At 54.3% G+C, this 136759-nt stretch overlaps 29 protein-coding genes across 29 annotated transcripts in view; 14 read left to right on the top strand and 15 right to left on the bottom strand.

Moving 5' to 3' along the window:
- EsH8_IX_000780 (Hsp90 protein-domain-containing protein) overlaps positions 1-1980 on the bottom strand; it is a gene marked incomplete at both ends in the record, with an annotated part of 2168 nt that extends 188 nt beyond the window's left edge. The window contains 2 exons of the mRNA XM_083267116.1: positions 1-1660; positions 1717-1980. The exon at positions 1-1660 is cut by the window's left edge and continues 188 nt beyond it. Coding sequence (XP_083130681.1) covers positions 1-1660; positions 1717-1980 — 1924 coding nt within the window. The remainder of the gene's footprint in view (positions 1661-1716) is intronic.
- Positions 1981-3878: 1898 nt separating this feature from the next.
- On the bottom strand, positions 3879-4721 carry EsH8_IX_000779 (alpha/beta hydrolase; the record flags this gene model as incomplete). The annotated part of the gene is made up of 1 exon (XM_083267115.1): positions 3879-4721. One exon carries the CDS (start codon positions 4719-4721, stop codon positions 3879-3881), a length of 843 nt encoding a protein of 280 aa, XP_083130680.1.
- A 1011-nt stretch (positions 4722-5732) lies between these two features.
- EsH8_IX_000778 (flavin reductase like domain-containing protein) lies at positions 5733-6599 on the bottom strand (the record flags this gene model as incomplete). The annotated part of the gene is made up of 2 exons (XM_083267114.1): positions 5733-6439; positions 6506-6599. The coding sequence occupies 2 exons, from the start codon at positions 6597-6599 to the stop codon at positions 5733-5735; spliced, it is 801 nt and encodes a 266-aa protein (XP_083130679.1).
- A 622-nt stretch (positions 6600-7221) lies between these two features.
- On the top strand, positions 7222-7881 carry EsH8_IX_000777 (mitochondrial 54S ribosomal protein bL31m; the record flags this gene model as incomplete). Its single annotated transcript, XM_083267113.1, has 1 exon — positions 7222-7881. The coding sequence occupies one exon, from the start codon at positions 7222-7224 to the stop codon at positions 7879-7881; it is 660 nt and encodes a 219-aa protein (XP_083130678.1).
- A 300-nt stretch (positions 7882-8181) lies between these two features.
- On the bottom strand, positions 8182-10058 carry EsH8_IX_000776 (sorting nexin 1; the record flags this gene model as incomplete). Its single annotated transcript, XM_083267112.1, has 4 exons — positions 8182-8337; positions 8392-8994; positions 9044-9424; positions 9480-10058. The coding sequence occupies 4 exons, from the start codon at positions 10056-10058 to the stop codon at positions 8182-8184; spliced, it is 1719 nt and encodes a 572-aa protein (XP_083130677.1).
- A 713-nt stretch (positions 10059-10771) lies between these two features.
- On the bottom strand, positions 10772-13657 carry EsH8_IX_000775 (WD40-repeat-containing domain protein; the record flags this gene model as incomplete). Its single annotated transcript, XM_083267111.1, has 4 exons — positions 10772-11897; positions 11945-12750; positions 12801-12986; positions 13445-13657. The coding sequence occupies 4 exons, from the start codon at positions 13655-13657 to the stop codon at positions 10772-10774; spliced, it is 2331 nt and encodes a 776-aa protein (XP_083130676.1).
- Positions 13658-14346: 689 nt separating this feature from the next.
- EsH8_IX_000774 (mediator complex, subunit Med11) lies at positions 14347-14883 on the top strand (the record flags this gene model as incomplete). The annotated part of the gene is made up of 1 exon (XM_083267110.1): positions 14347-14883. One exon carries the CDS (start codon positions 14347-14349, stop codon positions 14881-14883), a length of 537 nt encoding a protein of 178 aa, XP_083130675.1.
- A 653-nt stretch (positions 14884-15536) lies between these two features.
- EsH8_IX_000773 (M28 family metallopeptidase) lies at positions 15537-18818 on the bottom strand (the record flags this gene model as incomplete). Its single annotated transcript, XM_083267109.1, has 4 exons — positions 15537-17112; positions 17176-18084; positions 18136-18420; positions 18490-18818. 4 exons carry the CDS (start codon positions 18816-18818, stop codon positions 15537-15539), a joined length of 3099 nt encoding a protein of 1032 aa, XP_083130674.1.
- Positions 18819-22843: 4025 nt separating this feature from the next.
- Positions 22844-23876, bottom strand: EsH8_IX_000772 (glutathione S-transferase; the record flags this gene model as incomplete). The annotated part of the gene is made up of 5 exons (XM_083267108.1): positions 22844-23226; positions 23282-23301; positions 23353-23390; positions 23444-23632; positions 23697-23876. The coding sequence occupies 5 exons, from the start codon at positions 23874-23876 to the stop codon at positions 22844-22846; spliced, it is 810 nt and encodes a 269-aa protein (XP_083130673.1).
- Positions 23877-28230: 4354 nt separating this feature from the next.
- On the bottom strand, positions 28231-30026 carry EsH8_IX_000771 (Metallo-dependent phosphatase-like protein; the record flags this gene model as incomplete). The annotated part of the gene is made up of 4 exons (XM_083267107.1): positions 28231-28486; positions 28537-29063; positions 29111-29953; positions 30012-30026. The coding sequence occupies 4 exons, from the start codon at positions 30024-30026 to the stop codon at positions 28231-28233; spliced, it is 1641 nt and encodes a 546-aa protein (XP_083130672.1).
- Positions 30027-31990: 1964 nt separating this feature from the next.
- Positions 31991-32860, top strand: EsH8_IX_000770 (SAP domain-containing protein; the record flags this gene model as incomplete). Its single annotated transcript, XM_083267106.1, has 2 exons — positions 31991-32123; positions 32187-32860. The coding sequence occupies 2 exons, from the start codon at positions 31991-31993 to the stop codon at positions 32858-32860; spliced, it is 807 nt and encodes a 268-aa protein (XP_083130671.1).
- A 4452-nt stretch (positions 32861-37312) lies between these two features.
- On the top strand, positions 37313-37794 carry EsH8_IX_000769 (uncharacterized protein; the record flags this gene model as incomplete). The annotated part of the gene is made up of 3 exons (XM_083267105.1): positions 37313-37487; positions 37541-37613; positions 37671-37794. The coding sequence occupies 3 exons, from the start codon at positions 37313-37315 to the stop codon at positions 37792-37794; spliced, it is 372 nt and encodes a 123-aa protein (XP_083130670.1).
- Positions 37795-39848: 2054 nt separating this feature from the next.
- Positions 39849-42096, top strand: EsH8_IX_000768 (GMC family oxidoreductase; the record flags this gene model as incomplete). Its single annotated transcript, XM_083267104.1, has 5 exons — positions 39849-40373; positions 40431-41016; positions 41088-41186; positions 41270-41949; positions 42067-42096. 5 exons carry the CDS (start codon positions 39849-39851, stop codon positions 42094-42096), a joined length of 1920 nt encoding a protein of 639 aa, XP_083130669.1.
- A 9879-nt stretch (positions 42097-51975) lies between these two features.
- On the top strand, positions 51976-56481 carry EsH8_IX_000767 (class I SAM-dependent methyltransferase; the record flags this gene model as incomplete). The annotated part of the gene is made up of 1 exon (XM_083267103.1): positions 51976-56481. One exon carries the CDS (start codon positions 51976-51978, stop codon positions 56479-56481), a length of 4506 nt encoding a protein of 1501 aa, XP_083130668.1.
- A 1818-nt stretch (positions 56482-58299) lies between these two features.
- On the bottom strand, positions 58300-64471 carry EsH8_IX_000766 (uncharacterized protein; the record flags this gene model as incomplete). The annotated part of the gene is made up of 3 exons (XM_083267102.1): positions 58300-60735; positions 60781-63882; positions 64382-64471. 3 exons carry the CDS (start codon positions 64469-64471, stop codon positions 58300-58302), a joined length of 5628 nt encoding a protein of 1875 aa, XP_083130667.1.
- A 1684-nt stretch (positions 64472-66155) lies between these two features.
- EsH8_IX_000765 (uncharacterized protein) lies at positions 66156-66899 on the bottom strand (the record flags this gene model as incomplete). Its single annotated transcript, XM_083267101.1, has 1 exon — positions 66156-66899. The coding sequence occupies one exon, from the start codon at positions 66897-66899 to the stop codon at positions 66156-66158; it is 744 nt and encodes a 247-aa protein (XP_083130666.1).
- A 7810-nt stretch (positions 66900-74709) lies between these two features.
- On the top strand, positions 74710-76503 carry EsH8_IX_000764 (uncharacterized protein; the record flags this gene model as incomplete). Its single annotated transcript, XM_083267100.1, has 1 exon — positions 74710-76503. One exon carries the CDS (start codon positions 74710-74712, stop codon positions 76501-76503), a length of 1794 nt encoding a protein of 597 aa, XP_083130665.1.
- A 2089-nt stretch (positions 76504-78592) lies between these two features.
- EsH8_IX_000763 (uncharacterized protein) lies at positions 78593-79822 on the top strand (the record flags this gene model as incomplete). The annotated part of the gene is made up of 1 exon (XM_083267099.1): positions 78593-79822. The coding sequence occupies one exon, from the start codon at positions 78593-78595 to the stop codon at positions 79820-79822; it is 1230 nt and encodes a 409-aa protein (XP_083130664.1).
- A 1084-nt stretch (positions 79823-80906) lies between these two features.
- Positions 80907-82404, top strand: EsH8_IX_000762 (N2227-like protein-domain-containing protein; the record flags this gene model as incomplete). Its single annotated transcript, XM_083267098.1, has 2 exons — positions 80907-80998; positions 81270-82404. 2 exons carry the CDS (start codon positions 80907-80909, stop codon positions 82402-82404), a joined length of 1227 nt encoding a protein of 408 aa, XP_083130663.1.
- Positions 82405-82528: 124 nt separating this feature from the next.
- EsH8_IX_000761 (uncharacterized protein) lies at positions 82529-83437 on the bottom strand (the record flags this gene model as incomplete). The annotated part of the gene is made up of 2 exons (XM_083267097.1): positions 82529-83276; positions 83331-83437. The coding sequence occupies 2 exons, from the start codon at positions 83435-83437 to the stop codon at positions 82529-82531; spliced, it is 855 nt and encodes a 284-aa protein (XP_083130662.1).
- Positions 83438-84247: 810 nt separating this feature from the next.
- Positions 84248-86004, bottom strand: EsH8_IX_000760 (uncharacterized protein; the record flags this gene model as incomplete). The annotated part of the gene is made up of 9 exons (XM_083267096.1): positions 84248-84578; positions 84626-84786; positions 84833-84873; positions 84918-85025; positions 85079-85207; positions 85253-85345; positions 85395-85613; positions 85664-85834; positions 85881-86004. The coding sequence occupies 9 exons, from the start codon at positions 86002-86004 to the stop codon at positions 84248-84250; spliced, it is 1377 nt and encodes a 458-aa protein (XP_083130661.1).
- Positions 86005-87663: 1659 nt separating this feature from the next.
- Positions 87664-89499, top strand: EsH8_IX_000759 (uncharacterized protein; the record flags this gene model as incomplete). Its single annotated transcript, XM_083267095.1, has 1 exon — positions 87664-89499. One exon carries the CDS (start codon positions 87664-87666, stop codon positions 89497-89499), a length of 1836 nt encoding a protein of 611 aa, XP_083130660.1.
- A 2765-nt stretch (positions 89500-92264) lies between these two features.
- On the bottom strand, positions 92265-94003 carry EsH8_IX_000758 (cytochrome P450; the record flags this gene model as incomplete). Its single annotated transcript, XM_083267094.1, has 5 exons — positions 92265-92689; positions 92737-93342; positions 93390-93549; positions 93597-93722; positions 93776-94003. 5 exons carry the CDS (start codon positions 94001-94003, stop codon positions 92265-92267), a joined length of 1545 nt encoding a protein of 514 aa, XP_083130659.1.
- An 11679-nt stretch (positions 94004-105682) lies between these two features.
- EsH8_IX_000757 (uncharacterized protein) lies at positions 105683-107533 on the top strand (the record flags this gene model as incomplete). Its single annotated transcript, XM_083267093.1, has 1 exon — positions 105683-107533. The coding sequence occupies one exon, from the start codon at positions 105683-105685 to the stop codon at positions 107531-107533; it is 1851 nt and encodes a 616-aa protein (XP_083130658.1).
- A 3274-nt stretch (positions 107534-110807) lies between these two features.
- On the top strand, positions 110808-111422 carry EsH8_IX_000756 (Nitroreductase-like protein; the record flags this gene model as incomplete). Its single annotated transcript, XM_083267092.1, has 1 exon — positions 110808-111422. One exon carries the CDS (start codon positions 110808-110810, stop codon positions 111420-111422), a length of 615 nt encoding a protein of 204 aa, XP_083130657.1.
- Positions 111423-111848: 426 nt separating this feature from the next.
- EsH8_IX_000755 (phosphatidylserine decarboxylase 1) lies at positions 111849-113444 on the bottom strand (the record flags this gene model as incomplete). Its single annotated transcript, XM_083267091.1, has 2 exons — positions 111849-112944; positions 112999-113444. The coding sequence occupies 2 exons, from the start codon at positions 113442-113444 to the stop codon at positions 111849-111851; spliced, it is 1542 nt and encodes a 513-aa protein (XP_083130656.1).
- A 1398-nt stretch (positions 113445-114842) lies between these two features.
- On the top strand, positions 114843-117080 carry EsH8_IX_000754 (uncharacterized protein; the record flags this gene model as incomplete). The annotated part of the gene is made up of 2 exons (XM_083267090.1): positions 114843-115127; positions 115182-117080. The coding sequence occupies 2 exons, from the start codon at positions 114843-114845 to the stop codon at positions 117078-117080; spliced, it is 2184 nt and encodes a 727-aa protein (XP_083130655.1).
- A 937-nt stretch (positions 117081-118017) lies between these two features.
- On the bottom strand, positions 118018-118530 carry EsH8_IX_000753 (uncharacterized protein; the record flags this gene model as incomplete). Its single annotated transcript, XM_083267089.1, has 1 exon — positions 118018-118530. The coding sequence occupies one exon, from the start codon at positions 118528-118530 to the stop codon at positions 118018-118020; it is 513 nt and encodes a 170-aa protein (XP_083130654.1).
- Positions 118531-122105: 3575 nt separating this feature from the next.
- Positions 122106-123675, top strand: EsH8_IX_000752 (concanavalin A-like lectin/glucanase domain-containing protein; the record flags this gene model as incomplete). Its single annotated transcript, XM_083267088.1, has 3 exons — positions 122106-122361; positions 122416-122721; positions 122768-123675. 3 exons carry the CDS (start codon positions 122106-122108, stop codon positions 123673-123675), a joined length of 1470 nt encoding a protein of 489 aa, XP_083130653.1.
- Between the last annotated feature and the right edge of the window lie 13084 nt (positions 123676-136759).

Genomic DNA, 136759 nt, shown 5'->3' with positions numbered 1-136759 from the left:
GAAGCTGGACGATGGACTTGACGGTGCGGTCGTTCTCGCCGTCAGCCTCGACCTTGCTCTTGAGCTCCTTGATGATGGTGCTCTTGGGGGAGATCTCAAAGGTCTTCTTGGAAGACATGTAAGAGGACATGGAGGTGTCACGGAGGGCCTGGGCCTTCATGATACGCTCCATGTTGGCGGACCAACCGAACTGGCCAGTGCGGATGGCGCAGGGGGCGCCGACGAGCTTGTGGGAGACGACGACCTTCTCGACCTTGTCGCCGAGGACGTTCTTGAGAGCCTTGGCAAGGTCCTCGTACTCCTTCTCCTCCTCCTCGCGCTTGGCCTTCTCCTCGTCGGTCTCCTCGAGCTCGAAGTCCTTGGTGATGTCGACGAGCTTCTTGCCCTCGAACTCCTTGAGCTGAGTCATGGCGTACTCATCAATGGGGTCAACAAGGAAGAGAACCTCGAAGTTCTTCTCCTTGAGAGAGTCAAGGAAGGGAGACTTGGTGACGGCCTTGATGGACTCGCCAGTGATGTAGTAGATGTTCTTCTGGACCTCGGGCATGCGAGTGACATAGTCGGAGAGGGAGGTGAGGTCATCGCCAGACTTGGTGGAGTTGAAGCGGAGGAGCTTGGCGAGGATGTTGCGGTTCTGGGAGTCCTCGTGGATACCGAGCTTGAGGTTCTTGGAGAAGGCGGAGTAGAACTTGTCGAACTGCTCCTTGTCCTCGGCGATCTCCTGGAAGAGCTCAAGAGCCTTCTTGACGATGTTCTTCTTGATGACCTTCATGATCTTGTTCTGCTGGAGGGTCTCACGGGACAGGTTGAGGGGAAGGTCCTCAGAGTCGACAACACCCTTGACGAAGCTGAGCCACTCGGGGATGAGGTCGGTGGCGTCGTCGGTGATGAAGACGCGGCGGACGTAGAGCTTGATGTTGTTCTTGGTCTTCTTGGTCTCGAACAGGTCGAAGGGGGCGCGCTTGGGGACGAAGAGGATGGCACGGAACTCGAGCTGACCCTCAACGGAGAAGTGCTTGACAGCGAGGTGGTCCTCCCAGTCGTTGGAGAGGGACTTGTAGAAGGAAGCGTACTCCTCCTGGTTGATGTCCTGGGGGTTGCGAGTCCAGATGGGCTTCTGCTTGTTGAGCTCCTCCTCCTCGATGGAGGTCTCCTTGACCTTCTTGGTCTTGGGCTTCTTCTCCTCCTCCTCGTCGTCGACCTCCTCGATCTTGGGCTTCTTGTCGTCACCCTCCTCGGTGGTCTCGGTGGCCTCGGCGTCCTCATCGGGGACCTCCTTCTCGGTCTCCTTGGTGACGTGGAGGTAGATGGGGTAGGAGATGAACTCGGAGTGCTTCTTGATGACCTCCTTGACCTTGGCCTCGTTGAGGTAGTCGGTCTGCTCCTCCTTCAGGTGGAGGATGATCTTGGTGCCGCGGCCAAGGGGCTCACCCTCGGTATCGGGGGTGATGGAGAAGGTGCCACCGGCGGAGGACTCCCAGACGTACTGCTCGTCATCGTTGTGCTTGGAGATGACGGTAACCTTGTCTGCGACGAGGTAGGCAGAGTAGAAACCAACACCGAACTGACCAATCATGGAAATGTCGGCACCGGCGGTGAGGGCCTCCATGAACTGCTTGGTGCCGGAGCGGGCAATGGTACCCAGGTTGTTGACGAGGTCCTGCGGAGGGTTAGCAACTGTTGAGGGGTCATGAATGGTAGCAGGATGCCACTTACAGCCTTGGTGAAACCAATACCGGTATCACGGATGGTGAGAGTCTTGTTCTCCTTGTCGGGGATGATGTCGATTCTCAGGTCCTTGCCCGAGTCGAGCTTGGAGGGGTCGGACAGGGACTCATAGCGGATCTTGTCCAAGGCATCGGAGGCGTTGGAGACAAGTTCACGCAGGAAGATCTCCTTGTTTGAGTAGACAGTGTTGATGATGAGAGACAGGAGCTGAGAGATCTCAGCCTGGAACTCGAAGGTCTCCGGGGAAGACATTGTGATGGCGGATGTGGGTATCTAAGGCGTAACGGTCGTAATTCTGCGAGAGAAGGACTTGTTAGTTGGGTGTCGTTGGAGCAAACGGTTGGCGGCGGGCAAAAGTTGGGATTCCAGTGAGGGGCAGCGTAAGGCGGGGGGAGGGGACCCTTGTGACTAATTCGAGAAACGCAAGCCGAGCGGAGTAGGGCAGTGAGGGTTGCTTCGGGTGATGGGAATTGTTGGAAACGGGTAAGATGAACGACGAGGCTGACGCTGAATAGCGACGGGCACGTGCAAAGTGGGAAAAAAGGGAGTGAGGGGTGGCGTTTGGAGATGCAGCAGCACCGACAGCGGCAACAGCAGCAGGACGAGGAGTATCGAGCTTACCTTGAGAGTTTGACTTCTCTACGATGTGGCAGTTCTTCCGCTGCTACGAATCGAGGAATAGAGGATTTGGTTCTTGGGTAGGAGAGAAGAGGAAAAAATTGAGAAAGGGAGAGAGTTGTGATGCGAGGAGAAAAATAGGTCAGAGAGTCAAGACGGCGGGAAGAGGAGGAGGCTAAAAAAGAAAACCGCCAGAGGCCCAAAGCAGAGACGCAACGACGCTCACCCCCCCAGCTCAGAAATTCTATGCGATTCCATCACCTCCAGGCCTTCCAGACCCTTCTCTGATTCGCTTGCCCTGCCACCACAGCAACCGTGCGGGGCCTCTGATTGGCCGCTCCGAGACCACCACGGTGGGACGGGGTCCTTCCAGATGGAAAAACAGAGAATGGGAAGGCAGAAGGCGGCGGCTTTTCACACGCAGCGCCTGCTGCCCACAGCTCCTGCCATCCTTGCCTTTCCTTGCCTCCCTGTGGAGAAGGAACATCGTCTCTTTGTTCGGCCTTGTTCCATTTTTGGTCCTGCCTTGTCCGCAATTACCCCTCCTTGCACTCCGTTTATTCTGCTCTAATTGCTTGCGAATGCCCTCACGCCTTCCCGAGAATTCCATCGTCTGCTGGACTGTTCTGTCTTTTCGGTTTCCCTTCCTGTCTGCCCCAGGACCCGCATTCCGCCTGCAGTGCAGTGTATAGGTGTAGCGCATGTAGCGTGTGTGTAATGCAGCCATGTATGGCAAAAAGGCGGGCGGCCGGGATAAGGCGGCACCGGGCTGTGTGGGCCGCACGCACGCCTTGCCTTTGCCTACTCGTTGTCCCCAAATCCAATCCCGCTCCTCTGTGCGCCTGGTGCCTGGCCTGGCCTGGCCCTTCCCCCCCTCCCCAAGGTCCCTGGAGTCCCTGAGGCCCCTTGCGTCCCACTCGCCAACGACGAGGCTGAATGTGAGGCGCATCTTTCCCCAATATCCGTGACCACCACATACAGTAGTGTGGTGCAGTGTGTGGTGTACCAGCACATGCCCGGGCTCGGTACGGGCGGGAGGGATCCCCCCGACCGACATTGGCTCTGCTCTCTCTGCCTTGTGCCAACCCATCATCGCATCGTTTCTGACAACCCCACGTCTGAATCGTCCGAGTGTTGGCTGGTGACAAACGACTGGGGTCTTGCACGGGCCACAGGCCCTGTTATTCTCTATTCATCAACAACACTCATTCTCGGCTCTATCAACGTTTACACGTCTAGATGTCCAGCTGAGCCCATGGTATTAGCGAAGTCTGCCCCGTTGCAACGCCCGCCTCGGCTGCAAGTGTCACCCAACTCCTCCTTCATTCAGCTCCAAAGAGCTTCCCGCGTCAGCAGACGCACATTCAGCCTGCCGTTGATGCGGGGCACCCACAGCCGGAGATCCTTCTAGAAACTGCTCTATTAAAAATATTAAAAGAAAAGTAATCCAAAGTCAACGGGGACCAATGGCTTCCCGAGCATACCCAACACCAATGGGAATGGGCTTCCCATAAGCAAATAGGTCCTTGTAGCTAAAGCCACGTACAATTCGGCCCTCCCGCTTCCCCGGCCGCTCTAAGCACGCAGTCAACCACTGCGCCAATCTCGGTTACCTCCGGACAGTGGTCGACCGGGTACCGGACCACGCTTACCGCCCGCCCCGCCTCCGCTTCCACGATCCCGATGAACATCTCTTGCATCGCCGCCGGCACCATCCGGTCCGCCTCCGTGAGCATGTAAGTCACCGGAATCCGCCTGTACCCGGCATGCGTCAACCGCCCCTGGAACGCCCGCGCCGACTGCGCCGTATTCGTCGTCGCAGCATGCCAGAGCCCTTGCTCGAAAGGCACGCTGGAGTACATGCACTGGGCCAGTTTCTCCTGGCTGTGGTGCATGAAGCCGTCTACGACCCCGTCCGGCGGCCCCGTTCCCAACAGCCCGCCCATGGCCCCGTCCACGCTCTGCCCTTCCCACGGCACAATCCCCGCGATGAAAAGCATCCTCAGGATCCCTCCCCGGCACACTCCCATCAGCTCCTCCCTCCCGAGGCCGCTCGCGCACTCTGACGCCACCACGGCGCCGTACGAGTGCGCGACGACCAGGATGTCTTTCCCTTGGTGGACCAGCCCTTCAATCGTTAGCCGTGCGTTCGCCGCATCGTCGCCGAGACCCGGCGCTGGCATCCCCGCTCCGCTTCCTCCGGCCGGACCGCTTGTTGACGGGTTCTGGACGACAACCACCTCGGAGCCCAGAGCGCGGCAGGATGCCGCTAGGGGCTCATAGTGCCACGAGGAGCAGTATGCGTCAGGGATGATAACAATGGCCGCGTTTGGTCTTGTAGCGCGGGGGCGCTGGGCTCTTCTATGGCCGGGCATGTAACTTATTTATGGTAGGTTCTCCTCGTGATGTGATGTTCCTCGCTTATGACTCGATCCCTTTTGCCGCTGGTCTGCTCTTGTCGTTTGGTCTACTCTTGTCGTTTGGTCTGCTCTTGTCGTTTGATCTGTTACTTGTCGTTGAGTCTTATCGAAACCTCTGGGAATCTTCCATTAGACTATATACTCTATTTATTTTGATTCTTCAAACTGGTGTCAACCTTCGCAACTCCAAGAGGCCTCTCCCTTCCCCCAACGCACCATCATCGCCATCAAATCCTACGGTTTCATCCTCTGACTGATCGGTCATTCCGCAAATTAGCAAGGGACCGACTCATCGCTTCTGTTCGCACAACTCCCAAGCTTGAATCATTGGCTGAGATAATGACTCGATTCCTGCCTCCTGTGACAACGAGGAGGCAACCGAGCACCTCCACTTTCCTTTGGTTTGTGGCTCACAGGCGAATGGGCCAAGCCACCTCACGGGCTCGGGCTCAGCCTTACGGCCCCCAAACCCTGCACTGCATAGGCACGACACGTCACACTATCCCGCATTGGTGCCCCTCGTAACCTGCCGTGATAACTGAATAACTGAACTACTGCTGCGGCTTACGCTCGAGGAGGAGGGAGCAGTCCCCAACGCCCAAAAAGACGTCATGAACTTTGGTGCGAATATGCTATGACAGTAGATGTACGGACTTGACCGAGGCAGGTTGATTGATTCATCGCCCTCCTTCCATTACTTGGCGGCTGAATCGCTGGTGATTTGACCCAAAACGAGTCCAGCCTGAACGTCATCGCAATCCGTTCGCTCAATTGACCGGCTTGGAGCGTTGGCTAGGCTCTTGCATTCTCGACTGCGAAATGGCCGCCCGACTGTCGCTGTCAAACCATTGGGCGGGGTTTCCCTCACGTAGTATACACTCTATCCGCTGCCTCTATACATGGTATTATACACAATTGTTCTTGTTTTGTTTCGCCTCTGAACTCGCGAACTGCCCGCACCCTGAATCATTCCTCGTCGCTCTTCACCATCACCTTCCCGAGAGTCCGGTACCGTCTATCAGCATAGACGAGCCCGAATCCCTCGCCTTCTCCCCTCAGAACTCCCTTCACCTCGCCCACGACAACAACGTGATCCCTCACCCTCACCAATCCCTCGCCGAGAACCTGGCACTGCAGCACGAACAACACACCCTTGCCCTCGAGCACAGGCGCCTCCCCGTCTTCCTCGACGACCCCGACGCCCTTAGGCAACCCCTTGAACAGGCCCTCCCCGGCAGTGTTCCCCCGCGTGAACCACTCCGCGACCCTCGCGCCCTCGACGCCTTCCGCCAGGACGTGAATGTTGAAAAGCCCACCCTCGTCCTCAATGGCCCGTAGCGTCCGGCTCGGCGTCCGCACGTTGAACGTCACGAGCGGCACGGGATCCATGCTGAGGGAGACGAAGCTCGACATGGTCATGCCCCTCGGCTGTCCGTCGCGGTCCGTCGCCGTGCAGACCACGACCGAGTGCGCCAGCCTGCGCATCACGCCGCGGAGCTGCTCCGGCAGCTCTTCCTTTGCCTTGTGTTCCGTGGACGGCGGTTGCGCTGGCTCGGTACGCCATGCCGAGAACCGTCTTGGATGGGATGTGTGTACCGTTCGGCGGGCGTCGGACGAAGGGTGGTTATGGCCGACGGCGAGGCATTGTGGACTCTGAGAACCTTGGATCCGGTCTGCAAATGCATTAGTCAACTACCATGCTCACCCTCCTACAATTGCAAAGGATGGTAGCAACTCACAGCTCCCGTCCAAGACCCTCGGCGCACCCTCCCATGCGGCCCTCGCCCGGCCGCTCCGGCGCACCGCAGTCGCAAGTACACGAGCTCCGCTCATCGCATGCGCCGTACCATCTCCCGCCTTTGTGTGCTTTGAGAACGTGTACGATCCCTTCAAATCAAGGGATCTGCGTGGAATTGGGCGAAGAGGGGCACCGAAACGGAGGCAAGTAGGTCGTTTTTTGTAGTGATTTTTGGTTTTTTGTATCTCAGTCTAAAGCAGTCCTTGTCTTTTTTTCCCTCCCGTTTGAATTGAATGACCGAACCCTCTTCCCACACCCCTGCGATAGCTCGAGCTCCAGTGATGGAGTAGACCCCCGATAAAAAGATAACGAAAAAAAAAAGTTCTTATCGATAAGACAGCCACAGTTGACCCCGGCCCCCACCCCCTTGGCGCGAGCGCGCGCCTTGAGCTGGCCTGACCTGTCCACCGAGCACGGAACTCCCCGGCCCCCCGAACCGAAATTTTGGTCTTCTCGCTCGCGCGCAGGAGAACGGGGGACGCATCGCCAAAAGCTTCAAAACCTCTCGCCGAACCCCGTCGAATCGCCTCACCCAGACCCGCGCCGCCCGTTATCCCGCTCTCCCAATTTCAACTCAATTGGGGTGGTCTGATTCCCATCTTCGAAGGGAGAGACCTATAAAAATAAAAATAAAATACAAAAACCCCCCATCGAAAGATGAAAATGGGCAAGCTCCCAACCCACCTCCCAAGGCCGACAAGCCTCCTCGCCCACCGACCCTCCCTCCTCCCCTCCCGAACAACAGCCACAACCTCGCCCTCGCCCTACAACTCCTCGACGCCCTCCTCGACGCCCTCCTTCGTCCAGTCCCGCGCCGCGACCTTCGTCCCTCGTCCCCGGCGCCCTTACACCTTCACCCAGCTCATCCAGCTTTCGGACGGGAGCACCTACACCGTCCGCTCGACCTCGCCCGCGCCCCTCGTTCGCTCCGCAAAGGACACCCGGAACCACGCCCTCTGGCAGCCCTCCGACAAGTCCCTCAAGAACGTCGAGGTGGACGAGGCCGGAAAGCTCGCCGCCTTCCGTGAGCGCTTCGGTCGCGGCTTCGACTTGGCCGCCGTTCCCACCGAGGAGGAGCAGGCCGCCGCCGCCGCCGCCACCACCACCGCGGGAGCTCAGGGTGGTGCTGCTGCCACCGCTGCTGCGGGTAAGGGAGAGGGCCAGAAGCAGGCCCCTGCTACACCGGCCGAGGAGGATGACGATGCCTTCGATATGGGTGATTTGATCAGCGGATACGCGGCGATGCAGCCTCAGCAGGCACCCAAGGAACCTCCCAAGAAACTGGCGGCAGCTGCCGGCAAGAAGGGGAAGAAATAAAATAGCTACGAATCACGGCAAGAGGGAGAGCTTGTACGATGGATGGATGGTAAAACTGTGAGATTTCAGAGCGCCAAGTCCGGGGCGGAAGCGTGGTCTGAAGAGGCGGATTACGGGAGCCCTATACCCCAGGGGTCTTCTACTGTCATATATGTACAACAAAAACAACCAAGAAAGGCTCAGCATGCGCTTGTTCCAACTCGTTCACTCGGCCCAGCTTGCCAATGTGTTGAAGAAGAAACCGTTGCCATGATGTGTAGGAATGATGTAGTGAGTCATTGGACACCATACCTCGGGCTTCTAGTCAGAGTCGTCGTTGATGGTGGCGCGAGCCCGGTCAATGGCCGTGTTACCGGGTGGCTTCCCCGGAGTAGCAACGACGGGTGGCCGGTAAAAGACCGCCTCGTCGTCCTCGGCGTCCAGCTGCATCAGGAACGTCTCCCACTTCTCGATCAACTGTCAATGTGTAAGTATTTCTCCTATTCTGCCGTGTGAGTGTGATTGCGTTACCTCTTTTTGTGCCTCGACCGCACTCTCCAAGAAGGTCTCGACTCCGCTCTTGAAATCCTCAACCTTTTCCCGCTCAAAGCGGTCCAGCTCCGCTCTCATCAGCCGACCCATGTCTTCGAAGAGGAGCCTAGCCTGGTGGACCTTTCTCTCAGCGTCGCCGACCTCCGCGCTGATCTGGTTGAGTCTGTCCTGTTGGCTCTTGCCCTGCCGCAGGAGCTTGTCCTGGTTGCTCTTCTTCTTCTGGAGCTCCGACTCTGCAGAGTGCCAAGAGTGGAATGCCTTTTGCCTTTGTCCAAACGCCTGCTTGACTGAACCGATCAGGCGGATGTACTCCTCCAGGATAATACCGAAGGTCAGGACATCCTGCTGGGCTTGGCGGTCGTACACATCGCGGATGGTGAGCTGCAGCTCCGACAGCGCGTCCAGGGGTCCTGAGAGGGAGGGCGAAAGCTCGACAGTGGACAGAGCGTGAAGAGACGCCGAGAAGTCTCCCGCAGCCTCGGCCATCATCTTGCGCTGGCCAACCATAGTCTCCATGGCCTTGAGTAAGGCCTTAAGCTGGTTCTCCAGCGCATCGAGGTAAACCTTGCGGTCATGGAACCACTGCAGCTTGTCAGACCACATGATGAGTAAAATGCACACGATAACTCACATCGTCCTGCTCGACGAACTTGCTACTGCTGCCGACACTAATACCGAGACTCCCAAAAACGCCCTTGCTCTCGCCCGGGATCGGGTCCCTCCGTTCCTTGTGCTTGACATCGACATTGAAAGACTCGCTCTCGAGGAAGAGCTTCAAGTCTGCGTCATGCTGCAGGGTAGGGTGGGCAGCGGTCTTGTTCAACATCTTCTCCAGAGCAGCCCGGCGCGCTTCGACAAAGTTACTCTCGAAGCGGCCGACGGCCTGCTTCTCCGGCGGAGGCGGCACAACGACACCGGGGTTGTTCCCGTGAAGCGTGTTATACAGCCAGAGGAAGTCGCGGTACCTGCGCTTCACCTCGAATTCGGACTGCTTGTAGGCCTTGGAGGATGTCTGTGTTGGTACATCATTAGCGCAAGTCCACAGCGCTCCAAAGGCCCTGGCTTACCTTGGTCCGCACAGAGTAGACGATGTGCGAGCTGGTCAAGTCGCCGACCTTGTGCGGATCGCCCACCGTGATCTGGAAGCTTGGCTTACTAGCCTGCTCGAGGCTCACGCTGGGCTGGGTTTGTGTCCGGACAGGGCTGGGATGCGCAGCCTGAACGGGAGGCGGCTGTCTCGGCCCAGAGGGACGGTCGTACTCGTCGTCGTCGATGCGGTGCGGGTCGGCCGGGCCGGAGCGATGGGCCTGCTGGGTCTGCATCGTGGTGCGGATCACCATCTGCTCCTTTTGCGGCGGGACGGGCGGAGCGTCTTGACCGGCCTCGGCGCCATTGTCGGCGGCGGCAGGAGCGCCGAGAGGACCCAAGGGACCGAGAGGGTCATCGGCGGCTTCGAGTCGAGTGGGTTGGGCCACCAGTCGGCGGACGGGACCCGATCGTGATGGACGGGGAGCGGATGTCGTGCTGGGCGCATCTGATTTGGCCGATGCCTGCGACGTCGATTGCTCATTCTGGGAGGAGGCCGGTTGCGAGGGCTCGGAGGTGGGTTGCGAATCGCCCCAGGGCGATTCTTCGAGGGGATCCATCTTTTGGTCCTCGATGCGCAATAACCGGGATACTGACGGGAATGGGTTGCTGTCGACGCGAGCTTGAAGACCACGCAAGCGTTTAAAGGGCAGGCGGGATGTGGTTTGGTGGTGGAGGGTATGGCGAGGCAAGGCAGCACGGCCGGTTCTGGTCTTAGCTGACAGACAGACAGACTGGAGGCTCAATGCGAAGGTACACAGCTGCTCCGCACCATGTGATTCGCTGCCGCTTTGTGGAAGCTTCAGCCACGGACCCCAATTGGGTCTTGGGAGCCCCCTCAAGGCCCGGCCCCTGCACAGACAGTGTTGCTGCTTCAGAGTGGTCGCAGTCCCGCCAATTACCCGACGTCACTGTTCTTCACCGACGACACCGAGTGGACGTCTTGAGGATCTCCCGATCAAATAGGGAGCATCGACAACCAGGATTGAATGTATTTCTGAGGGTATGCTGGCTTGCACCTACTTTGACCAGCCTTGGGGCATGATTGGTCCCGCATTTTTTCGCTTTACCAAGAACAGCTTGAGATATTTGCTACATTGTTTGATTTACATAAGCCGGCAGCTCAACGGTGTAGCTGTCTCAGCCTCGATTACCCTACTAAAGCCATGTTTCGTCGACTCGACCGCCGCGACCCCAACGCCAAACTCTGGATGAAAGCAATCTAATTCGAACCGCCGATATAATATCATTCTGCGGGTAAATTTATCCTCGTTTAGCGATCGGGATCGTAGCAACCACCGGCCACAATCAGGTTCATGCGCGTGAACTGCACCTTCATGACCGGCGTCTTCTTGGTTGGAAACGCGCTGATCTGGTCGGGTGTGATCATCACCTCCTTGCCCTTCTTCTTACCGCCGCTGGGAGCGTTGGAGCTACCGCTGGCAGGTCCTTGGCCGCTTGCGTTCGGCCGTTCAGTCTGTCCCGCAGCAGCAACGATCGTGTCGCCTCCTTCTTGCGCAGGCGCCGCTCCCTGCTGTTGCTGTACGACCTTGTGGCCTTCAGCAGGGAGGTCGACGTCCCAGACGCGCACTGTGCCGTCTTGACCACCCGATACCAGCACGTTGGACTCGACGCTGAAGCTCATGGACCAGATGCCGCCTTTACCGTGACCGCGCGACCGCTTGATGCGCGTACCCTTTTGGATATCCCAGAAGAAAATGTTTCCACTGTTATCGGCAGTCGCTAAGATCTTGCCATTTGGCGCGCACTCAATAGTGGAGATGTAGTCTGTATGGCCGGTGAAGACGCGGACACATTGGCCGGTGATAACGGACCACATGCGAACCGATTTATCCGTCTCGTCGGAAGCAGAGAAGACATAGGTGCCATTTGGGTGCCAGGCAACTGCTGATATGCTCGAGTCGTGCCCAACGAGAATGCGCTGAGCAGAAGCGTGATCCTGCATCCAAACACGGGCCGTCTTGTCCCAGCCACCGGTCAGGAAGTAGTGGCCATGGGGTCCCCATTCAGCTCTCAAAACGGGACCATCGTGACCCTTGTAGACGCAAACGCAGGCCCAGATGTCCAAAGACCAGATTCGGACGGTACCGTCGGCAGAGCAAGACAGCAACAGCTTCGAGCTGGTCTCGATGGGCGCCTCGCCTTTTCCTTCGTCGCCGAATGGCGCATGGTCGAGTTTGGCGATGGCATCGGAGAAGGAGACAGAGAAAACTTGGGCTGAGTGGCCGATGAGCTTGCGGTTGTTGAACTTGAAGTCCTTCTCGTCGGCTCGCTTCGACTTCAAGGGCTTGCCTTCAAGGTGCCAAACGCGGATGTAGGAGTCTGTAGTGCCAACAGCAACTAGTTCGTGGTCGTTGGAGAAGTCCATGCATGAAACACTACCTTTGTTAGCCAAGCACAGCCAAGGTTCAGCGCTTCAACTTACCTTCCAAGAGAGTTGTGGAAAGTAAACATGCACGCGCTGACGGGGACGCCAACGCCGCCGGTGCGACCCTCGATCTTGAAACGATCGCGATTTTCTCTAACCTTCTGCATCTCCATAACAACATCTCGGGCGCGAGATGGCGGGAGAGGCAGGTCGGCTCTTGTGGGGCCATCTGCGCTCTCTTCACGCTTGATCTTCCGGTCGAACTCGTCAACCAACGTAGGTCTGCCTTCTGCTGGTGGGTTGATTTGATCCTCGTCCTGGAGTTCGGCTCTGACATCTTCGCGAAGGTCCTCCTCCATGGGCAGAGGACCCAACTTGAGGGGCATGCTCTTGTCAAGCAGATCTCTGTTCGAGATACCGGTAAAGACCCCGGGGATACCCTCTTGCAGGTCGACCTCGTCAATGTCAAGGTTCTGACTTCGGCGGTAAATGGCCTCGAAGCTGAAGGGTTCAATAGGTCCGCGGGCAGTCGAGTCCAACTGGCAGAAAGTCTGCAGGATATAAGTGATAACGGAACCTCCATTGTCCCGCTCGCGCTCGAGGAAGTGGAACAGGTTGCCGCTGATGTGTTGGTTCAGGGGAACGCGGTACTTGTTCTCGCGGTACAGCTTGGTTGTAGGGTTCTCCTTGGCATGCAAGGCGAGGGTGATGGTGGAGAAGGTCTTGAGATCATCGGCGTGTACATTCTCAAAATAGGGCTTGAGGGCGGCGAGGAGGTTCTTGGCGTCCTCGGAATAGTTTTGCGTGACAAGTTCCAGCCACGAGTACACGAATACGGGCCACAAAAGCTTGTTCAGCTCGAACTGGAGGGTGTTAGCGAGACTTGAGCGGACTAGGGAGTTGAAACGCTTGCCTTGTAGATGTCTAGGTTGTTCTCGACCCATTCGCGTAGCAGGTTGAATGCTTTCAGATACTTCCTAGGACCCAAGTCGTCCACCTTGTTGTGAATGGGCCTGCCGTCAGGCCCAAGGTGTGATGACTCCTGACGGAAGATGGTCTCGGTTCGAGTGTACCCGCGTTTAAGCAGATAATCCGTAACCTAGACATGTAGTCAGCATCACTAATCAAAAACAATGAGAGCACATAAGTCAATCTGCACAGTCCGTATTTCCCATCTCCTTGAATGGGGCTCGGCATCGCCAGACATTGTAAGATGGTGGGGTGGTATGTAGAAACCATTGACTTGTTTCAACGATAAATGGGTAGACGTTGACGGAAGTCCGAAAGAACCAGGGCAAAAGGTAGGTGATCAGCAGCTCCATCTCAGATCGCGGCTCATCCAAATCTTCCAAAGCTGAACACATTCACTGGAAGCCCGAGTTACCCTCACCTCCGTCATTTGCCTCAGGACGCTTGTCCATCTCCACCTGCTATCACACCGCCCTAGCGTGTATTCAAAGTGAATACAACACTGACATCCAGCAGGAGACCTCAAAGCCGCCTCCACCACTTCCAATAGCGCGCATGAGACAGTGATGGTAATGAACAGGTACTCACGATTTGATTCAAGTTCTGATTCGACATGGGTGCAGTGGCAGGTGCCGGAGCGGGTGCCGGTGTCGCCGTCGGAGCTGGGGCGGGCGTCGAGGCCACGGGGGCAGGCGCACCGGGTGTCGTCGCAGGCTGTTGTGAGAAGGACCCTGACGCGCCAGGGGCGCCAGGAGCGCCTGGGGTGGTGCTAGCACCAGGTTGGCCTGGGTTTCCCGACATTTTCGATTATTTGCGCTGTATATATGCGAGAATATTTTTTTTATATGTTGTCTCCGATTCTTGTACCCTTATGACTGATGGTCCATAGTCGTGGGTCGTCGGGCGAGACGAGACGTGTGGTGAGAGGCGCCAAGCTGAACCGAGGGTTGGATGGAAGAGAAGCTGGAATGAAACGAAAGAGCGAAGGTAGCCTGCTTCAGCGGGTGAGACCAATAGCGCCTTGTTGATTTGGCCCCAAGTTGATGATGAGTTCGATGAAAGTCTTGCGTCGCGTCCTGCCCGATGAGTGAGGCTCGGTCAGTCCCCTGCAAGGCTGCAAGGTGGAAAGAGAAGGTTGGCAGCGGAAAATATCCAGAGAGTCTGCGCTAGCCGTGTTTAGAGTAGTGCGGTGTTCGAGGCCCCAATCATCAGAAGGGAGCTTCAACCTCTTCCACGGTCGGTCCCACTTTCCTCCCCCCAAGACGCGGTACCTCACAGCTTGTACCTTGTGCGCTCACCTCACACAGCGCAAGCTCATCACTTGTCCAGGCCTCTCACTCAACCTCTCATCATCGCTCAGATTTCACTCCTCGATCCTAGCCCTCCCCAAAGCCTCTGGCTCCCGTAACCATTTCCTTAAATCCGATTCCCGGAGTCATTCCCTGACTCATAGTTTGGAGACAACAATTACAAGAATTTTCACGACAACAATGGCCGACTCAACAATGGCCGGCTCCGCCAACGAGCCAGAGCCTTTCACCCTCGAAGAACGCGTCAAACAACTTTGTGAAATCGACACAAACATAGTTCAGCTAATGCACCACACCTCATCCGCCATGTCCGCCCTCGGCGCCAAGCAAGCTTCCGACGTCACCCCAGAGCAACAAAAGCAAACTTTCAAGTCATCCATGGACTCCTTGCTTTCTACACTACACACCGTGGACGTCCACATGAAGCGTCAGATTATGGGTCTCGAGGAGGCGGGTATCATCAAGCTCCGCAACGACGCAGAAAAGGGCCGCCAGGTCGTCATGAACGAGGATGCAAAGATCGTCGCCAGGCCGTCCCTGGAACCCAACGGTGTAGGCACCATTGGAAACCTCGACGTAGGATGGCTCAACAGTCGCAACAACAAGGTTGAGCGCGATATGGAGGCAGAGTTGTGGGCCAAGATGAGGCAGTTTCTAGAGAAATATCACGAGCAGGAGAAAGAGGGTAGCGGAGAGGGCGACAGGATGCAGCAGTGAGGCTTACAAACTTCAAATTAAAGCTATCAGAGAAATCCTACTACTAGTGGTAGGCAAGTGGGTGCTGTCTGTTGGCCGCATAATGATAAGACGAAGACTTGAGTAAGTGCGTGCCGTGAAGCGAGACGCCTTGATTCAATAAGCTGACTTGGCAACCAAGATACTAGATACCCCTTTCTCCCCCGAGCCTTGGTCATCAAAAGAATAAAATAAATTACATCATGGAAACAAGGCTTGACGACAAGATCCGTTTTCGCACGCATGGAGGCTACTATTTTATGGAAAACACATTCAATTGATGCTAGTTACCCATGCTCTCAACCAACCATCGTCAGTAACTCTCCATTAGTGATGATGCCGCGTCTCTTGATGATCGGATGCTAGGTTAAAACAATACAAAGTGAATGCAACCATACAAAAAAACGCCACTCAATGAACAACGGTGTCGCCCCTCCTGCTGCAACTGCAAGCACAGATATGAAAAGGCGAATCCACAAACCTGAGGTATTCTTCATCCAGTCTCTCTTTGCTGACCACGGTCTTTATGTCCCCGCCTGTAATGTGCTGTTACTCAATGGCTTGGGAAGCAATCTCGAATTTATCAGACTGTATCAGGACTCATATGCCAGCCAGCAATGGAAAATCACAAGTGCCTAGAAAACCTTGCTGCCGCGGACGAGGCCAACGGCAACCTTGGTAATGGCAACCCAGTCAGGAGCGAATTGCACGGCCTCGTCAAAAGCGGGAATCGTGCCCAAGACGTTGGCGTCGCTCCAATCGCACCAGATCTGTCCCCGGGGCTGTGCTAGCTCACGGACCCGCAGTTCTTCATTTGTTGCTTCGGAAGATGGTTTGTCAGACGCGACTGGCCCTTTGGGTGATAAGATCGTCGGATCGCTCCATTCAACATCCACTACCCAAGGCTTCGACCAGTCCCTGCGCCAAAGTTGAATGTAGTCCACACCGTTTTCGAGAGCTTGGCTAAAAATTGGGTCGACACCAGCGCTTCCTCGAATACTGACGGCTGAAGGTGGTCTACTCAAGGCCACCACACACGCCTTCGACTCCTCAGCATCTATGTGCAACGTAGCTTTATTGCTCGAGTTTGATACACTGACGTTGACCGTTACGAGACTGGCGTACTTGTCCTTCGAAAAGTCGGCGAGAAGGCTACTTGTAAGCTTTGGTAGCACGGATGAGCCATCATAGCTGCATTCAGAGAGCAAACCCCTACGGCTAGGAACGCAAACGACGTCTTTTCCGGCTGCTGAAGGTAACTCTGCGATAATCTTCCGCGCATACTCTTCTATACCAGTGATTTTCACATGAGAGGTGGCGTTATCCAGGTTGAGATCATGCTGGAAGTAAACCTTGTAGCGATTACTGGCAGAGAATGGGAAGGCGACCAGGTTGTAAATGAGACTGACAATGAGCACGAGGAGCAAGAAAAGGGGCAAGTAGAAGGTTGCCCGGTGAATGAAGGGAGTGATCGGCAGGAGGACGGCGATGCTGAAAACCGCTATCCCAAGGTAGACTAGCAGAGAATCCCCGCCGTCAGCGCTGGCTGACTGAATTGCAGAAAGGGCGAAAAGAGCAATTTGAAGGAAGATGATGATGGTGATCGGGGCAAGTAAGAGGAGTTGGAGGAACCAAGTCCATGAGGGAAGCTTCGTGGACCATTGCTGCTCGTTTTCAAACGGCTGTGAAGCTTCCTTTGTTTCTTCTTCGTTATCATGGTTGCTCATGATGGCCGAGATAGAACGTCTGTAGGTCGTTGCAAATGTCGTTCGAATGGTGCCGTTATTTCCACTTCCATTCTCGCCACTTCTAAGTGGCGTTGTTTCAGTGGGCTCTTCCGCAGCATCGACTTCTTCGTCCGGATGAGGTGAGATCAGTGCATCAGAGTTTGGAACTTCAGAAATGTTATCCCTGACTTGTTGGTCGTCGTGGGCGTGTTGAACGAAGTCCTTCTTGGGTGGGAGCGCAAACAGGTCGCACAGGCTTATGAGTGTTGACACGAAGACGGCGGAATGGAAGAAAGCAAAGGGGTAGCCTGAAGCAATCTTGAGCCTATCAGCAGCGGTCGTGACGAAAACCAGGATAGCCCAGCTGATGAGGAATAGCCAAATATGGGCATAACCACGTTGAAGTGCGCTAGGCCTAACAGCGCTCGCACCTCTGGAAATTGTCCAGAAGATAACGAAGAACAATGACAGAGTCATTGCCCATCTATCGTAGTCAGCTGACCGGTGTCTTTTTGCAATCCATATCGGAAGTGGACTTGAGACTTACGTTGCATAGATGCTGCTGTAAACAATGTGAGGATTGATCTTGCGGACGAGCAAGCCCGAGGCAATCGTGCCCGCGCCTGCAAAAATCAAGGCGAATGGGAAGCGGCAAAGACCCTTCCAGCCCCCGAGAGAAACTGGCTCATCATCCTCGTGGAGCCTGACCTTACCCGAGAAGAAATAGTACTTGTCTTGTCTGGCAAGGATGTAGGTGACCAAAACAAGAATCAGTGGTGATACAATAAGTAGAGTCAAGGTCCAGGCGAAGAGACCTCTGAGCTCTAGTACAGCGAATCCTTGCCCGAACATATCGAACCAAACACCGTTAGTCCCAGAGCCGCTAGACACTTTCTGCTTGTCTCCATCATTACGCTTGCCGGTAAATGTGCTTGTGTCTTTCTGAAGGGACTCGACCGCTGCCAGGGAATTGGACAACATGTGCCACAGGCTTTCTTGCGACGTATGGCGGGTGTCATCCTGATTAGTGTGGTACCGCGCCCGGGGGCGGTAGAAGGCAATATCCAGGCCACGCATGCCGAAGTTTTCAACCCACACTTTGTAGTCAGTCTCACTTTTAATAGCGCCGAGTTTGAATCCGTCTGCCGCAACGACGGAGCCAAAGGGGTGAGGGGCGTGTGTGTAAGCCTTGGACACTTCCAAATCGGTTGTTCGGAACAGGATGGCTCTTCCGCCAGCGCCCGCGCCCTCGAGATTCACGAATGAGGTGGTGAAGTAATAGAGAGGGCTATAGTGGTAAGCGTGAGCCCCATATAGACCGTCTTCTTCACCATTGTTGAGCAGAAGAACAACCCCGCGCTTGGGCTGCTGCCCAGGAGTGGTGTAGTAGTTCAGCATTTGAAGAATGCTTACACAGCCCATACCATCGTCGGTTGCGCCGTAGCCAGTGGAAACTCTGCCGATATGTCAATACACATTGTAAAACTTGCGACATAAAAACACTCACGAGTCGTAGTGGGCGTTGACAAGAACGCCGCCCTTGCCAATGATTCGAGTATCGCGCTTGCCATTCCACCACTCACCATCCTCGTCCTCCGTGCCGCGAATATACACAAGCTTGTTCGTACCCTCGAAATAAGTAGCAGTGGACTGAGAGACGCCCAGGTTGGTGCCAATGGGCTTTTGTATGCCAATGTAGGTCACATTTGACACCGTGTCGTCGAATACTGTAACCGCAGGGCCGGTTGAAGCACGTCGAAGGGTGTCTTGTCTCGCGGGGGCCGGTGTATCACTACAACATCCCATCTGTCAGCGATTCTTCTCTTGGTGCATTGGGACATACGCCACAGCAAGCACTCACTGAACATCCTTGGGCCAAACAACACCACCAGCATCCTTCTCTTTCGTCCAATCAACCCCATTGCGATCCAGAATCTCCTCGATCCTTGTCAAGAGATAGTTGCCAACCTCATCATTGGCACGGCTGTTGTAGGGGTGGTAGTGCTTGGTGATAGTTGTCAAGTCATGCCACGCCTCGGTCAAGTTGACACCGTGGTATGGAGTGTTGCTGGGAATAGAGGGGACGGATTCATGGATGTACACAAGTGGGATGAGGAAGGCGGCGTAGACGACAATCAGCCAGAAGGTGACCGGGCCCGTCGTGAACCCGAAGGGGTTCTTGGCAGCCATCGCTGCCGATAGCTGTGGGAGTCGTCCGGAAGGTCGGTTGGCGTGTGTCGTTGGTTCAGTGCAAGTAGGACGAGGTCGAGGCAGATTGAACACCAGAGGAAGACTGCGGGAAAAGCTTCTAGTCTCACTCGGTCATTGATGGGGCCCGCGGAGAACGCCGGGATTCGGTCGGCGGAGGGGTGGAGGGATATTCTGAAGCTCAGATAAGGTGGGACGATAACAGATAGTGATACAACTTAGATGGGGGACGGTCCAACACTCCCACAAAAAAGGGTGACGGTGGGCTGGGAAAACGAACGAAACGTGGGAGAAGTTGGGGGGAGTTGGAGGTGGGTAAGACGACGTTGCTGTCGGCCGACAGAGAGAGGTGGTATGAAGGAGGCTGGAGGTGGAAACGTCCTCGGGAAGGCGTCATGTCAGAACAATGCGGCCTACCACGCACGGGATGATACACAGCTGCGCAGCATCTGCTGTGCCGAAGAGGTGGCCCAAGCTCCCAATTCCAGAGCGCCAACGGCGGCCTGTAATCCACTTGCCTGCGCAACTGAATGTCATTCATGCGGGGAACTTATGCAACGTCGCCATGCGGGCTTGCGACTGGCGCTGAAGTCAATCGACTAATTATGCCTTGGCTTATGTACAACCCAATTGTAACTCTCGAAATATCCTTGGACTATCATCGTACAACTTCCAGACTCATCGCGCAGCTCTCTCGCTACGAACACGGCATGCCACGCCGTGGACTCCGAAACAATGCATTGGGGCTCTCGGATATCAAACAAGTTCACGTCAAGGACTTAATTACGTGAGATAGGATGAACTTCTTCTTGCTACGTAGCCCGCATAAAGGAATCCTATGGATTAGTGCCCACTGTCCGACCCATCTATTGTACAAATTCTTTACGCTATCTGTTGTTTCTCGTCTCTGCTTTAGAGTTAAACGATGCCCGTACGGCTCCACGGGCAGTTTTGCAAAGGATACGTCGATTGGCAGGTGCGAACACTTGTGCAACCCTGGAAGTCATGAAATGAATCCTTGGTTGTTAGTTGATCATTAGTTGTCAACGCAATCAGCGCATGTGTGCCGTTCATTGTCCATGTTAGTCGTTTAGTCTTCTGCCCAAGTACTAGATGCAAGATCAGGCTCCAGGGGGAGGTGGGGGAGGCTGGTCGCTAGGGGGCGGGGGAGGCGCGTTGTCGGAGGGTGGCGGAGGGGGCGCACCGGCGTACTGCTGGATAAGTGCATTGAGACCACCAGCCAAGCCCGGAGGAGCTCCCAGACCAGGAGCACCAGGAGGAGGCGGCATGCTCGGTGGAGGTGCACTCATGCCAGGAGGAGCGGCATATCCGGGATAGCCGCCGTAGCCACCATATCCGTTCTGGGTTCCCGGAGGTTGGTGCCAGGGAGCCGCACCTGCAGCGGCGCCAGATGCTGGGGCTGCAGGAGGCTGGCCACCATAGCCCTGGCCACCGCCGTAGTAGCTGTCGCCGCCGCCGCCGCCGCCGTGATCGTCGCGACGGTTGCGGTCGCGGGCCCACGGAGCAGCAGAGCCGCCACCATCGCGGTCGCGGTCATCGCGCGGCTCGTTACGGCTGCGCCAAGGAGCAGGACCGCCGGTTGGGCCACGCTGCCAGGGTTTGGCATCACCGCTGGGGCCATTGTTGTAGGAGCCAGGACCAGCTTCGATGCGTGCAGGGGCAGCACCACTGGACGAGCCGCCGCCGAGTTCTTGCATGAGTTGCTATAGATGATGTTAGCACTTGCATAACTGCTGGGTGAATCAAATGAAGATACCTCGTACTCGCGGTCGACGGCGTCTCCGCTTCCGATGCGGCCAGCAGGGCCTCTGCCACTGCCGGGACCGTCGTTGCGCCAGCTAGCACCCTTCTGTCTGTCGGGACAATCTCTGGCCATGTGTCCAGCGTTGCCGCAGACACGACAAATGATGCTTGCAGTGTAGTTTTGTCGCTCAGGGCAGTCGTACTTGCGATGGCCAATTTGACCGCAGTTCTGACACGCCTGGTTCTCGTCGTCACGGAGCGTACCGTTAAGAGCAGCGAGCTCACGAAGCTGGTTACGCTTGAGCTCGTTCTGTCCTTCGGGAATGGAAGCGGCCTGTTGATAATAGAGTTAGCTTGTGTTGGTCCTGACGATGGTTAGGTGCTGCCTACCGTCTCAATGACGTTGTGGATGAGCTTCTTGGCCTTGTTGACCTTCTCCTCCGTGTCGGCCATAATGAGGCAGTGGAGGTCTTCTTCCTGATTGCTGGCGTGAGCTGCGTCCGATCGGCCCTTGCCCTCCTTGACGGAGCCTTTGCCACGAATGGCAATCTTGGCGCCGGATTCTCCCTCCATCTTCTTCAGAGTGTTGCCACGAGGTCCGATAAGTAAGCCAACTTTACGAGTAGAGCTAAGCGTTAGTATTCGTATCAAAAGTGTGAAGCAAATATGACGGTCCCAATCTCCAAACAAGGCCAGGTCTGACAAGACACCTGGAGGATGCATGACATGTTTGGCCAGAGTCCAGGCAGGGAACAAGGGAAACAAGAATTTTGGTTAGGAGGGTTAGAGGGTTAGCAATCATACTGAAGTTAATCTCTGGATAATCGTTAACAGGCACGTAGACCTTCTCCTGGGTCTTGGTGGGCCTGCGGTAGTCCTGTGGCGGGTGGTAGTTAGGAATGGTCTTCATCGCCTTTTCGATGAGCTTGTGGCGCTCATCTTCGAGGCGCTTGCGGTAGCGGTATTCTCGAGTGTTGATACGGCGACCGTGGTTGTCGTACTGTGGAGGGGGAGAAGGGGATCTGAGAGCAAAGCTAGTTAATAAAGGGTTTGCGCGAGATGCTGGAACGGAAGATCGACATACCTATCTCCATCCGCGGGGACGACGTCGTCGATACGAAGCTTCTGGCTAATTTCCGTGATGCGGAGATGGAGAGTGTAAGCCTCCAGCTGCTCGCCGGTCATGTTTGCCGTGATGGCAGTCGTCAAGCCCATCAGGCCAGCAGCCTTGTTCTCCGACGCGTCGCCCCAACGGTTTCTCTTCTTCCTACGGCGAGGGCCATCGGCATCGGTGCCTGAAATGTCAGCGTCGGCTTCAAATAGACATTTGCACCCGAATGATAGAACTTACGAGGCTCCGGACTGCGGCCGCGCTTCAGCTCGCTGTTGCCGTTGCTGTTGCCGTTGCCATTACTGTGAGTGTCGTGCTCCTCCTCCTCATCGTCGCCGCCAAAGCGACGCTTTCCCAACGGAATGTTGTTAGAGCCTGTGATGCCCTGGTTTCTCCACGACATTTTGTTATCCTGCGCAATGGCGATCGGTATGTCGGCAAGGAAAGGATGTGGTGTGATGGCGGGAGTGGGTTGCGACGAAGAAAGGGAAGGGAACTTTTATATGGGACCGAGTTCAGACCAACTGCGGAGGTCGTGGACACCTGTGCCTGGCTTCGAGAAACGGACCGAGCTGAGCTTCCTCCAAGCCGGCTGCCACCAGCTGGCACTCTTTGCGCCACACGTGATTCTTCATGCTCTCATTATTCTTCGGCACGGACCCGAGGCATCGGCGCGAGCTGTTGGAATGTCCAAAAAAAAAAATTTGGTTTGTAAATAAAATGACCGTCAGGCACACCCACCACAAAAACACTTCGCCTGTCAAACAGGCAAAAAATGTGATCAGTGGGAGGCTTGAACTCCCGGCCTTGGCATTACTCAACATATCAGATGATATATTAGTACCACGCTCTAACCAACTGAGCTAACCGACCCTCTTCGGCTCATAGGAGCTTGATGATGTGGGCGAATCCCTGTCTCAAGAAGCAATCCGTGGACTGATTGCGCGATTCAGACCACTCCTCTGTCTACCAATTTTGTTCCACAGTTACATCCCACATTTACAAGTAAGTCGTTGCGATCATTTACTCGCCTCACTACCGAACAGACTTGATACTTTAACTTTATTGAATTCTCAGGACTTATAATCTGCTCAGCAGCCTCATCATCCCGGCACCTATATGATATTTTTCCTTATTTCTTCGCCGCATCCTCCTTCATGCCCTTGAGAATCCATGCCGAGGCTTCCTTGGCCTGTGCGTCCAGCTCCTCGTCCGTCTTGGAGTGCATATCCAAGGCCTTGTGAGGGGAGGGGATGTGGCGGCCCTTCTCGAACCCAGATCTCTCAACCAGCTTCCACAACCACGCCTTGAGTGCAGGGAATTCGTCGAGGTCAATGCCCGCCCACTTGCTGGCCGCAACCCAGCCCCAGCTGGAAATGTCGGCGATGGTCACACGGTCGCCGACGAGGTAGCCGTGGGGGTTAGCCTTGATTTGGGTGTCCATGGTACGGTACAGGCGGCGTGTCTCGTTGACATAGCGGTCAATGCCGTACTGGATCTTCTCAGGTGCGTAGCCTGCAAATGTCAGTTTCTTGTTGTGCAACTCTAGCTCAAAGGAGAGCGTCCTCACGCTTGAAGTGGTTGGCTTGTCTGCGCACTGTTAGCATTTCTACGTTTCTGCTCCGTCGGTGGGAAACTCACCCCTGCATGGGACCCAGGCCACCCATCTGCCAGTGAAGCTATAGATTCCGTTAGCGACGGGAATCCCAAAATAAGTGCCGGTCAGCCATACCCAGTTGTTCACCTCCCAGTACTCTCGCGAGCCATACGGATACGAGACCTTGTGGTCTTTGTCATAGCGGTCGACGAGGTACTGCAGGATGCTTCCGGACTCAAACAGACGAATCTGCTTGCCGTCCTCAAACGTGTCGGTCAAGGCCGGGATGCGCCCATTGGGGTTGATCTCGAGGAACCAAGGCTCCTATAAATACATGCATCAGTACGTATGCCCATTGCTCATTTGTGGTTTATTCTTATCTGGCAACCTTCTGAGTGTTCTTGGAAATGTCGATGGCGGTAACCTGGTAGTCTAGGCCGAGCTCCTCCAACAGAATAGACACCTTGATACCATTAGGGGTGCCAGTGGTGTACAGGTGGATATCGGTCTTGGTCTTGGCAGCCATGTTGAAGATGTGTTTACTCAGTTGTCCCAGGCGTGAGGTCATAAATTGCGGTATTGTAGTGTTGGTGATTTGCCAATGTCGCGAGGTCAAGGCGGTAAGGGAAGAATGAATTGATAAAGCCACAGCTCCAGCTACTACTATATACTAATCCACCAGGCTCAGGGACTAGCTGTCTGTCCATGGACCCTGACCAGGCAGGCCGTACCTTAATAATAGGTAAGGGAGGGGAAGCTTTGGAAGCCCCGCAAGGCCCGTGGAAGCCACTGTTGCATAGCATTGGAAATACTTCCGTCAGTGTGACCCCTCTGTTGCACGAGCTGCGAATGGGGACAGGAAGTGCGCGGGGCTCCTGCTTAGAAATCGAACCTGGCAGCTCACCCTGCAGCGAAAATGTCGTCACCTCCCCCGCGGCTGGTTGGCATGCCGAACTGTGGAGTCCTGTGCTTTCATTTATCTCGGAATGACTAAGCAGGAACAATGCGCCTCGAACGTTTTGACCTGCAATGAAGGGAATCGAGACTACCTATGCAACTTCAAACCTTGGTCTGTCTCATCAATGATTCTTTGTTATGAGCACCGCGGTGCACTTATGTGTCTTTGTTTATCAGGCTTTCTAAGTCCCAACTAGAACTCTTTGAAGACATCAACCATCAACCTCCAAACCCCGTGATAATCCCGATTCCATCGATAATTCTACCTCTTTTGGCAGCTCTACGACCATTGTATGAACAGCTCGCTTGTATACTTACAAATCAGCTTCGCCAGAAAGGAATGTTTCATAGTTACTTGCCGCCGTACAGTCATGCTTCACGTGTTGCACGGCCGTTCAGGATCTGGGCGACCAAACGTATTCGTCTTTCGTCCCCGCGCCCTCCTTCTGGGCTCTTATAAAGCATATGGTTGGCCATTCAAGATCTTGAAAGTTATTTTTTATAACCAAATAAAAGCCACAATGCGATGTCAAAGTAATGAGTGACCTTCTAAATGCCTTCAACTTGAGAATATACGAGGCATTCAACAAATTTGAGACCTGGAAGCCAGGTTTCACGATCACCTCGCACCTATGAATCGCCTTATCTACAGGGACAAATATCCCCCAATTCTCCACAAGTTTCATTCTGCTGAAGTACCACACTAACTAGGTAACAAACATATTATCACCTTCAGAGCCTACTCTTGTCGGATCGTTGCAAGTGGCTTTGGCCCTCAACCCCGAACTATTCGCGCCGAACTCTACCTCGCCATCATTCTCCCACATAAGGCTATCTCAAGAAGGTTGAATAATAGTTCATGATGCATCCGCATTACCTCCCAAGTCCACCTGATGATGTTGTCCTCCGTCGTGAACGAGCAGCATTGGGTCCACATAAGACATCCCCGCCATGTCTCCATTTGCAGCAAGCGGCAAGGTAAGGTTTGGCATCTCCATATCAAGATACCCTGTAGAGAAACCGGTCTGGGGATAAACAAATGCATTCTGAGGGGCCCTGCTGCCTTGGAACCCCATCATAGTGAATGCAGGATCAGCCATAGTTCTGCTTGGAGTGAACGCGGCATGATGGGAATCATGAGCATGCCCTTGATAATATTGTTGCTGGGCGTGCGCAGTAATGTTGGTCTGGAGTGTTTGTTCCCAGAAAGAAGAAACCCGCTGCCTAGCTCGCCGGGGCCTTGTGTTGGCTCCGTGGGCTCTGGGAGGTCCTGGTAACTGGGGCTGCAACATCTCGTGCTGCTGGAAGAACATCTGGGTTGCGTGGCCTGCTTGTTGGTAATGCCAAAAGATAGGCTCATCGTCCACAGCCCCGAGTACATGGCCAGAAGAAGTATTATGCGCAACATGGTTCTCCACCTGGAGAGCTTGCGAGGCTCGAAGAAACCCTTCAAACTGCTCCTGAGACAACAGGAGGACAGGGATATTTGGCGGTTTGCCGTAGATGCGGCGAATCTCAGAGTCTTGCCCGCCCTGTCGTTCATCTTGGTCGTTCTGCCCGTCCTGGTCGTTCTTTCCGTTCTGGTCGTCCTGGCCCCCCTGCCCTTCCTGCACCACTTGTATATTTGACTGATGCTGTTGTTGCTCGTCCTGCTCAGCACTCTGATCGTCTTGTTCCGTACCGATTTCCTTGGTCGCAGCTTCAAGTTGAAGAAGGCTTTGTATAAGTCTCTCCTCACTCAAACCCTCTTCGGTATCCCTCTCGGCATGGTTGAGCCTTACCGTCTCCATTGCTTGTGCCCCGTGAATAAACGTTGGACGAGGGATAAGGGTGGGGGATGATGGACGAGGAAAGGCGAAGAAGAGTGAACAAAAATGAGTAGGCAGAAAAAAACGGTTGGCAATAGTGTTCAAAGTGAAGAGTACAGAGAAAAAATATTTGTACGGAGGCAAAAAGGTATTGTCTTTATCGAATCAGTCATATGTTTCGGAGAAAGCCTTTGGGGGGGTACTGGACCATCCTTGGAGGCTAGGATGGACCGACCAGCTGACACCGAGGAATGTATAACGCAGAAAACTAAGGACGATGCTTGAGATAGGGGGATAAGAATGGGTGACAGTAAGATTATGGTTTGGGAGAATAGATGTATGGTTGTCGTCGGTGCGAGGCTAGAGATGGATTTTATAAGGTCAGTATCTGTTAGAGAATGTCCGTAACAACAAACCTCGAAAAGGCCTCCTCAGTCTCAAATTTAAAAGCCTATAGCTGACGATGGCCACTAATTACTGCGATGGCCTCCCTCCAACAGGAAGGTTCATACCAGTTCTCTGCACATGTGGAGGCTTGGGTGCCCGTGAGGTGGGGACGGGAAGGTCCAGTAGCATAAGACGTGACTGCTAGCATTGCGAAAGTTGGCTCATCTTGGGAGGCTGTCAAGTTGTAGGGCGAGAGGCCCAATGGTACCATTAAACTTCCGCTGCCGTGTTTTCTCTCATGGTTGCCTACATTTTTGAACCAACGATTGCTAAATCATGGGCAGCCCACTATTGCGGAACTTAGCTACGAGCCAGAGGTGATGCTCCTCTCTTCAGTCTCATTTCCAGGTGTCTGAACCTTATCTGGGGTACTCCCCAAAGCAATGAAGACCCGAATTATTCACTGGTCTAATTGATGACATCGTGAAAGAAACCACATGCCAAGCTAAGAGATGAGACAAGCTAACCCCGAAGTCGATTGTTTCTGCAGGCGTCACTCTAAGCCTCAACTTCCTTTACCCTGGTTCCTGCAAACTCATCGTGCCGAGCCCTACTTCAGCAGCAGGTCCAACCTTAAGTGCATCATGGAAAGACACTGGGTACTAGCCCTCAGGGTAATATCATTCGCGGCATGACAAGGTACCTGAGTATCCAGAGGGGGAAATATGGCAGACCACAGTGCGCAAAGCTTTTTACGAACGGCAGGTACGAACGGCGAAAGTTTAGTGAATAAGTTGGAAGCAGTTCTCTGAATCTCTGAATCTCCCGCGTATCACTTGCACAATATCATTCTGCAAGCAATCAGACAACATGGAGACCCCGATGTCTACAGAGCAGAGATTAGGCCTCCAGGTCTGTTCATAGATCAACATCATGTCCTGGAAATTGAGGTTTTCATGTGCCACGAAGCATTTCCTGTGCACATAATCTTGCAGTTTAAGTCGATTGTCAGGGAAAAGCGAACTGGTTGGTGGTTGCGTCTACAAAGTGCTGCCTGGTGCCCCACGTGGTTGATCGCCTTACCCAGTGAAGCTGCATACCCAAACCTAACCTTCGTCTCCAAAGTCTAGACGGCAGTCGATCGAGTGATGATGCTCCACTACCGAACTGCCGAATATGTGGGTTTGATGATATCTCCCAGTCGCATCGAGTCAATATGAGTGGCCATCTTTACCCACGCCCAACGTGCGCTGCCTCGTAGATTCGAAGGCTCTCTGATGCGGATATAGTGGGTACGAATCTTAGCTGGATTCAGGTGGAAAAAGCATATTAGCCATATGCTGCCCGAAGCATCCAGGATGTCTTATGGCTGACCAGTCATGACGATCGCCGGCGGCCAATCTACGCAGCAGCCAGCATCCGTCACCGAACACATCTCTACAAAGCACCACGAATCTACGCTAGCAAGCTGCAAGACGGTAAATGAATGAGCATAGCGGCCGTTACATCTTCTACGAAGATCCATGTACACATTGTTGCACCGTCCACTACCCCGTCTCAGGTCCTCACCTGCCATGCTAACCCATTACAGATGCTTCACAAAGGAATACATGCTATGAATCCTGTTAAAAGTCTCCTCATGACTTGTTGGTGAACCAAAACCCAAACACCGATGAACCGCCCAAACTCCATTTTTCCGTGTTTCATTTTCGAAAAGTTCAAGTAAGAGAGAAGGATGGAGGCAATGGGAAGAGCTCCTCATGCCTTCTTTTATCTCAGGCTGGCCGGCCGGCCGGCTTCGACAATCATCTGTTCGTCGATCCTCTTTTCCGTGTCGCCCCATTCCACACGTTTCCACGTCGTGATGCGAGCCTCGTTGGTGTCTACTTCGAAAACACGGATCCTGCGGTGATAACCACCGTATCCTGCATAACCACCAAAGCCTACGCCGCCGGCGTAGCACATCCAAAGTGCAGGTTTCTGTTCAGTGTCTAAGGAGAGAGAGCAATAGTCGTTCACGTGATCACTGCACCTCATTAGCGTAACTCTTGGCACATGGAGGGAGAGACAACTTACTGTCCACAGCTGACCATGACGACGCCCTGCTCGACCAGTGCATCGCGAAATCCGGAGTTGAAATTAGGCGCCGTGACACCTTCCTTCCACTCGCCCTTGATGGCAAGATCTTGATCTCTGTATTCTGGTAGGGGAATGTGGATGAAGGCCAGGTCCATGTGGACCTTGCTGTATTCCTTGTGCGCCTTTTTCAGGCTGGTGGAGGTCTTTTTGAACCAGTCGATTTGGTTCTGCTTGATCCAATCATAACCGTGGTATTTGCGCTCATCGGGCGAGTAGGCGTGAGAGTCCAGCATGTAGAGTGTAAGCGCCGAGTGGTCAGACTTGCCTCTAGCAAGCACCTCAACGTAGTAGTTGCCTACGCCATCAATGTCTTCTGGCCCAGCCTTGGCCAGCGAATACGGCAAAGACTCCAGAATTTGCATCTGGGCGGCGCGAGGGAGTGACCCCTCATCATCATGATTGCCAAATATGGAGACATATGGAATCTTCATTTTGATAAGAATTTGGGCGATTTTGAAAATGGCCTGACACAGTTAGCCCGAGCCCAGACCAACAGAACAGCATTACTTACCGACTGCGCATCAGGCGCAGTTTCGCCATTGACTTGATCTCCACTGAGCACGACCAAGTTGGGCTTCTCCTCGGTGATGATTTTGCTGACAAAGTCGAGCGTTCTGGGGTCCGCTTCACATATGCCGCCGTTGTAGCCCTCGGGCATGGCATCGCGGCACTTCCCCACGCCTGTGCTGAGATGGAGATCGGCGAGTTGCACAATCTTGAACCTGCCATTTTCGGGTATCCGTGGCTGCGGCTTATGGGGCTCCTTCTGGCTTCCCCTCCGGAGGGTTATGTGTGTGACGGGTATAGCCTTGTCGACCGGGAGCAGCAGGGGAGTACCGGTAATCTCCCAGCCATCACGTGCCTCGACCGCATCGTCGCCAAAGAGCACGTCAATTCCTGTTACAGCCTTCTTGGAGTCGCTATTCTTCTGGTTCGAGGATCGTTTGACCCACAAGCCGTACGGTCGGCTCTCCCATCTCTCGTCCTCCTCGCCCTTCTTAGCCGTCGTGGGATCGAGTCTCCCGACGGATACATCCATAACCACCCTATCCTCTGACAGAAGCTCCTCCTCCTTCTTGCGTGCGACATGGACATATGCGCTCGTCGTCCACGACTTGCCAAGGTACAAGTCCTTCTCGATCCGGTGCCACTTGTCGGTGTCCATCTTGCAGGAAGAGAAGACGTTGAGAGTCGAGCATCTCGTTACTGTGATATCGGTGACTATCAACCCGTGGTGGTGCTGGGGCATGTAATGGTGCATCGATTTGGGGAGGACTCGGAAGTTGCGGTCGAGGAAGAAGATGACGAGGAAGGTGAGCAGCGTCACCGCAGTGAGCTGAACTATCGTCCGCACCTGTAGGGAGGCTTCGTTAGCATGCGGCCCATCTATCATCGATACGGGTATGACTTACTATGCGGCGCGTCATCGTGGGCGGTTCTGATGTTGTCGCAAGGCGGGCGTAGTGTCTTCGTGGCGACACGCAGGTGGCGGCGTGATGCGGTAAATGCGGGAGGGCTAGAGGGAAGACGAACACGAACAATCGGCTCCGACGAGCCTAATTCAAGCTAATATCTAGGCCATATCAGGGCCCGCAGGTCTGGAATACAAAGGGTAAGGCTTGCAAATGGCGCAGAGGAGCTTGCTCTCAGCTCGACGATAGCTCGACAAGTGACAAGGGGTAGAAAAGGAGCAGAAAAGGCACGAGGAATCAATTCAACTTGGTTGCCAAAGGCCCATTTAGTGGAGCAACTGCTAGAATCCGGGGTAGCAGCACTTTTGCTGTTTGCGCCCAGTGGGCCGCGGCGGTACGTACACCCTATTAGGTTATCAAGGTTTCATTGGGCTTCCTCCTCCTGTGTGCCTTCCCTTGAATGGATGAGCTGGACAGGGAGAGAAGGCCAGCAGAGGGGGCGGAAGCCATCTGTTTGGCACGTGCTTTCCTCCGCTGCCACTGCCACTGAATCAATCAACTAGTTGGTGAGCATGTACACGGTACATGTGCAGCCTGGTGTCGGGTCAGGCTTGGCCACGTCTGGTCTGCCCGCTGCCTGCTGCCTGCTGCATCACACGGGCCGTGGTGCGACGCAGCAGCACACTGCATCGTCCACTTTGATATAATAGCGACACCTTCCATGTCTTGTCAGTGGAGCCTCCCGTTAAAACTGCCACCGCCCCGGCATACGTAAGCTCGAGACGACGTGGTCTGAAGACAATGGACGGACAACCGACCGCAGCGCACGTCGGACAGAGCCTCCTGCCACGTTGACGCTTTCGACACATGAAGGGCGCGCGTCAATGTCGAACTGGGTTTGATTCACAGCCATGCTCTTAGTTGTTCGCGATGTTCAAGAGAAATAGCGCCTCCTATACTGTCTCTCCTCCAAATGACAGAGGAATAGGCAGCTCGATCAGGTTGATTAGCAGTGGGCTACACCGCGTTCTTGACACCCAGTCAACGTCATCCAACTAACACGAGTAGTAGCATGGCTCGACTCGGTTACGACGCGCAGCCTCTAAATGACCTAGAAAGGCCTGGAGATGAACGTCTTGTTAAACGGCTCTGCTCAGTCATTCAAACAGGACTTGCATCATGATTGCTGGCGCCGAATGGGGTTTGAACTTGATGACATCTTTGCACGATACCTTACGCTATAAGGGCTGCCAAACGAGCCACATCCAGCTCAACTCTGACAGGTCCTTATGGCGAGAGCCAGTTTGGCTATCTAGGAGGAGGCATATCTCGGGGACTTCAAGAGACAATTTATGCATGTGATGTGTACCCGAAAGAATGCACCCGCCGTTTCAGCGAGTGTCACTCACTGCCCGACGTGCTAACAAAGCCGTCAGAAGAGAGCATACCGTCCTGGTGTACACAACACCCAAAAGGGAAACACCGTTGGGATTTCTTTGTCGCCCGTTTCTGCGCCGAACTCTGCACACTGTCCAATGGTCTACCAAGTTGAAGTCAGCTCCCCTCCTCAGCCATTTTCATGGCACGTTCTGTCAACGGATTCGTTGCAGCTGGTCAAATTGGCTCAATGCAGGAACAGTGGTCCGTGCTCTTGCATTCTCGCTTAGCTGCACCAGCCAAGTACGTTCCTCGTTCGTTCCAACCAGAAGGCGCGCTGCAGAGGTAGGTTACGGTACCTACCTACCTCAGCTGTCGTCCTGCGAACCAACCAGCAACGACGCGCCTCAAAAATCGTCATAACCCCGACGATCCATCTACGGCAGCCCCTTCTTTCCGCCTTCCAAGTTCCCACTCCCTCCCGTCATCAATATCTTCCACTCGACGACTGCGCATTATCTCAACCTTTGGCGCATCGTACTTCACGTATAACATCCAATAATCACTCGCCCCCCCCGATAAGTCGATCCACAATCGCGAATATGGCCACCGACTACAGCTCGTTGAAGGTCCCCGAGCTCAAGAAGCTACTCCAGGAGAGAGGTCTTCCCGCCACGGGCAACAAGCTGGACCTTGTCAATCGCCTCAAGGAGAACGATAAAGAGGCTGCGCCAGGTATATCGATCAATCTTGAGATGCGCGCGCGCGCTTCTGTCAACCGCAAGCTAACCGTAGCAGCTACCGCAGAGGAGGACGAGATCGATTACAGTGACGACGAGCCCGCGCCTGCCAAGGCTCCCGACGCCCCCGCGCCCGTCGCAGAGCCCGTTGCAGCCGTCGAAGAGTCTGCGCCGGCCCCTGCCCCCGCCGCAACTGAACCTGCCGCTCCCACCACCGAGACCGCGCCCGAGGCCGCGCCCGAGGCCGCGCCCGAGGCTGAGACAGCTGCCGAAGAGAAGCCCGCTGAAGCTGCAGAGGCTGCGCCGAAGGAGAACTTCGCCCTCAACCTTGACGCAACTGACGCTTCAGAAGAGGCCCGTAAGCGCGCTGAGCGAGCCAAGCGCTTCGGCATCACTGAGGAGGACGATGAGGCCAAGAGGAAGGCCGAGCGCGCCAAGAAATTCGGTCTCGACGCCGCCAGCACTTCTGTCCTAGACTCTGCGCTCCCCGAGAGACGTCCCAAGCGTGGCCGTCCTGAGCGCACTGAGGACCAACCTGACCGGGATGCTAAGCGACAGAGCACCGACGGCCGTGGACGCCGCGGCAGGGGTAACAGAAATGGACGCCCTGGTGGTCGTCAAGGTGGTAGTGACCGCCAAGGTGGCGGCGGCGGCGACAACAGGCGCAGCGCCGCAATCGACCCTGCCGAGAAGGCGAGGTTGGAGGCCAGGGCGAAGCGCTTCGCCGCCTAGTGAGCGGAGACGCATTTGATGGTAAGATGCCCCCGATGATGGGTCTGTATACTATGCCCAGGTGAAGAGGATGGCGTTTCGGTCTGCTACAGATGAACAGGAGATGCAAATGCAGAACTCGAAATTACAACACGTCTTTGGTCTAGGGACGGACGAGGACAAGGCGCGTCTTCTCAACAAGATATTTTTGACAGTAATGGAATAGAGCTTAAAAGTCTTTTGGTATTCCTCCACATTTCCAGTACCTTGCAAAACTTCCATCGGCGATATTCATGTGGCGACGGTGGACCGAAGTAAGCCACAAATAATCCAGCTCGGCCAGAAGCTCGCAGCATTGAGTCTCGTCTCCAAATGACCACCGACGCATCCTGTTTACCCTCGCATAAAGACAAAAGGAAGCATCCAGTCCCCCGCCACTTCTATCTCTGCGGCTCTACCAGCAAGATTTGGTCCAGAGCGCTCGCCCTTCAATATCCTTGCCAAGGAGACTTATCCCAGCGGGGTATGCAGAAGCTTCGCCTCCACCATAAGGCCTTGGGAGCAATCGTCCAGAGCCGAGCGTTTTCACCAGACCAGGAATTCAATTTGCCGCTAAATATCGTCTATGTCATGTTGCATCATTCCCAAAGGTTTGGCGGCAAACTTCCCGAGTCTCTCCACGTTAGAATCCTCCCGGACCGGACCTTGCCGTCAGTCCATTTACGGAGCCACCCGTGCATTGGCAAGCACATCGTCATGTGTCCCCTCCAATTAAATATTTTCCTGGCACATCCGTGTTTCCACGTAGTCGGGGGCAATGGACCTCGTTAAAACGGGAAGTAATTTCAATGCCGAGGCCCCAGAACCCGCACCCGGTTCAGAAGATGGTTGGTTCAACAGACTGAAACTGCGCCACACGGAAGGTGCTCATGTTAGCTTAGCCCCTCGTCAAAGGCCCCCAACCAGCAAGCCCTACAAAGCAACCTATTTCAGTGTTGTATGGAGCCACAGGGGCGGTGACGGCGTTCGTCAAAGGTTCTTGTCCGTCCGACGTCCACGTATAACCTTGTGCCTCTGAACGGTTTTCTTATTGGCCAGGGCCTGTTTCTCACAGGCGTGACAGCCCTCGATCAGCCGTACTACTCAAAGCTCGGGTGCTACGATGTCGACAGACACCATGACCTCGAGCTCCGTTACCTACCTACAACACAGGAGCTGAATGTTACTATTTGCCAAACTAGCTGCATCCAAAGCTCATCGTAGTTACCTTTTACCGACTGCTGCTGCAAAATAGCCTGTCCTGCCAATATAGGCGCTCCTTGTGAAAGGGGGGGTGGCTAGGTGACTTTTCTTATGTAACATGCGGGAACTGAATTATTCTACCCTCGACTACAGCAACAACTATTACGTTCATCATCTTATTCATTGCCTTCATCGCCATCGTCCAACTTGTCTTGGCAATAAAAGTCAACCATTGTGTCTGTTGGATTACTCAGCCAGAATACAGGGAGCTGGCCAGCAGCAGCAGCCGGCCGCGGCAGCGGAACCCGGAGATCCAACCTCCGGGCTGCCAGCAGCGATATCTTCACCACTGCTGCTGCTGCCAACCTACCTACTTCTCTTCTACACAGACATACAACCACCAGAATACAGTACCAGTTTGACCCTTTGTTTACGTTCGACTACTTCCCGTACGGGTAACCTGTGATTCCAACAGTGTCTGTTGTTTGAACAACCACCTCCAGTTCATCGTTATCGTCAAATTCAACTGATTTATCTATCGCCACCCCTAACTCTCTTTGGAGAAAATATGATCTACCTACTCATCTACTATATCTGCCTCATCTATTTCAACCAGAGCCACATAATCGTCTAGTACGAATCCTAGCGGGGGGTCTAGACCCCCTGAATTGTTCCCCAGATAATTGCTCGGCTTCCCCTCTAGTTGATACTCTAGCAGGCTCCCTAATCAATTCACCCTCGAACTCTCTCCCTACTAACACAAAAACACTAACTACATCGTCCCCATCAAACACGTCTCGCGCCTCAACAACTGGCGCACAGAATTTGGTTTCAATCCCCCCGTATCTTTGTCCAAGCAAAATTAGCAGAGTGAGCAGGAGGTTGAGATTTTATGCCAATTTGTTAGTCGCCTGTAAGAGTCAGTTATTACTGCTGACTCCTCCTTAGACCTAAGAACCAGGTGGTACGTAAGTTGTAAAAATGGAATTTATTGCTACAGCTATCTGGACAGACTCTACGATGTAGACCGTCGACGATACAGACATTGATTGGGACGATCCTTTTACGGCAAGGCCAATAGGCGATCGCTTATTTCTAAGGGCCGAACACGTGTAAACGTGCTCTGGTTGAGTTGCTTTTCCTGCGTTGCTGATATACCTTCGTCCGATCCGGTCTTGCATTCCTTTGCTAAGTGCCTTAGTGTGCACCTCTTAAAGAGAACCAACCACTTTTGTCTCCAAAAACCTTTCCACTACATTGAACATCTCTTACTTGAATGGCCACGTCGATTATGTGTCCCTTTCCAGCACACTAGACTTTGCAGAAGGTTAGAAACCAATGCATAGTTGGATATTATGTAGCAAATCTGGCTCCCTTAGAGATTTTTGTTTAGGGTATCAGAGCCCAAGTTGATTCGCCATGGGGGAGCCCCAATACAAATTCTGCGGTACAGTGGGCTACGCCATCAGACCTGTACCAATACGCTAAGTAGAAATAGACAAAGGCGAAGGCTTGGATGCCGAGGACGGTACGGCAAGATGCAGAAGACTTGTCTGTTCCTAGTTAGGTACACACGAAGCTTAGGAAATAATAAGGGCTTACACGGTCTCACACCCTAAATATTACTAGGAGTTCCTGTCACATACAAGACATAATTGACAAGGGCTTCTGCGACAATATAAGGGAGCGCCGTATTTTCAAGCAGTACCAGCCAAATAGTTGACGATTGATGAACACATATTAAGAAATTTCAAATTCGCTACTGCATTTGTTGGATCTCGAAACCCTTAGGCAGCGTCCCTGGACACGCGTGTGCCTCTGTATACATGTGCACACACACGGCCGTGCAACTACCCCAGTACATCGCCTATTCTTAGAAGGTTCTGCACTCACTAATCCCTTCTCATATGACCCGTAAATGGTTCCATCCCATGCCAGGAACCCCATGGCGGCAAGCGGTGCCCCGGCACCTCCTCTAATCGCGCTTTGGCCAAGTGCCGCAACACCACACTTCATGACCTGAAAGATCACAGTCTGGAAGACTGAGTCCATTTATTTGTTACACTAGGTAGCGGACTGCTCCTTTCACCGCCAATTCCGCGTCTCCTGGAACTGGCGGTTGACTTGAGAGGAGGGGGAGGTAAAGTCATGTAGTTAGATCCTGAAAAGTTGGAAAAGAGTGTAATGAACAAGGAATGAAAGGAAAGAGTGGCGATGACTTCATATTAAGGCAACTTTCGGAAGCGACAGGTATCGTGAAAATCTACAACATCCAAACTTTTACCGATCTATGACAATTGCATTCGCATTGAAATCTCTATTCCAGTTTCTCTACAAACCGACCAAAGTGGAAATTTCGGGATCCTCCGAAAGCGAGTCTTGCGATGACGAAGAAGTTGCATCTACAATTTTCAGTCACCCTGAAGCCTGTCTCAGCTAAATGGACTTGGTATGCAAGGAGCTTCGTCTTTAGCGACGGAGAAAAGTAAGATAAACTTTGCCGTGCCTGGCGGCATGGCCCGTGTGGCGCTAATACCTAAACTGCAGATCCGGGGAAATCCGAACGAAGGGACCTGGGGAGATCTACCGGTAACACTGCCAGAGCACAGCCTGTTGGGTTCAACCTGTCACACCTAATGTTAATCTGGTTTAGTGTATGAAAACGAGTCATAAATGAGACGTTCTATCCTAACTTGCAATAAACTTATCTATTTTCCGAGTACAACGTTTAGTGGCGGGCTTTAGTTCACATTTCCCGTCCGAACTAGACTCTACAACAAAGCTTCGGCTTCGCCTTACTATCCGACTCTGATGCATAATGGCCAAGACAACGACACTATCGTCAAGTATGTCTAAAGGTTTTGTTGACATGACTCTTGATTACATTTTCCTGTTCTTTTTAGGCTTTTGGTTCTCTTTATGAGAAACATAGGACGCAGGTATTACCAATCTCTCTTTGCCCTGTCGACGGCCTAGACGCACTGCGCTTAGTCCGTCTTGTATCATCATTGCCACTATCTACGTCTGTAGGCGTGTCTTGGAGTTCTATTCAAATCTATAAAAAGGGATTCTCTTCCGCAGAAAATACCATCCTGCTCTCTCCATCACAATCACACTTCACTCTCTTCTACAACCACCACAGTCTTTTAGCCCACTCAGCTCTTCCACTCTTTCCAACAAGTTCTATTCCACTTAACCACTTTCACCGACTTCAGTCACAAACTTGTCAAAATGTTCTCCAAGACCATCATCACTGTTCTCTTCGCCGCCTCCGCTGTCTTCGCAGCTCCCGTCGAGAATTCAGCCAAGGATGTTGAGAGCAGACAGATTAACCAAAGCGTCACTGTCTGCAGTGACAAGGGCATGGCCGACTGCGATACAATCAACTTCAACTTTGGCTTCTGCGGTTAGTTTTGTCTCTCCATGTGCAGACTATTCCTCCTAACTAACACCTGCTAGTCTCTGGCATCGGAAGACTGAACGATAAGGTCAGCTCGCTCAATGCAAACGGTTACAACTGCATCTTCTACAAGTAAGTAATGATCTGATTTTCAGTTCCTCGAATATAACAGCTAATATCGCTATCAAGTGACACCGGATGCCGTAACGGTGGTGGTCAAATTGCTACGACTGGCGAGGTGGACGATATCCGAAGCAACCCTCAGTTCAGCACGATGAACGATGACGTTTCTTCATTCTTGTGCAACATCTAAGGCAGCACTGCACTACTTGGCTTGAGGTTTCAGCTCATGTGCAGCAACCTTCAGTCTCCAGTACTGATCAGTCGCCAAGCATCACAAAAAGCCTGTTCTGATTTAGCATAGCGGACTAGAGCGCAAAGCCATGAGCCACCGAGTGTTTTGTGTGGAATAGACTTGTATTTTAGCCTTGGGACTTTGCACACAGCTCTTCAGCAATTGATTTATTACTTTGTTAACAATGCTCCTGCTCCTGATCGAACCTGTGACCTTGTCCTATATTAGCTTTTAACCGAGACGTTTTCGGATCTCGCCAAAGAATCGCAGTAGAGTCTAGCGGGTGATTCTTACGTCTCCTCCCTACGAGTGTGTTCAGTATAGGCCAGATAATTACCTATACCCCTTATAGTTCAGCCCTTGACGGGATAACCATCAAAATATACAATGTACGCAAGATAGATAAACAGAGGTAAAGCTTAATTCAGAAACAATGAGTCTAGGTTGTTGAAACAAAAACGTAGATTGTTGCAGCCAAGTTTGTAGCAATATATATTTATTTCGTTGCTGTCAGTGTTGGTATCACAGGTTACCCGTACGGGTGGTAAAAGGAACGAAGAGCAAAACTGGCACTGTATTCTGTTGATTGTTGATGTAGAAGGAAGAAAGTAGAGGCAGGCAGCGGAAGCAGCAGTTGTGAAGACATCGCCGTTGGCAGCCCGGAGGTAGAATCTCCAGGCCCGACTGCTGCCGCTTCCCGCGGCCTGACCGCCTGCCCGTATTCTGGCTGGGCAATCCAACAGTCAGACATGGAAATTTTTTACTCTGTACTTACATAGCCTTAAAGAAAATAGGCCTCCCTAAATTCAACCCTCCCATACCCACAGACTGCTAACCCTACTCACCCATAGGTGACCCCCACGCCTATCCAAACCTACTCAAATAGGTCCCAATGAACTTTTACAACCCTGCTGGTACTTGACGGGGCGGGGTGAGGCTTGGCCTAAGTGTTGTGTATATTGGCATTGAGTACGACTCTGCGTGGGAGCCGGATTCGGGCCGGAAGTAAACACCATCCGGCACCGGCATCCCGGCAATCAACCCGGCAGGAATTACTTGGTATACACACCTGCAAGACGAGGCGCAGAGCGCCGCCCCACGCAATGTTTGCCAATTCCGAGCGGGCCGAGCAGAAATTGTCGATGATGGCCGAGCGGCGTTGCGGAGGCCGAGCAGCGTTCTTGAGGCCAAGCTCTTCGAGCATCAATGGCGACTAATGGACAAACTAAATGGATAACATTCCAGTTGCTGATAAATGCTGACAATGTGTGAAAAAGCGGAGACATTCATGCACAGCCACTACTATGGTACAAGGTCGACGGCGCCTTGTCTGGTCCGCGGGATCGTCGCTTCCCCTGATTAATCACGATCTCTTCTTGTCCTTCGGACTGAAACTCTCTTCCTATACGGTACCCCGTACCCTCCAGGGTTCGCTATGGGGCGCATGGTGTCACAAGGATTCTGATTGTGCCATGACACCATCTGCCTGCCCTATCCGTATCCCTACATGTGCAAACGAGGACGGGGAAAAGGTCAACCATGTCGCCAGTAGCAACGAGAGACCCAGTCGTACCCACGGTGCCTGGGGATCCGAATTAATGTTCCTTGCACCGGGAAGGATTGCTCTATATTGCATCCCGATGCTCCTTAAGATGTTACCTTATTTTGTTTTTGTCTTGGCAACTTATTTAACCGACTGGGCGCTTCTCCACAATGGTTTCCCAAGGCAGAAGGTTAAACCTTCAACCTAGCACGCGTATCCGTACTCCGGACATACAATATCAAGCTGTTGGGTCAGGGCAGGCGAGTAAGAAGTCGCCGAAGATACTCCAAAGGGAATGCCCGATCAACGCCAAGTATTCTGCAATTAATAGGAAACTGAACATACCCGTGTATAAGTAGTGCTGCCCAGTACTTGGGTTACCAGTAAGTCTCTCGAGGTGTCTGTGAGCAATCCATTCCTTTCAATCAGCTGTACTCTGCTCTTTACGCAACTACGATCGTTATTCACCATGCCGTTCTTTCTCCAGTCCAAGTCCCAGCCTCGGTGGGGAGGGCTCGCAATTGCAGCCCTCCTCACGGCGAACTGTGTCACCAACGCCTACGTCATCCCGCGCCAGATCAAGCCATCTCAGCTGCTACAAAGCTATGACTATGTTGTTGTGGGAGGTGGAACTGCAGGACTGACCGTGGCAGACCGCCTGACCGAGGACCCCGAAACGACCGTTCTGGTCCTCGAAGCTGGTGACTGGGGCAACATGGCGGACAATCTTTTGGTTCGCACTTCGGGCAGAAATGGATCTTTCACCGACTTGCTGTGGCCCGGTCTCCAGTCTGTGCCACAGCCCAACCTGAACGGAAGGCCTGGCAACGTCTTCATTGCCAAGCAAGTTGGAGGCGGCGCGTCCGTGAACGCCATGATTAACATGCGAGGCTCTGCAGAAGACTACGACCGCTGGGCTACACTGTTCGGATACGAAGCTCAGCAGGGCATTGCTGACTGGAGCTGGGATGGCATCTTGCCGTTCTTCAAGAAGGTAAGAAGAGTACCCTGAACCGGTTGCTAAGACACCGAGCTGACTGTCATATGAAAGGGCCTACACTTTACTGAGCCGCCTCCAGAGCTGACCGACAACTTCGATAGCGTCAAGTATGATGCCTCCTACTGGGGAGACTCCTCCGAGATCTATGCCGGTTGGCCTCGGTTCTACTACCCAGGCGTGGCTCCACTCTTGGAAGCGTTCAAGGAGATCGACGGCGTTGAGTTCCCTTCCGACAGTGGTGCTGGACAGGCAGGCGTTTTCTGGTTCCCCACGCTCATGGATCCCCGAACTGTCACGCGCTCCTACGCTGGTACTGGTCACTATCTCAACGTCAACGCTACCCGCCCTAACTATCACCTTTTGGTCAACACCCAGGCTCGTAGGCTGGTAGTGGACGATGAGCTCTCTGCCACGGGAGTTGAGTTTCCGCTGGGAAACAACACCCTGTTCACCGTCAATGCAAAGAAAGAGGTCATTCTCTCTGCTGGTACCATTCACACCCCCCACCTCTTGCAGCTGAGCGGTATCGGCCCCAAGAAGATTCTTGAGGCTGGGGGCATTGACGTGCTTGTCGACCTACCTGGTGTTGGCCAGAACTTCCACGACCACCCCAATCTGTCTGGGATGAACATCACCCGTAAGTGACAAGAGCACCACCCAGCTTGAGAAGGGACCCTGATGAATTTGGCATGCTGAATTATTGTGTAGTCTCTAAACTCACGTCGATCCACCCGAACCCGCGGGACCTGGTGGATGGGAACGACTTTAAAAACTGGGCCGACGAGGTGTGGGCAGCTAACAAGACTGGTCCGTACCGTCCATTCCTATCTATGCTTGTCCCACTACGTTTGTTCTGCTGAGGCTGACATTGAACAACTCGCACCAAATAGGTCCATACACCATCGCACTCACCAACGTGGCCGGCTGGCTCCCCTTCACCGTCGTGTCGGATAAGGCCGACGAGCTTGCCACGAAGCTGGAGCAACAAGACTTTGCCAGCCTGTTGTCGGCCGACGCCGACGCCACTGTGGTCGCCGGCTTCGAGGCGCAGATGAAGCTCCTGGCCGCCCAGATGCGCTCCAAGAACACAGCCTTCGCCCGTTTCCAGCTCATCGCCGACCATGGCGCCCAGGGCCCCGTGGCGATGCAATCCTTCAGCCGCGGCACCATCAACATCAATACGACCGACCCGCGGAACACGGAGCCTGTGATCGACTACCGCGCCCTGACCAACCCCCTGGAGGCCGACTTCTTTGTTGAGTCGATCAAGTTCCTCCGCCGCTACAACTTCGAGACCTCCCTGGCCTCTGAGCTTGGGCCGGTCGAGTACGTCCCCGGCCCTGACGTCATCTCGGACGAGGACCTCAAGGCCTACATCGCCAGTGCTATGTCGCCGACCGACTACCACCCCGTCGGCACAGCATCCATGCTGCCGCTGGAGTTGGGTGGCGTCGTAGATCAAACCTTGCGTGTGTACGGAGTCAAGAACTTGAGAGTAGTCGACGCCAGTGTCATGCCTATGGTTCCCGGTGCCAACACGTGCCAACCTACCTACGCCCTGGCCGAGAAGGTGAGTCGGTGTCCTAATATCCCTTCCATTCATACGTCTTTCCCTGGGTTCTTTGTTGTCTCCCAGCCAACCAACCCTTCCTGCGACCTCGCGCTAACGGCATCTTGCGAATTACAGGCTGCGGAAATCATCAAGCAAGGCATCTAAGCCTATCAAAGTATGGGTCTTGAACAAAACTACTAATTCTTGTTGCTACTCGTTACTTTTTTGTACGAATATAAGCACAATACAACTGATGTGGATAGATGAATCTTTGGAACAACTGGAGGTGATCTAGATGCTCTAAGTCCTTAGTGTTGTAGTATCTTTTTCAGGTAAAGGGTTCTTTTTTCTTCTATATATCTCTACAAACATAGTACCATGTAGATATCTTGGAATTGGAATTTGAATCTCATTTGATTATCTTATAAGACTGCCTGAGCCAGCTCTTGCTGTATTCATAAACCCAAATGCTTCCTTAAAAGGGTCACTACAGCGATTTGTAAAGATCTCTAGTCCACCATCCCATCCTCGTTAATAGCGAGCGAATGTCCAAAGTCCTGGATAGCAGAGTAAAGGAATACGTGGTGGTCTTTAGAAACATACGTTGTATCCCATAAGCTAAACTGGGCTAGTAATACGAGATTCCGTTCAAACGAATCCCTCCTCGTTGGCTTATCTATAGGAGAGCGGACGAGATCCCGAGTTCTGCAGTGGGTATGGTCGTATGTGCTAAATCGACAGTGGGAAGCCGACTTTGTAGGATACGCTGGGGATCCCAGCCACCTGCTTGCTGCCTCGCTGCTGCTCGCCAGTCTTGGCCGTCTACCATATGATACTAGGAGATAATTCAAGACAGAACGATTGCTTCCAATAAAGCTACTAAGTCTCGTTACGACCTCTGTCGCTTGGGTTCTACGTTCCGCACTTGCCGCTGCCTTTTTCAAAAGGAGGGCTTCGCGTGTAATCCCGGAATCACCAGCGCACATTATCACGAGAAGGATCTCGAGAACTGCTGTAACCATGGACCTTGAAAGCATACATGAAGGTTTTTACGATTGCTGATACTTCCTGTGCTGGTTTTGACAGGCAATAGAGAGGGGAATGACTATATCCGCATTGGTGATACCATAAAAAGCCCGCGAGAGACCACAGGCATTGTCGGACGCATGCGACAACAAGACCGAAATAGCATTTATTGGATATGCCAGTGAAATTTTGACAATAAGATGGTCGTTGTAAAAGCACGGGGCAGCCCTTTTTTCTCCTTTCTCACCAACTCTGTTCCAGATTGCCCAAGACGACATCCAAGGTACAACTACTGTTACGATATTCGCAGCACTTCCCACAGCGACATCCGCAGCTGGGGAAGGGAAATAACCATCCCGGCTGAAGCGGAGTGGCGACAGGCATCTCCAGCATCATTTTGGCCTTGCTTTCTCCTCAGTTCTATCTATCTTGTTCGGGGCATGGCCAAGACTAGGAGGTGGAGGACCATTGGCAGACTATGGAGAATAGGTTGCCTCTTCCAATTGACCCTAAAGCTGCTACAGGAGCCGCATGCACACTGCTCTCTGAAACTACAATCACGCGGAAGATACGAGCGCGCTGTATCAGCTTGGCTTTCAGGGAAATTTCCATCCGTCAACCACTGACACTTGATACACCTCACGCCAAAAAGCACACTCAGATCCAGTCTCCGGCCCCTTCGCCATGATTGAGACCTTTGAGTGGTTTCTTGGATCAAAGCTGGGCTAATCAGTCGCGAAAGGAAGATCAAGTAGGGAGGAGCAGTTAGGTGTGGGGAGGCGGCGTGGGTTCCAAGCGGAGCATGGAGCCCCCTTGCCAGCTATGAATAGACTTGGAAGGCTTCGTGGTGGAAGGTTGCCATGCTGCATGTAGGTTTTTCGTGTTCCGTTTACTGCTTGTGAGCAGTGACCAGGGGTCTGGTTTCCGTGCGCACACCAACCCACTACTTAGGATCCGTCAGAATCATTTTCTTTCTTTGGGACTTGATCAGGTTATTGGAAGGATCGAATAGAGAGGGACAGTGGCGAAGAAAAAAAGCGATGCCTACACATTTACAGTAGACGTTTCTCGTCCCTGCGAGCGCCGAATCCTTCTGGATGCAAGAAGGAGTAGGCTGGTCATCTTGTCCACATCCCCGTCACCGCGTTGATGATTATGTATTATTTGGTTGGCTAGAAAGGAAGGGGGAGAGAGAGAAAGAACATGCTGCCTTGTCCACACACTCCTGTCCAAATGGGAGTAATCAGAAGGGGACTAGACAACAGGAACAGAGAACCTGCATCATTCTGAACCGAGGGCTACCGGTTTGATATTCACACGCAGACACAACATCTTGTCATTTCCTTCGGCAAGATGTCCAGAATAAGCGAATGAACGATTGAAATGAAAGCAAAGACACGCGGCGACATGCCCTTCAGTGACAGCGTCTTCAGCAGGCATTCGGCTTGCCCTGGCAAGTCTAGATACCGAACATATCCTTTACGAATCTATCTGTTAGGTCGCTGCAAACTTTCTGAAAAGGAACATTGTAGCTGCATTGTACCGTGCCCATGGATTGAGTCTGAGTCGCCTTATCTATCGGGTATAGGTCGTCGACCAGTGCGCCTCTCCCCACAGCAGACCAGGCCGCGAACTCACTTGACAGTCTACTGGGCAAACATTCAGGACCGCAGAAGTACCTCAGCCCCTCCAAAGTCAGGTCGTGAATCGTCGTGATGTTGTGCTCGACTGGTGGCACGAGCTACCCGCTACTACGCGATGGTGTCTATGACCCACCATTGAACACAGCCGAGTCTAGACCAGCTGTCACTAACGTCAAATGGACTACCAGAGCGATGCTGTGCAGCCAGTAGACATTGACGGAAGGCCTGGCGCAGGTCGCTTCCAGGCAGCCAAAGCAGAAATCCGGAGAGAAACCAAGGAATGAAGTGTGATTCGGAAATCCAGGAGCCAGCCAGCATGTCTTTTCCCGTCAGCTTCCTCTACTCAAGCCACGCCGCAAAGCTGCATGTCAACGAATCCTCTCCCAGCGTAGGACACTCGTGTCGTCCAACTGCATCACCAGCAGCGATAAACAAAGAGCAAAGTCTGCGACTCTATTCGCTCCAGACAAAACCGGCCACCGCTCCACTTGAAGCCTGTCGTTGGCAGTTCAGCCGGGCCCTTCGAGGCAAGCCTTTGCATACAAGGCACGCCGATCGGTTGGTTTGACGACGTTAGTTCCCGGTTCAAGTTCAATTAGTCACAGCGTACTAGAGCGAAAGCGAGTAGGCCTATACGGCAAGGGTAAGGGAAGTTCTGAAGGATAGCCACTCGTCGTGCTAAGAGGTTCTCAAAACCTAGGGGATAGAGCCGATGAAGTAGTCAAGCTGCCAGCGCATCAGTCCAGGGAAGGCGATTGCTAGCCCGTGTCTCAGCACAGCTCAGCCCTAGCGAGACCCAACAAACGTCTTTTAGGACGAGGCCGTTCCCCTTTTAGGCGTGCTCTTGGCTGATGTGTGGTCCTGGCTCCTACCTAGCGCGCTAATCCCGCGTCTGCGAAAGTGCGCCGTGCGCCACTTGCAGCTAACAGACGGAAGGACTTTTTTCTGGGCTTCTCGTCTGTGCGGGACCGGGAGGACGACAACAAATGCGGAAGAGAAGAGGGAAAAACTCTGACCACCAACAGCCGCCGTGATGGGTGTGAAGGAGTGTGAAAGCTGTGGCAGCTCGCACCTTGACTTCATCACGTTACTCACTAGACCGAAAACACAGTTTGTACATCCCTGCTGCCTCAATGGCCTAAGCCAATGGAAGTGCCGAAACCCCTGCCTACCTGAACTGGCCCCCTGTTGCGGGATCTTTGGCGGCTACAATACAATGGTATGAAGTAGGAAGCGCAGGGGCTGCAGGTGGGTTCGACGTTGGCTCAATGCTGGAAGCTAAAGTAAGCTACAATGATTTCATTATTGCTCGGGCTCGCTTCTGTAGATCGTCCTTTGCGACCCGTTTCCAAGAACATACTCGATTTGCCGACGTTGTTTGTCGATTCGAGTCGTCTTCGGAGTCAGCGAGACGATCCTGGCTTCGCCGCGGCAAGTACCGAGTACATGGCGACGAATGGGGACTTGCGGTAGCACTTGGGCCGAGGAAACCCCAGAGATCTGCAGTTCTCAGCGCCGGGAAGTCACCAGAAGCAACGCAGCAGGGTGCCATGCTGTGCAATCGAACCTGGCTCCGTTGGCACTGAGCCACGCGAGGCCCGCTTTACCGGACCTCGATGCCACGTCACCAGCCTCACGACCCAGTGATTGCATGGGTTGCGGATGAGGCGTGTGGCGGAGTGCAGGTTTTGCGGCCCTGTGGCATCAGGCTGCCTCACTGTCGTCGCTATCAGCGCCACCAAGACACCGTTCCGAGTTGCCTCTGCACGTCTGGTAGGGCTCAGTCTTGTTTCGGTAGCAAACTCAACCTTGTCCTTGCGGCGTGCAGCACATTTGCAGTAGCAAGGCAGTTGCCAGCCCTGGTTGAGCCCGTTTTTAGACGCGGCCAGCGCATAACAGTCGCCACAGTCGAGCTGCAGGTTTCAGCTGTATTGTTTTGCTTGCTGCATCGCCATTTGCGATTGTCGTAGCGTTGACGTTGACAGACGTGTTGCCCAGAGATCATGGCCCTGTAAGCTGAGTCCCGATATTCCACCGCCGGAGAAGATCCTGTTATGGCCGGTTTGCCTGGCCGTTTTCGACTCCTAGATACTACGCCGCCCCAGGAATTTTTTTAATGGGTCGATCTAGGCCACAGGAGAAGCGACCTGTTACTATTCTCATCATACCTTGCATGCCGCAAATCATGCCAAACAGCGACGGCCAGTTGCTGGTTGGCAGACAGATGGGACATGGACTCGGGTGCTGATGGTCAGCCTGTCGAATATCACTTTTCGCGTTTCTTTTGTACTATCCGTCGTGCCTACCAACCTTATCAAAGGTATCCCATGTCCGGCCATGTGTGCGGCAGGAGCTGTCAGTTTCTTGCAAGCGTTGGCTCCGAGACACTGACTGCCGTTGCGGGGGAAACGACGGGACCGTTGGAAAACAGGACAAGAAACCGTCATGTCTGACTAAGAGGCACGACGCCAGTATCACCTCCTTTTCACTCCAACAGTCCAAATTGAGAAATATCGTCGTTAAGTCGGTGCGGTCGATTGGCGACGAGCTGTTTCCAAGAGATGCGGGTAAGGAGAGACATGCATGAGGGGAAATGGCCGTTCATCGATGGAGATGGATTGTGGGAAAATGTCTCGGATAAGCCAAATGATTGGACATAATTGCAAATGAGGAAGCCAATTGAAATGGAGAATGGGGTCGTGCCCCCTCCCTGCTCAGAAAATCCATTTCAGCAAGAGCCAATGGTAAAGCTGAGATTGCGTCGAATCCCGGACAAGCATACTACATAATGACCAGCTTTCTCCATTAGTGGTGGTTGGATGCTTTACGCGGCCCAGGGGCGATATTCGTAACTACTGTATGTACTTGGGCGGATCTGGATTGACGAGAGACAATCTCAAACTCTAGTTTTCTGTTCAGAACAAGGGTTTTCAAGAAAGGCCGTAGCGTCACACTGCGTACGAATAGACGTCTTCCATATGGCTTCTCCAGGCCGATTCGGTCAACCCCGGCCCCCAGCTCGTCCCATAAAGAAGCAGGCTGTGAAGCAGAATGCTTGCGCAACGGCTGCAATCAGTCGATTCTTTGGTGGTGGCTAGCTCATGGAAACAAAGGACCACTTGTGAGCACATCACTACCTGCCCAGCCGGAGAATTAAACCGTTGGTTGGTTTCTCGCAAGAATGGCTCCAAACCGTAGGCCAACTTGCCTGATTCTTTTGGGATTCGTCGTGGTGGGCTGGGGGTTCCAAGGGTGTGGCTACCCATCAGCTTAGCAGGATGATGACGTTTCGGTTGATTAAAGGTCACCACCACCCTCAGAATCCCAATCCTACATACGAAGGGGCGGAGAAGCGCGTTTGCTCGATGGTGGCACTTCTCGTTGTTGGTTCGACAACGCGTCATTGAGGCTTTGTGCTGCAGTCATCCACCTGTCCGAATCAGGCGTCCAGTAGGTGCTTTGAACTTTTTCGTCGCAGAAATCTCTGCCAATCCTCCTGCAAGTCTCTGCATTGAGCAATATCAAGACTCGCGCGCCGCAGCCCATATTGCCCTGTTAGTCTTTCGCCAGGGCAGGCCAGGGGCAGTCGGCAGCAAATCAGGTCGTTGCCTTGAGGGCATTGTACTACGGCTTGTTAGTTGCAGGCTGGGTTGTCGATAGATGATAACATCAGATACGGAGAAGATTTCGAATGGGATGTACCCGGCCTGGTCTGCGTATCCCCTCACCCCTGGACCCCGTCGGATCCGTGCACACCACCAACTTTGGGTTATGTGCTTGTAGATTGTAGTCATCAAGGATGAACCGCCGAGGCCAAGGAGATGTCGCCAAACAAGCGCCGGGCATTGGAGGAAGGGTGGGGCATGTGTGACAAGCCTATGGGTAGCGTGGGCGATCATCAGGGAGGGGGGGATGAGGGCGAGACATGCAGAAACATGGCCTCTCGGACAGCGTAGAGTGAGACATGCAGTGGATCATTGATAGATGGCATGTTGACGACAGTCGTCGTCGAAGCTGGTGCCGAATCGACCGTTCCTATTCTACCTTGCTCGGTAGCAGGCGGCTCGACGGTTGACAGCATCCAAAGCTGTGGAGAGAGAGAGGGGCGGAGAGATGCAGGGGAAAGGGCAAGAGAAGAGTCACAGGGAGAATTGGAAGTTGGCTGGTATCTGTGAGGGCTCCCACCCGGCACTTGTCATGCGGTCCATGTGGGCACGTATATCATAGAGTTTGACAGCGAAATGGACTCGAGAGGCTATCGAGACGTCCGGGGCCGCAGTCGAGTGGAGGCAGCAAAATGAGAGAGAGAGAGAGAGGGATTTTTAAAAATAAAATAAAATGTGGTGGGAAAGAGTCAAAAAAGACATACTCGGCCGGAGACCGTTGGCCCCCGCCATGAATAGAGCAGTTGCGCACGTTCCAGTTGAGCCGTCCTGACCCGCAGGTACGTACCGAAGGCGGCCGTGCTAGAGCCTTTTTGGGGCAACTACCATGCATATAGTGCGCCTCCACTTTCTGGGCCGCCCACGTCCGTTCGCTTCCTCGTCCTTCGCCCTCCATCGCTTGGTTGGTTGCTTCCTCTCCTTCGCCTCGCTTCCTTCCCTTTTTGGCGCCATTACCCTTTGAGGTCACTCTCCCGTCGCTGCTGCTCCATGCCATCCGTAGTACGCATGGTTGGCGTAGTAAGGGCACCGGAGGCAAGTCCACCTATGCCGTTCGGTGTTTCCCATTGACAAACAAGCCAAGCCGTCCAACTTATCCCCGGCCGCCGATGTCGATTCGACCGTTACCCTCTGTGCATCCGTCCGTGATCCAGCGTCACCCCTGCCCTCTCCATCAATAATACACCAGGCCTATTGCTTTTTGCCTTCTTACTCATCCAACAGCCGTTTGACTTTTTCCTTTTCCTCCCATCTTTCTTACTCGACCTGGCGGAGCGGGCCATCCCCTTGGTCGCTTCAGGCATATTCCAGCCGCCAGCTTGGACATTTGCCTCCCCCGCCATCCAGTGTCGCCGAGAGTCAATTCCAAAGTCCCGCTCCCCAGCCCAAAAGAAACTAAGTACCCGCTGTCGGTGAGGCATATCGCCAGTAGCGCAACCGGACTGGCTGTAGTTAGAGCCATGTTCTGCCCTGCCCGATCCCCCGTCACTTTCGTCTCCGGGCTTTGCAATCATGACATGTCGCAGACCTGTCTCCCGTCTGCCGTCTATTGTCTCTGTTGAAAAGCAGGAACATCGAATTCGACGTGCCGACACGGCCCCCCCTGGGCCCTGTCTTCTTCCCCCCCAGAATTCCAGAGTCCCAGGCGATGCAGACGGCCCCGAATCTGGACAAGGGTCAGGCAAGGGTTTGCGGCCCAATGATATCGTCGAGTCGCCTTCTCAAGGCTCTTTACCGTTCCCATAGGACGAGCCGTGTATGCAGAGTCCAGGGCGAAAAAGATACCTGCATGGCGGCGCAGTTGCATTGCACGCCTCACGGCCATTGACGCCTGGCGCTGCTGGGTCTTCGGTTCGCGTCCTCCTCCCCAACTCCCCCTCCGTCTACTCTCCGTACCCTGTACGTGCCGACCTCTCATCGACTTCGGAGCCTCGTTCAGCGTCTCTTCCTTCATCCTGGCTCCCATGTCTGTGGCCCTCTCCTCTCTCCCCTCCCCCTTCCCCTCTCTTCTGCGTCTCTGTCCTGCTTTCTCCCCTGTGCATCGTTGCTGCACACTGCCCCTCGCTCGTTTGGGCTCGTCTTCACCGCGACATCCAGTTCCGAAATGCGAACTGCTGAGGCTCCTTCTACTCGCATCCAGTATTGCCCTTTCCAGGCCCCTCGCTTCTCTTCTGGCATGAGTCAACATCTTGACTGGCCCATGCCGCTGTCTGATCTGCTCCCTCGTGCCCGCATTCCCTGCCTTTTCTGCCCAATCCCCAAGCGCCTCCCTCGGCGGTTCCAGCAACTCACCTGACTTGGGCCCATGATCCCCCATTCTTGACCGCTGCATGGCCCTAGGGACGTTAGTTTGGCCTATGTAGGTAGAGAGCCCAGATGCCGGGGTTCAGACGCCACGCGCAAAGAATAGCAATCGAAGTCCACCTCATCTAACAAAGGTACGGACGGGCATGAAGAGAGATACAGAGATACATCTCAGCTGTACCTGTCGCCGTACTCGCCACGGCCCTGTCACCCTGCTGTGTCGTCGCCCTCATTGATTGGGACCTCCTGCAGAAGTACCGTACCGTCCCTCGTCGTCTGCACTCTGCTAGTCATACCCCTGCCCGCTTGAGCCGTGCGGCCGACGACGTCGTCCATTCACATCCAGGCCTTTTCCAGGAGCCTGGCTGGCAGGCAAAATGTGCTAGATACCTAGATGTCCTGTCCGGCGTATATACAATCCCATGTTGCCTGCTTTGGCCCAACTTGGCTGTCACTACCTGCAGGAGCTTTCTCTTTTCTTTTGGCTCTGTCAATGCTCATGGTTCTTTGCCCTGCCCTCCTTGCCACTAGACCTCGTCATCTCCCATCTCCATCTCCATTTCTTCCCTCCACTAGTATCCAAACTACATCTCTCGTCTTGTGAGCTAAATCCAACAACCTCATCCTTCCCCAGACACCAAACCAGTCGCAAAGTTCTAGCATCTCAGTCAGCTTTCCGTCACGAGAAAGAGGCTGGCTCATCTTTCTTGACGGCGCCAACCCTGCTGTGTAAACGCTCCTTATTCCCCCCCCACCATCTTAGGGACCCTCTGAACCCCCCTCCACCACCACCACCAACACCACCACCATCACAACCCCCGGCCGAATCGGCTCTCCCACGACAGCCGCGCAACCTCCAACCACCCCACCATCTTGCACCTCACCATCGCAACCCGGCATCTGTCTCCCTCTTCCGCGCCAGCATTCCCTGTCAACAAATATTTTTTTTCTCTCCCTTCTCTTTTCTAATCATTTCACGAGAATCCCTATTTTCCACCCTCTGTGCCTCTCTTAATCTGCTTTTCCATAAAACACTGCTCACCTCTTCTTGGTTGTGCTCGGTATCACATCTTAGCTCCCAGGTGCCATCTTGGAATTGCTGGCCGCCCTCTAGCTCTTGACTGCTACATCAGTTCTGCTGATACCAAAGGATCTAATCCCCTATTTGTGTAACTTGTGTCTGATCTGCTGTACACGGCCTGTGTTTGGAGCAACACGCCATTTCATTATCGGACCTGAGCCTGGTCGAAGCATTACCAGGTTGTTCATATCACAACATTTTTTCTGTCTAGAGTCTCGCGACTAACTCGTGGTTAGGATTTTTACGCACAATACTGCAGAGTCATGGGATATTGAGATTGTCGGATTATGGTGGACAGGCCCAGTGTATTCCTCGAACCCGGGATATCATGTCAACCCTTCGTATGGGATCAGGCTTGCCAAGTCGCCCAGATGAACCGATACGAGCGAGAAGAGGCGCCGCCGCCGCCACGTACATGGATCCAAGGGAAGAACCGCAAAACACGGCTCGGAGGATTCGCAGAGAAGGAGAGAACATTCGAATCGCGATACAGCAACCAACACAGAACAAGCCAATAGGCCAGGCACCGCAGAACGCTTCCACACGACGCCCATCCATTCCCATGTCTTTCAACAGACCTCCGTTAACACACCAGACACAGTCGTGGAGTTCCAGTAGTACAGTACCGGGAAGACCCAGCTACGTTCCAACGACGTCAGGCTCCTCTTCGTCTGAGCGGTCTCCGGCAAGCGGTTCCAAATCGGCTCGTAATGTCCTGCGTAGAAAACAACCGCCCGCTGCCCAAAAAACCCCGAGCTTGCGTCACGACTCTCAAACTGATTCGGTTCAAACGGGCTCATCTTCGTCAATTCCTCGATCCCGTTCCTCGCTGGACCCAGCTTCTGGATTTCAACTCGATCGGGGCATCACCGAAAGCCCGACGGAAATTCGGATCGCACACGTCGTTGATCTGCCAAAGACACATGCCCAAACCGTCACCATCTATCCCGAACTCGATCGATATAGAGACTTCGGTGGACGACCGTCCATGTCTTCAGAAGGATCAAGTGTCGACTTTCTCCACCGGCTGGCCACGCACGATCTCCCACCACCGACGCCTGTGTTTTCCGGCACCAGCAGCCAGTTAAGTGCCTTCAGTGGCAGCCCCTCTACCAGGTTCTCCGAGTCGACTAGCCCGGGCCCGTACAGCCGCGACACAACTCCAACATCCATGTCGTCACAATCGCCAGGTCTAGTGGCCCCGATGCGACTGCCCGTTCCCAGAGTGAGGCAGGTGAGCCCGGCTATAACACGACCGCCGGTCGCCCGAAGAAGAGCCGGAAGTATACCGAATGAGATGGAGACATTTAGCGCCGACCCTCACGGGCTTGCCGCCGTTCGCGAATCTCTGACGTCGTCTTCGTCCAACTCAACGGTCCGGGAGGTTGACCGCAAGGAAACCAAGAAAAAGAAAGGGCTATCACCCTTGCCACCGAGTCCACCGCCGCGGAAGTCCTCGCAAAAGTTTGTAAAGAACCACTTAGATGACGAGTCTCCGTCAAAGGCCTCTCGGGAACCGGCTCTGCCGGTCATGGCCTCGCCGCCTCCAGTTCAATCCCCCCCACGCCCGACGCCAGCTGTTTCGCCAAGGGCAACTCCACCAACTCGACCCAGCAGAGACAACACGCCGGACTTGCAGTCGCAGCTATTTGGGCCTTTGCCCGTAATCCACAGCAACTTGTCTTCTACATCTTTGTTGGGTGATAGACGTGGGCCGGAATCTCAAGTCATTTCGAGGTCGGCGACTCCTCTGTCATACCCAGACAAGCCCCGGCAACTTGCTCACTTGCCAGTCGGCAGAGAAGCCACACCGGCTCCGCGGGTAGTAAATGCCCCAGACGCGAAGAAGAAAAATGAAGGACGCACAGCTCGTACTCCAAGCCCCAGCACTTCGGCGTTTTCTCGATTCCCCTTCTTTGGCCGCCGCTCCAAAACAGCGCCAGAGGTGCCTCAGGTTGACAAGAAGGACAAGCCAACTCGCAAAGGACCGGCCGCCGGCACTGGGCACGAGGGTTATGGTCGTCTTGGGGGCTTTCGCAGGCGAAGCGGCAGCTCTACGACCAACTTGGCCCGAACAAGTTTGGGGCCGGTGTCTTCACAGGATAATCTCGGCAACACCCAACCCCTTGATCCATTCCTCTTGAAGCGGATGAACCCAGTGGTGATTTCAGGCGGAGAAATCATCGAAAACAGGAACCACAGTATAGATCTGACCCGATCAGAGAGCAATCAAAGCTTTGGCTATGCCTCAGAGGTGTCAACAACTTCTAGTGCTGGCAGAGGTCTGGCCCCTTCGGCTATACCCAGAGGGCCCCATCCTTCTTTGAGCAGTCGCCGTCCTTCGGACAGCAGCGACTCCGAGGCCATCACCATGAAGTCTACCTTGGCTTTCAGACGATCTGTCCAGCGGTTGCGTTCGTCCCCCGACCAAAGCCCTCTCAAACTGCCTAAGCCTATCTCTACTACTGGAATCACTTCACCGTCGATCAACAGCTTGGACACAAGCATTCTTTCCGACGACTCTCAGTTCGAGATGCACCGAGAAGTCATTCGCGACCGCATTGCTGCAGCTAACCCTGCAACTTCGAAGAAACTTACCAAGCGGACTCGCTCCCCAAGGAAGTGGAATCTCTTCAGCCGGTCTCAGAGCCAACCCGACACCAAGAAGAAGGAAAAGGAAGCGGTGCCGGTGGCTGCTACCGTAAAGATTGTACAGAACAAGCCAGCAGCTTTCTACACATTGATGGACGGTCCCGAACAAGAAGATATTGGCACACCCGACGTCGAAGAGATCCTTCGAGAGGCAGAGGTTTTCGGCCTTCCCTCTCCACAACCTGTCTTCAAAGAGAGAAGAACCTCCTCGGCAAGCCAAGAACAAAGGAGAGAGTCCTTGAGCAGGCTTCTTCAGCCAACCAAGTCATCGCAAGCTAGGAGAAACTCGGCTACTGTGAAGTCCACCTCAATCCCGGCAATCAGGTCGATGAAACCGACGCACACGTCACAGTCCAGTGCTTCAAAGGCAACTGAAGGACGCCCAAGTCGTCTCCCACAAGTGGGACGAATTCCCAAAGTTGTCACCTCCCGACAGGAACAAACATCGTCGAGGAGCTTCTCTCGACCCTTCAACAGAAACAGTTTGCAGATACAGCCACAGACTGCGGGGTTCAACCCTGATTTTGTTGCTTCGGGCCCGATCCAACACGATCTATCAACGCCGGAGCTCTCTCGTGGAGAGTCCACTGCAACCAGCGACAAGACCAACTCAGACCCGCGCTCCTCTCTTGTGCCTATCAAGACACCCGAGATGATTCAGATTGGCACAGAGTTCTTGGCTTTCTCTCCTAGAAAGAACTCAGAGTGCACCACCAGCACCACTTCCAGCAGTTGCGGGATGTACACTCTTGCGGATGCTATGGCATTCGTTCCCGATCCTAGCGCTCCACTCGTTGAAGACGAGATCTGGGACGAGTATAACGACCTAATTGGGGAAGTGCCGCCATCAGCAACATCTTCCAAGGGAATACCTTTTCATCTTGAGACTTACGGGTCGAGGATGTCCAAGAGATTCCTTAAGCCACTCGAGTCTCCGACCATTGCAACTTCCTCAACCACTGCGAAGACTGTCGAGGTCAACACGGGTGCTACTACATCCAGTGTATACAGTGCCGACATGACCGAACGACTCAAGGCTGCATTTGCGCTGAAGCCCGAACGGGGCTCGACAATGCTGGTACCTGTGACAGAAATTCCTACTGGCGTCATCGATCGCGAGAGCACAGAGCTGGCACGCAAAGCTACCGCAGCATCTCAGAGAAGTAGCGGCTCGTCCCGCAAGTCGAGACAATCTGATTGCAGTTGCAAGTCATCGGAGGACGAGTCACCGCTCTCTCAAGTCAACCTCAGAGTCGGCTCGATGACAGTCAGCAAGTGGCTTTCGTTTGGGCACGTACTGTTCAGCCCAGCCAGGGACCAGCTTCTGGACATCGTTGGATCTCTGAAACGACATTCTATTCTCGTTGTTGACGGCCTCGGAAACGATGACTGGTCTTTCTACGCTGCTGAGACTTACCCTGCCGCAACCTTCTTCAATTTATCGCCCCGTGCACCGCTGCCGGAAGAGCACAAGAAGTCGTCATCAAGTTTTCCTCTCAGCCCCCCAAACCATCATCAGATTCAGTACCTTTCCCACACGGATAAGTTTCCGTTCGGTCCGGAGAGCTTCACTTCAGTCGTCTTCCGTTTCCCTGCTGCTGCTCCCGAGTCTCACTACCGCAACATCGTCTCCGAAGCCCGTCGCGTGCTGAAGCCGGGCGGATACCTGGAATTATCAATACTGGATGTTGACCTCAATAACATGGGGAACCGTGGGCGGCGCACCATGCGTCGCCTGAAGGAGCGCATCCACGAGAACAACCCAGATATAAGCATTGGTTCGACGTCCGATCTCATCCTGCGCCTCCTCGGGCGGAAGGGTTTCTCTGACGTCAAGAATTGTCGCGTCGGCGTCCCGGTAGCGAGCGTTGTCAGTCGGTCGGAAAGCGGTAGCAAGAAGGCTGCCGCGGCAGGGGCGCGAAAAGCGAAAGAAATCCGCAGCCTCGCTGAGATGATGAATGACGACGGCGACTCGGCGGACGAGAACATCACCAAGATGGTGGCCAAAGTCGGTCGGTGGTGGTACAGCCGCTGTTATGAGAGCGCGGCCGGCACATCCATGAGCAAGAGCATTTGGGCTGACCACGCCCTGCTCTCCGAATGCGAGGAATTACGGACCAGCTTCAAGCTCATGGTCTGCTATGCGCGTGTCCCGGAGAGGGCGCGAACAGCAAGCATTTGATCCTTGGGAGGTTTTTTCCTGCCCTATTCTCATCCGACTTCAGCGCTGTTTTTACAATATCCTCGTTTCCTACACATACCACACATAACATGACCATATTAACACACAACATATCTTTGTCACCAAAGACATCGTTATCGGAGTCCGAAACGAAGGAGGAAAGAACTTGCATCAAAGATTCAAAGATTCAAGAGGGCGCAAGCCCATTGCCCACTCCCACCTTCCATTATACATGTGTGGTCGAGTCTTTTTTATTTATTTATCTCCATTATACGCCAAATCAAATCAGCCGGCGAACACAATTTGGCGGTTGCGAGAGGTCTTCCAGACTCCTTGACCGGGTGGTGTCGGGCATGGCCCTTCATTATCCTCGACGCCATCCCATTTCCTTGGCATTTTACACAATTGCTATCACTGGCGACAGCTGTAATACATAGTATCGGGTTCACTAGACCCGTGGTTCTGCATCTGCCGGCTGGCTGAGTTGAGGCAGAACACTACTCCTTTCTATTTTATTTTACTACAACGGAAGCAAAATGCACGCGCTAATTAACAGGGTGTTTTTATTTTATTTTCTACTTCATCAGCGATATGATAGTACTCTTGGGAGGAAAGCTGGACTGGACTGGGTTGGACTAAAAGGGCGCTGGTGCGACTAATGTAATGGCTGGGCCCTTGCGCTTCCTTTGCTTTTCTCTCTTTTCGCTCAGTCGGAGCGCTGGAAATGGGTATTTGTTTACGGGGACAAGGAGAGAAGAAGAAGAAGAAGGAGAAAAAGCGCGGTGGCTTGAAGCCCTGGGATGGAAAACGAGAGTATGACACGATGATTCATGCGTTGGATGTCTGGACTGTCCTTTGAGCGCTTTGCATGGCATGAGATACCCCAATCTTTTGGTAGCGGAAATGATCAATCTTTATTTCGTTCTTGGCTCATTTCGAAGAAAGCCGGCGGTGCCTCGAGATTTTGCGTATGCATTGAAAAGAGGCTGTTAAGATGTTAAGAATCAACGTCCCACTACACACACAGTAGGCCCCAAACAAAGCACATCTCCTGCCCTAGGAAGGGCGTGTCACGAGCTCAAGACCGGGCTTCACCGCGGCCGGGCTCTACTACCCCCTGGAAGCTTTCTTCGTAGGAGATCGAATTCCTAGGTGAGTTGAGATATGATCGGCGGTTCCAAGGAGGGAGGGGGTGTCCCCAGGCGAATATGGGAAACCAAAGAGGTTGGCTACCAGCTCCCCAGGAGGTGCCGTTTCCTGTGCCGTTCCAGTTAGCCCTCTAAACACCATCAATCATCGTCTGTCATGAGAAACGAAGGCGGCGCAACAAGTAATGGGTGGGGAGGTATTAGAGAAACATATGTATTCCTCAAACGTTGACACAAGAGAGTATCAACGGACTTTCATATCGCCGGTCCTATACACGGTACCTTACATGCGTACACTATCCCGACACGCCCGCGCTCACACAAACGACTTCGGTATCATATAAAGTGCTCCCACCAAAACATGCAAAAACAAAGAGAAAGAACCTGCCTGCCCATTCCCAGCCCCTTGGCCATGGACCCAAATACACACACATACACTCACATACATGAGCTTCCCTAAACCCATTCCCTTCTCTATCATCCACCAAAGAAAACAAAAAAAGTGGTGCGGGAGGGTAAAAAAGTAAACACACAATGCCACCCTAAAGCCAGACGCCTAAGCCGGTCTAGCAATGCACGAAAGCGAGCCATCGCTCTTGGGGGAATCTTAACAAAAGAAAAAAGAAAAAAGGTATAGACACAGAAAAAAATCAACCCCAAAAAGAGGCCTTCACTCTCTCAACTCTACGCCGACTTCCTGGTGGACGAGCCTCAACACCCACGAGGCCTCGGTCACACTAGCACATTGGAAGCACCACTTCTTCACCGAGCCTGAGGCGCCGCCCGTCTTAGGCGCCACGCCGATTTCACCCCTCTCGTCGCGGATCTCCTCCCAGATACCGCATATGATGCCTCGGCTGCCCATGGGGGTGAAGCAGCCGCTACCAAGTACAGCATCGAGCACTATCCGTGCCTTGTCCGACTTCTTGGGCATGGTGGTGACGGTAATGCGCTTCTCAAGACCGTGGTTCGCGCGTAGGTCCTGGTGCCAGCCTGGCGGCGGGCGGCGGATTTGCAGGAGACAGTTGCCATAGTCCTCCCACTTAGTCGAGGTAACAAGCAGATGCAAACGGATCTTGATATTGTCGGACGATAGAGGACTGCGGATTGAGTTGGAGTACATGCTAATTGATGGAGAGCGAGGATAGCCGTCGGACGAAGAACCGGATGTATATAGACTGTTACTATTGTTGTTTGAAAAGTGGCCATGTTTGTCGATGGAAGACCGGGCGATATTGAAGGTTCCGGCGCCCGTGAGTCTCTTGAGGAAACTGACGGCGGACGGGCTTGATGAGGGGATGCTGCCGTCTTGTGACTGAGACGGCGCGCGGGTAGACGCGCGGTAGCTGTTCTTACGTCCAAACCAGCTGCGCCGGTGACTGCTATTTTCCTCAGCGTCTTCGGGGGGCCTTTCGCCGAATGACTTGTAGCGCGCCTCGTTCTCGAGCTGGATGAACTTTTGGTTGTTAAGGCGGGCGTGGTGGACGGCCATGTACAGGTTGAAGCATTCCGTGCTCGACGGGCAGCGGAAGCGGAAGTTGCCTCCACCAATGTCTTTGTTCTTGCAGTTGTCCTTAACGGCTGAGCGGATTTCAAGGTCGACGACTGTTGACTGCCGGAGGAGCACGAGGGGCGTGAGCTCGAGGGAGACGAGGGGAATGTCGGATTGTCCCCCATGGCTCATGGCCAACGGGAACGCCTCGATGACTCCGGCGGTAACCTGAATGGAGCAGGGTTCAATAGAAATATCCTTCCACTGGCCCTTCTTTTCGTTCCAGTACGAAATGGAAGCAATGTATTTGGTGTAGTTCTCCGAGGCGCTCATCTTACGGCCGTGTAGGCCGGCTTGAGACGCCGAGTTCGACGGCGTCAGGCTGCACACGGACTCGGGAATCGTCGACTCTTGCAAGAAGGATTGCGAGATCATGGATTCCTGCTTGAAAGAGTCCATGGAGGCCTCTGGTTCCTGCTCGCGTTCCGGCTCTGGCTCGGGTTCCCTAATGCTGAAGCCCACCTCCGTCTCTGGGATGTCATCCTCGAAATCATCCTCGGACGATGTGTAGTCGGACTCGGTCTCTGACTCGCTTTCCGAAATCTCGGTGACGGACAGAGAGGTTTCAGACGACTCCTCCGATGGTAGGTACTCGTGCTTCAGAGGGGACGATCCTCGCCGTTTTATGCGAGGGCTCTGAAGGTCAATGGGAGGCTCTAGCTGAGGTGACTTGGGCCCAAGCGAGCGGTGGATCGGGGGAGGCGGCGCGCCGTCCTCGCGGTAGGGTGTTGTGTTTGGCGCGGCCCTCTGCCTACTGTCGTCTTCCCTGTACGACTCCCGCGTCGGTGTCCTCTCGGGGGAGAGAGAGCCGCCAACGGGAGTGCTCGGCATACTTGAACCTCGGTTATGGTAGTGGGCGGAACTTGATTTCCTCGGTGTCACTGGCTCCGGAGATGCCATCTCCCTTGAAGGAGACCCGTGGAGTTTGCCACCAACAGGTACGTCCATCCTGTGATGCGGTGAATCAATGAGGCTCTCTTCAGTAATAATCGGGAGTTGCTCCTTAGGAGGTACGGGGTTTGTGCCAACAATATCGAGCCAATCCGTGATCTGTTCATCATTATCCGTGACGAGACTCAGCAGCTCATACCATTGCCGGCCGTTGTGGGTGCCCTGCACCATGAGGATGAGCTCGTGTCTTGCGTCTCCACGGCGGCCTGAGATCACGGTCATGGGCATTGGGGGGAATAGAAGCCATGTCCGCCGCCCACTACCGGTCTCGCGAATGAGCAGGTCACCTTTGTCGTTGTTCGCACCAGGGAGGTCGCGGTGGACAAGTTCAACCTGGCACTCGAGCCTCTGTCCGTTCGAGTGGGTCAAGCTGAGCGAGAAAAGGTCCTTGGCGCTGACCTGTCGCTTGGGGTCGATCTTGACGGACTCCATAGGCGCGAGTGTCCGCAGATCACGAATTCTAGTCGTGTCCGTATTTATAGCGTCCTCATCAGCCAGCCGGGCAGACTCTTCTCTGTGTCGACGGCGTACTTTCTCTTGCAGGGCGTCGTAGTCGCCGACCAATGCAAGAGTGTCATAAGAGCCCATAGCCGCGTGGAGGCCCTGTAACTGTCAGCTTCATCTTTGAACACTTGAAAGGGTTACTACCTTGGTGAACTTCGCAAGAGTCCTGACGCGAAGCAATGGCCGCTTCAGTAGATGCGCAACGTCCACTCTTTCGCCTTCTTCGTTAACGACGTCGCCGTCGGCATTGCGCGGGAGGGCATTGATGAGCGAGTCCTCGTCATCCAGTCGGTCGGCTGCTGGGGCCAAGTTGACGATGAGATCCTGGAAACCGAGGCGCCACGCATCCATATAACTGTCGTAAATAGGAGATGCAGTGTGCAGCCAGGAAACCAGCCGGTCAATATCAGTATGAGATGCCCTCTTATGAGCAGTCTTGAGCTTCTCGAGAGCAACTCCCATGTTCACAACGGATTTTGACATGCTGTTAGCTTTACGACCAGGAGACTCGGGGCCGAAAAGGTCAACGGCGCTCGCCGAGTCGCCCTGGAGGACAGTGGACAATAGAACGGGGACCACACCGTCAACCAGGGTCTTCAGCTCGCGCTGGTACAAGTTCTCGTCGTCCGAGAACTCCTTTAAAAGATCTTTGGTCGTTACCGTATCCGGGCGGTTAGTGGCTCTTCTCACGCTGGCGGCTTTCCTAACACTAGCCCGAGGCTTAATACTTTTAAGGCTGCTTGGTACTGAGCTGTCGTCTGGTAAGGACAAAACTGACACGAGGTCGGAGTGTTTGGTCAGTCTCCTCTTGAGACCCGATTTGCTGCTCCTTCGCCGTGAGACATCAGTGTCTCTTGAAAGGGCGGTAGTCTGCGTGACAGTGGTTTCGGATAATTGCGACGTCATGTCGGAGTCGTAGGTGCCCCAGGTGTCGGCGGACCCGACAATGGTGGATAGTTCGTGCACACCGTTCGTAGGCGGCTTCCTACGGGGCGTCGGTGTCCCATCCTCACGCAGAGAAGACTCGTCAGAGTACGTCCAATCATCAGTAAATGTGCGATCCGAGTAGGACCGGCTGGAACCAGAGGAGCGCCGGCGTTGGTTGCGCCTAGACTCTTCATCCTCATCGTAGCTGTCATAATCTTGCTCCAGCCGCCGCTCTTCTTCGCTAATATACTTTGAAGGGGGGGTCTGATGACCGCTGGACTCCCCCCTGAATGCCTCTTTCAGAATCTCCCGAAACGGCTTCTTGACCGACTTCATGGGCGACACAGCGCCCCTTGTCGCAGCTCTTCTACGAAGACCAGCCGAGGTCGGCGCCTTTGGCTTTTCTTTGGTCTTCTCGTTAGCATCTTTAGGAGCTAGGTTTTCATCATTATCAGTTGATGTAGTCAGGTCTGTTGAGGTCTCTGTCGATTCCGTCGTCTGTGTAGTCTGTGTCACGTCTGTTGTTTGGGTAGACTCGGTCAACCCTGTCGATTCTGAGAGCTCAGTCTGTGTCGGAGGAGAAGGCTTCCTCCGCCGTGCGTCAACCGACGACCGTCTGCGGTTTTCCTGCGGTTTCTCTTTATCGAGAGGTTTGCTCTCGGACGCTTTTCTCTTGGGGCCCGGCGGCTCCTCCTTCTTGGCCGGTCCATCGACAAACGGGTCGACCGTCCCGTTGAGCCACTTTTCGATGCTGGGAGGATTGTTGGCGGCGGGTTGCTTGGGAGGCTCGACAGCGTCATGCAGAATCTTTTTGCCCTCGCTAACCACCTTTTTGAGGACGTCAGCGGCCTTGAAGCTAGGGTTGCGTTGGGCCTTCTTTCTTGTCTTGCCCCGTTCAAGAGGGAGGTCCAGCTCGCTGAAGGCAGAAAATCCGACGGGAATATCGGCTAGTGGCTTCGCACCAGGTGCGCTTGTGAGTGAGCTGGGCGTGAGCTCTGAATTATCCAGCAGCACCGTCTTGACTGCCGACTCTGAGCTGCTAACCCAGGACTTTTCGTCCGACGCGGTCTCTACGCGGGACGGTACGTTCTTCTTCCGGCTGGCCTTGCGCGATTTTGACGGCTTTCGCGTTGGTGTTGCTGGGATACTCGATTCAGCGTCCTCAATGACCTCAATACAGTCAGATTCGTCCTCCTCAACAACCACAACTTGATCGGATGATTCGTGTCTAGAGCTGGTGCCCCTACTGCGCTCACGGGACCTAGCTTCTGTACTTCGCGCTCTCGGTGTCTGGACGCTTGAACCTTCAGACGCCGGTGTTCTGATAGGCTTGACGCGAATGCCGTCATCTTCAAGCTTCTTTGTCCGTATAGGGGTAACTCTGATGCCGTCATCGTCAGGTTTTGCCTTCTTCGGCGTAGCCTGTCTCTCATGAAGCTCTTTGAGTCTCGCCTGTATCCCCCTGCCGTCGAGCGAGTCGGTCGATTTTGACGCTCGATGTTTGCTCGGCGGAGGGTCTGGTATCTCGACCTTCATGGCCCAGTCATGAATCTTTCTAGCGACGGGGGCTTGGATGGGTGTCTTCTGCACAAAGCCCTTGGGTAATGGGCTTGGACTCGGACTTGCCGCGTCTTTGTTTCTCGGTGATTTTGATCGCGAGCTGTTCTTCTTGGCCATCCAATGATCGTCGCTAACAACCCGTTTCTTGGGCGGCTGCTTGGTTTGCCCGTCTGGAAGCACTTCCACGGTCTCTTCCTTCACGTCGACCGCAGCATCGTAGTGTACTTCGACCTTGGGTACCGACTTTTTCTTCTGCCGCAACTTGATCCGGATGCGGTCCTCTTCCGTAACGCTCTCGGTCTCGGCAGGGAAGGCAATCTCTGTGGGCTCGCTTGGAGTGGCCAAGGGGTCGCCCAGGGCCATGGCGCTCGCGTTGGCCTTTTGCCATTTGTTCACGCGGTCCCTGACGCCGCCGGGCTGTTGTACTTTTGCCACGGCCGCCTGCCGCATCTCTGCCCTCATCTCGGCCTTGACGGCGTCTAGACTCATTCTGCGTTTGCGTTCGGCGGCAACACGCTGTGGAGAGGGCCGCCCTCTCAAGAAGTCTGCGAGCAGTGTCGGCGGTTCGGGCTGTTTCCTCATTGTTGCTGCGCGGGGGCGGGCGGGCGCGCTCTTGGGCGTCGTCGCGGCGGCGGCGGGGCCGGCCTTTTTGGGCGTTGTCGGGTCATTGCTTTCTCTGGTGACGGGCGTGGAGGGTTTGGTTGTTGTCGCCGTAGAGTCGGACGAGTCTTTCTCGTCGGGGAGGTTGGGAGACATTGTCTATAGTATGATGTCAGCCATAGTTAGAGACTGCGAGCAAGCGGCCAAAAGTGAGGGCATTGCGGTGCAGGGTACGGGTGCGCCCCGTTCACTCTGAGGGATAGATAAGGTTGGAGTGACTGACCTATATGAGCTGCATGCTGCCGCGTAAGGCTGGACGAATCCGCTACGTTTCTAGCAGCGCATGGAAATCAGAGACGAGGGAAAGGCTGTCGTGTTGGGAGCTGAAGAGCAACCGAAATCGCAAACGACGGCGGGCGTGTAAGGACTGAAAACGAGGCTGTCGGTGAGATCGGGTTCAGATAAAAAGGCCGACTTTGCAGGCGACAGGTATTCGGAGCAGGTTCCCTAGACGGCAACTCGCAAAGTGGCGGACAAGATGCATGGGCACGAACACAAAAAGAACAAACTCAAAGACAATACCAGTGTAGAGGCGGTGCGAACGGTATTGTATCAGGCTTGGTGCGTATCCGGATTAGATTGACCTTGGTTTTCTGACGAGCCCAGGGCCGGTGCCGTCCAATCGAGGGCTTGGTTGAGCTGGCACTGCCGGAGTAACCAGTGGATGTTGACGCTGGAGCTCAGACATAAACAAACCGAATGGTGGGGTCGTCAGCACCTTGGGACGAGACGCTATCGGTAGAGTTGATGACATCCCGCCAGTTCGTGGCCAATCAGGGGGCTTTGTCGTGTCAAGGGTCGAGGCCTTGTCAGTAACGGGCAGGGAGGCTGCCCTCTTATTTAGCGCACCTTACCCAGTAATTAGCGTACACTCATAACTGCGTACGGGCGCAATGCAACGGCTCTGCGAAAACAAGACGTGGGAGAAGAAAAAAAGCTTTGGGACGTGGGTGGGATGGATGGGATCTATGCAAGGATCATTGCCCTGTCTAGCCTACACAGAGAAGAACGGGCTGTTGTTCTCTGTCCCAGATGCTGATCTTTTGGGATACCTTTGTAGTTCGCACAAACTTCCGTCTGGTGGACTGAGGTTCCGACCGACCATCATTTCCCATCCTAGCTCGGCTCGTCAATCTCTAGTTGTCGCGGGCTCTGTTCCCTCCCACGTCCTCGCCTAGTGCAGTTCTCGCTTCTGCCAGTAGATCGGATCTCGGATGTCTTGACCAGACCCCTCGATGAGTTTATTGAACCCGGCCGCCATTCTACCTTGCCCTTGATCGGCAAAAACGGGCACCGAGTATCGGCTGCGCAATGCAGACGTCGGGCATAAGAAGGCCAGATCATCCTGCTGCTGTTCCTGCTGCTGTACATGTCTCACTCAGGCTGAACCCCTCGTCTTTTGGTTGATATCGCTGGCGTCGCAACAGCGACCATCCTTGATCACGTTTGATGTCATCCCATGCTTTGGATGCCCGCCCCGCCCCGGCATCCCTGGTTCACCACCTTGTCACCTCACCCGCCTGCCATGGCAGGAGCCTTGATACCGTCTTTCCCGTTTGTTTACACTGCATTAACATGTTCGAATATAGCATCAAACAAGGCCAAATCCCCGCGGGCCTCATCCTCGCCTCATTTTACCGCCCAAATTTCTTTACCTCTCTCTCTCTCTCTCTCTCTCTCTCTCTCTCTCTCTCTCTCTCTCTCTCTCTCTCTCTCTCTCTCTCTCTCTCTCTCTCTCTCTCTCTCTCTCTCTCTCTCTCTCTCTCTCGTTCTCTCTCTCTCTGTGTGTGTGTGTGTGTGTTTGTGTGGTCATTTCTTAGTCGGCCGGGCACTGCCTACAACGCCAAACGGCCTCATCTTGTTTTTTCCATTTTCGGTACCAGCCAGACATTCTCGGACGTCGTAGTGGCATATCGTCCCATCACGAGGTCACTCACGAGGTCCTTGCACGTGGTGGGCCACACCCTCGCTCGCGCACACAATCTGACCGACAAGCCCGTTCTTTATTACACCGTCGATACTGTCAATCACCATCAATCATTGATTTCACAGCAAGCATACCACAGAAATAGCAGCTTGTGTAGCTCAGAGTTCAATACGCCTGTGGCGGTTGCTCATTTAATGCAACTAATAACTCTGCGTAGAAGGGGGAACAATAGAGGGGGAAAGGGGAATATGAAGAAATTCAATGCAACCCAAATTACCAATCCGAGATACCGAGAGTATTGTGGCAACTCCCATCCCATGCGCCCATGCCTATGCCCTGCTAATAATGCCCTACCCGAGGGAAACGTGTATGAATAAGAGATGTCGGTAGGAGAACCTTCCAATGCAAAAATGCCTCAAATAACGCCGTGTAATGCTGTTGTTGCTCACACCTTCGTGGGCAACAGAAACCGAACTTTCTTCTTTGGCTTTGCAGCCTCTACTTCTTTGTTCATAGTTGTATCCGCCACGTCCTCCGTGTCACTCACGGCGCCGATGCTGCTGCCCATATCACTCAATAGCTCCTCTTCCGTCTCCTCTTCGATAGACCAGACGTCTGGGCTGGGTTCGCGCCAAACGTGCTGCGCTCGGTGGCGGGAAGACACGCTCCGTTGGCGGCCGCGCCCTCCAGGACGCACTGGAGCTGATCCGCGAGTAACCGAAAACGATGAAGGCGACAGCAGCTCATCCGAAGACTTCGAGCGGGACTTGGACTTGACGCCGTCGATGGTAAAGTCGCGCAGGCTGAAAGGGAGCGAGAATCCGTACGGCGCGAACCTGATGTATTCTTCCTCGTCGTCGTCATCTGTGTCTGGAGTGACAAGGTCGGAGAGTTCAGGCACAGGGGGAGACTTTCGGCCCTTGGACTTGTTCAAGCCGTCAAGGCTCGACGGGCTCACGCTGCGTACGATTTCGCGCGGGCTGTTATCTTCAATCCCCGCGTCAAAGTCCATCATGTCGACATCCTCATCCGCATCCTCGGGATCAGGTGCGGGAGTCAGGAAATAAGTGAGAGGGTCCTCATCAATGTCGTCGAGAGATGGATAGTCCTTTGGAGTCGACGGGGCAAGGCGCACCAGAGTAGGTGGCCAAGAGTCCCGTCGTGTAGGGGTCTTTGTCGTCTGAGGCATCTTGTTGTATATTTGTGGACAAGGAGAATCTGTCAAAGAGTCGTTGGCGATCAGTTTGTCTTGCAATTATCGAATCGCGTCTGAACGGTAACTTTCGACACGAGACGTATTAGGTCCGCGCCGGCCTGGCCGGCTCAAGTGTTACACCAAACGAAAAGAATTAACGAGATTGGAAACTTCTCCGACTTGAGGGAAATTGCGATGCTGTGAAACGCGACAGACCAAGATGAACAACATATTGTGAAGTCAAGGCGATGGACTAATACTTATAGACACACCACAGCCTCAGCAGGCAGACGGTATCAATGCGGCCATTATCCGACACTGCCCTCATCCACACACGCGCGCGCGTGCGCACACACCGACAAGGATTCAGGCTGGCTGGTGATTCGATTTCAGTCATGTAGACCAGCCAAGGGTTGCCTTGTATGGCCGGGAGAAGGCGGTCACCAGTGACCATGGCCCAGTGCAAGAGGTCTCAAAATCGCGGGGCAGCCAGCCACCACCAGCCCCCACGTGGAAGAAGCCTATGAGAGCGTGACTCTTCAGCCGCCATCATCAACCGGAAGAGCTGTGCAAGTCTCCAAATGGCCGGGGTGCTGCCAGAAGAGGAGTTGGGCGTCCGGAAATGGTGGTAAGCTGAGAAGAGGGCTGGATTTCGTATTGGATCTATCATAATTCGTGTGTGACAGGAAAATCCGGAATTCTGGTTGCTTCGCGTTCCTCCGTAAGGGTGTCGCCCAGCGCGCGACTACCGCGGCTTATGAATAAGCTGAGACAGGCTGGCAACCACCACGCATATCGGCTGGAGGCCGAGTCAGGCAGATGACTACATCGCCCACCATAGCGCCAACCGAACATGCCGGTTCCCCAGAGTGAGGGCCACCGTCGCTTGACCGGCGTGCACTTTCGAGGCTAGAAAACTGAGAGCAAGGAATGTGCAAGACAGTTTTCACTAGACTGGTCGAGGAACAAGTTTTGATCGCCCTCCCACGCTTGTCGGAGCGACTGGTGTACCTTGCATGACGCCTCGAGGTGGCGCATTTGAGTCAACTCAATAGACCGGCCTCATGTCACGCCGCGGATTGGATAAAAGGCAACCGAATTACCAGGAATCCTCGGTGAGGGTGGGAGCCTTGAGTTCATTTTCCAGTCGTTTTGGCGACTCATCCATCCGAATCCTGCACTCTCGGCCTCAAAAGCAGGATCGCCAGGGTGCATGAACGGCTGCGAGATGTGTATGCAGCATCTTCATCGAATTCAGTCCCGAGGCCTCTGGTCCCCTGCTTTCTCCGGAAGATCTCCGAAACGGCGTATCAGACGGGCGGCATAGCGATACCCATAATAATAGTGGCATCTCCTTGATAGCTCTGGCTCGCTTGCGGGTTCGTGTCTCGATCTTAGCAGTCAGCTGTTTCCTGACTGTGGACATATTGCGTCATGACTTGGATTTGACAGGGCCGGACGAACGTCCGCTTGAGCTATAGCCGCTGCCATCCCATGAGGCACGAATCACATTCCGCAGCTGGAGCCGGGCAGCGGGCCGTGAATAGAATGTGACCGGTCTGTAGGGTTTCTTTGCCGTTATCAGCCAGCCGTGCAAACACTCTTCCTGAGCGTGGCCGGGTTTTGAAGTGCTGTAGAGATCGGGTGACACCCGGTTTCCTTGATTACAGTTCGTGTGGGTGAGTAATCGACCCTCGAGGCAGTAAGATTGTAGGCCTTGTGCTTGCTTACGTTCCATCCAACGTAAGAGCACCGCCCACAGTCTTGGGTCGTTGAAAAGAAAGGAGGCGTCGTAATTGACACGCAAATGCCGCGTATCTAATAAGTGGACGGAATTAAGACTGGAGGCCGCATGTATGGGCTTAGCCCAACCGGGAAATATCGTAGAGAGAGCAGGTAGACGGGCGGAAACTGTATAGTCAGTACTGACACTACCGCAGACGAGCGTTTGGGGGAAGAATAACGCCTAGTATCAAGACGTGAATGTTTCTCATTTGTTGCTGACAAACAAAAGGGAAACGGGCAGGGTGTTAAAGTGGTTGCCTCTGTTCAGCGTTCCAGGAAGAAGCGCATACACAGCGAAGTGGAAACCCCGGATTGTCATAGCACGCAGGAGCTTGGGCCACCCCGCAGCTGTTCAAAGATCCGCCACGTGACCCACCCAAGAATGCCTGCTTACTTTACATCTAAAGCTTCAGCTTTGTTCTACCCTCCGAAATATTCCCAACAACACCTCTCAGTCTGGAGACGCTTTTCAATTGGATACTTAATCACTTTGTCCAATTTTTTTTCTGAATCCCTGATGCTCATGCTCCAAGGCTGTCCTCGTTGACACATTAAGTCCCAGCAACCAGGTAGTGCTCACGGCTCCACCCTAAACCAAGCTCCCGTCGGCGACGTTTCGTTAAATAACCATCTTCCAGTCTGATTACGTATCTAATCGCCTAGTCAAAATGCTTATTGAGCTCGACACTCCACCAGTGGCTGCTGCTGCGTCGATGTTGCTCCGCATTGTCAGCCAAAATGTCCGGTACGCCACAAAGAGCCCTACACCCAAGGAGAAGCCATGGAGCTTTCGGGGCCCCAAACTTTGCAACCAACTAGACTTCATCACATCTGGACACGGTTCAGCCTTTATATGTCTCCAAGAAGTTCTCTTTTCTCAACTCAAAGACATTCAGTCCTACCTAGGTCCTGCGTGGGGCCATATCGGCGTCGGCCGTGACGATGGGAAGCGAAATGGCGAATTTTCTCCCGTGTTTTACCGAGTCGACCGCTGGAAGTGTGAACGAAATAAAACTCTCTGGTTGAGCAAAACGCCGGAAAAGCCGTCTAGAGGATGGGACGCGGCACTAAACCGCGTTGTCACTCTCGGGGAGTTTGTCGATGTGCAAACCGATACAAGAGTGGTGATAATGAGCACACATTTCGACCACCAAGGTGTCGTGGCTCGAGAGGAAAGTGCAAACCTGATATTGAAAATTGTCCACGAATGGAGCAAGGGCGACAACGGCAAACCGCCAACAGGAGTTTTGCTAGCTGGCGACTTTAACAGCACGCCAAAGGATAAAGCGTACATGACGATGGTGGCACCTGAATCAGGAATGGCTGATGTTTCAACTAAAGTCCCAAAAGACAAACGGTATGGAAACGAGATAACCTACACTTCGTTTGATGAGCCGAACGAAAAGCCGGGCAGAATCGACTTTCTGTTTGTCAAGGACCCGAGCCCAGTCACCATCAGGTCCTTTGGGGTGCTATCCAACAAGTTCGACGATGGCATATATCTGTCTGACCACAGGCCTGTTGTTGCTGACGTTGAGATCCCTGTCTTACACAAATCCGGAACATCTTGTCCAACTTGACCGTGGCTTGCAATGCGGGTTGTTGTGGAACGCCACGCAACCTGGGTAACGAAAATGGGGCAGATCTAGACCTATCCGATTCTCCGAGACACGCTTTCTGCACGACCAGCATGTTGAGGTCTCATTGCCGAATATTTTTGGCTAGTATGCGGTACATGGACGTCTACTCAGCAAAGAGTGATGGGTCTTAATGGCAATAAACCTTTGCCCAGCATCATCAATCTCTGTTGATAGCAACGTCCGGCAATAAAACCAGTTTGGGCCTTCAAAACGCAGCTGACGATCATCTGTGCACTGCAAGATTAGATAGGCTCGTCATTCCGAGCTTTCCCGGGCGTTGGACTGTCTCCTGTTCATCTTAAGCCGAGTACAAGACTCCCATTCGGCTGGCTACGTCGCCTTTGGTCAATGTGGCGTGCTGGGAATGCTGTTGACAGTGGCGTCGAGGGATCATGCTTCAAGCGAAAAGGCGGTGTGGCTCCGAGATGGTGTCGAACATCGCGCTCCACAGCCAACAACCGCCCGTCGATCCGTCCGCCTCGAACATGTAGACATCAGTCTCTCTTGCATATGGAGCACCGTCTTTTTTCGACCATGTGCATTTCGAGGATGTGGGACAGGGCTTTCGGTCAAATCGTGATTTTGCCTTCATCCTTGATTCTGTGCGAGATTGCTGGACAATGCAACCATGGCGTGCATCAAAGATCTGGGGATCTGGCTTACCACGTACAGCTACACATGTTCGTCACCTTCGGCTTAGAGATTTCTAATCAGACTACTTGCTGTGCCCTTCTTACCTTCATGGACCACCCGACTTACTGACTTACTGATAACCTGATTCGGATTGCCGAACTCGAAAATTGTTACGGAGCGACAGTTAACGTGACGACTTGAGAGGAAAAAGACTATCCATACTGTTATGCTGCCATTCGGAGGACCCCGGCAAGCGTGTTCATGCCTTCGATGTGACCATGCTCCACACCTCAACATTGAGGGGATCAATTGATACTAGCCTCCTTGATAAGACGGAGCCACGAGAGGCTCCGGGAGGGCCTCAGCCAACCCCCGTTTCGGCATGTCCTTGCGCTTGACGGAGTTCGATTGCGGTGGGGCTCCTCTCCGGTGCCTCTGCCTTCATGAGGAGTGCAGTGCATGACCTGCAGCCAGAGTGCGCAATGGCGTACAAAAGCGGATGGAGAAATGGCCTCAACACCAATCAGGCAGATACCAGTCGCACATGTTTCTTCATGTTTCTGCTTGTCCTGATACTGGATTGCCTTCACACTTTTCGGTCCTAACGGCACTTCAGAGAGGTAGTTTACCTGGGTGGGTTTAGGGAGTACCTGGTGCCCGATTGGGGCTCCAACCTGAATGTCGAGACTTACCAATAAGAACGGCACACCATCGGAGCAGATGAGTAACACGTTCGAGACCACGTTCGAGAGTCGAAAGACGGCTAGTGAGACGGAAACAACGCGGTCGCGGCGGCACGACTTTTTGTCGCCTCATATTCAGCCAACTCGTTGCACCAAGTTGGGACTGATGTCGAATCTATGCCTTCAACAATGGCCATTTCCCACGAACCGCGTCGTGATTTGGAACATGGTCAGCATCTGATACAGACGTACACGGGCACTGTACCCTCGAAGAGAAACGAAATTGTTATCAACCGGGGGGACCTTAGTTGTAAGGAGACGCGGGGAGACGGATCCGGACGTGGAACGCTGCAGCAGTTCAGCAACGTGATGCCATCTTACATGGTCTCGTTCATAAAGTTGTAGAGACCAGTCCCTGGCTGGGCAAGTGGGTGAGAGCAGCAGCCATTCAAACCCGAGAAGGAAGGGTGACTCTCCTTGCCTTCCCGGACCCGCCCTATGAGAAGAGCGAGCGGGCCCGGGTTGCATGAGACTGCATTCCAGGCCGAGTGGGTCGGGCCCATGATTGGGCTCTTTGAAGCAGCCAGGTGCGTTGGCGATGCTGAAGGGGCGATGGGGGATTCTGCATTATGTGCAGCTTCTGTCTGCCAGCAACTCGAAGGCGGCCGGTTGCCTCGAATAGCAGCGAACGGTCGGACATTGTCTCCTCATGCTTGATTCGAGATTGTTCTGGCAACTTGATGCTAGGCCGCGCACCAAGTTGCTACCCCATCCCATCCGAGGCCGATCACCAGTCGTGAGGGTTTTTTTCCCACCCCCTCTCACCAGCCTCCCAACCGAAGACGAAAACCCGTTTGTTTCCCAAATGAGAGAGAAGAATATAGAAAAGCGCGGCAAACGATTGGAACCCCAAGCCATCGTTCGTCAGCTCGACTGGACGTTGATACCCAAACGCCAAGCCTAGTGCAGGGTCGGGCACTAAACCACCTAGCAAAAAGGAACCGAGAAAAAAAAACCCCAGCCGAAAAGGGCACAACGCACCATACACAGCGACGCTCCGTCATCATCGAGTGGCACCCCCGTCCTGTTCGGCCCTGGAGGTGGATCTCCCGCACACGCGGAGGCTTTCCCAGCCAAATTCCAGCAGCCCAAGGGAGCCCATCTGTCTCATCCAGACAGCTGGCAGCGTGGTTACTCTGTGTCCACACCCCAGCCAAGTCCTTTTTTTTTCTTCTTCTTGGGGTGGAGGGAGGATCCGCTTGGTGTTTGCCGCATTTGAGATTTCGATCCCCGAGGCCACACTAAGCAGAAGAGACCAGCGGAGAACACAATGCAGCGGACTATTCAGCCGGAGTCAAGCAGAACAATAATAAACCTACATCACACGATGGCAATGGCGACGTACAAAGACGTCAGCGCCGCCACAGCTGGCGGCACAAGAATAGATTGGTTGTCACGGCCAGCAACACTTGCAAGGCCTGTGCCCCCCGGTCTGGGGAATCCGTTACAACGGTCGCGGACGGGAAGAAACGAAAGACAAGCTTCTCCACAGTTGGGCCTGAGTGCTTCTGGCGCTCTGACTCGAAGCGGCGGCGATTTGCACCGGCGCCAACACAAGCACGGCAACCAGGGGTCGCCCAGTTCCCAATTTTGCGGTCAATTGCTGTGTCGAAGGGATCCCCCGGTTCACTCGGGCACTGCGGAAGAACGGCAGCCAACAAAACTCTGCTGGAGCAGAACGAACAGCTACGACGCCGCTCCAGCTGAGCTTTCCTTGCTGCCACGCGGTGGGGTTTTGAGGCTATCGTGTTAGCTCCTGTTTGTTTCTGGGACCTGTTCCAGTTTGCCAGGACCCAGCGAAGAAGAATCCCACCCACCCTTTGTTGACTTTTCGATGCGGTCGACAGGCAGATTGACGACCAGAAGAATATCCTGTCTTTCCTGGGGGGTCCTTGTTTCTCCAGAGCCACGCTCTCGACATCGGCACTCGACTTTGGGCCTTGCAAGCCGGGCACCAGCACCAGCACCAACACCGGCACCCCCACCTTCCCTCATATTGCAAGCCTGTCCATCTCCCGCGAAGCATAGTCCGTTCCAGCGCTCCCGTCCGCCTCGGATGGCCCAAAACCAGAGCCGGAACCAAAACCCATCAGAGCTCTCTCAGTGTTACAACCACGGTCACCCCCCCCCCCCCCCCCCTCCTCCTGCACCTTGTCGCTATCGTCCAGCGCTGCCCGGCCATTGGAGTGACACTGGACAGCGGCAGAGCACCCCGGGCAACCAAACGACATCATCCGCTGTCAGGTCCTTTTCTACTCGGACCACGCCCCTCCATTGCCTGTAGGCCGACCCCACGATTGGCTTGCATTTTTTTTCTGCTTCCTGCTTGGGAGAGAAGTGCTCCGCTGCGCACACACCCCTCCCACCCTTCGTCTCTCTCTCGCTCTCTCTCTCTCCCCCCTCTCGCTCTCTCTCCGGGCTCTTGTCTCTCGCAAAGCAGCAGCCGTAGGACGGCTTTGCATAGCAAAAATAAAAATAAAAAACAGCACCCCCCAGAACTAATAAGATACGGCGCTCGTCCGCAACCCGCTACGTCTGTGTTGGACAATAACACGTTTTTGTTAAAACAACATCTCACTGCCCACGCTTCCCCTGACCATCTCTATCCCTCTCAACACATCCTCCGTACGACAATCGACGAACAACCTGGCTTCGCACCCAACGCCAACCGAACCATAGCGTCCCATTACCTCCCACACCCAATTTCACACCCCATCCTGGTCGACTCTTGTCTCCACAAATACGGGCCCTCCCTCCCTCACATAGTGGTCGCATCCCCTTCCGCATCCCCACTGTCCTTCTCGTCCGCCCTTTATACAAAAAAGTTCCCGACTCCCACCGCACCCACGTTCCTACCACCTCACCACACCATCGAGTACTTGCTGCAAACCCACGATTGCCCGCCTCCGTCGAGGCACATTTGCCTCTTTACATCAGTCGCTCGACCACCGAGCTATCAGCACACTGGAATAGCCCCTCTGCGACTCACGACACCGCTTCGCTATGGCACGCGAAAACATCGCCCACGTACAAGACGTTGACGAGGACACTGGCTCTGTGATCGAGGGCTCCGACAAGTACGCCCGGTCCATTGCACCTGGGAGCCCAATCAAACAAAAGGCCAACAGCGGCAAATCGCGTAAAGACAAGATGCCGAGGAGAACGTCGATCTCTCCGCCACAGGGCCTGACCGACTCGGACGATACCGTCCACCCTACTACGTCAGACAAGAGAGAAAGAGACAAGACAAGGCGTGTCAAGGAAAAGGAAGCTGCGGATAAGGAAGCACGCCGAGAGGAAAGGCAGCGCCAGCAGAAGGAGCGAGAAAGGGCGGAGCGTCGCGAACGTGAGCAGCGCGAGCGACCCGCCCCCAAAAAGTCCGCAGTACGCCCAACTGCAAAGCACGTAAACACGGCACCCGTGGTCCACACCAAGCGCCCAGACGAGTATAGGAGACCAAGGTTTGAAGACGACGCCTCGCAGTACGGTATTCAACCAGCACCAGGCCCGCGGCCCAGAGCCATGTCGAACCGCCCGAGCAGCTACTACGGCCAGGGCTCCCGACCACCAACGTCCAACCAGCAATGGCATGCCGCTCAGAATGCCTCCTCCCCTTTTGCTCAGGCCCCGACCGCTCCGCCTTTCGCTCCTCCCCCTCAGAATGTCTCGCCTTTCGCTCCGTCCCCGATGCCGCTTCAGATGCCAGCCCATTCTCCATTTGCTCCAGGCACATCGTACCCTCCACCAGCCTGGGCTCAAGCGGGTGGTGTCCCGTACCCTGTACAGGCGCCCCCTCCACCGTCGAACGAATACTTTCCGCCCCCACCTACAGCTGGCGGCCCCCAGCACGCGCACCTGGCCCAACGCTTCCAGCAGAGGCCGTCATCTGCCATGGGACACCGATCCATGTCGGCCTCGTTCGATTATGATGACTACGCCCCAGCCTACGAACAAGAGAACATTGTTAGGCGGCGGTCATTAAAAGTCCGGGACGACGAGGCTCGAAAGCTCATGCCGCCTCCCCCCGCTCCCCGTTCCAAGACGACTGCGCCGCCACGACAGGCACTGCGCCCACCGCCTCCGCAGAGACAGATCGCATCCGCTGGTTATGAGTCGGACGACTTGGACGGTGAAGAATCTCTATACCGGGAAATTGTGCCTCAAGGTTACCATTACGACGACGGCGTCGTTTCCAGACCTCGTTCGCACCGTCGAGGCTCTAGCACATACAGCCGTGACGGCTATCAAGTTGAGCCCGCCGCTCGCAATAACCGACGCCACTCGTATATGGCTGGCAGTGGTGGCGGCGGCGGCAGCTTCTCGCAATCAAAGTACGAGGCCAATGCGGCCGCTGCACTTGCCTATCAGAACGGCGTGAGTGGCGGCCCTACTGAGCCTCTGACCGCCGCAGCCCTGTCCAAGGCGGCAAAGAAGAGCAAGAGCAGCAGGTCTAGCGGCAGCAGCGAGAGCCGTGACGAGAGCGAGTACCGACGGAGTGCTACTACGCGAACTACCAGGTCTTCGGCCGGCGATGGCGAGGATATCACCATCAAAGTCACCGGCAGCGCCGTTCTTAGGGTTGGCAACGCTGAGATCCAGTGTCAGGATGGCGGTGAAATAAACATCAGCCAGCAAGGCCGTCTCGGAGGAAGCGACAAGGCAAGCACCATCTACACTGAGGACCGTCGGAGCCGGATGGAGCGACTTCCCATACGCGCTCGAGCCTCGAGCCAGGCCGACTCCTGGAGTCGAAGCCAGGCCGGTGGTTACGATTACCCGAGGATACCGTTTTCCTGAATGGGGTGCGACAACGATGATGAGTTGACGAAGTGACGCAGTTTTGTTTTGGTGTTACGCGATTTCCTTAGAGCGAGCGTTCTTTCCGCCCCTGCGTTCAGATTGATGGCTGTATCGATACGATTGGCTTTTTTTTTTTTTTACCTGGTCCTTTTCATTCCCCCCCATTTTGTTTCTATTGCTTCTGCAGCTGCTTGGGGTCAACTTTCTGGCAGCGGAAAAGTTTATACCCAAAGCGGAGGTTGTCGCGAGCGCTGCTCTTTTCTTCCAAAACATTTTTATACCATTTACAGAATGATTCATGTATATGCCGATTCTGGCTGTGCGGCGGGCGAGACCAAATAAACGGTTTGAAATTGTATGCCCAAACACGATAATGGGTCGTCTTGTTTTCTGGGCTTAGGCGAAGGAGTAGCTGGTCTTGGTTCTACCCCCGAGGTCATGGCTGCCGTGCCTCTGCGACATTGTTCTGCCCCACGCGGCAAGGCATGTGTCGCATTTTCAGCACGGCGTACGAGTTGGGCAACTTGATAGACAACCTGTATCGGCAATCCGGGAAGTTCACACTTCTTGTGTTTTTTAGGGTGATGGCATTTACAAACTGTCATGGTCATCTACGGGGTTTTATCTCTTCATTTCAAGTTAGATTATTTGGCAAGATACCATTTGGGAATAGGGCTTTGCCTGACTGCCCCCAAGCCATCAGCATTTGGGGTTCTCATAGGGCAGTCAGCCCAGGCTCGGGCAGGAAAAGGAGGAATCGGATGGACATGGTGTAAGGTAGCGGATGACTTGCCACTTTTTTTCCGAGGCAAGGACAGATACCCCGAAATGGCTGAGCCATGTAGGCCGCAATAAAACTGTTGGAACAGCAACCGCGCAATGAAGCAACTGTCTCGTGATGATGGTGGCGCCAATCTGGCACACCTGTGCAATGTTTACGCCCACGCCCTCCCGCCCTAGGACGGAGGGCGTGGATGATCAGTTACCGTTCAGGGCGGTCCGATGGACCGGCACCAGGCTGCCTCAGAGTTTGCGGTGACAGTTCCTCTCCTCAAGATAAGCTTTAGGGTCCAGTGAGAACAGGCAAGTGTCTTGTTGATGATCTCCCCCACGAAGATTCCCGAGCCGGTCAGCTTCCAACAGTTGGCGCTGTCGTTGTGATACAGACTTGAAACGGGGGGTCTAGTTTGAGGCTCTTAAAACATTGCTGAATTTGGGTCCAGGAACCGGCCAACCCTTTGTCGGCGAAAGGGGTGCCGTCAAGGGGAAAAGAGGCATGGGCGGTAATAGATGGGATGAAGAAAAACATCGGAAAAATAAGGGGGGGAAGGAAACCATGCCACAGTCCACAGCTTTGAGGGTGGGTGGACGGCGCTTCGTTCGAACCGTTGATTCCGTGCGGGAGCGCGGGATCCACCGCCGCCGTCCATTGCTGCCCGTTTCGCTGGGATGGTACCTGACAGGACGACGAAAGGGGAAAGCGCGTGGGCAGAGGCGATTGGGCAGCTGCGGTTGCTGGGGAGCAGGTGGGACTGTTTACTTTCGACGTCATTTTCGCTGGGGGCTGGGGAAGAGCTCGTGGTGGCAGCTGCGATGGACGGGCAATACTTCTAATGAACCACAATGTAGTCTCGAAGAGGTTACACCAAAACAACCCAGAGGCCGAGCGCGTTGATCATCCCAGGAAGCCATCTTCCAAGTTGCAGATGCTTCTGGGCTTGTTCCAGTGCAGAAACCCTCCAAAGGCAAGAGGCAGGGAAGCGGCCCCGGCAAATTCCCCCACCAACCACCTCAGTTGTCGCACAACCCCCAGCCACGGCAATTTCTGGTTTCTATAGGAACAACTTTTCCGCCACCACGCAGCTGACCAGGCAACTCTCCTCTGCTCTGTACTTTTGGACATTCCATCCGCACTCAGCTTGAGCATTTGGCCATCCATTTTTCAATCACGGTGGACAGACACCATTCCATCTACAGCACCCTCGGGAAATTGTCTCACCTCCATAGTCGCTGGTTTGCCAGCATCGTCATCCAGCATCGACAAGCACCCATTACCCAAGACTTCGATTGAAGTCAACTGCCCAGCATGGCTCCGGCCGTCGTCACCGGCCTGACGCACCAAGCCCGTTCGTACATCTCTAGCAGACTCTCGAGTCTGCCGGACACAGCAGATATCACAGCCAGGACATTTGACCCCTCCATCGGCCCCCTCGCTGCTCGATCTGTTCTCGTCGCCCGCGACAGCACCCAGTACAAAGAAGACCCCCATGTCGGCGTTACCGACCCGCAGAACATCAACAACACGGCCATCTTTGTCATATTCGGCCTGATCGGGGCCGCTTTCGTCATCACCGGTATCTGGTTCTTCTTTTGGGCCAAAAACGGCGGCTTTTACTTCAAAGAGAACGACTGGGACGAGTACAAATCGACCGTTTTGCGCCGGAGGGGTCCCAACGGAACGATTCTATCCAATGCCACACCTTCTACCAACCTCGGCGGCGGCAGCGTGTACAAGGACTACGACGACAACTCAACGAGCATCTCGGGAACCACCCTGTCCGGAATTACCGCCGGAGCGAGCGACATCTATGCCCGTGAGAAGCGCGAGCGGAAGCGCGAGAAGAGGCGTAAGGAGAAGGAGGCCCGCCACAAGGAGAAGCGCTCAGCCCAGAAGAACTACGATGAGACGGGTGTCTTGATCGACGAGGATGCAGAGCGCGAGGCCAAGAAGCACCTACGATCATACCGCCACGAGAAGCCCGCCCGTGTCGGCGGTCTCAACAAGGAATCAGAGGCGTCCGAATGGGATGGCTCCACCAACCCGACCGAGTCGTCTGTCTCTACGAATCTACTCTCTCACCGCGAAACCACGCCAACCTCCACACCGACCAAGACGGGGGCGTCCAAGACAGGGGCGTCTAAGACGGGCGGCATCCGCAAGGTGTACAGTACGGCAGACCGCAACGAGGAGCGTGAGCGTCAGCGCATCCGCGCCGAGGCCAAGAAGCTCCAGGAGAAGGGACGTGCTGCAGGTAGCTCGAGGCGCGACTTCAGCTTCCAGCGCGCGAGCACAGTTGCGGAGGACCAGGCTACCAGGGGTTATGCCCTTCCGCCGCCGCAGGAGGAACCGGAGCACAGCATCCCAGGCAGCTGGGCCGAGAGCGATATCACGAGCGCGCTGGAGAGCGACATGGGTAACAAGTCGTACCATCACGTCATTCCCGGCTTGAGCAGCCAGAGCGCTGTCAGCAGCGACTACGCGGATGAGCGACGGAAGAGGAGAAAGGAAGGGTATCGCCGCACCCGTGATCACTGAGTGAAGCGTAAAGACAGCTCTTACGAGGAGCATACAAAACCAGGCAATGACTTGGTACCGAGAAGAATGGAAACGAGCACGAATGGAGGACGAATCGAAATTGGCGAGCATTTTGCGAACTCTGGCGTTGGGATGGCGAGACAATATCAAGGGCATGCGGAATATGTAGACTAGCAGCAACGCGATCATGTAGATTGACGATGGGAAAGGAATGAATCAGTGTCCATTAACCAATCACCTCGAGCTTCCATGCCGTCCCAAAACATGGTGACGAAGTTGTCTATGTATGGGAGGAACAAGAAGAAGGAAATCCCCGTGTATAAAGGGTAGAAGCGCAAATAGGTTGAAGCAAGCTATCGACATCCAGATTGCAATGGTATTTAGGGCAAATAGGAACACTAATAATAAGTGACAGAAGCTGGTGTCGATCTCGCCTATGTAGTACATTGGCGGACCCCACTGAGGGGCGGCCAATTGGTAGGCCCTGAGGTCCCGGTGTTCACTTCAGTGCTCCTGCCCCGCGGTCCCAGGGGTTGGCGGTCCATCCATGCAACCAAGGCGATGGCGGCAGCCGCCGCTGTCGCTGTCGGAGAGGGCCAGCAGTCACATTCACTCACTCACTCACACCTTACGCATTGTCGAAAAGGACCCCTTTTCCTTTTTTTGGTTTCTGCGTTTTTTTACTTTTTCTTTTCCCCTTTCCTATTTTTGTCTTATCCCAGGGCTTTGGGCTCAATCCAACGTCGAAAGTCCAGCTTGAACATTTTCCGTGCCTGGCAAATTTACTACTGCATCAAAGTTTCCCCCCGGATCTTGAGCGGAGCGTACCCTTGGTTGGTGCCGCCCCTTCCCCCTCCTCGCCCACCCCCCGGTTCTGCCGTCACAGCTCCGCCGCCGGCTTGTTGCCCCTCCTTGTGCTGCGCTGCCCACCAACCAACCGAAAACTCAGAATCGAACACAAGTGTTGTTGAGCCTTTCAGAGAGTGAGTACTCATCCACTCGCTCACTCGCTCACTCATTCCTCCCCCAACAACACAAATACAACGCAGACTTCAGCGGGGGATAAGGAGGCCAAGCCGCAAAGATGGCAGACGACGAGCAATGGAGCGGCATGGAGAACACGATTGACGACCCGGAGGAGACGAGGGTCATATTTTGCGCGCTGGACTCATTTCTGTGAGTGCAAGGCCCCGGGCTCCCCTTCCCCATCAATGCTTCTTCACTCATCATCCTTGGGTTGTTTTGTTTGCCTGAGGTGAGGATGGCATACGAACTGCCTCTCCAAAAAGGCGGAAAGGAAATAACAAAGAGAACAAGAAACAGAAGAGGAGGAAAACGCATCCTGGCCAATGAATTGGATCTCGGCAATCTCATCTGTCTCCATCTCTCCATCTCACCTTGGCCTCCCCATCTCAAACGACCCCTCACTAACAACGACCCTCCCCAGCCAATACGCAAAGGTGGCTCACTTCAACGTAACCCACCTCCGCCGGCAATCCTTCTACGCCCTACCCCAGGCGCATTGGCAGATGCTCGCCGCCCATCCCTTCAACTTCCTCGACACCCTGGACCGCACCGACGACGCGATCGAGTCCAACGCCGAGCTTGCCCGTGAAATCGCGCGCAACGGCCTGCGCTCCTTCCACCTCGCCGGGCCCGGCGACCCCCAGGACGTCCCGCGTATGCCCGACGCCTGGGTCGGCGTCGCGAAGCACAGCGACACCGACAAGGCCCGGAGCACCCTCCGCCAGTTCTTCCGCGACTGGTCCGCAGAGGGCGCCGAGGAGCGCCGCGTCTGTTACGGCCCCATCCTGGACGCCGTCGACCGCGAGCGCAAGGCCCGCAGCCCCGAGCCGTCCGAGCCACTGAAGGTCCTCGTACCCGGCGCGGGGCTCGGCCGCCTCGTTTTCGAGCTCTGCCGCTCCGGCCACGAGGCCGAGGGCAACGAGATATCGTACCACCAGCTCCTCGCCTCCTCCTACATCCTCAACTGCACAAAGGCCGCCGGCCAGCACTCAATCTACCCCTGGGTGCACAGCTTCTCCAACCACCGCACCCGCACGAACCATCTGCGCAGCTGCGCCGTCCCCGACATCCACCCGGCCACGGAGCTCGCCGCCACGGGGCCCTCGGCCGGCTCCATGTCCATGTGCGCCGCCGACTTCCTGTGTCTCTACGCCGACGAGGACCACGCGGCGACGTACGATGCCGTCGCCACCGTCTTCTTCCTCGACACGGCGCCGAACCTCGTGCGCTACCTCGAGACCATCTATTATTGCCTGCGTCCGGGCGGCGTGCTCATCAACTTCGGCCCGTTGCTGTGGCACTTCGAGAACAACGCCCCCGGCAACCACGGCCGGGATACCGACGGTGACGGGGAGCACGACTACAACAACTCGTCGGGCATCGCTGACCCGGGGAGCTTCGAGCTGAGCGACGACGAGGTCATGGCGCTGGTGGAGAAGGTCGGGTTCGTAGTCGAGCGACGCGAGACGGGCATCGAGGCGCCATACATCCACGACCCCGAGAGCATGCTGCATACAACGTACCGGGCAAGTTTCTGGGTGGCACGGAAGCCGTAATGAGTCACGGTCTATAGGTTCTGTACAGGGGTCGCGGCACATGGTAGCATGATAGACAGGAGCATAGCATCGGCGCGATAATACATGTTTTGTTTCCACAACAGCTACACTGCACACTGTAGCCTTACAGCTTGGACACGTTCAGCTCCCCACGCTGCCACAACGAGCCGCCGTCGATTGCAATAACCTCGCCGTTGACGTGCGACCCGGCACGGCTGGCAAGGTACACCACAGCGCCTGCGATATCCTCCGCTCTCCCCAACCGTCCCATGGGGTTTCCCTTCCCAATCTTGTCCGCGCCACCTCCGATCTTGAGAAGGCCGTTCGACATCTTGCTAGGAAAGAAGCCCGGGGCGATGGAGTTGACGGTGATGTTCCTCGGCGCCAGCTCCAGCGCTAGATTCCTGCCGAGATGGATCACGGCCGCCTTGCTGGCGCTGTACCCGTACGTCCCCTGCTTCCCGAGGGTGCCGATGCCCAGGCCAGCCACCGACGCCGTGATGATGACGCGGGCAGGGTCGTCCGTGTTGCCTGCCTTCTCTAGCAGAGGCGTGAAGAGACGGATGGTGTTGAAAACTCCTTTGACGTTGAGGTCCATGACTTTGGCGAAGGCATCGTCTGGGTGCGTGTCGAACGCCTCGCCCCATGTCGCGCCCGCATTGGCGAAGAGGATGTCGACGCGATCTGTGTGCTTCTTGACTTCGGCGACAAGATGCTCGACGCCCTTGATTGAGGCGGCGTCGGCAGGGACGGGGATCGCTAACGCGCCAGGGCTGCGATTCGGGATGGCGTTTAGGGCCTTGCAGGCCTCCTCGCAGGCGTCACCCTTGCGGGAGGAAATGAAGACCTTGGAGGCGCCAGCCTGGAGGAAGCTACACGTCGGTCAATCAGCAGGAGGTTATTGTTGAGATGGCCCAGAGACGTACGCCGAGGCGGCGTGAAGGCCGAGGCCTCGAGAGCCGCCGGTCACAACTGCGACCTTACCCTTGAGGGAGAAGAGAGAGGGAAAGTCATTGAGCTGTGCTTCGGCCATGGTAATAATGTCTTGTTCAAAGGTGGGCGCTCGATTTTATTTGATCAGGGCGATGTAATGGAAGCTTGAAGGTTGTCGGGATTAAAATCTGTCAAGAAATGGTCGCCATTTCAAAATATCAGGTCGCGGAGACCCTGGTCAGTGACGTTTGCGGGGGAGAAGATACCGAGCCTCGGCTGTTCGTTAGTTAGGTAGCTCCCGGTTCGCCGACCCCACACTGGAGAACGTGGGGTCGAGCGATTACTGATGCACAGCATTTTGGCATCTTTGAAGATGTGCAAGATTCCAAAACTGGAATTATGAATCCCATGTAAGGTACGAACACCCATTCCCGGGGCCTTGGGACCAGGATGTCCTGCGGCACAGCCCGGGTAATGACTTAAGGTCGGCATGCAATGTATTCTAGAATCTTCGAATAGGGCATTGGATATGAGAGAATCGTGATCGTATTGATATGATGCCCAAGCAGAATAAGTAGAGATTCCCAGTAATGCAATTTGCCCATGGTCTGTTCCCATGTCCTTCCTTCACTGCGTTGTGGTCAGCATGGATGCTGCCGATGCTGCCAAATCCTTGGGAATAAAAGTCATGTAAAATAAATACTGATCAAATGTTTGATATCATGTAAATCGGCATGCCAAAGCTTCCGCAATAACAACGTAAAATCAGCCAGGCTAGCGGCGAAATAGACTGTCGTTAATCGTGGTAGAGGAGGATAAACATTTGCTCCCCAAAACGTATATAATCGTAAACTGTGTCGCCGCCGGATTGTGACGGAGACGCAAAAACGTTTGCAGACGGATAGTCTACTTATTTGTTGTGTCTACGCTTGGCGTGGACCTTTTGTTCCCAGCATTTGTTGACGGCATCCACAGCGTCTCCGATTTCATCTTGGCCGATGAAGCCGATGAAAAAGACCTTAACGTTGTGTTCGACAGTAACAAGCTTCGAGTAGTTGATGCGCGACTCTTTGGCGAGCTTCTCGCCTTCGATCGTAATCTTGGCCCGTATCGGGGCAAATCCAAGCTTCGGTTCGTTTGAAACCGTGCGAGGCTTACTACCTTGAGCATATATTATGCCGTGTTTGTGGGCTTTTACACCCTTCTTGTTGCAAGCCTTGCCTTGGTAGGTGAGGATAGGCCTAACGGTGTCAGTGTAAGCGTTGATTGTGTTCCGGTTTCTACTTACACGCAAGCGCAGTGCCCGTCATCATTGGCAATAACAACAAATCGTCGGAATCCGACAAAAATGGGCCCCCCGAATTTGTCACGAGTCTGGAACTTTTCAGATATGGTTGGTGTTCCTCCCACAGTGGTGCCAGATGGCTCTGACCAGAGTACCTTGAAGATCTGATGGAGTTAGCCAATGAAACATATATTGCATTAAAGAACCTACCGATCCAGGACGAAATTTGTGAGATGGTTCGACGATATACCCTGTTCTTGGTCAGCGGAGGATTTTCATAGAGAAGGCGACTTACGTGGATCTAAATCTTCGGCATCCCCAAATGTGCCACTAATGTCAAAGGACGATTTCTGCGCCTTTGGTGTTACCGCGCCCTCTTCCTCCTCATACTCTGTATAGGGACCTGTGGCGGTTAGCAATGACTAGTAGTCCCTGGGAAGTCTTACCAATTCATACCGTATGGTGGGTCGGTCGACGATTCGCCTGGGCTCGCAGTCCCATACATTTGATTGTGACTTGCTGCCATGGCTGTTGCAAGTCCTGGGTCATAAGACTCCCCCATATCGGCTGTCACATACCCAGAATCTGAATATGTCAGCTTGCTCCACACCGCCGGCATGGTTGACCTACCCTGACTGTAATCAGACGGTGTTTTGTCGTGTGCTGGCACGTAATCCTCGTGTTCATGGTAAAGACCTTCTTGAGTAGCTTGAGGGGGATCAACTGTTTGCCGTGTCAACTACGTCTTTGCGATGGGAGACAGCCTCCTTACGCTCTCGATCCTGCTCCGAAACCGCCTGTCCGTACTGCCGAGAAGCATGCTGCGCGCCCCAGAAGGGGTCTAATGGCGGCGGCGCCGGTGCCGGCTCCTCGGGCTGTGTGTCTGGTTGATCCCCATCCTGTGGCTCGCCTTCATAAGCCACTCCCTTACCCTTTCTCGACCGGCTTGATGTGCCGTGAGATCCAGAAGGCGGGTACGTGTACGATGGGTCTATAACGTGTTAGCTACAGCCAACGCGACGCAGCCACTCGGCTACACACCTGAACTCTCAACAGCATGTGTCGAGTAATAGCTACTCTCGGTGGCAGAAGGCGAAGTTGAGAGCGCCTCGAAGCTCTCGGAGACTGCGTCTACTTCCGGCTGCTCTCGTGGGATCGTCTGGTCCTGTGGTTGCGAAACTTGCGACTCCTGCCATATATAATCCCATTCACCTTCCACTCGTCAGCTACGTTTCAGACATCAACGCTCACGACTCACCATTGCTCTTCACGCGATACATGTAGTATTTGCCGTACTGCGGAGACCAAATCCAATCGCTCCATCCGCCTCCTCCTCCACTCCCGTGCTTCGATCTGTGTTTGCTGGATTTTTGCTTGTGCATGGTGGCATCTTGTGTCTACACTTCAAGAGCTCTGTGTACAGGCGCCGCTCGTGGGTGGACCAGCACAAAAGACAAGACTCGGGGGACGGAAGCCGAGTCCTGATTGCAGTGTCAGCTTGAGGCTCAAGGAAAGAGACAAGAGACAAGCGGACCTCGACTGGAAAGCCGGGCCTCAAGGGCTCGGGGCCCCGAAGGGATAAATGGGCAGATGCCCGCTTAATTGGTGGAGAGCAGCTGCGCGACGGCGCGTGACGTATCTTGCGAGATCTTACTGGCGCAAGGCAATACTTCTCGGCAAAAGGGGGGCATGAGCTTCAGACGGCCTGCATTGTATTGCATAACACCGCGATTCTGAGCTCGAGGGAGGTGTTGAACTGGATGGTCGGTCCCAAGCTGAGGGGAGGGGGAGTGGAAGAAGGACGGGAGACGGGAGACGGGAGGCAAGAAACGGAAGACGGAGACGACAAGAAGAGGGTGTGGTACGGCACAGTTTCGTTCCCTCCCGACACTACCCTTCCAGGGTTGATAAGGACCTCATTATCCATCGGGTATTCCACTCGACGTGGAGCAAGTGACAGAACAAGCCGCCAGTTGCTCTTCCGTGAGGTGGAATCACAGATGGCCACCCCCGGTCGCTGTTCTGTTCGCTGTTTGGTGTGCAACCCAAGCGGCACCACCCCCTGCTGTATGAAGGCCCGAAGGGGTTGCTGGCCGCCAGCGGTTGGCCCGCTGCCTGATGGAATTCCCGTACTGGTACAATCGATTGGAAAAAGGCGATGGGACCAGGCTGCGGTTTTCATCCAGTCGTGGGTGTGTGTATGTTTTGGTGTGGGTGACTTCCACCAGTAGCGACTGGTGCTCATCATGACCCCGCGCTCTCCGTGTCCACCTGCCAGTGGACCACCGAGAGCCCCCACGAGAGCTCAGACTCATTAGCTGAGCAGCTGACACACATCGGGATTAGCGCCGGGGCGGCAACAGCTCCTGGCTGGTCTCCGCTTATGGCTGGGAAGGTGCAGATAGGTTACTAGGTACACTAGCACACGGGAGGCAAGTGGAGCCGCTTACCGAGAAGGGTTCAAGGTCCCCCCAACGGCCTCGGTCAGTCTCCATCCTGCCACTCACTACTGCTGGGACGCATCTGTAATTAGCAGCACACAAAGCAGGAGCTGGCGACTGGAACGAGCCGCGTCGACAGCTCCCACAACGACTTCGAATTGTCGCTTCATTTTTGATTCCAGGGCAATCAACGACGATTCTTACCTTCTCCCATCGAGTTGTTAGACGTCCCAAGCGATGGAACAATATCACGACCAGCACGCACCATAACCTCTCCACATGGCTCCGACTGGCTCTCCCGACCGACGCGTCTTTGCTTTCAGCCCGTCAAGGGATGGATCATATTACGAAAAATACATGCCATTCTATGCGACGTCCACCGATGGCATCGAGTTTGACCAAGTCCGCCATCCACCACCACCACCACCACCTCCGCCGCCGCCGATGCGACCGAACAGAGTTTCCCTTGACCCCTCGATGGCCATGTCGCCCACGCAAATGAAGCCTGATGCACTACATCATGTTCATGTCGCCTTTCAAGATCCGGTTCCTTCTACTCTGCGTCCTCCGTCACGCAATGCCCGACCATTATTTGGCTCAATGCCTCAACATTTTCATCCTCCGCCGCCGCCGCCCGGAGACCGACCACCCATAAACGCCATATTCCTGTATCCGCCGCCGCCGCCGCCGCCGCCGCCGCCTTCGGATACCTACCTGGAAGGTAGAGGACTGACGAAAGCACCGATACAACGCAGCCTGTCTCCGTCCATGTCATTTTCCTCTGGATCGTGGCAGCAAGAATACACCAGTTCAGGCTCCGAGGCTAGCTCTGATGAAGCCGATTATTTCGAGCAGAAAAATCGAGTCGTCTTTCCCCCACTCATGCCCACTGTTCAAGCTCGCAAAGTCGTGGAGCGGGAAAGAAAACTGGTCACAGACGTCATTACAAACAAAGTCTCGCGCTTCGAGAACTCCCGGGGCTCTGTCCCCAGCTTGGTCGAGTCCGATGCTTCTTCTGTAGCATCAGTGATGTCGTCAGATGACGACGGCGTCCAAGATTTATGGGTTCAGATGAAGGAGCGTCGTCAGAGACTGCACACGATAAAGCAAGAAATGGCCAGCAGACGCAAGGCCTTCCGAGAGTTGAGACGGAAAAAAGACGAAGCCGATAATACCTTTATGAATCTGCTCCGCCCCATCCTCATCAGAGGCCGACAAGGTCTACTTGGAACGTCCGAGGAAATGCTGGAAAAAAGGTTTACCGAGATGCAGACACTTCGCACAGAGTATCATTGGCTCGAGTCTGGTTATGAAGGGCTAGAGTTTACTCTGGACGAGGAGGAAGAGGATCTAAACAATATCGAAACACGCTTCTTTAGTCTTCTGGCAGCTGGAAGTACAAAAGCCTTACGGACAACTGCCCACATGGAGGCTCCAGAGGACGATGAGCAGGATGACCAATCAAAGATGCCGTATGAACTAACTGGAATCTCTCGCAACGGTCCGCCCGATGATTCTCATCCTTTATGGCAAGACCTCATGTCCGCAATCGGAGATCTAAACAATGCTCAAGAAGAGTTCGATGACTTGCTTCTTTATCGCGAACAGTACGCGTACGGCATAGAGATCAAGCAGATAGCTGGGAAGGAGCCCAGCGCGGAAGAACTGGAATTTATGGAAGAGTTTCCTGAAGAACAGCGCGAGAAGCAGGAAAAGGTCAACCGTCTGACTGAAGAGGTTGGCAGGCTGAAGGAAATTTGCAAAGAAAAGGGAGCGATGAAAAAGCATCCGTCTTTCAGGATTGCATATGCTCTTGATCCTAACATCGGAGAAGACTTTTCCCTCGACGGCTCACCGCCAAAGTCAGGAACCCTTGCTCATATTCAATTCCCACAGCTTTTGTCCCAGCCGGACCATGTGCTTCGACCAGAGCCTTTGACAGCTCTCGAAGAATTGAGACGCGCCGCGAGGCTTCCCGCGAATGATCCAACCAAAAATGCCCGGCTGTTCCCGGCTCAGAAGGAATTCGGCATCTCTAGACTGGTCAGCGAGTTTAAAGGGGGTGATAAGTCTGACTTCATCACCAGATGGCTTCTGCACCAATTGCGAACGTCACCACTTGCCGTGGAGCTCCTGTACTCAACATTTATTCAAACTATGCATCTGAAGATCGATGACAAGCAGCGATGGCAGCAGGATGTTCTTTTCCACTGGTGGAGAGACGACGCTGTCAAGCCACCGGAGGAGTTCTTCGGCCCACTTACAGGAAGTGGGATGGTATCGCCTGGGCACGAGTCTCTTTCGGGGCACATTTCACTGCCCCCCGAGCGTGCTGTGCGGCATTCAGCGTCATCGAGAGCAGCGACGGAAGATTGGTCGAGCGGTCGTCGGCAGGTATTCCATGAAGAGGCGGGCCAGTCGACAGCGGTTTGTTGAGTTTGTCTAGTTAGTAGCGAGCGTGTTTTGGGGTTTGGCTGGGACTCGGCGTCGGTATCGATTTTGGACCTCATATGTCATGAAAACGGACTTGACACGAGGATAGACTGTACTCGGATTGAAGCGAAGGATTTGCTTTGCTTGGGCGGCATTTTGATACCCTTTTGAAAGCACAGTGTTTTCACTGGTATGTAAATGTAATTGTATGAGCATCTTTTTTTTTCCCTGGACCTGTTGCGTTGCAGCGTCGGGCTGGTGTTGAGACTTTATGGTTGTCCTATTTCTAGGTATTTACAATCGAATACACGCAGGTATGCCAAGCAGAGTCGTCAGCCTAGTCGTGCACTTAGTTGACAAGGCTAGTGCGCCGGCATGTTCTGTCACAGGAATTAGGTTTGCAACGTCCAAGTCAGCCCTTTGAGCCGATGTTTGCTCAACGATGCTTTGCCCTAGCGCGCGGGAGGGAAATCCCCATACGTTCGGGACGAGCCATCGAGAACTAAGTGTAATCTGAAATATGATGTACCGGGTACTTGAGCACTATCATGGGAGACTAATGCACCACACTCTGCGAAGGGACATGGTTGTGGAGCAGGCAAGGGGAACACGCATGTGATTCACACAACCCAAGCACCTCCCCCCCGCTTCGGATGACTGCGAAGAATGGACTCATCGAGTGGGGCGGAGGTGCATGGACGCGGGGCTCCGTGATGCGAGAGTCTGTCTACTTGAACAGAGAGACGCGTGGTGACTGACTCTGACTCTGACAGCAGCCGAGTCGCGAGAGGGCCTGGTGGCCATCTACTCACGCAAGGCATGATGGAAGAAGGTGCTTACACGACCCCAAGATGAGGGAACAAATCTCCTAGCAGCCAGCCAGGTCAAGGGGAGGGAAAGGCGGTGACGAGTTTTGGAATTTCTCGTTGGAATTTGGTGACGGGCGGGCGGAGGCGACTGGCCAACCAGTTGTTTTGGTTTTGGAAATGCTTGGTGGTTGCGGCCCTTTTTGCTCGGACGGTAGGCGAATCAAGGTCGCTGCAGGGTCGGGGAATTTACAAAAGCTTCAAACGAATGGCCGTTAATCGAGTTTGATATTCCAATTTAATGGCGAGAGGGGGAGGGAGCTTACCGTCCGGTGTTTCCCTCCTCTCCTTTTTCTCCTCTCTCTCTCTCGCTCATTCTTCATCTTTTTGTACGGCTGCGGCGGCCTTTGACATGGGTGGGCGCCACGTTCCGAATTGTCAAGCGTCACTGGCGGGAGCAACCGATGAGTAGGCGGGGTGCAAAGGTTCTGTTTCGAAGAAGCGGGTAAGAACTCGTCATGCCTAGTGCCGAGGAAAGCATCCAGCCTGCTTCTGGGGGCGGTGATCCTCGCCTGCTTTCACCAAGTTGGAGATTGGAGGGCGAGGAAAGGGGTGGGGGCACATTTGCATATCTGTGAGGCTCTTACCTGACTTTTCCCATTTGATGATCTTTGGCTGCGATGAGACCATCCCCCCTCCCTCTCCGGACTGGGCGGGCTTGATATGATATTTGATATCAAGTGCAAGTCAGTCAATCTCGCGGCAGACGCCAATCGACGCTGCACAACCGAGGAAGCTCAGCCACCACCCACCCATGTAAGCAGCGCCGGGTAAGCGCCGCCAGCCCTATGGCAAGGAAAGCCCTACCAAATGGATCAAACAACATTGATTAGCCCACCACCGCAAGAACAATACTTTTATGTTTTCAATCCAGTTTGGACACTGGCCACGTCCAACAGCACTGCAAGTGAAGGGCCCGGCCGTGGCTTGACCTTGCTGGGCGTGGCCCGCTACGGCCCCGTAAAGTTGCCGTGGCCAAACGGGTCACTCATACATTAAATATAATTTCTTTAACTGCAACAATATGTCTGTGTATGCCAGTGGCAAACCACATCGGCAGTTGCCTCTAACCAGATAGCGTAATAGAACTAAAACAACATGCGGATAACAGACATATGTTCCCACTGAATCTTCCTTATCCCAATCCCAGAAAATGGCGCTAGTGAGTGTGATTTCAAGTGTTCTCGCCGCAGGAATATCAAGTAGAAATAAAGAACAACAAAGACAAAACGCTCCCCGAAAGATGTCATGAAGAAAAACCGGGGGGGAAATACAAAAAACTTGGATAATTAGTGAATCCACATGAATTGCCTCGTGGCGGAATCGAACCGCCGATCTTCTCATTACTAGTGAGACGCTTTACCACTGAGCCAACAAGGCTTCTTCATGTTAGACATTGCCAAATTTGACAATATGTTGTCATGGGTGTTTTCTTTGATCCGACCACAAGTCCCACCTTCCTACAACAACCGATATTTGGTTCAATTACGGATACAGCGCTCCCATATTTTGCATGGATTTTCTCAAGGAAATTAATAGACAACCGCAAAGGTGCTGTATATAGTCGTGAAGCTGCGCTTACAAAATACCCGCAACACCGAGCTCAACCACTTCTTCCTTCACCCTGATTGCCTCTAATGGTGTCTGCCACCGATTCCGGGAATAAATAGGTTAGTTAATATGTGTTTGTGTTCAATGTACAATGGTATCTCCTCCACGGGCAACAGCCCCCAGTGAGCCTATCCAAGACTCTGGAGCTCCAGGCCCCGGAACCGGCAGGACGTGTTTCTGTATGTACGGTATACTGTCTGTTTCATGGGGATTTTTAAATTACCGTCTCTCCCTTGTAAGGTGGTTTATGCGTTTTCATATGCCTCATGCTACCCCCTGCTGGGCGTGGACTTATGCCATTACTGTTCGCCGCCGGAACAAGACCTCCGCGTTCGGGTCGGGTGACTTGCTCATTACCATAACCATCGGCTTTGGTCGTGTCTCTCCCTCTTTCAACTTCATGTCATAATTGAGCAGGAAATATGCCAAGACCATCTTAATCTCGTTCCCTGCGAAAAAACGCCCCGGGCAGGCATGCTTGCCGGCGCCGAAGTTCATGTTGGTATCGCTAATACTAGTGAACTGCCACCGGTTCGCGTCCTCGTTGGACTTCTGGCGCAATTTATAGAAGCGTAAGGCATCAAAGGTGTCGGGATTCTCGAAATACCGCTCATCATGCGAGATGCCAGCCTGAGGTGCTAGCAGCTTGGTGCCTGTGGGGAGGTGGGTACCGTCAGAGAGGTCAATGGGCTTGACAACTTTGCGGATGAAGGATGCTAGACGGCATTAGTTGGGTTCATTGCGTCCATACAAGTCAACTCACTGATATTTCCAGCAAGGCGCTGCGTTTCCTTCATGAAGCTGTCCAGCTTCTTTAGCTTAGCCATACTCTCTTTCCTCGCCCAGCCGTGCTCAATCTCGAGGATTTGGTGCGCCTCTTCTCTCAGCATTTCTTGCACTTCTGGATGAGCTGCAAGATCGTAAATGCAGTCGGTGACCAGGTTGTTCGTGGTGTGGATTGAAGCAGCTGCCAGGATGAGCTGTAAATGTGCCTGGGATCTGATATCTGTCTTCTCGTCCTCTGGCAGGGCCTCCAGAAGCCATTGGATCAAGTCGTCGGGGGACTTTTCGTAGCTAGGCATCTCCAAATCCCGAAGCCTCTCTTCGATGATTGGCTTCAGCATCGCGCTTGCCTTGTCGACGTCTTTGCGGATTTGCCGCAGCTCCGAAACCCCATACTGCGCAACCGGCCGTATCCATTCTGGGAAGAGCTGCATCTTGACGACGGCAACGAAGACGTGGATTGCAAAGTTGATGCTGATGTCCATCCACTGTTCCTGCCGGTTGATATCGGGCCCAACGAATGCGCGTCCACTGACCCGTGCGATGGCTCGGAGCGCAAAAGGTTGGAACTTTACCGGCGTCCATTCTAAGACCGTCAGCAGTGCTAGGCGAGAATTTCAAGCAACAACTTACCTTTGCAATCTGGAAACTCTGTGGCTACAACATATTCGAGCTCACTTTTGAGCTGGGGCACGAGCCTGGCCAGGTTCTGTGACAGCTTGCATCTCACAAGCGTCGATAGCAAGTCGGCGTGGTTGCCCAGAGTAAAGTTGGTATATTTACTCAGCATAGCCTGCACAATCAGCACGCTGGACGCCAAACTTGATCTTCAAGACATACCTCATCCACTGCTTCCGTGGCGCTGAGTATATCCTCCGGTAAGCTTCTCAGTTCACCAATGAATCTCGCTGGAACCAGCACTTGCAACCCTTCCGTCGCTCTGATCTGGTATACAGTATCGCGAAACTAAAAGTGTTAACAGATCCAACGACAATGCGTTGTGCAATGCGTCAACGTACTTTGCCATAGCTGTCGCGGATCAATGTCTCTGCGTCAAACATCCACTTCGTCTTAGCGGCCTTGTAAAAAGGTATTGCGGATACCTTCTGCTTCCGAGACTGAAATAACCATGCCACTATTAGCATTGCGCTGATGGCAACATAGTAGCTAATATGCTTGCCCCCAGGCACCACCCGGGGCAGGTTGAGCTCCATCGGCATGGATGACATGGTGGATGACTGGTTCATTGGACGCGTGTAAAGTCTCGAAAAGGCGTTTGATGTTGGAGAAAACAAGGTGAGGCGAGAACAGGTTGTCGGAATAATTCCAATATGGGTATCAATCCAGCGCCGACTAGATGCAGTACAACGCCAAGTGTCGAAATCAAACCCAGTCGGTATCACACAGGACAGTGAGAGTCGTTTGTGTATAGAGACTTCCAAAAGGTGTGGAAGAAGTATGACAACTTATGTATGTCTCCAAGACATTGGCCATTAGAATGAAGAGTTACCAGCCAGGCCCTGCGCAGGTTTGACGATGTGATGCCGGCATAAAATCCGCAGACTGAGAAGACAGTCAAACTGGCGATCGGCGAATGTTGACCAAGGTCGAAAGGCCTGCCGTGTCCCGATTCCGCTCCCCCGTCTTTTCAACCCGTCGTCCAGCGTCCAGTTGTGCGTCGACTCTCGAATGACTTTTTTTCGTGCTGCTGCAAGCCCCAGATTCGAAGGAGAAACAGAGCAAGAAACAGCCTAGGTAACGATTTGGATATCGGGACAGGAAAAGTAGGAACGGAGAGGAAAAGACGAAAACAAAAGAGAGAAAGGGGAAAGGGTATAATCAGAAATGGATGCTGGGCCTGCATCGCAACAGCGCGCGCAAGCGCACACACCAGAAACACGGACGACATGCAACACAATCAAAGCAGGGCAAGGCTTCCCACTCCCTTCCCGACACCAGCCCAAGACACAAGACAAGCAACCCCGACCTCGATGGTCCCCAGAAGGACCCAAGGGAAGGTCAAGGTCCGCTAAGCTTGACCTTGCGCCTGGGCCGAGCACGAATGAAATCCGAAGGGTTTGGGAGTTTGGACCGACTGGGACGTGATCGACTTCTGCTTCCTTGGGCGTCGAGGGCGGTTTCGCGGACTTACCAGGCGCATCTGAAACATGGATGGTCAACAGGAGTCGTTCGGGAGCTGCCACCTCCGGATTCTAGCTTGCAGCCCACCCGTGCTTCAAAGGAGAGCCCCAAACATCTGCCGCTGCTGGCTGTGGCGGGTGTTTTGGTTTCCCATCAATCATTTGCCTGGCGTCCCTGCGTTGACGCATCATGTGGTCTGGCTCGGAGCTGGCAAGCCGGAGGTCTTGACGGCGACTTTGGTGGTATTCGGCCAACATGAACAGAGCGTGGAAGTGGCTGACCAGCACTTCACCATGCATCAAAGCTCCGGACTGTCTGTCTGTCGGCTCGGGGGTTTGGGGAATTGGGTGAGACGGTTGTCTTAGATAATCGTTCCCCTTTGGCAGGGGCAGCTGCCTTTCGCTACCTTATGCAGGTACACTTGGGGGGGCGTTCCTCCACCTTTGCAGTACTTGCCTACCTGTCTGGCACAGATACAGGGGGATTCTCTCGGCTCGCTTACTGGCCGAGACGCGCCAGAATCTTTAGTGTAGCGCAACTCCTCCACATTCATCCCATTTCCGACCATTTTCTAACCTCAGCCCACCCTGCGGCCGCCCTCACCTTCTCGAAGCGCCGCCTCTACCTTCACAGTAAGCTTCTTCTCTGTTTGCGCGGACCTCCTTTATTTTTGAAGCCTTGGATCTGCCGCGGGCCCGCCGCCCCTCTCACCAATGCAACGTCCCTGGCAACTCCGAGATTCGATGTCGGCCAACCGATAGATCTCCTGCAAGCCAAGTGCTAAACTCTAAACCCGCCCGCTCCAAGAATCAGACTCAGACACACGCGATCCTTCACCCAAGGGCCTTTGGGAACCGCCTTTTCTTCATGACCAATCGTTGTGACAAAACCCAGGCATCCCACGACCATACCACAGCCTTGTCTCGGATCCTGCCGCTGGATGCTTCTCCGGGCCGCCATGGTCATGGCCGTCGCCATCTCCGCCTGAGGCAGTCGTCACCTTCGTCATCCCCGGTCCCATGCAACTGATCAAACCTGCTCGTCAGTTTCTCCGTCCAAGTGAAATCACCGCGGCGCCTTATTCCCCCCCGCCTTGCACCAGACGAAGGTCAATGCTCATCATCAACACACAATGTTTTGCGACTTGGAGAGGAAACGCATGGTCTGCCAAGAGTGATTTCCAAGAATAGGCACAGGGTTCATCCTCAGCGATGGCAGGATTAGCCGGCTACCCGCAATGCTTGGTTGTTTGCTTGTCTGTCATCGTCTCTAGACTGGCTGCATCCATGCACCCCCGTAGCGGCCGTCGGCTGCCGCCAAGATGACGGTGCACAGAATTCGCCCGGTAATCTGCTACCGGACCTGGGGCCAGGTGGTTTGCTGGTAGCTGCTCGTGCATCCTGTGTTCTGCTGCTCCCAATCTTCTTTTTGGGGGAGAGAGGGAACCGAAGGGATCTGCACGGTAAATCTACCAGGTTAACGGCCAGGTTCCCGTACATTGCGCGCCCAAGACGCGCAATCACACACGGAAGACATGAAAGATCACGATAAACTTTGGCGGTCAACTTACGGGTTGGTCATGGACATGCCTTGCAGAGGATGGTCTCTCGCAGCCTGTTCCCGGTCGGCATCGTTGTTGTTTGCCCGATGTGGACTTCTATGCCCCGCCTCAGAGTCATCATGGCGTTGCCTGTCGTTGCTCGGTCTTCCAAGGTGTTGTAGCATTGGCATAGGATACTCAGCAAAGCCGTTCATTGCTCATGCCAGAGCCTCCCATGACCATGCCAAATTCCTTCTCTCCGCCAAGACGGCAACCGGCTTTCACATCTTGGAGCTTGTAGTGATGCGACACTGGGCCACGCGGAGGCGGTATCGTGGTCGGCTCCGAGCATGCATGGTTGTGTCGAATCTTTCTCCCATAATAGTGGCGGCCATGAACAAGTTGCGCCCCAACCGGGCTTGCAAGTTCGAGGACGCAAGACGACTCGGGCACTGTAAGTCCGTTTGACGGCTTCTTCAGATGGCCCGCAACTGTCCCCGATAATGGGTAAACATTGCCTTGCAGTTTTACCACGACAATGCGCAACTCCGGTCAATCATTTGAGGACTACCTACCAATTGTCGCACAGACTGGGCCGGTTGTGGACGCAGCAAGCAGTGTTGTTTGTGCCCTTCCACATGTGGGAAATCCAACCGAACGACTAAACTTGCCCCATCTGAACCCGATCCCAAGTATCGAGGGACAGAACCAGACGAGCATCAGCTGGCCACAGCCCAGGCGCATTTCGTTCCTTGTGACGCATTGAGGTGCCGAGGGCCAGGCAACAAGATGAAATTGACAGACGAACAGAAATATGCACAATCGTATCAAATCCACATTTCGAGACGTTGCACAGGCTCTACATAAGCCACTCAGCCACAGGAACAGACAGACCCGGTATGAACGAACGCACAGAGAGAGGCCACGAGACCGCATTCAAGTGACGTCGCAGTTGACTAGAGGTCAGTTTCTAGCTCCTGCAAGAGATGCGAGCAAGCCCGCCGCCGAGAGTGCATACATACTATATATATACATGTATGTTAAATGTGGCCTCCAAAAATAGGTGGACTGCAAACAGCAGCATGCATGCATGCATCAATCACATTCGTCGGTTGCTGCTGTTTGTTGTCCCGTTCCAACAAAATGTAACTAACTCATCTTCATTGATAGAGGCAGATTGTGAAGTCCAAAAAGGGAAGATGCGGCCAGTGTGGATTGAACACACGACCTTCAGATTGATTGAATGAAGTTTCTAGGATCGAGATCCGCTTCAGTCTGACGCTCTCCCAACTGAGCTATGTCCGCCACGATCTTCGGAAGATTCTGTGGGTGGTCGGGTATATATCGCCGAGGTAAAGCAATCGATTCCACCGGCCCCACCGCCGATGCATCCTTACGGATCTCCTGAATTGGACCAGTAGTTGTGTCAAAGAGACATCTATCTCATTAGTCGCGAGCTTCAACAACCATACTGGCCATCGAGGTATGGACAAGGACCAAGTCAGCATCGAGCAGCTAAAGCGCAACGGTTCAGAAGTTCAACGGGTACAAAAAGTCATAGTTCAACTCTTTTCTGGGAACCAACCCAGGACTCGGGATTTGAATGGGCTTGCCGTTCATTCATTGCTGTAGGACCCTGGTCATCTGGAATTTTCGGTACACTAAACTACCTAGTCCGGAGACCCCTGGACCCAATTGACCCGCATCCGTTTTGCCGGGCTTTGCCTAGCTTCACGATGCTCCCACCGAGAAACGTACCCTAATCATGGCCTTCCCACGAACTACATTCAACAATCCACATGGTCTGGTGGTGTAGTTGGTTATCACGTCAGTCTAACAGCTCGGGAGTCGTTCTGAACACCCTCGTCTGATTCACTGAAGGTCTCCGGTTCAAGTCCGGGCTAGATCATCCACGATGGGCGATTGGTTTAGTGGTATAATGACCGCTTAGCATGCGGTAGGTCCAGGGTTCGATTCCCTGATCGTCCATTCTTTTTGGCAAAGAATTTTATTCTTTTTTTTCCGTTTTTCTGCCCCCAAGTCCTGCTACTGCTGCCACCGAGATGAGCTGTGGGAGGTGCCGCTGTTTGTTTGCACTTAGGTTCATTTATAGTTTGCCGTTACCATTTCAGATGCCTACCGAGACTGGAAAGTCTTGACTCGAACGTGGCTCATGACTAGTTTGTATTTGGAGGAGGGGTAGAAGTTGCGGACATGTGGGAAACAATACCCGGCAGGCTGGTTAAACTTGAGACCGGTTTCCAAAGCTTGTGACGACTCGACTTAAAGTGAGGCGCTCAGGGGAGGTTGGGCGCGTGGGCGGATGAATGGCGCAATCACGGAAACCGTCTCCTCGTCAGCTCGTGTCAAGAACTCTCCCCGCACGCATGCTCTTGTTGAGATGGCGGGACATCGCAACTTGATTCCCTCGTGCCTGACTTGGGGGCGCCTGGAACCGCTGCTGTGACCAATGCTTGGCTTGGAGGACGGCCGCCCGAGGCTGCGGTGCAGGCAGGGTCAGCCTATGAACTGACGAGCAGGAGGATGAAAGGGACGGGCATCTTGAGTAAGTTCTCTACCGGCATTCGGAGGGTTGGGGAGGCAAGACTTTTCTCTGCTGTTCTCCTGTCCACCAACAGCCCTGGTGCACCGTAGAAACGTATAACGTGGCGGACGCGCGTACGCAGAGTGCTCCTACTCGTCCGTATTGGGACAGGTGAGAACAGATTTCTCCATCTTACTTTTGTTAATGATTGGGATGCCGTGCTTCCCCTCCATCCCTGGGGAACAAATGGCTGTAGCAGGAATCCTGCCTGGCTCCGGCTGACATTCTGGCCAGTTGAGGTGGGGTGGTATGCTTTTCCCAAAGTTCGCGAACTTCGCACCGGCCGCGGGCAATCGGAATCATAGTCCATCAGCTTAGGATGCCAATCAGACCAGTCCTCCACTCAGTCAGATTAAAATATCTGATCAGCCTATGACACCGTCCAGCCATGCGTCTACAACACAGGCTTTCTTAGAATAGGTGATATCGGCGCGTTTGCCAAGGGTCGTTCCTTTGAGCTAGGAGCGTCAGACCTTTCCTTTGCGTCTCAATGGTTGCACGGTCCCTTACCATGGAAATCTGGAATGCATGTCGACAGGACGGCTCGGCCAGTCAAACTCATCCCTCGATACTCCAGGTAGAATCGAACCCAGCGGTGAGAGGTCGGCTCGATGGAGGCCAACGCTAAAACGACTGTCTGCAGCTCGAGCCTAGGCGTCGGCTCTTACCGCAGCGCTGTTTTCCCAGGAACCGGAGACAGGTTTTGATGGGTGGCAGCAATAACTGCAGTCAGTTCCATACCTGAGCGGGCGCATGTCCACGGCGCAAAACTGCTGCTGCCATCTGCCACTGCATCGTGCGACGTATAATGTACAATGTGAACGCCCAAAGCAGCTTCCGAGGAGGGGTTGTTTATCGCAAGCACATTGCCCCTTGCCTTTCCCTTTTGCCCGCTTAGCGAGCTCGGTAAACCGTACGTTTATTACCTCGCCTGTCTCAAATTGTTCTTCTCTCCAGCCGACCAGAGTATATAAACGAGGGTTTGGTGGATGGCGTGCCTGCTGAAGGAGGCTCGGAGCTTTCCTCCGACTTGTGGGATAAATCTTAACCCTGTGTTCAATTTGCAGATATTCACTGTGCCTTTGCTGAGTTCGGGGGCGGACGAGTATCTGACCTCAATGCGTATGGCCTCCGCCCTGCCGTTGCAATACCGGCTCCACAGATGTTGGACAATACTAGGGACATGATCACCGGTCAACGCCACAGGCTATGTGGACCCCTTTCCTTGAGAACTGGCGATTGAAACCTCGCGGGCGAACTGTGAAAGAGATGCACACAAGACAAGAAAACCGACAGTTATGAACAGCGTCCAGAGCTTGCCATCAGGCGGGCGCACTTCTTCGAAGCTGCCCTGGTCAGCAATGATGGTGCGAACTATTGAGCACCTGTGCAGTTATGCTAAAGGGACCGCCATTCCACGGCACCGGCGACTGCGTACGCATCCCGTCTGAAAGGTGTAGTCGGGAGACAGCTGTCCAGGGCTAGTATCAAACCCCAGCCCCGTCCACGCGCGTAATATTCAGCCCGCACATCCATTCTGCTCTTTGGGAAAGATTTTCGAATCCTGTATTAGACACTGCGAGATCTCATGTGTATGGGTAGAAGCCAGGTGGCTGCTACTCCGTAGCGGAAGCCCACTACGCAAGTATGTAGGCCGGTCACAGGCAGCTGCAAATTGGGCTTAGTGTAAGTCATTTGGGTCTCATAGCATTGATTTCGGCTATTGGAACACCTGCTATTTGATGGAACAACTGGGGATCTTTGATCTCGATGGGTGTAGGATAGTTACCTCCCTGCCTCCTTTTAAGTATGTTTGCAGTCGCCGTATCTACAGCCACCTAAGGCCTGTTGCATTGCAGACGCTGACTGTGCCCGGCATTTGTGACAAATCGGATGCACAAATGCATAACCTGTGAACCAGTATGGCCTGAAGGCAGACCTCGTCTTACGCCTCCAGTCCAGTGTGCAGCACTTACAGGCCAGATCGCCTGAGCTGCGAGCAAGAGTCCTAGGTTCGACCTGCCGGTGAAAAGCAAGCGGCAGGTCATCGAACCGAACATCATCTCGCTTCCACGACTTCTCGAAGTCTCCAAGAACATGTCGAAACGAAACCGAACCAGGGCGCTTTGGCGAAGAGCCTGCTTCAACCACATTGCCGGTACGTTCTCCTAGCCTGGAACCGTACCAGCCCGGCCTGGTGATGACCGGAAGCCAGCCGAGATGACCGGGCGGCGGTCGCAATAAAGCCAGGGCCAACAGTAAGCTAGGAAAGGTTTTATGGACCGGTAGCTAGGGTGAAGGGCCCCCGGAAACGCAGGAACGCGCTGTGGACTGGTGCCGTGCCTTTCAAGGTGGGGGAGACCAAGTGGTTGACTTTTCTTGCACTGTGAAGAGTGATCGACGAACCATGCTGATGTGGGTTACTTCGGCGAAAGGCAGATTCACGTGCGAACACGAGAATGCTGGGGCAGACATGGGAAGCTGGAATGGAACAACCTTCTCAACTGCCCCACGGCCCCAAGACGAGGACAACCGAGTGGATTGTTGGGATTCGTGGAATGGCAGCATACTATTGCTTCAGAGCAAAAGAAGAAAGAAAAAAAAGCATGAATGCAGCAAATAGTGCTGGGCCAGCTGCCAGATACGAAGTGATGCCGACGAAGGTAGGTCTTATGCTGGGAACGCCCCTACCGGTAGTTGTCAGGCATGCAAACTGTGGCCGGAGACACAGGAACAGGATTGGGTGGCAGTCACGAGAGCCAGGCTCAACGCCCACCGGGGGGCGCGAGTTCCAAACCAAATATGGCAAGATAGTTGGACGGGGAAACAGATCCGGTGAGCCGCGCAAACGGAACGCGGCGGCGAGACTTGGTTGGGAAGGCTTGAAACAGGGCCAATGGAGGAATTTGTCGGTCACCGAACGGTGTGAGAGGTTGGCAAGGTCGAAATGCCGGGGCGGTCGGTTTAATTTAAAAAGGAGCAACGAATAAAGTTATCAGATCGAACCCATGCCCTTTAGCTGGGTTTGGTTAGGAGCTGGCTCCTGGAGCTTCGGCCGAGCCTCAGGAAGACGGTCGCAACAATAGTGAAATGAGGATGCGACAGAGGCGTGCAGGGAGGCGTGAGCGGGCCTTTGGTTGCGACACGATGATCCTGGGCTGCTGCTTGTTTGCGTTGGGAGGGCTCGGGAGCGTGTCTTCCAAAGGGCAAGGTTGGAGCGACCGGTCTCGGAGATTGAGCAGATTAGATGCGATTGATTTGATGAGATTGATAAATGGAGATAAGATTATGGCCTCGTGTCGTTTTGAATCGAGGCCCGAACAAGCCAAAGGGCCCTAGTTGCATTCATTGGCTGGAACGGATGATTGGACGAGAAGGAGACAGACAGGGATCATTGCAGCACAGTCCGTTGGGTAGCACGAAAGGTTGCCTCGTCCTCTTCGGCTCGTCCTTCGGCTGGACTGGCAATCTCGTTAAAGTGTCATTTTGTATCCGCAACCACCTTGCAGGCGGCGGATAGCAGTGAAGACAGGAGATGCACAAGGAGGGGAAGGCTGATCACGGCATAAGATACCGGAGAGGGCGCACCGGAGCCGAAGAGAATTGGGCTGCAGCGAGATTTGAAAATGGCGTCGAAGCATGTATATGCGCTCACGTGAGCGGTTTGTTGGGAGCAGACCCGTGCTGGAGAGTTGGAGATGGGGAGAAGCACTGGAGCGGCTCGGTTCGGCAACAGCACCCGTGGCCTTACGCCGCTGTTGCTCCGGGCTCCGGCGAATTTTGCCTAATCCTCTTCGCGGGCGACAGCGTCGCATTCCGAGCCCTATGCACACTATGCATTGCACCAGTTCTGCGGGTTGGTCTTAGGTTTTGACACAACCACACAGCGTCTGGCGACAATATACAGTGTGCAAGACGGAAACTGGCGGAACAAGTGGCGATTTAACGGCTGATGGGGCGGCCCAGTGGCCTGACTCAACAAGCCTCTCGTCCGGCTCTTGCTCGCGCTCTTTTATTTTGGAAGGGAAAAGGTCGGTAAGTGGTGAGCGGTGAAGCATATTGCAGACATATTATTTTTGGGCCTGCCCATGCCGTCGTTCTCATCGAACGACCGCGGTGCGCAGCGAGATTGCTTCATTAGCCGAGGGGGACGGACTCGTCTGCGCCGAGGCTGAGTCTGAGGAAGACGTCGGCCGTGGCTGGGTTTCCAGTGTGCTGGGCCACACTGTAGGGATAGGGGGTGCATACGTATGTCGTGGTAGGCAAGTAAACCAGATAGGGGCCCGGTGGGCGGTTAGTACATACCGGTAGTATGCGCTGCGTGATTGGGATGGGATCGCCGCGAGTCCATGACATTGACAGGACCCCGAGTCGCATACACTAGACGGGGCCTGCGACGTTGCAGTCATAGTAGCGTAATACCGGTAGGGGGCCCCAAAGTTGCACATGCGTGGTGGACGGAGCTCCTCAGACGGCGGAGCCCAAGAAGAGAGCGATGGTGGTGCAGCGGACTAGACTGCCGTGTATATCTAGGTATCTCGGGAGAGTGGAGAGAGGGCAATGGCCACCTCATGGTGCGCCGCCGCTGCACGATGGTAGCGTTGCGGCAGGGCATCGCGCGGGCGAGCGCAATCGTGAGGGGGGATGGTGAAATGGGCGCCGTCCCAATGGCCAGCGACTCCGGAGCACATGGCCCCAATTGTTGTAACGTACACTACCGGTACATAGATGGCGCGCAGTGAGCAGAAACCCCACCACGCTTGTTCTGTTCTGGCGGCGGCGATGAGCGATGAGCGATGAGCGGCGATTGGGATCGATGCCAGGCGGCACTTTTTCCAGAGCTGCGGGACGAGTCCACCGTGGTGCAGCAAGCACTGTGGACGAAGCCCAACAATTGTGGACGCCGGCAGCCCTGCAGCTTAGCTGACCTCACCTCACCTCTCGCCTTCCGGGCCCCCGGCTTGGGTTTGAGTTTGAAGACCTCGGCTGAGAGTGACGGCGAGTTGCGACAGCAGAGACTGGGGAGGGGAGTTGGGCAAGAACAGCCGAGAGCGGAGGCAGCTGTCGACGAGACGCGGGTAATTTGGATGAATCGGGCAGGACAGGACAGGACAGGATAGGACAGGGTTGAGTAGGGGCGGTGGTGGGGTGGGAGGTAGGCGTGGATCGGAATGTGGAAGGAGAAAAGATAGGAGATGCTCGAGCTTTGGGGGCCGTCTTTGAGCAGCGTAGCGTTGCCCAAAAGAAAGAAGGAGAGGAAAAAAAAAAAGAAAAAAAAGGGCATTAATTAACGATGAGCGTGACGTGACTTGCCGCATCCAAGCAAGTCTCTTCGTCATCGGCCGGGCGACATCGGCTAAGATCAAGATGGGGGGCAACGACCTCTCCTTGACCCCGTTGCTGCTCGCGCGCGGTGGTGCATTTCCGGTGCTGATTGATAACTGTGCAAGCAGAGGGAGCACGGATGTGGTGGAATGCGGTGGGCTGCCGTCTTCTGACACATATTTGCTTATTCCTGCTCGTGGAACACACCCAAGTTGAGGTAATCGTCGGCGAATACCTTGGTCATCAAATGTCGCCCGCCTGCTCACTCACCCACTCGCTCACTGGCCACCCACTGTTTCGCTCCATTGTCCAATCCGCCTGGCTGGGGGCCAAGCCCGACGGCCTGGGCTGACCCAAGCTGCCAAGCCGCTCCTGGGGAGAAGCCGACGCACAGTGCTGTGGGAGTCCAACAAGCACCCCCGGCATGTGGACTCTGGACAGTGAGCGAAGCTTACGCCTTCACTGTCCGGCTGCGGCCACAGTCGGTACCACGGTACCACAACCGACGGTGGCGGCTAGGCCTATCCGGGGCATTCCAGGGGCCCCTTGCCCTCCCAAAAACGGATACTTTCAGTCTTCATACTGCGTATTTCTTCAATTTTCCTCTCTGGAATTCGCCCATGCTGTTGCCCATGCCTCGCATTACAGCCGGTCCCGTAAAGGATACCTACACTAGTAGTAATCCCCCCAACCGTGGAGCAGAGCCCCTGTCCATTGCCAATGCCTGGCTGACCTCGTCCTGCTCTCTCTCTCACCACCTTGCCCTGTTCTTGCCGTCTATTTCGGCCGGTCCCAGTCGAAGAAAGGAAAGTGAAAAAAATAAAAATAAAACTTCCTCGGTCAAGATCGACAAACGTCGAACCGCACGCGCGCCTTTCTTTTCCCGGCCTGGCCAGTTTTCCCTCCAATTTTTTTTTTACCTCATCGGCCTCCACGTCCCAGGGAAAAAAGTTTACATTCCTCCCCTTCCCCCCATACTTCCTTTTCCACTTCCATCCTCCCCCCTCCGCTGATATAACCACCCGGGCCGCTTATCTGATCAAACTTATCTGATCGAGAATTCCTTCCACTGGTTTCACCCATCAACCAATTCACCAAAGCAACAAGACACTACTCCTTTCGTCCCGCCTCACCAGCATGCTAAATACCTACTGACTATCCGCCCCCCGATTTTGCCATCCTCGACCACTTTACGCCATTCCCTACGCGATAGTCCCAAGACCCCCTGCTACACTCCCGCATCATTACCCCGTTCATCATCAATACCACCGCCACCTCGACAACCCACACGTATACTACGCGATGCATAGCACAATGGCCGCCACTGCCATGGCGTCCACTTTGATCAGGTCTACCGGCGATTGTATCCCCGAAGAGCCCAGCGTTTCCTCCGTTGCCCCGTCCCTAACCTACTCGGAAGAGTCAGAGGACCAAGACGAGGAACCGCAGGCCGAACCCCCACGGAGGCGGCGAGCCTCTACACGGCTTATTGCACAGAGCCCTGCCGATATTCAACGCATCACGGGCGAATCAACGGCCCAATTGATCCAGAGATGCTGTGGTGGCGGCTGCTGCATGAAGCTGGGCTCCAAAAAGGAGGGCCTCGAGTACGAGAGCATCCCCTTCCCCGACAACGACGCATACCGGTCACTCGCCCTTAAGATTGGCGACATCCCCACCAAGTTGACCAACATTGCCGAACTGCCCGAGCAGACCATCTTCTTCGAGCCTGTGCCTCGTCCCGCTGCGACAGCGGCATCCCCCACCGACTCTGCCATTTCACTAGCCGCCGATGTCCGCGAAAAGGACGCCGACATCGCCACCGTCCAGAGCCAACTGAAGGACTTTACACTCGACACTCTCGACACCACCAGAGAACCTCCCAAGTTTGTGCAGCCGCACCCTCCCTACCATGTCTACGCCGCCCGTATCGACTCGGCCCGCGAGCTGACCAAGCCTGGCGCTGAGAAGCGAACTTACCACTTCGATCTCGATATTACAAGCTACCCGGGCGAGGAGGACTCGGACTTCAGAGTCGGCGGTGCCATTGGTGTCATGGCTCCCAACGACAATACTTGTGTCGATGACGTATTCAACGCCCTCATGGTGCCTCGGTTCGTGCGGGACAAGCCGGTTCTCATGAAGACCACCAAGGGTCGTTGGCCTACCGTTTGGGGCGATGACCAGGCCCGCGAGATGATCACCACACGCCGGGATTTGCTCACCTGGTGCTCCGATATCCAGTCGTACCCTCCGACCAAGCAGCTTCTGCGGATCCTTGCCGAGTACGCCGAGGACCCCGACGAAAAGAAGCTCCTGACCTACCTGTGCGCTGCCGAGGGCCAGGGTGTCTTCTGCGACTTCCGCACCGGACCCCATGTTTCCCTATCTCAACTTCTGAATGCGTTCCCCAGCTCCCACCCCCCTCTAGATTTACTGCTTTCCGCATTGCAAACGTTGATGCCGCGGTTTTACTCCCTCTCCAACGATCCTCACGACGCCTACAAGACACGGGACGGCAAGGTGCACCGGCTGATCGAAATTGCCGTCACGGTTCATGAGACCGCAGACTGGCGCCGCGGTCTCCGTACGGGCATCGGCTCGGGGTTCTTCGAGCGACAGGCTCAGAAGTGGCTCGAGGCTAAGCGCAACGGAGAGACTCCTGAAGTTCACGTCCCTATGTTCAAGGGCCTGATGGCCAACCCCCTCGCCAAGCAGTTCGTCTCAGATGGTCCCATGTTGCTCATCGGTGCTGGTGTTGGTATCGCCCCGTTCCGAGGCTTCGTCCAACGCCGCCTGAAGACGGCAAACTGCGCCAACAAAGTCTGGGTGCTCCAGGGCATCCGCGACTCGCTCGTCGACGAAATTTACAGCGGCGAGTGGGGCGTACACGAAGACGAGGTCAAGCGTGTCGTCCAGAGCCGTCGCGGTGAGAGTCGCTATGTCCAGGAGGAGGTGCGCAACCAGGCCGACCTGGTCTGGTACATCTCCAACGCCGTCGACGGCCGTGTCTTCGTATGCGGAAGCTCGAGGGGTATGGGTGAGGGCGTCGAAGAAGCGCTCGTTGACGTGGCCATGCAGAAAGGTAACCTTGAGCGCGAGGAGGCCAAGAAATACTGGGAGCTCAAGAAGGAGGCCGGCCAGTACATCGCCGAGACGTGGTAGACGGGGAGACCCCACCACTTTTGTATGCACTCCGAACCTTCCTCTTCTGAAGGATGCGACTCAGGGAATTTATGAATGGCAGGCTTACTGCTGACGCGGACGATCAACCGGTGCTGTGCCACTGTCTCGGACGTTTCGGGGGCGGCTTCGGTCTTCGGATGTAAGACGATTAAACCCACCAGCCGCGCATGGCGACCAAAAAAAAAAAAAAAAAAAAGGGCATGGGGGGAAAGCAGATCGGGCACAAAAGGGCACCTAGACGGCGTTTCGGGTGGAGTGATTTCTTGTTCGAGTCAAAAAAGATTTGATGTACACTGTTGTTGCAAGACAGGGGGTTTCGACGCGGTGTTATGGTTTCTGGGCTTGTATTTGAAAAGGGGCATTCGCGACTGTCAGACAGAGGGCATTCATTGGATTGCCTGGCGTTGATGCGAATGCAGCGCATGGCTTACATGTGTGTAACATAAAGTGAAGACACAATTGTAGTATCAAACAAAGCGTTAAATCAACTATGGCCTGGTGGTGTGTATGTGCGTGTGTGTTTGCAGTGTCATCAGTGGCAACGTCGTCAGTTCCTTCAGGGGCGACGACGAAGGGTGCCGCCTCCCATCCAAGACGCCCAGCCAGCCAGGCCTCTGAAAGCAATTCGAGCGTGTCTTATATAACATGCCGAGAGAGGGTATGGGATGAAAACCGATGGTCCACGGGCCGGCCTATTTAACTCAACTTAGCACCCGGAGCTAATGATACTGCGAGCTGTGACGTCGATGTAAGGAGAGACGCTCTCGCTACCGGAAGAATCTACCATCTGGACCCTGCATCGACCAAAGCATCTCTCTTCGATAGCCCGCCTCTATTTAGCTCTAGCTCCTTGCACTAAAGGGTGTGCATCGTGATGTCTTGGAAGGGGATGCTTCAAATTCCAGGTAGGCAACCTACTCATCAGCGTGCTCTTTCTCAAGGAGGCGTAAGGAGAGACAACAACGCGGGAATACGTGATTTTGTTTTTACCAAGTCGTCCACCAGATGGCTCGGCCTTGAACGCACAACTACTGAAGCATCATCCTCATCATGCTAGTATACGCAATCATGGACATATGGCCTTGTTGCTGGTTGTTTGAACTCTTGCAGCATACATAACTACGTATCAAACGGATCGCAGGGCCGAATATTGGGCTCAAGTCATCCAAGGTGCCCAGAAAGACGAATGCGATGACGCTCTTGTCGACGGAGTAAGGGTAAGTTTGTAAACCCGCGTTCCCGATTGTGTATAATTCCGTAGTTCCGGGCTCAGCAAGCGACACCGCCGGAGCGGGGCCTCCAAATGCTGCCGAGATGAAGCCCGACGTGCCGCCCTGCTGGTCGTCGCCGACGTATCTGCGTACACGCTCAATTATGCCGGTCCCGGGTTGCAGTCGTGGAAGGCGGTGCGCCGGACACGGAAGGGGAAGCCGCGCTGTCCAGAGCCCGTCAGGGACAACCGTCGAAGCCGGGCATCTGCAGTCCGAGTGTAAAATAGAAAAGAACGGGAAATGGCCGGTTTTCCGGGTACCTGTTGGTCAAGAAACTTGGAGCATTGGGCCTAGAGTGGGCTTCGGCGCCATTGCACCATTGCAATGGTTGGCGGGGCTGACGCTCCACAACCTCTGGCGGGGTGGATCCTCCCGCGCGGTTATGGATCACTGGCTGTGAGGCTTAATCAGCTGCTTGTCATCGGACGCCTGATGCCATGCGGGCGCACAGGGTGGCAGCATACGCCGAAACCGAGGGAGTAAATCGTGCGAGCATTTGTCGCTTTCGAGGGAACAGACTGGCGTCGGAAAGTCACCGTGCGCTGGCGAATTGATGTAATAATTGATCTGTAAGCAGCGGGCGGCTGCGAGATTGAGGCACGGATGCCGTTGGTGAGGTTGGCCGGTGTGGAATCTGAACCGCGCGGGAAGGGCGCGCGGGAAGGACTCGGGAAGGGTACCGGAAGAATTACGAGGGCGTGTTTTCAGGGCATTTTGATTCCGCACAACTGTTCTTCGGAATCAAACATTCCAGGAACGTTCTACGGGAGCATCGTTCGATCTACTCCCCCGGAAGTGGCCCATAAAGCGACTGGCACAGTGGACTCAGGGTGCTGACAGCGGGGGAAGCTGTCAAGAATAGGGATGGAGGACAATGCCTGCATCGGGTCCTACAATTGGCAGCAACGCTAGCACCTCGACACGAGAGCGAGAGCTCGACCCCAGTACATAGGCTGATTGATGGATGACTAGTGAAGGAAGTAGTGTCCTCACCGCTCCAGTCGAGGAGCATTCCAGAATTTTGGCGGCAAGCCTATAGTTTCGCAATCCCACGCGCGCGGGTCCTATCGACACACTCGGCCATTTCCCCGGGGATTTCCGGCCGATAGATGTCGTGCCAATTGTAATGTGTTTTCAGGTTGGATTGGCCACTGCCAACAGTGCGTAGCACATCGACGAGAAAGAAAGCAACCTCCTAGCACCAAGCCTACGCCGACTAAAGCAGAGAGGGAGAGAGCAAGACGTACCCCGCCGAGAGAATGATGTCAACCACAGAACTGGCCGCTTAATCATCCCTCCCTTTCCGCTTCTGGATAAGCGGCAGGGGGGTGGACAAGGAGCAATCCGAGCATCTTCAGTGCCGCTCGTCCAAAAAGCCCCGCTAAATCGTCGGGTAGCCACCTGCAGGGCAGAGCACGCTATCGACTCCATTTCCTTCGCGAGCTTTTCACGCCCAAGCCTCCTCGCCCTCCCTCAGCACTGGGAACATAGTAGGGTGTCATTGGTAATCCTGTTCCTGATTACCACAGCATTTACTCAGCGGCCGGCCCCAGCGCCATATTTTCTTCCCAACACTAGGCTGCTTGCTCAAGCGCCGCATCTCGCCATGGCAGGGGCCCTGTCTGAAGATCGGGAAAGCGAACGCCTTGCATGGAGGGGCACGTCTGGCGGGGTCCTGCCCAACCTTGCCAGTATGTATTCGTAGCTCTGTTGCTGTGCTGTCGATGTGGGGGGGTTCCAACGGGTTCTGAGACGCTTGGGGAAACATGGTGGGATGGACACACCTCCGTAGATGTGGTCCGTTGCAATTCGTAGTATATAACCCCATCGAGGCGCCCTGCATCTGGAGTTCGAGAGAAGACATTATGATCACCATCACTCGAACAGTCCTCCAAGCAACTCGAAGAATCTCCCAATTCCGCCCCATCCCCGCCGTCCCAAAACAACCTTTTCTCAGAACCTTCACAACCGCCACTCCCAAAATGTCTTCCATCAGCGCCAACGCCGTCCTCGACGCCATCAAGAACCGCCGTAGCCACTACCCCCTTTCCAAGAACCTCACCATCTCGACCGAGCGCGTCGACGAGATCGTCAAGGAGGCTCTTGCCCACGTCCCCTCCTCCTTCAACTCCCAGTCCAACCGCGTCATCGTCCTCCACGGTGCTGAGCACGAGAAGTACTGGGACATCGTCTCCAACGTCCTGAAGGCCATCGTCCCTGCCGAGCAGTGGGAGGGTACCTCTGGCAAGCTCTCCCTCTTCAAGGGCGCCGCCGGCTCCATCCTCTTCTTCGAGGACCAGGACGTCGTCAACGCCTTCCAGGAGAAGTTCGCCGTCTACGCCGACCGTTTCCCCGTCTGGGCCAACCAGTCCGACGCCATGCTCCAGTTCACCCTCTGGACCGCCCTCGAGGCCGAGGGTCTCGGCGCCAACCTCCAGCACTACAACCCCCTCGTCGACCAGCAGGTTGCCGCCGAGTGGAAGGTCCCCGCCAGCTGGAAGCTCAACGCCCAACTTGTCTTTGGCGGCAAGACCGGTGAGGCTGGCCCCAAGGAGTTCAAGCCCATTGAGGAGATCTTCAAGTCCTTCAGCTCTTAAACGAGTAGAGAGCGAGGTTTAGAAGGCGAAGAGGTGGAGGAACAAATAAATCTGCATCTGCTGGAGTTTACGAGCGGGTATATCCCGCTTTGCTTGTATAGACATCTTAGCGATCGATTTAATGAATTTACGCGTTGAATGATATATATCTTCGTCTAAAATTGAAGTTGATTCCGAGTTACGTGTGATTGGGCTTGGGTTCGTTCAGCACCCGGCCGGCGGCAGCCAATTGAAACTCTGGCTTGAAATAAGCATCTGACACCACGCTGGTGGGATTTAGCTGCTGTCAGATCCCGACTGAGGCTCTGTCTGACATGCATGGTTTTGTGGATTGGGTCAAACAAATATTTGCATTCTGGCATGCATCGCGACGCTTGCAGTCGATCATATGTGTACACGGACATGTGTCCTACTAAGACAAGACTCTTACTCTTCATCGATATATCCCAAAGCCTGTCCCATCTTGACCGTTTGGCCCTTTTCGACCGCCCATCTCCAACCGCTCTTGTCGTCCGCCGTCTTGCTCTCAGTGGGCGCCTCAAACACTAGCACAACAGTGCTACCAAGCTGGAATCCCCCCATCTCCTCGCCTCTCCGCAACGCATGGCCGCCAAGGACTGGGCTAGCTGAAGCATAGGTGGCCTCAGCGAAGCCCGTATAGGGTTCGCCACGGCTGGCTGCCTCCTCGGCGGCCCGGTCAGCAGCTGTGTCTGTGGTCAGGCTGTTGGTGCGCAGCTCGCGATCAAAGTTAATCTTGATAGAGCCAACATTTGTGGCACCAACAGGAACGTAGCTGAAGAAACCCCAGCGCCAGCGGCCGAGTAAAACAACGCGCTCGTTGAGAGTGAAAAGACCGGGCATGGTACGTTGGAGGTATGGGGAGACGCTGTAGAGCTCACCAGCGAAGTGGCGGCGGCGCTCAACAACCCAGTTCGCAGGAGAGTGAAAGCGGTGGTAGTCACCAGGGGCAAGGTAGATAACAGCGTAATACAAAGAGGTCTTGTTGTCGGGCGAAACGAGGTCGTACCAAGGCTTCTCGCCAAGGGCGAGGTCAGCGCGGACTTCGGAGACGGCGGACGGTGAGGCCGGCTCGCCCGCCTCGTCCTTGAGAGAACCACTTCGTTGAGACATGGCTGCACCCGACAGAAGGCTAGGAACCGTGTAGGAAATGCCATTGACACGGGCGAACTCTTCGTCCGTCTTGACTAGGTCTTCGTCCGGGGAGATGTCTCGGTTGTTCGCCTTTGCCGCCTCGACCTCTTGCGGTGTAGACCAGCCGCTTGCGATGCTTGATGGAGGAGTATTCTTACCGAGGAGAGCATCAATACTGTATGTCATACCCTTGACTTGCTCAATGTCTCCGCCCTCGATTTGGCCATATTGCAGAACCCGGCCGTCGGACGGAGAGAGAAGCGCATTCGAGTTCGGGTCGAGTGGACGGGCGCCGGGCTTTAACTGACGGTAGAAGAAAGAGGCAAGGTTCGGGTACGTGTGCAGGTCGGGCTCTGCAACTTCATCCAAGCTGTCGAGATGTTAGCATGTGCGTAGGATGCATAAAATGAATAGCGTGACCCACTTGACACCGAAAATCCATGAGTAGAGCTTGAATCCAGGAACGCGTAGATAGTAGGGAATAACCAATTCGTTGAAGCGGCCCCAGAGTCTCGAGATGGCCTTTAGTGGAAGCGTTGACATAACCTGGACTTGCCAAGGTCCGTCAGGCCTGATTCTTGCTCGCTTCTTAGGTGGCGCGCCATCCTGAACCTCCCCTCTCTCTTGTTTCTCACGTTCGCGCGAGGAGACCTTGTAGAACTGAACCAGACCCAAGAAGCCGATACCAACACCGACGGGGATCTGGTACCATTGCACCTTGGAGTTCTTGAGTGCGGCTCGCAGGCGGGAGGAGAAACGCGGGCGCTGCTGAGACTGCTGGGAGAAGAATCGGGTCGAGGAGCAGGGCCCATGGAGGGAGAAGAGATTAGTGGCCCGTAGCTGGCTCTGGCGAGCGTACAGCGTGGCCATGATGCTTGAGGGGCGTCAGGCGAAGTACACGATTCGATACACGAGCTCTCGCTGGCCTCGTGAGGGCGACAATGGCTAGGCGACGACAACTAGAACGAGCAGGCGCCTTGCGACAAGATCTTGCAAGTCAACAGCACCAGCTGTCGGATGACGCAGCACGAACCCTGCCAGCGCGCTAATCCGCTTTCGGCGCCTTAGAGAACGTCCTTCATCACTCAGACTCAACACGAGCAGATTATGATTGTCTGCCTCCATATTGATTTTACTAAGATTGCCATTTTACTCACTCATTTTAGGCTATGAATTGTGAAGTGTACAGGAGAAAGTGACTGTCCCAAAGCTATTTCCACGTGGTTTGGGCAAGGTGCTGGCCTCATCCAGCGATGGTAATCTCGCTCGGGTGACTAGTATATACACGATAATAAACCATGTTCACTTGATGAAGGTAAAAATTAAGGCAGTTTCTTCGAGATTATGTTTATGTTACGAAGACTGCCTTCCATGCTTGTTGCGCATCCGGATCAAGAGCAAAGCGGTAGTCAGAGGCCAGTTTGCTTGAGTTAGGATAATAGAGCATGCCCCGGATGTTTTAGTTGTTGTGGGGAAAACAAACTTGGTCAGCTAGACATTCAGCGTTTCTACTTGGGAAGGCACGCTGCTGGTGTTTGACAATAACCCTTGCCGGAAGAACTGATTCCACCAGGACTGAATTAAGCAACGCTCGAGACGTTGTTGGGCTCATTGAAGCTGCCACGTATCAAATTCATTACAAGGTTAGACTAAAAAACATCTTAATCATTGTCGCGAAGTTCCTTCACTTCCCACCAAATGAGAATAAGAGGAAACTGACGTGACTTTTGCTGACATTAGTCGAACTGCAGATAAAGAAGGCGAGGCTTTCAGGAGGGACAGTAATTACAGAATTGCGCATCGAGCAGCACAATTTGGCCACTATTATATGTTACAGAAAATACAGCTGCTACAGAATCAATAAATCGATGTATATTTTTCTTGGGCATGATCGGTTGATCAGTGATGATTGCTTCTTGAGCACTGTCAGGTTGTCTGATCACTCGCTTCTTGATGCTGTGGTGCATCTCAACATGGTGCTTATATAATACATAGTGGCCCGCCCAATTGGGACAGCGCGCATGGATCGGGCTTCCCGGCCCCCAGGGACCGGATACGTACCCACCTCCATTTTAGGGAGGCCAGCGGGCCTTGTACCTGAACTACAGCCTACAGTCGGGAGCAACACATGTCCTGAATTTCCAGGTCGTCGAAGACACGGTGACATGAGTATCGTATCTTCGCGCCATCACCAACGCTCGTTTCCTGCGGAAATTTAGACGAAGCTGCCGCACTGTGCTCTGCGTGGCATGACCGATAGGCCTCATCATGGCCTCTGAAGCCCCGTCTTCGACCGCGCATCCTGCGCCACAGGCCGCTTCTGACCACCTGTCCGTAAACCTGCAGGTCCTGTCGCCGTCAACAGCAGCGAGCTCCAGTCGACCCTTGGTGTTTCCCGGTCTTGCAGCCGCGACGACTGTTCGACAGCTCAAGGAAAAGATCCGCCAAGCGCTGCCTCTGAAGCCTACTGACGCACAGCAACGGCTGATCTACCGAGGACGGCCTCTGCAGCAGGATGGGGACACTCTCCTGAGTGTCCTCGGCGAGGAAGTGGTAAGCCTCCCTGCCCTCCTCGTGTCATACGCGTACTTACTGAATTGGTGACAGATTCGCACCACCGACCAGCAGACCGTTCATCTCGTGCTTCGAGATGTTGCAGAACCACAGCGCTCCACGACACCGACACCGGCACTGCCTAGAGGATCGAGTCCGGCGCCACCAAATGCCCATTTCCCCCTCTCTTTTGGCACGGCGGCCCAGCCTCACCACCATGGCAGTCAGCCCACTGCGGCAACATTTACCAGACGAACTCCGTTGCATCCGACGCCGAACCCCCTACCGTTCCCGGGCTCCCCTCAGATACCCCCCAACCTGTCTCCACAGCAGATCCAGCAGCTGCAGGCGCAGCAGCACCAAAGCATGGCGGCGTGGATGAATGGTCTGCAGCGCGAGGCAATGAACAGGGCCATGGCCAACCAGCAGATCAACCAGAACCAATCTATGAGAGCCTCGATGGGCATGCATGGGATTGGTGACACTCCCGCGCCGGCGACCAACCCTGCGGACCCGACACGCGGACGAGCCAGCCCGCTCAGCAACCCAGATGCGCATATGCACGTTAGGGAGGGGCCTATGTCAAATGGCCAGCCATACCGCATGACAGTCAACGAGACCTTCCTTGGCGGATCGTTGAACGTTCACCAGCCCGGCGGCCAGACTACCACGACGCCTCTGACAGCTGCTGATGTCCAAAACATCCTAAGAGGGGCCGATGCTGGCCAAGCAACACTGGCTATGACGAATGCAATGCAGAGGAGTGCCTCAAACACATCTCTCGCAAATGGCGGTTCTTCAGTTGGCGTTACGACACCATACTACCCAACACAGGGCTCTAGATCAAGCAGCAGACGGGCCACGCCTGATCCAACCGCACGTTCGGTTAGTGGTGGCAGTGGGCACTCCGCAAATGCCCAGCGACAAACGCACTCTGGCCCGGAAGTGTACATTCTGTCCTCGCCCCAGGGCCCGCGAGCTCTTCTGATGAACAACATTGCGGAGACGTACTATACCCCTAGTGCCAGGATGCCGCTTCAGACTTCTTCAACTCTCCACCAGACCGCCTCAGCCCTTGCTAGGATGAGGGCCCGCCCCCAGCATGTAGCCTGGCCAGGAGCTTTCTTGACGCCGCCGGCACATCAGGAAGAACAGCGGCAAGCCCAGCCAGCCGAGCCTCAAGCCCATGTGCAGCTGCAGCCGGAGGCGCAGCCGTTGCTCCAGCCGCAAGGTCAACCGCCAGTGGCTGCTGTGCCTGCCCATCCCAACAACCCTGGCATTGCCCCGTTCATTGCGCAGGCATGGCCGCATTTTTGGCTGGTCGTTAGGCTCGCCCTATTTGTGTGGTGGTTTACTTCGCCTAACGCGAGCTGGTCGAGGTGGTTTGCCGTGATTTTTATCGCCGTCAGTATCTTTGTCCTGAACACTGGACTGCTTAACAACTACTTCGACCAGGCAGTTGGGCCAGTTAGACGTCATATGGAGAACCTAATCCCCCTAGCCGCGCCGAACAATGCCAATGACCCCATACGTCCACGAGACGGGCAGCCCGTTGTCGGGGAAAACGGGCGACCGGATCCGACGCGTGCTGCTGCTAGACTAGTGGCTCAGCGCAGACACGACAACGCAAACTGGCTGATGGACCAGGTGCGGCGGCTCGAGAGAGCTGGTCTCCTTTTCCTTGCTAGCATCGCACCAGGCGTTGCGGAACGTCATATTGCCCATCTCGAGGCTGAGGCTCGCGCTGAGCGACAAAGACAAGAAGCAGAAACCGCCGCCGCAGAGGCCGCAGAGGCCGCGGAAGCCGCAGCAAACACTGAAAGCCAAAACAACGAAGAGACGACCGAGAACGACGGACGCAATGACATGGAGATTGGAGGAGACGAGGCGCAAGGAGATGCTCATGGGGGACAGCGACGAGCAGAGGAGCAGCCGCCGTTGGTGGCGCTGTGAGGTGTGTGGCCCAAGACAGAATGAGATGAGGATTGTTGTAAAATACAGATTACCCAGCGGACACTCGAAAGGCGTCCCTTTGTGCATGGAGTCGGGTGTAGAGCGTTGGTATCAGGGACTCGGCATCAATACATGGTAACTTGAGTCACTTCAAATCTGTTTTATTTTCCGCGCCCTTTGAGGAAACTTTCATCCTCGTCTCCATGGTATCGAACAGTCAGCAACACATCATAGATGCGTCCCTTAGAACCTGTTGATCAAAGCAGTCACCAATATCATCGTGCGTTCGCTTTGGACGGTGCTGGCTACCGCTCATCATATTGTTTAGTCGTTGTGCTTCTGCGTAAGAAAATCTGAGCACAACCAGCCAGCCAGCTCCCATGTGTGAGCTTCCAGGATTTAGGAAGGCCTGGAAAGACCCGGGCGCCAACTAAGAGCCGTTTTTGTTACTGCCGTGTTTTGATTCACACCTTTGCTTTAGGCTTTTCCCCCTTGGACGGTTGGGGTGCGGGTTATCTAGCACAAGGATTTATCCTGATAGATCCACGCTTATTTCCATGTCTATCTTAATACATTTTAACTTGAACAGGAAACTGCTCTGTCCATTTTATGGGTATGCTCTCACCAATGTATGCTCGGCCCGTAGGAGTGTTATGTGGAAGCAGACTTGGATCTGGAGACTTTCCTGGAGGCTAAAGGGGGATAGGGTTCAATTGCGGGTGTTTCTCAACGGTCTGATACCGAAATCCTTCAGATCAAGAAGTCAATTCCATCATAAACAACAAATACACTTCTCATCCGCGCCGCAACGTGGGCTCTAGACCTAGTTGCCAGGGTATCCCGAAATCACATACCTGAACGAGTACCGCCTCGCCATACTCGTTTCCACAACCGCCGACACTCCTGTCCATATGGCTTGCCATTTGGTGTCCTTCGATTAAACAGGAATAGTCTGCTTGTGGTTTTCTCGGTCATTGCTGCCAACAACCACCAATGAGGCGGTCCTGGGAGCGATGCCTTCGGTGCCTTTGGCACATGGGTCTTCTCCAGTCAATGTGTCTTTTCCAGCCGTTTCCTCCACATCATGGTCCTTGTCCTGCTTCTCCCTATCGCTCTGGGCGGCAGAACGCTCCTGGGATTCATTCCCAACCCATGGTCTCCCTTCATTGTTATCTTCCAGGGGGTGGCGGTATCGGCAGTTGGGTCGCGGGCAATCCTTGCCGTGCCAGCAAAGAATATTGTAGCGCTCACGAAGCCAGTGCCCGGGATTGAAGAAGCAGGACAGGCCAGTGTGGCTAGGGTCTCGAATGTTGAAGCCCGGCGGAGGCACGCTACAAAGAGGCTGAAATTCGAACTCTCCGTCTTGCGAAGGGTTGAAGATATAGTAGCCCACGTACTCGGGATCACGTTCATGCTGCGAGTGCTGGACGTCGTCGAATTGCAAACTCATGGAAGACAGCCGGCTGTGGTTCTGAGCGTACCAGTCGTCCCAACGGTGAGGAAATCTGCAAAACTGCCTTGGATAGACGCACTTGTTCTGCAGAAAATGCCTGCAGGTCTCGCGCTCGTGTTTTGGTAGTTTGAGAGCCGGCCCACAACAACGGGGCTTGGCGCTAGGAGGAGACATTGTACGATCCCTCAGAGATGTGCCTGCGATTCGAAGTCTTTAGCAACGTGTAATTAGTCCTTGTTGATTTTGCTATCGAAGAGAGAATGTTAGGAGAACTGGGGGTCTGATAGATTGAGAGGTGTCCTAAATTAGGGCAAGAGAGACACGAACGGAGATAGATGGTTTTGGAGAACAGAGCAAGGTTTTATTAAGACAGTGGCAACGAGAGGCGTTGCGGTGAAGAGATTGCGGAGATGGGATAGAAAACGTATGGTCCACCATAGTGAACCGCAGCTGACTATGGGCGCCATCTTGAGAGGATTCTTCTGCTTTTGAGGTCTGTATTCAGTACCCAATGACTTTTGTAATGAGCAGGATGACTTTCTTGTTGCCGTGAGTTGTTTTCCTCCAAAGCAATCCGTTAACCTTGTGACACTGCAATCAGTAATCGATATCTTATTTGGTCATTCGCCGTTAATCAGAACTGGGAGAAACAAACATTGATCTCGATACCGGTGGTTAGCGAAACTCCAAACAGGATCCGAACTGGGATGTAATTGGTAAGAGTTTGTATGAGACGGCCCTCCAATGTGAACCTGACGTGGCGACTCACCCTCTTCTCTCCTTACTCATTAATATGTATTCATAGTCACCAAAGTCATTGCAGCCTGCAATATTGACCCAGAAGCGGCCTGTCGTGAGCCCCGAGGGCCGAAGTGGAGCGGCTCCATGCCCGGGCCGATCTCCTGCATATCGGAGCAAAGTGGAGCGCATGGGCGCGCCCTACGGGCGGGACCTGACGTGCTGAGTCACATCACAGATGGCGCCGCCTGCTCGATTAGCGACAGTGCACACGTCGGGGGCGCCGTCGACGGAATGACACCTTGACAGGCTCCATTGAAGATGGTTTTGCAGCAAGCACTGACGGGAAAGAGCGTTTCCCGCCACTTGAATTTTTGGAAGCATAACGGAGGACGGTCCTCTCGGACCCGAACACGGACACGGGTGGAATGCACACTTTGACGACTGGCTCCGGGGACACGAGGATTGGACACAGCTTGGGCATTTTCCCCCGTCGGACATTGGGCGCGGACCCGTTTCCAGGCGCTGGGAGAGGGACGAAGGACGTGGAATGCAGTCACCACAACGGTCAACTCAAATCGCAGCAAACGTTGCCCGTGAAAGGGGAAAGATGGCGCATAACGTTAGCCAATTCAATAAGGACTTGAGAGCAGTGTCTCAGTCAGCGCCCCGAGGAATTCACCCTTTGCTGACTTTTTTTCGTCTAATCGACATCCAAAGCAAACAAAGAAATTCAATGCATGCCGCAGGACATAACAACACAATAGACCGCATAGGGCAATAATTAAGAAGATGGATTGCGGCTGAGCACGGCCGGCTTCGAGACGACAAGGGGAGCTTTTTGGGAAACAAAGACGGCCAGAGCATGAAACCCCAATGCGATTACTGTTGAAACTAGTGTGCTGCGCCAGCCACCCTGCCATCATACCTTACTGGACAGTCCTCCTTTGGACGGTGGTCCTTGGCCTAGGGCTTCGGTTCAACCGCCCCGGCGGTGTTTATGCATGCCTCTTTCTTCGCTGTCCCCGTTGTTATTGTTGTGGGCGTCTCGGTGCGGTGACTTGGAGTAGCCTGCTAACGGGTGATGCTAAGACTCGAAAAGGGGCCGCCGAGGGCACGCTCGACGGACCCGAGCGGACAAGGGGTGGCTGAGGAGCCGAGATATCGTCGATAGTCAGCTTCTCAACAATCGATAGTTGTGCCCTGCAGCATGGCTGACCGAGGGCGGGGAGGGCAGCCTATTCCATTATTCCAGGCGCACTCAAAGCAGAAAAGAAAGCATCTCTGGATCAATTCGGTGTGTGCTAGCGATGCTGGGATGGTGCGACTTGCGTGGCAGAATGAAATGGTAGGCCGGCTTTGTCACCTGCTCCGCACAGGCTGCAACAAACAGTGGGGGTTGAAAAAGTCTCTCTCTCTCTCCTCTCTGGTGCTCTCCCGGTCCTTCTCCTCGTCCAGCCCCGTCCCTCTCCGGTGCTTCCCAAGATTCCGGCGGACCATTGCTGCAGGTTCATCGGCCCCCTCGGCGTGGCCTCCACTGTCTGTCTCCATGCCTGTGTTGTTCGACAAACCCACTCCGCGGCGCAGGTACACGACTGTTCGCGGGTGGGCTCGCTGCATTCCCAGGTACCACCCGGCACGATCAAGCGACTGGAGCTGGTCCCGTCAGTCGGCGTCATCCAGCCCTGGAACTGGGCAGAAGGACCGGTGACGACTGGGCACGGCGACTCCGCAGTACGACATGCCCCCCGCCACCTGTTAGAATGCAACACCGAAAACAGCTTGGGACTCTATCAGGATCCAGCCAAGAGCCTTGTACCGGACCCCCTGGTACCCAAGTACCCTGCCAACCCGTGCATCCCTCTTCTGTCCAACTCGTTCTGGCCCAAGTAGCTGCAAGTGACCCGGAGCAGATGCAGGAGGAAGCCTGACGATTTTCCCTCCCTCTTCTTCTCTGCTGCCCTGTCGTCCGCCCAGTGCTGCAGTGCATCCGTCCGAGTTTGAAGTCCGCAGCCTGATGTCGATTGACTGAGCTCCTGCAACATCCAAGCCCTTGCTTGCCTTCCCGTTGCTTTTACCTTCCCATCCATCGTCAAAACTTCCTCCCTTCTACATTTTCCCACCCAACAATATAGACTTACTTGCAAAGCGACCGGGTTTTCCTGTGCAGCCCTCACGCCGGGGACACTTTTGTTTTATTTCTTCCCCTCTCCCTCTTCGTCCCAACTTCGTCCCGCCCTCTGTACCGATACAAGACCACCCCCGGTCGTCCATTTACCCCCTACCGCTCCTGGCGACCGCTGCCGAGTCCGTAAAGCGTACAGCACTGCGCCGCACGCCCAGCAGTGCCCGGCACCCCCTCCCTCTTAGCTGAGGGACCCGCTACAAACAAGAGCAGCCCAGGCCCCATCGACCTGCGACTTGGGTCAGTCGGAGGACTGTGGCAACCACTCGCACTGCTTTGCTCGTCCACGTCGTAGCGGCACGTAACCGCCCGACGACCAAAGGCTCGACGACGACAACGCTCGTCTGACCTTACACCCCGACCCCAAACCAACGACTCTGTTCCAATCCAGCCAATCTCTTTTCGCCTTCACACCCTCTGTCCGTCGACGTCGACTTTCCTTTTCGTTGGCCTTCTCGATTTTGTTTGTTCACCGCTTCTGTTCTCTCTCTCTTTCTCTCTCTCTCGCCGATTCACGAGTGTCGATTCACCCGCGAATGCTGCTTTCGCGGCGGTGACGCCAGCCGTCCCTCCTCTCGATCGACCCATCCCACCTTACCTCTGCCCCGACCGACCGGATCGCTTCGACAAACGTCGCCGCCTGCCCATCATGGCACCGACAACTCCATCATCAGCGCTGAACGGCGTCGTCATCGGACTGCTGTCGTCGTTTGGCTCCGCCGTCCTTATCGCCGCCATCTTCCTCGTCATCTACTTCTTCAGATACACAGCCAGCGGCCGCATCTTTCTCGATCGCATCGGACGACCGGGTGAATATGACGACGAGCAGGCATTCGCGAGGGAGGAGTCGGAGGCCCTCGAGTCCATGGACGACATGCAGCGGACCGAGTACCTAAGGGCCAAAGGTAGGCGTCCCATCGGCGATGCCGCGATACCCGCAGACGACTGACTGATTGTAGCCTTCATCAATGTGAACCCGCCCGAGTCCGTCCAGACCGATATTTCCCTGTCGCAATACCTCGCCATCCAAGAAAAGGGAGTCTCTGCTTGGGAGTTTGAGCCCGAACTCGAGATTGCCAACTGCTTCGTCGAAGCCCGCACCGAGATTGAGTTCTTCGACTCCGAGTGCACCGTCATGAGCAACCTGCCCGTGCCCAAGCAAAACGAAGTCTACTACTGGGAGGCCAAGGTCTACGATAAGCCCGAAAACACGTTAATCAGTATCGGCATGGCTACCAAGCCGTACCCATTGTTCAGATTACCTGGTATGGCATTCGTTCTTTAGCCAAATATGTGATACTGACTGTTTAGGCTTCCACAAACACTCCGTAGCGTATCTGTCGGCAGGCCAGCGCCGATGCAACCAACCCTTCACGGGGACGCCATATGGCCCTCCGTATGTCCAGGGCGATGTGATCGGCGTAGGCTACCGCCCCCGGACCGGCACTATTTTCTTCACTCGCAACGGTAAAAAGCTGGAGGATGTTGTCCACGGTGTGAAGTCGCAAAACTTCTTCCCTGCCGTCGGAGCCAACGGGCCCTGCATTGTGCACGTCAACTTCGGCCAGGCCGGCTTCGTCTTTCTAGAGGCCAACGTCAAGAAGTGGGGGCTCGCCCCCATGACCGGCAGCCTGGCTCCGCCGCCGCCGTATGGCTCCGAGCAGGGTGACATCTTGCTCGAGGCTGGACGCAAGGACGGCTACACTGGTGGTGGACAGCAGCGAGGCCACTCTCAGACACAGTCCTACTCACAGGGTGGACTGGGACCTCAGCATGGACGGACCAGAAGCGGAAACTTTAGAGTACTACCACCGAGGAGCCCCGGTCCCGTAAGAAGCCCAACTGACATCTCCCTGACGCACTTTGTGTCCGACGATGAGGGCGGCGAGCCGAGCAGCAGCAGCAATCGCGGGCATGAAGGGCAAAGCGTTGTAGGGCTCGGGCTTCAAGACGCCTTGAACCCTCCACCCGAATACACGAGTCCCGACCCCTCGGAGGCGGGTAGCCGGCGAAACAGCACGGATAGTGAGAACACACCGCTGATTCGGGTCCTCAACCGGAGCCGAGGCGCCTCAGCGGCAGCGGCAGCGGCGGGCCCCTCGCATCCACCGATACCCAGTTATACCGATGCCGTACGAGCCGGCGCAGGGCGGGAGGGTAACAGTACTCCACGACCCAATCGACACGGTAACCGGTCGAGGTCGCAAAGCGCGCAATGATGTTTGAATTGAATCTGCTGGGCAGGACGACATGATACCATACCCAAAGCATTGCAGCAACCCAGCTGGCAAGTAGTCCGGTGTCGCCATTGCGATATGGCACACAAGACAGTCCCGGCACGGAGTTGTGGATAGCAAGGCGGCCAAGCCGTTATAATGTGGTGTTTGAGGGCAGTGCAAAGGTCCCCAAACCTGGCGATCTTGGAGTTTGGCATTTTGGAATAGACGGGATGTTGCTTGTTTATTGAAGGGAATACCGGGAAAGGAAAGGGCTTTTTTTGTTAAGGAGGTTGGTCCGGCCGCGAGCGTCATGATACCTTTGGACCTACCGCATCGAATTGACGCATCTACTCTCTCTTGTTCAGACTGCTTTTGGGGGTCCCCCCCTCTCCCCTTGTTCTGCTCCACCTGTACGATGAATCCAACCAAAAAAAAAGAAAGAAAGAAAAAAAGTAGGAGTTCCAGGGACTCGGGAAGTGTTCGCAGCCAAGAGCGCGGACTATACATGTACAGACATATATTCATCGATTATACCAATTTCAACCTGTCCATTCTTTGTCCATCTGGTGTTCAAATAGCCAGTGCTCCCCGCTGACACGCATGCTGACCATGAGAGTTATTGACGTAGGATATCCTTCTCGGTTGCGAGTCGAGGCCAACAGGGTGCCACGGGAGAAGTCCATGCGACCTTTGGATCCCTTTTGGCACGCCGGCTTGACGTTCCCCGAAAAACAGTAGTTCCCATTTGCCTGGATGTGTAATCACATTGGGAGCCAGTCACCTGGACCAGAACAGATGTTTAAGAAGAGAGCAGATGAGACCATCATAACCCACCATGGTCAGGCAAAAGTAGAGAGAGAAATTGCGTTTATCCGCAATCTGCAAAAAAAACATACGACACCAGGTATTCACTGGTCGTCACCGACCCAACTACTAATCCGGCCCTCATTGGCTTATCTATGGGAGAGCGGACGGGATCCCGAGTTTTCCAATGGGTATGGTCGTATGTGATAACTCCAGACAGCGGAGATAGTTATAGATGCTGTTCGAGGCCTGGTGGAGGGAGAGGATGCAGCGGTGTCGAAGCTTAGTGACAAGGATGGAGCATGCCGGGCATACTCTTTCGCTTCTTGAGGCTCTTTGACAAGGGGGGATACCGTCTGTGTCTTGCAGTATGACTGTTAAGGCAGGGTTGCGCCAAAACCAAAGTTGAAGAACGAAAAGAGGAGGCGGTCGCAAAGAAAAAAGGGGATCGACCACCAGCCACCTATAACTATCGCAGGGAATGCGATTGCCGAATAAGGTATTACCGGCAGACCGCCGGCCCTGCGTCTTCTTATCATCCTCTGACTGTGAATCTATGTCCCGAGTTGGATATGAGGGGGTAGATGAGCCGCATCACATCCAATTCTGGGTCACCCTTGTGGTCGTCATTGAGGCAACTCGAACAAACTCCCTTGTGTCCCTGTTACGAGTATATATATATATATGCACGAGGTGATCACATTTACGTGGACCTCAGAAGCACACCCAGAATGTACCATACAATCAGCTTCGCCGGCGGTCCTGTCAATTTCGAGGACAGATCGAATTGTTGGGGATAATTCTATGACCTCGCCCAGTCAGCAAACCTCTCAAAGTGGTCATTTTAAAGCAAGTTTACCGAGCTGGCTCCAGCAGCGACGCTCAGGTCTTCTTTCAACCCGGCGGATGAGGAGTGTTGATCATGGCTGTTTTAGCAATTGCTCGCTCATATCAAGACACGGCAAATATTTCCCTGTCTCCGTTGTCATCATTTTCCCTGCCTATGCGAGATAATGGCCAGTCATGTCTAGCGTTTAGGACTTGTTCAAGGCGAGCCTACTTCATTTCCTGAGCCTTCGCCACTGCTTTTCTATAGTCTTGCAGTTGTTCCCGGGAACCAAACTGGTTCTATGACCGCGAAGGCACCGCTGCTAGAGTGATTATCTGACAAAACATTTGGCAATATAGCCACAAAGAACAAATTTCATTAATGCGGGTGGTCTTGCCTGATGCCTTGCGTACCAGCGCCGGGTGTCGAGGACCAAGGGAAAGGGGCTCGTCTATGACATTGAACGTTCTTGTTAAGATAAACCCGGCCTTTTTTCTTTTCTTTTTCCTTCTTCTTCTTTTTCCTTTTTTTTTTTTTTTTTGCCTAGCAAACAATGAACTTTAAAGCCACTGGTACTCCTCCATTCACAATTTAGGTCTGTCAAGATAGTCTCAACTTTACATAGGCCCCGCGTTCACCCCCGAGTTTACTTGCAGTCAAGGGCACTGAAGCAGTTTTGATAAATATTCTCCTCGAGGGGTGTTGAACAATCCCCTTCAGGGAAACTACTTTGAGACAGGCAACGAATCAAGCTCTCGCAAGAGACGACTAGTTGCATAGTACAAATGTAAACACGAGAGGGGCCTTCAATGTTGCGTATAGCTGTCAGTAACACGATGTTCGTCCTCTACCACGGCGGCGCGATAAGTAAGGGCGGGTTGGCATTCGACCTACGGCTCCGCTTCATCGTGTTCAACTAGTTATGAGACCATAGGTGTTGTTAGTGAAGGGTTTCAAGGAGAGTCTACATGGTGCCTTCTTCTACCAGCTCGGCCAGACGCTGGGCATAAGGCGCGCGTTTACTTGTTATGGGGGAAGGCCATAGACTCTCACTGCGTGACAGATCTTCTGTGACGAACTACAAATTCGTGCTGTTGTATATGTAAAAGGCAACATTGACTCGACGGTGTTTTTTTTATCTAAACTGCAAACATGGGAGTAACTATCTCATGTCATTTTACTCCGATTGACTTGAATACCGACGAAGACAACCACCAGGCTCTGGCAGAACAATCTCACGACCTCAGTATCTATTCGTGTGCTCCACGAAACACTCGGAAGAGAATAGGCAAGGCAAGAGGAGCAGGATGATGGTGGTGGCACATAGAAGTCTTCCGCAGAAAGCAATCCTTTGAGAGGGCGCAACTTTACTTTTCGACGGCAGCATCAGCACCTAGGAGCTCTGTTTACAAACCTGTGGACAATGCCTCCAAAGACTTATAGCAAAGATGCACCAGTAATATTCCGCCAGCATTAGAGAAAGGTATGATCAAGTGATATTTCGGGGGTCCAAGTCATTGTCAGAACCAGAGTAGAAACTAGTTAAGAGAGTCTGAAGCGAGCCGTATTGTCCTTCCACCGCAGAGCCATCTCAAAGATGCTTCGTAAGGTATACATACATACCTGCGAGCGCCCATGACGAGCTTGTTGCCGCACCAAAAACTTGTAGAAAGCAACCACTGACAGCAGACGAGCTTGTAGTCCTTGCCAGCTTGGCTCTCAATGCACCTTAAGGCTCGAAACCTCACTCGAAAATGTGTACATAGTCTTAATTTGGTGCCCTCGGATTCTCTCCGTAATGATCATGAGGGAACACCAGCGCCGACGGGGTTGGAACGATGGCTTTGTCGAAGCTTGACTCTTATTTATGCCCCTGTTTTAACCCTTGGAGTCGACAAAAATTTCAAGATTCGTCTGCGAGTATCTACTTTAGAACCTCTTAACGAAACTGTCAACACCGAGATCAATGCAATCCTCAAGCCCAGCGGACGTATAATACACCAGGCCACCAGGACATATTTCTCGCGAATCACCGGTTTATAATATTACAATAACCTATGCAGTTAATCCAAACAGACGGATTTATCACAGGGGCAAAATGAACCGGCAAAAGGCATGGCGCACCGTACACCAGAAGACGCATGAAGTTTGTATTCCGTTTCTTCATCTTTTTGAATTTTTTTGTAAGAAACCAAAAATAACTGTAAAGTGAATGCCCACTCGAAGTGAATGGAAGCAAAAGGAATGGAAGCTCAATATCTGGTGGAATTCAACCACTGTTACTCCCCGAGGTGGGCTCGAACCACCAACCTCCAGATTAACAGTCTGACGCGCTAGCCAATTGTGCCATCGGGGATTTGAGCTGTTGAAGATCCTAGACTCTCGACGCATAATGTAGTTGTGGATGACTCAGCCGACCACAAGTGAAACCGAAAGCGAGCTGACTTGGACTTGGACATCTGAAGACGATAAGCAGGCAGGCAAAGAGCTCAAGAGACAAACAGGAAGGTTCCTTTGGCGTACTCGCCAAATAACGATGGTGCCTTACATTACATGCCCAAAGTAAATGCTGATCTTAATTAAACTAGCAAGAACCCGGCAGCCGTCTTCTTCTCGGCCGCACCCGGCTGAGGATGATTTGACCACAACATCAGCCGATGTGTGATACTCCCGCCACTTCTGACAAACAATGGCGCTGACTACGCAACACAAATCCTTTGAAACCCAAGCCTAAGCATGTGCACTTCAGTATCATCTAGAACTGCAAACTGTCTGTCAGCTACTAATCCTCGTTCGATCCTGAAGTAGTCCGATCTCGATGCTGCGGAATTCCGGCGTCAGTGAACAGCGTTACAGCTGTTGTCTTCCTTCTCGGCATTCGCCCCCATTGCCGCCGCCGGCACCCCGTGACTCCTTGATAGAATTTGTGTTGACAAAAGGCCCCTGATTTCGGCGTTCGCTACCCGAGGGCTTTTTGACAACCCCCTCAAACCACATCGCCTGAGTTTGGGCGCTCGAGTGGCGAATGCTTAGGAGTATGCTTTCAATCCGAATTTTAGCGAAAGGAATACTTGTGGTAACTGTAATCGGGCCCGCAAAGCCTGTCTCCCGGGGCTACCGCCATGACCACGACTTCCGCAACTAACGGACAGGATGCTCCAATATCAAGATCCCGCCAATGTTTGACCCAATCTGGCATCCGCCTCTCCCGTCAATAAAGGAATGTCAATGCCGGCTGCCGCCGACCCTGACACCTTCGCGTGCCTGGCAGCGAGCGGCATATCCCTAAAAGCCGTAAAATGATCATGGCGGCCTGACTCGGGCGACGTCCTGGCTGACAGCGGCATCGTTGCTTTCTTCTGATTAGCTTAAAATTCCGGTACCGTCTCGAGCATATTTTGGAAGTATTGTGGCGGTGTCAACAGCATGGTTGGTGCGGTTGTGCGTTAGTAATGCGCCACACCGCAGGGCCGTCTGTAAGCCTCAGAAACTGGTGAGGAGACTACTCAATGTGAACGTGATGAGCAGGCAGGCCATGCAGTCCCGCACACCAACCCCCATACGCACCCTTCAAAAATAGATTGAATTTTGAGTTGGAATCTCATGAGGCTACGACAAGGTTCACACCGACCCGGGGCATCTTCCTAGAGCATCCTCTAAAGCATATCGCACCTGGAGCCGGTTAAGGTCTCTCACAGTGCGCTACTCCTGAACAGGTGAGCCGAGAGAAAGACAGAGACTTTCACGCCACCTCGGATTCTGACCGGGTTGCCCGTATGCCTATCAAACACTAGCTACGTCTGGAGGGCAGCAGGACAGGCCCACGGTGGCAAACGGTTGGGCCCTTCCAACGGAAGTTTAACTGCATCAAGCCCTTGAGCGCATCAAGCAAGCCCTTGAAGGGGGTATAGGAGATTTCCCGAGCCAGGGCAGAGAGATCAGTAGAATTAGGTACCGGACCGAGATGCTGGAAATCGGGGGCCTCTGTGAAATGGTCTCGAGGAGACTAGCATGGCAGGCATGGCAGGCAAATGGGACTAACAGTCGACCGTCGACGGGGTTTCGCAACGGTAACATGGTGATGACATAATGCTGATCGGATCGATGACCATATTCTCGCGCGTCTGGCTGCAGCGTGTTCTTGTGACCCGAGAGATCGTGATCCAGGTTGATGATCACCGAGGTACCTCGCCGAGGCACACGGCTTCCTACCCTCTCTGGGGAGATGATGAGTTGATCCGTACTCTATCAGAGACCAGGACTGCAGCTCATCTTCTCAAGGGTCGGGCCTCCCTCACGTCTCACAATATGCACCATTTGCTGCCGGGAAGCGAAAACCCACGCAGCGTAATGGTGACGGACGATGATCTCGCCAATCTCGGGGTCGAGGCATGCAGAAGTTGCAACTGTGGATGCTAGCGCGCAAGACACACCACAAAGTGGTGAACTAACGAAGGAGTAGTGGATGTGCTGCGCTCAGGAGCTGGGCGCGTGCTGAAGAACATACTAACAGGCATTGGATGATCTTGCTGCTGCTGTCGCAGTACAACAGCGGCCGTACAACGTTGCTTGATGATCTGTAGCCTTGAGTGCAAGAAGCCGCCGTGAGATCGGGCAAGACGTTCCGGCTGGAACGCAGATGCCAAAAGGGGGCAAACCAGGAAAAAAGGGGCTCCAATGAGGGGGGATTGGCGGATGACGGATGCCGTGACAAGCTTGAGGTGCAGCAGATGGAAATGTCGTCCGACAAAACATCAGGAACTTTTTTTGCGCACGGCGAAGATCTTGGAACCGGAACAAGGCACCCCCCTGAAGTTGGGGACGGGCGACCTAACCAGCACTGCGGCCAACAGAGACTCGCGAACAAGAGCCCAAGCTGCCCAGCACGTGGAGGCAGCAGGGTGACGGCGGACAGAGCGGACCCGACTAATGCCTATAGGGGAACGAGTTGCGCTCAACAAGGACCGAGGCGAGCCATGGGCGTCGACGGCCGCGGGGTGCGGTTGTTCTGCGGTGGCCCATGTTCCTGGGGCCGGTGGATAGCGGAAAGGCAGACTATGTGTTGTCTAGCTGTGCCGAGTAAAGTATCGGCGATAATGAGCGATATTGTAACAGCGCAGAGCGAGTCAAAGAGGCAAATGTCAATCCAAGCCAGGGCGTTAGGCACTGGGAAACAAACCAAGACATGTTTAGTATCAGGAGGCTGGTCAGGCCGTCCCAGCCATGATTCATTCTACGAGGCCAACGGTTGGTTGCCATCATCTTCCAGCGGCTGTCGTGCCGAGAGATACCAGAGCCCCGATCGCGAGTCGGTGTCGAAAATTCTCTGAGAATCCTCGAGGGGTGGCTGGCTTCGTAGCCTCCGTCCCACAGCATATAGCATATATGCAAGTCGCCAGTCATTCCCCAAGCAAGGCAGGCGACCCTACTGTGACTGGGATAATGCTAGGGAGGGGAGAATAAAGGCGAGGATCGGGGCATGGAGACACATTAGCTGGCCAAGAGCGGACCCAATGTCGAATGTGCGGGCTGGACGGCGATGACCTCGGAAGCGTTCGCTGGGATTCAATCCAAAGGCTGGTACAGGCCGGGCCTTGGCAACGGCGTCCGGGGTTCTGGCTGGAGACTTTTGGAGACGCAATTGAAGGGGTGAGTTGGATCATGGGCTGTCTAGTAGCACGGGATGTCAGGTTGTGGGTAAGTAGGGCGTAGAACAAAGTGGAAGTCGGGCTTCGGATTTGGACCCAAGACCGGCGAGGTAAAAGTCACGAGCAAGGTCCATAGCGGCGGTTGCCAGTGTGTGTAAGGGTGGTTCAGAAGACAAACAAGGCATTGGGGCCGTCGATGTCGCGTCTTCCTGCCGTTCCCCGAGTGAGGTTGCGGTTGCTCTTGCTGTAGGCGAGATGTGGACGTCGAGAAATGGACCGGAAGACGCTAGAAAAAGAAGGCAAAGCGCAGGCCCATCAACATCTGGCACCAGCCCAAGGTAGGTAAGGGCTGTCTGGGAGGTACACAAGGCAGGTGCACTCACCACTCACCTGTTCCTGCCACGGCGCCATTACCGACCGGCTACTACTGGCTAGCGCAGCCCAATTTGGCAACTTGGATGCTTCTAATTTTAGCAACAGGCAGCCATGATTTGGGGCTCAGTGACCAATCAGTGGCCAGATGCAGTCCGCTTCCTGCCTTGATTCAACCACGGCTGGCACCACACTTTTGTAGTTTCCACAGCTTTAATTCGAAAGTGAAAAAGGCCCCGGGGGCGGAAGGGGGCAGCTTGATGAACTCGGCAAATCGGCTCTTTGCGTTGAGGACGGCGGGGCTAACCTTGTTGGGACAAAGTAGGTACATGCTATGTAGTATAGCAAAAGGTGTCCTGCTTTGTACTGTGGCACCTTGTTGCATTAGGTAGTCTTGGGGCAGGCGAGCGATAGAAGGCAGAAGAGCGAGCTGAGAGGCAAGTCTTTTGCCAAGGCAGCCAAGGCACGTTACCTCACTTGGGCTCTTGGGCAAGACGCGCCGTGCGACGAACGAGGCCAAGAGTCGGGGCAACGAGGCAGTTGCTGCTTTCCCCAGGGTTAGCGTCTACCGGCGCAAGAGCCCTAAATTCTCTCATGAGTCTGCCACCGAAGGAAAAAAGACGTCATGATGGGACCATAGCCCAGCCAAATATTACCTAACCTCCCAAGTTTTCAAACGCTGTCTCCGTGGTGCCTCGGCGCTGTGCATTTGGTTTCCTCGGCCTCGCTTACTCCAATTCATATCACGCCGAAGGTTGAGCAACCGACGTGAGGCGGGCCCTCACTTCATTTCTCTAATGGAATCTTAATGTTGAGCGATAATGTCGCCAAACCCACAACATGACATGAGAGAGTGACCCCCCCGGGCTGGCACCGTTGTCTTGGACGGCTAGCAAACATGCACAACATCAACCGTCACCACAAGGTATCGACCTAGTGTATCTGTGCCTGTGCTCGTACGAATAGAAAAAGTTCTGAACGTTACGGAGCACCAGCCTGCTGACAGGGCATGGTAAATGCTCTCTACACTTCGGATACCTCACGGCCAACTAAAACAGTCATCACACCCCCCATCATCCAAACCTACCACTCAGGGCATGAATACGTCCCCGTCACCAGCCTCCCTTCACATTCCCTTGCTCCGCTAAGCGGTGGAACTCCGACACCCCCTGTCGAGTGTGCCCGGTGTGCCGTTGAAAGCGCAGTGGAGTGGGCGGCCCTGCATTTTCCAGAAGGATAGCAGAACTGTCTGCAATTTTGCTGCAATTAATGATAATTAACGACAAATGCTGGCGGCGACGGGTCAACGTGAGGGAAATTCATCCGCACAGTTGCCGACGTAGCTCGTCTCTTCTCGCCCTCTGATTATTCCCTGCCCCCATCCACATTCTGTGGAATCTTGGACCCGGCCGCCAACAGAGTGTCAGTCACTCGGCCGACGAGACACGATAGATTGACGTTTGGCAGCATGGCTGCCCGTCACAAAAAACCCCAGGCCTGTCACCATGCCCCCGGCTCGGATTCGCAGCGGATAAACCACCTTCATCAGCAAAAGTGCATCCAGAGTCGCATTTTCTCCGCACTACAGAATTGTTCTCGACACGGAGCGAACCTTGGAGACCCTGGCCAAGGTCCAAGTTGAATGAAGGGCCCAGTATACAAATCACCTCCATCACCTCTGTCCCAGCTGTTGGCATCGCATGCATGCGCATGCTCCGTGTAGTCCGTGTATACCTCTGCGTTTGTAGCCCCTCAGTCCATGCCGACGAACCAACCCGTTGCTTAATCTAGCCCTGCACTCTGCAATTTTGCAGTAGCTCGGCATTTTGCCTTTTTCACCGCCTCCAGCCATCAGAATGCCTTCAATTTGTGAGACCTGCTGCCCGCAACTTTTGGTTCTGTTTGTGCCTATGCACAACTACAGCACAACCGCGGCGGGTCAATAGGGGAAGGCAATTGCCCCGACACTCCGCTAGTCCCGTGACGAACTGCAAAGACTACCGTACCCACAGATCTGAGGGAGTTTCCCAAAGCCGGTGGAAAGGGAAACAAGACTAAACCATATACTATGTACATACACAGTACACTATTACCGGTACTATAGGACAGAAATGGTGTGCATGGCAAAACAATTGTGGGCGAGATGGCGCGACTAATTTTGCAAAGTTGATCTCTACCCTAGGACCACCATGCATCTCCTCACCGCGTCCGGCCGCCGCGGCTCGCACAACGTTCAGCCTACATGTGCGGGTCGATGATGCGCACAGGGTATCCCATTGCCCAGTTGTCTACAGAGCCAATGGTAATTGGCGACTATTACCATTACTATCACCATCACACAGCGATCAGCCCTCGCTGTGCCCGCCTGAGAAGTTTCAATTATCTCGATGTGACGGTCGTAGTGGGGACATGTCAGATCAGCTATCTGCAGGGCCGATTCCGATTTCAATCCGTCTGCCTCTAGTCAAGACCTCGAAACTTCCCGAGCGTAGCATCACCTTTGCGCCAAATTCAAATGCGTTTGCGGGCGTCGATCATCAAACAAGTTGCCCGAGTACGGAGCGAGCGGCGCGCGCAGGCAGCATGCTGCCTATTGGCAAAGTAAGCGAGCTTGCAAAGTGCCTTTCGAAAGCTATGCATTGTCAGTCGATGGACATCATGTTATGGAACGTTGCGTCTCCAAAGTCACCGTGTAGGACGCACACGCATGACAATGATGACAGTACCAAGGGGACAAGAACATGGTGGTCCCAGATCAGCAATGCCGTTAACCAAAGGACCCTGAGAGCCAGTAAAATGAGCTCCCCCGGCGGCCAAGAGGACTTGCAGCAGATGCCCGCGGCGAGTTTGACCGAATGCTCGCAGATGATAGCGAAAGAAGGTTATTTAAGAATAGAAGCCCACCTTGCCCCATCCGGCAAGGTCATGATGCCCTCGACCATGCCTCTTTACATGGGGTGTGTGACTTGAGGCCGCCATCTTAGAGCCTCAGGCCACATACCCTCATCCGCCGGCCAATCGACTGAGACACGCAGCAACCTCAGTCGTCGGCGAAGAGGGAAAAAATAAGTGTCGTAGCACGGTACTGCTGTCAGAAGCTCATGTCCCCATTTGGACGGAAATACGTAGATGGGCTGAGAAGAGGCTCTCCTGCACCGCCGACTTTTGGCGCTTCATGTTCCTGCATCAACTCTTCCGGCGGCATAGGGATCAGCGGCCATCCTCCTCGCGCCCAGGGGGCGCCCACATCACCAACCAGACGCACACTAGGGTGTAGTTGAGCCGTGATATCTCTTCGGGTTATTCTCGTCGCAACTTCGACGTTCACACCGCTGCTGGTCAACTATTGACCGACTCCATGTCAATGTTTGGTGCGCTGTCCCCGGTGCGCCCTGTGTCATGAAGGGCCACCCCTGGCAGCTTGACAGGGATTGACAGGCTTGACAGGGGAGACACGGGGCGGTCAGGCACGAGAAGCGGAACTTGCGCGGGCCAAAAAAACAGGCGGCCTTTGGCGCGCGCTGGGCGACCGGCCAGTCTGTGTGAACGAAGTACAGAGCAATACGTGAGCCACGCTGCTGGATGGTTCAAAGAGGATGGTGATTCGTTGTTGGCCGCGCTAATCAGGTAGCATAAGCTGCCTCGTGGACTGCGATGGCTATATGGGATGCTTACGTCGTCGACAATGCGGGAAACATTCTTACGGCGGGTTCCCACGCCTGTCACCCCAGGGCTGGAAAGAAGAACATGGGCATGATGCCCTGGTAGGAGAGACCAAAATTGGACACGAGAAACTGCTGTTTCAGCCAACCAGGATCAGAGAGAAGCCCTGCAACTCACGATCTCCCAGCCCCTTGCAGAATGCTAGAGGTATGTTCAAAACAAAGAAGCCAAGAGCAGAGAGGGGACCCTGGAAAGCAGCAACCCGAGCCCAACCCCTGTGCGGCGAAGCGTTGAATGGGACAGGCTGAGAGCCTTTGGAAGGAATGCGACGAGGCCTCGAGAGACAGAGACCCTCCCAAGAAGTTTCGTTCTACTTGAGACGAAGCTCCAAAGCATCGCTCTCGTTTTGCTGGGGGGGGGAGGAACGAATTAACGTTTTTTTGTCTTTGAATTAGTCTTCTCCACCACCTAGCCATACTCTGACTCGCCGCAGGAATGCACCACCCGCGTCCCAAGCGACAGGGCAAAGCTGCGCTAGCGAACCCAGCGAGGTGAAGCTCGACGCTGAAGTAGAGCGGGGGCACCATCGTGAAGGTTTTTCTTTGCAGAGCTTTCGGCAGGCGAAGTGGTCCAATGACAATGACATAACAGCAATAACGTCAAACCTTGGCCCCAAGACTCGACCGGGCGGCCTTCAGGGTTCGCGTCTCGGTTGCCTCCGGCAGTCAACTGAAGTGCATCGGAATACAACCGAGGGGCAACATCTTCAGCCCCAGCAGCAGCAGAAAAGCATCACGGACGGCCCTCCAATTCGAAGAAAGGTCTCTCTTACAGGGGGCTGTGTCCCAGCGAACAATAACCGGGCACGTGAGTCGGAGAAAAACAAAAAAACAAAGGGAGACGACATGCCCCCGGCTGCTGCACTCTAGGGAATAATTACATGGCCGCATTATTGATTCCCCAAACAAGCACAAACCACAAGCTCTCTTGACGGTTTATTCTGGCAGCGGCAGCAGCAGATCCATACCGTGGACGGTGGATCTTGCTCCTCTATCCCTGCCTTGCATCGACCCAGGTCCTGGAAAGGAACTTGTGCGACTGCTGTGGTTCGAAGCTCGGACGCCACGGCACAGGGCTTGAAACCATGTCTCTAATGGCCGTCAGGTCTCTCTGGCTGATGTAACCCGGTTGGGTAGCCGCCCGTTTCTGGTGTCGCGGAGACGGTGCTGGTGTGTTGCGGCATGGCCTCGGAGAGAGCTCTCAAATACAGAATGGGCCTTCGCGTTCAGGACGGTACCCACTAGCTGGGTTTCTGGCACGCTGGGCGCCCTCATTCTCGTTGCCGCCGCACCGCTCTCGCGCTTCTTCCGGTCTAGCCTGCCACGGGGCAAGGCCCGCCTGGGTGATGGGATCCTCAAGGGGGGAGGGGCGCACGGATGCGCATGATCCATGACCGCATAACGTTCGCTGGTTCGTTCTAGTGGGCTGGGAATGGCAACAGGGTCCTTCCTCATCCGGTCGAGATGGGAAAGGTTGGTCTTCAAGAGACAGGGGCTGGGGCGGGGCACCAGCCGACCTCTTATCCTCCAAGGTTGTGGCATGGTATAGGATGGAAACTCTCTTGCTGTTTGGACAGGTCTCGCCGCGGCATGTCAGCTTCTAGAGGCGTGGTGCGGGAAACCGGAGACAATGGTGGTAGAGAGACAGCAGTCGTCATCCGACTTGGGACGATTGCGTGTGCAACCTCGGGATGCTGAAGCTTCCGTCC

The sequence above is a fragment of the Colletotrichum jinshuiense genome, chromosome 9 (genome assembly GCF_051148585.1).
Source record: "Colletotrichum jinshuiense chromosome 9, complete sequence".
Classification (NCBI taxonomy): Eukaryota; Fungi; Ascomycota; class Sordariomycetes; order Glomerellales; family Glomerellaceae; genus Colletotrichum; species Colletotrichum jinshuiense.
Note: the sequence above shows the minus strand (reverse complement) of the source record. Positions and strands in the feature narration are given on the sequence as shown.